We start from the raw sequence: 106,466 nt of genomic DNA, 5'->3' as shown, positions 1-106,466 counted from the left end.
TTGGCCATGGTGGAGAGTTTGGAATCTGATTGATTGATTGCTTCTGTGGACAGGTGTCTTTTATACAGGTAACAAGCTGAGATTAGGAGCACTCCCTTTAAGAGTGTGCTCCTAATCTCAGCTTGTTACCTGTATAAAAGACACCTGGGAGCCAGAAATCCTTCTGATTGAGAGGGGGTCAAATACTTATTTCCCTCATTAAAATGCAAATCAATTTATAACATTTTTGACATGCATTTTTCTGGATTTTCTTGTTGTTATTCTGTCTCTCACTGTTCAAATAAACCTACCATTAAAATTATAGACTGATCATTTCTTTGTCAGTGGGCAAACGTACAAAATCAGCAGAGGATCAAATACTTTTTTTCCCTCACTGTATCTTTCGCCCCTGATGTTAGCCGTGAGCGTGATCTAACTAACTCAGTACTTAGGGGCGTTGCGCTGACCGCTCCGCCACCGCTCCGCCCCTATGTGTAATACTGTGTGTGGGTACACAGTGTGTACTGTGTGTACACACTGTGTACTGTGTGTGTGTACACTGTGTACTGTGTGTATACACTGTGTACTGTGTGTGTACACACACTGTGTACTGTGTGTGTACACACACTGTGTACTGTGTGTGTACGCACTGTGTACTGTGTGTACACACTGTGTACCGTCTATATACACTGTGTACTGTGTGTGTACACACTGTGTACTGTGTGTGTACACACTGTGTACTATATGTGTACACACTGTGTACTGTGTGTGTGTACACACTGTGTACCGTGTGTATATACACACTGTGTGTGTACTGTGTGTATACACTGTGTACTGTGTGTGTACACACTGTGTACTGTGTGTGTGCACACTGTGTACTATATGTGTACACACTGTGTACTGTATGTGTACACACTGTGTACTGTGTGTGTACACACTGTGTACTGTGTGCATATACACTGTGTACTGTGTGTGTACACACTGTGTACTGTGTGTGTGTACACACTGTGTACTGTGTGTATACACACTGTGTACCGTGTGTATACACTGTGTACTGTGTGTGTACACACTGTGTACTATATGTGTACACACTGTGTACTGTGTGTGTACACACTGTGTACTGTATGTGTACACACTGTGTACCGTGTGTATACACACTGTGTACCGTGTGCATATACACTGTGTACTGTGTGTATACACTGTGTACTGTGTGTGTACACACTGTGTACTGTGTGTATACACACTGTGTACCGTGTGTATACACACTGTGTACTGTATGTGTACACACTGTGTACCGTGTGTATACACACTGTGTACCGTGTGTATACACTGTGTACTGTGTGTGTACACACTGTGTACTGTGTGCATATACACTGTGTACTGTGTGTGTACACACTGTGTACCGTGTGTATATACACAGTGTGTGTACTGTGTATGTATACACTGTGTACTGTGTGTGTACACACTGTGTACTGTGTGTGTACACTGTACTATATGTGTACACACTGTGTACTGTGTGTGTACACACTGTGTACCGTGTGTATATACACACTGTGTGTGTACTGTGTGTATACACTTGTGTGTACACACTGTGTACCGTGTGTATATACACTGTGTACTGTGTGTACACACTGTGTACTGTGTGTGTGTGCACTGTGTACTGTGTGTATACACACTATGTACTGTGTGTGTACACACTGTGTACTGTGTGCATATACACTGTGTACTGTGTGTGTACACACTGTGTACTGTGTGTATACACACTGTGTACTGTGTGTGTGTACACACCGTGGTGCGCCCGACTCACCCCCTCCCCTTGTCCCATCCCCCCGCCCCAGGGGTCACGCGCGTCGCTTGACGCAAGTTTGTGAAGTCGCGTTCCTGAGACTCGGGGAGGGAGTTGGTCGGGGGGGCTAGGGGGAGTGGAGGTGGGGGCTAGGGGGGGAGTGGAGGTGGGGGCTAGGGGGGGGAGTGGAGGTGGGGGCTAGGGGAGGAGTGGAGGTGGGGGCTAGGGGGGAGTGGAGGTGAGGGCTAGGGGGGAGTGGAGGTGGGGGTCGAGGGGGGAGTGGAGGTGAGGGCTAGGGGGGGGAGTGGAGGTGGGGGTCGAGGGGGGAGTGGAGGTGGGGGCTAGGGGGGCAGTGAGCTGAGGGTGGGGGCTAGGGGGAGTGGAGGTGGGGGCTAGGGGGGGAGTGGAGGTGGGGGCTAGGGGGGGAGTGAGCTGAGGGTGGGGGCTAGGGGTGCTAACGGGATTGGGGGGGGGACGTTCTGGGCTTTGGATGGGTGGGTGGCTAGAGGAGGAGAGTTGGGGGTCTACGGGAGAGTGGAGTGGGGGGTTTGGGGAAGAGGTGGGTGGGGGGCTATGGGGTGAGGGTGCAGGTGGTGAGCGGGTGGTGGGTTAGCAGACAGTAAGGGGGGGGGGGGGGGGGGGGCTTCGGGGTGCGGCTGGGAATGGGTGACTTGGAGTGGTGAAGGGGGGGGTGGGAATTGTTCGGGAGGATTGGGGAACTGTGACCACATCTAGGGTCGGAGCGGGGGAGGGCTGGGGGACGGTGAATCAGGTGGTGGGGGGCTGTACAGAGGGGGGGGGGGAGTGTCTTTGGTGTTGGTGGTAGAAGGATGGCTGGGGAGGGGGGGCTGAGCGAGCCGGTCTGATGACTTGCTGCGTGCCACCGCCACCACCACCTCCACCATCCCTCACGCTGCCTCGCCAATCTCCTCGAGGGCTCCGCGCTCGTCACCAGCACCGTCGTCACCACCACCACCACCGTCGTCATCCTCCACCTCAGCGCTCAGCGGAGCCGCGTCTCAAAATAGCTGCAGCCCGCGGCGCGGCAGCCGCATTCATCAACCGAGAGCGAGAGAGGGGGGGGGGTAGCGGAGGCGGAGTGAGAGAGGGGGAGGGGGGGCGAGAGGGGAGGGACCCCCCCCCCCCCTCCGTGGTGTCGTCGACCCAAGAGCGAGCTGCTTGTGATTCAGAGAGCCGCGTCGCACACGGAGGTCCACGCCATTTTAGCGCTCGCGAGTGCGGGGGGAGCACGCGAAGGGTTCGTTCGTGGACCCGGGAGCAAGCGAGGAGGGGGAGCACGAGGAGGAGAAGCGGCCGAGGAGGAGGCTGGAGCCACACACACGGACTGGGGAGCACGGGGGGAGTGAGAGAGAGTGGGCGAGGTGCGTCCGTAGAAGAACGGGATTTGTGTTGGGAGGCATTGACAGCGAGCGACCTCACAGGTGAGGACTCTTGCAGCTCATCACCAATTACCACTATCACCACTATCATCATCACCACCACAACCATCACCACTATCATCACCATCACTATCGTCATACAGTGAGGGGAAAAAAGTATTTGATCCTCTGCTGATTTTGTACGTTTGCCCACTGACAAAGAAATGATCAGTCTATAATTTTAATGGTAGGTTTATTTGAACAGTGAGAGACAGAATAACAACAAGAAAATCCAGAAAAATGCATGTCAAAAATGTATGGATCCTAGCAGTCACGAAAGCTTTAAATCTAGAAAGGTAACAACAGTTGGTGCGATTATTCGCAAACGGAAGAAACACAAAATAACTGTCAATCTCCCACGGCCTGGGACTCCATGCAAGATCTCACCTCGTGGAGTTGCAATGATCATGAAAACGGTGAGGAATCAGCCCAGAACTACACGGGAGAATCTTGTCAATGATCTCCAGGCAGCTGGAACCATAGTCACCAAGAAAACAATTGGTAACACACTACGCCGTGAAGGACTGAAATCCTGCAGCGTCCGCAAGGTCCCCCTGCTCAAGAAAGCACATATACATGCCCGCCTGAAGTTTGCCAATGAACATCTGAATGATTTAGAGGACAACTGGGTGAAAGTGTTGTGGTCAGATGAGACCAAAATGGAGCTTTTTGGCATCAACTCAACTCGCCGTGTTTGGAGGAGGAGGAATGCTGCCTATGACCCCAAGAACACCATCCCCACCGTCAAACATAGAGGTGGAAACATTATGCTTTGGGGGTGTTTTTATGCTAAGGGGACAGGACAACTTCACCGCATCAAAGGGACGATGGACGGGGCCATGTACCGTCAAATCTTGGGTGAGAACCTCCTTCCCTCAACCAGGGTATTGAAAATGGGTCGTGGATGGGTATTCCAGCATGACAATGACCCAAAACACACGGCCAAGGCAACAAAGGAGTGACTCAAGAAGAAGCACATTAAGGTCCTGGAGTGGCCTAGCCAGTCTCCAGACCTTAATCCCATAGAAAATCTGTGGAGGGAGCTGAAGGTTCGAGTTGCCAAACGTCAGCCTCGAAACCTTAATGACTTGGAGAAGATCTGCAAAGAGGAGTGGGACAAATCCCTCCTGAGATGTGTGCAAACCTGGTGGCCAACTACAAGAAACGTCTGACCTCTGTGATTGCCAACAAGGGTTTTGCCACCAAGTACGAAGTCATGTTTTGCAGAGGGGTCAAATACTTATTTCCCTCATTAAAATGCAAATCAATTCATAACATTTTTGAGATGCGTTTTTCTGGATTTTTGTTGTTGTTATTCTGTCTCTCACTGTTTAAATAAACCTACCATTAACATTATAGACTGATCATTTCTTTGTCAGTAGGGCAAACGTACAAAATCAGCAGGTGATCAAATGCTTTTTTCCCTCACTGTAATTGCCACGACCATCATGATCATTACCACCACTATCACCACTACCACCACCATCGCTATCGTCACAGTTACCACTTCCATCATCATACTCACCGTCATCATCATCACTACCACCATCCTCTTCTTCACGATAATTGCCACCACCAATTTCACCATCACCACCATCGCTATCGTCACAATAACCACTGCCATCATAAGCATCGTTATCACCACTGTCATCATCACCGCCACTATTATTACAATTACCACTACTATCACTATCATCACTATCACCATCACCAACACCACCGTTCTCAATTCATTAATAAAAACAACTTCCCCCATCACTCGCGCCGCATGTCCCCGGTTTTCAACGCAGAGAAATCCCAGACGACCAACAGATCAACCCCCCCCCCCCCCCGTCAACACCCCCAAATCTCACTAACACCAGGGAGGCAGCGATATGAAGCGTCAACACCATCACCACCATCACCACCATCAACACCATCACCACCATCACCACCATCAACACCATCACCACCATCACCACCATCACCACCATCACCACCACCAACACCATCAACACCATCACCACCATCACCACCATCACCACCACCAACACCATCAACACCATCAACACCATCACCACCACCACCAACACCATCACCACCATCACCACCATCACCACCACCAACACCATCAACACCATCACCACCATCACCACCATCACCATCATCACCACCACCAACACCATCAACACCATCACCACCATCACCACCATCACCACCACCACCATCACCACCATCACCACCATCAACACCATCACCACCATCACCACCACCATCACCACCATCATCACCACCACCACCACCACGGTGTCTACTCTGATTGCCCTCTCCCCCGACTCGGTACAGGTCGAGCAGTCCAAGTCGCGCTGTGGCGAGAGGCGGTCGTGCCAACGCCACCCCCTCGTCAGCATCGCCAGTGTTGGCGTGAGCAGCAAAGACCTTCCCCGGGTAGCCCTCGCAGACTGTTGGGGCAAGTGCTGTTAGCGTACGGCACGCGAGTGGGTAGGTGGCCAACACCACGCGCGGCCGCCTTTGTCTCCCCAGTGGTGATGATTACACACCGCACCAGGTACTCATTTGAGGCTGAGTCGACCTCGGGGAGGCACAGGACCGGTTTAGAAAATCGTCACCGGCGTTAGTGGCCGTGAGCGGGAATCGAACTCGGATCACCGAGTTCATAGCGACGCGCTAACCGCTGCCCCACCGTTCCCCACAACACCGATACATGGTCGAGTTTTGCGTGAGCAATACTCGCGACAACACCGATCCTGCTCACCACCAGCAGCAACGGCCATGGTCAATCCACTGCTGGATGAAGGCTTCCTCAATCCGTGGCCCATCTCCTGTCTCGGTGCTGCGATGTTGTAATCTCATCTAGAGCTCGGTTTACATCGAGCGCTTTCACCCGAGGCGCTCCACGTAGCCTGCGACACGATGCCAGAATGGAATGGTGTCGTGCATAGGGGCGTTACAAGGATTGAAGAATGGGTGACAGCCATAGAGGGATGCCTAGGGATCACCGAAGGATATGGAAAGGATGGGAAGGAGTGGAGGGGCGAGGGCAGAGAAGGGGGCTGATTTCATCGCTACATCTCTGGTGGTGGACGTCCTCTCAGACACGCGCTTTCTCTCTCTCCTGTCACTTCGTCACGAGTCTCGACCGCCTGTAGTCACCGTCCCTCTCATAGCCGCGTGGACACGTGCCGCGTGGACACGTGCCGCGTGGACACGTGCCACCCCAGCCACGCCGATTGTCTCGAGTCACTGTGATGTCTTTCACCTGCGCACCATCTTCCACTCCGTGCGTTCCTCGCGCTCTCCACGGCGATGGCTCCGTCGCGGTTTATTGAATGGAGCGTTTCTTCTCCTGTTCAGGCTGCCTGAATGGAGATGCGAGGGTGTCTGAGTGTGTGCAAGTCCACAGGTCGATACCGGAATACAGAGAACACGAATTAAGTCGTCACAATAGCCAGCGGTGAGGATCGATCCGATAACAATGGCAGTGATTTTCCACACGAAAGCCTCGGAGGGTTCCTTCTGCTATACATTTGGATGTACGGCCTCCTGGGGGAGGGAGGGAGCGAGATAATTTAGGGATCATTAACAACATACTCAACACATTCGTCAATAACGCTGTGTGGATAAATACAGAGTGCTTCAAAGAATGTTTACACTTAGATGGGACTGTCGTTTTTGATGGAAAAACGAACGGGTAATACTACGCTGTAAAGTGATAACAATTGTCTTGTTAATAACTTCAAAGAGTCTCCCCCCCCACGTGTTCGCCATCGTTGTCACGTGGCCTGGAATCTTCTCCAGGCGGTCTCCAGAGCCCAGAGGAGGCAGCACATGTCACGTGGTGTTGTTGCAAATTCTCCGAAGTGTTCACATTTTTTTGAAGCACCTTGTATATAATGGGCGACGTTTCGGGCAACGGCCCTTCATTTGTGTGCTAGGAAGAAGGGTAATTGCCCGAAACGTCGCCTATTATATATGTTCACGTGAAGGCCACACGGTGTCACCGATGGACGTGTTGATGTTGCTGCTGTGCAGCACGGCCAACGCAGCAGCATCCCCAGATTATAATTTGTCTTGGTGAGATGGTAACGCTCAAAGCTTCGCGCGGGTATTTTGAGGAATCTTGACGAGTCGCGAGATTTGTACTCAGAGGGCTCCTGATCCATGGGGATGCTTTGGCCATGGAGTCCCAATCGTGATTGAGAGTTTGGCTTCGTGTGTGAGGAAGGAATCAGATAACACCCAGCACCGCGCTGCCGTGGACGAGCGGGACAGAACTCAGCACTGACACCCCGCACCTACAGCACCCGGCAAGCCTTGGTGAGATGGTATCTCCCTCGCCTTGTACGCAGGAGGTCGTAGGTCCGGTCCCTGACCCTGACGTTCTCTGTGTCTCTCCCTGTGGTGATCGCGTGGAATATTCTCCCGTCCACATTTAGAATGAGCATGTCTTTAGATGATTTTGCTGCTGCGAGAAATTCCCACGTCTGACGACGATATCAGCCACTTTGATGAGCTACCATCATCACGTGTGGCCAGGTCGCCTCTGATAAAGAGTCGATAGCTCAGTGGACTTTACCTGGTAACGTAAAATAGTTCAGTTTTTAGGTTGATGTAAGCGAGCTCAAGTGCCTGTTTAGCCTTCCGAGGTGATTGCAATCGAGGCTTTTGCGCTCCGAGTAAAATGACAGTTCTCCATTTTCCCAGTGAAGGGTCAAATGAGTCTCAGGGCACCTTCAGTGAGGGTCCTGCCGGCGACGTTTGGCCAAGGTCTCGCCCCGGCGGCCGTCATCCTTTCGTCGCGCCGTGCACCGCCCAAGCCCGCCGATTCGTCCCAACGCGTCTCGCGTCTCGTCCGCCCCGAGCCACGCGCTCACGGGGTGCCGACCCTGGGACGCGGGTCCCGCGCACGCATCGATGGACGCGCGCGTCCGTGGGTGGCGACCGGTAGGGGGTGGGGGTGGAGGGGGCCGCGCCGCATCTCGTCCTCGACCCTTCCCGGTTCAGGGGTTTGTTTTTGGGTTTTTTTTTTCGCTTTCTCTCTCCCAGAACGAGTTTGATTCTGGGCGCCAGACGATCGTCGCCTTCTCGAGTTTGATTCTGGGCGCCAGACGATCGTCGCCTTCTCGAGTTTGATTCTGGGCGCCAGACGATCGTCGCCTTCTCGAGTTTGATTCTGGGCGCCAGACGATCGTCGCCTTCTCGCCGCGGCCCCCGCCGGCTCACCGCGAGGACCCCGCGTCGCCTTCTTAAACCGCGTTGGGGGGGGGGGGCGGCGGTAGTGCGGGACGAACCGGCCGTCGACGAACCGGCACCAAGACGTGGGTGGGTGGAGCTGAATGCCGTGAGCGAGGTGTCCCGGTGAAGCGACTCGGCAGGGAAGGGCTCTCGAGGGGTAGAAAGGCGACTTCCTTGGCCACAAACCAAAGGGGTGAAAACGTGGTGTGTGTGTGTTGTGGTGGGTGTGTGTGGTGTGTGTGTGAGCGTGGTGTGTGTGTGAACGTGGTGTGTGTGTGTGTGAACGTGGTGTGTGTGTGAACGTGGTGTGTGTGTGTGTGTGTGAGCGTGGTGTGTGTGTGTGAGCGTGGTGTGTGTGAGCGTGGTGTGTGTGTGTGTGAGCGTGGTGTGTGTGTGTGAGCGTGGTGTGTGTGAGCGTGGTGTGTGTGTGTGTGAGCGTGGTCTGTGTGTGTGAGCGTGGTGTGTGTGAGCGTGGTGTGTGTGTGAGCGTGGTGTGTGTGTGAGCGTGGTGTGTGTGTGAGCGTCGTGTGTGTGAGCGTGGTGTGTGTGTGTGAGCGTGGTGTGTGTGTGAGCGTGGTGTGTGTGTGTGAGCGTGGTCTGTGTGTGTGAGCGTGGTGTGTGTGTGAGCGTGGTGTGTGTGTGTGCGTGGTGTGTGTGTGTGAGCGTGGTGTGTGTGTGTGTGTGTGAGCGTGGTGTGTGTGAGCGTGGTGTGTGTGTGTGAGCGTGGTGTGTGTGTGAGCGTGGTGTGTGTGTGAGCGTGGTGTGTGTGTGTGAGTGTGGGGTGTGTGAGCGTGGTGTGTGTGTGTGAGTGTGGGGTGTGTGAGCGTGGTGTGTGTGTGAGCGTGGTGTGTGTGTGAGCGTGGTGTGTGTGTGAGTGTGGTGTGTGTGTGAGCGTGGTGTGTGTGTGTGAGCGTGGTGTGTGTGTGTGTGTGCGTGGTGTGTGTGAGCGTGGTGTGTGTGTGAGCGTGGTGTGTGTGTGTGTGCGTGGTGTGTATGAGCGTGGTGTGTGTGTGTGAGCGTGGTGTGTGTGAGCGTGGTGTGTGTGTGTGAGCGTGGTGTGTGTGTGAGCGTGGTGTGTGTGTGTGAGCGTGGTGTGTGTGAGCGTGGTGTGTGTGTGAGCGTGGTGTGTGTGTGAGCGTGGTGTGTGTATGAGTGTGGTGTGTGTGTGGTGTGTGAGTGTGGTGTGTGGTGTGTGAGCGTGGTGTGTGTGTGGTGTGTGAGCGGTGAGCGTGGTGTGTGTGTTGTGGTGTGTGTGAGGGTGGTGTGTGTCTGTGAGCGTGGTGTGTGTGTGAGCGTGGTGTGTGTCTGTGAGTGTGGTGTATGTGTGTGAGCGGTAAGCGTGGTGTGTGTGTGTGTGTGAGCGGTGAGCGTGGTGAATGTGTGTGAGCGTGGTGTGTGTGAGCGTGGTGTGTGTGTGTGAGCGTGGTGTGTGTGTGTGTGAGCGTGGTGTGTGTGTGAACGTGGGTTGTGTGTGTTGTGGTGAGCGGTAGTGTAGCGGCGACCCTGGTTCGATTCCCGCTCACGGCCAACACCAGTGACGATTATCTGAATCGCTACTGGGCCTCCCCTAGGTCGACTCAGCCTCAAATGAGTACCTGGTGCGGTGTGTAAACATCACCACTGGGGAGACGAAGGCGGCCGGGCGTGGTGCTGGCCACCGACCCCCTCGTGTACCGTTCCGGCCTTCATAGGTGCTCGCTAACAGCACTTGCCCCTACAGTCTGTAAAGGCTATACGGGGGATCTTTGTGGTGTGTGTGTGAGCCGTCGATCTGTGACTCCGTCCCGCCGCCACCACCATCTCCGTTCCGCTGCACGAAACGGAGACCATCGTTCACTCAGCTGGTGGGAAGACAGCAAGGGGGGGGGGGTGGGGGGCTGCTTTATGAACGGTGCCGAGGAGTGGGGTCGTGATGGCGTGACCCCACGCACCCCGTGCGGTCCATTCCAGCGCCCCGCGCGCCCACGCGCTGGCACTGAAGATCGACAGCCACGATCAGCAGCGACGTTGAAACTCTCTCCAAACTCAGATCGAGCGTGTTAATGCATCAGCTCCGTTCATCCGATCCTCTATCTGTCCATCGGTTTGTCCCTCCATCCCTCTGCCCGTCTTGTCGGTCTGATTGACAGTCTGTCCGTGTGTACGTCTTTGCGTCGGTCCGCCTGAACCACGGGGTCACGATGACTCTCGCAAATATGACGGAGTGCACGTTAAATGCTGCTGTAGAGTTGCGTCGCTATTGGGGTGGTGGGGGGGGGCCTGGCCGAGAGAGAATCGATCGGAGTGAGTTCTGTCCACAAAAAACAATTGGGATACGAAAACCCAGAGCGGCAATCATTATTATTTGAAATTATGCGCGAATTCGATTTAGCCCCAGCAGCTGCCCCCAGTAGCCCCCCGGTTCTGCCGCCGACGCGCTTCCTAGAACGCGCACAGGGCCCTCTATACCAGGGTGTGCCCCCCCCCCGCCCCCGGGCGGTCGCTCCGATTCGACGTGACCTAGGGGACGGCTCCGACCACGCGTGTTGGTAAGGGGTTTACTCAATCGGTGCCGAATGCGGGAATAGTTTTTGCCGAACGCGTTTAGAGCAGCGCCGACGACAAACCAAGACTGCCGGGCTGTCACGTGGCCAGGTGACGGCAGTGCAGCGAGCGGCTTCGTGAACCCGTCTGTGCGGACCGATGGGTGTCACCCCCCCCCTCTGTATGGGGGATCGGTTCTGTCTGGGGTCCTTTGATTTCCTCCCAAACGGAGCCAAAATCTCACGAAAGAAACTGGGGGGCAGTTCAGCCCATTGTCAATCCGCTGCTGTATGAAGGCCTCCACATGCTGTGTCAGTAGTGGGGGTTGTTTGGCCATACTTCACCAGGCCGGTCAGGGAAGTTTTGAGTCCGGCACCGATTCAGATATCCGATGTTGGCCGTGATCATGAATCGAACTGATGTTTCCTGGTTAATAGCACAGTGTGCCAACCACTGTGCCACCGCTCCAACCCTTATCAAGAGCTCGCCAATTAGGTGGTCGGCGGCGCCGCGTCACGTTTCCAGATCCGTGCTCTCTGGGGGTCCTTGACGATTGTTCGTAGAAGCTGTGAGCCAGGCTCCGTGGGGTGGTGGAGGGGAGCGGTGCGGGGGTGGGGTGCGGTGGAACGTGCGCAGAATGCAGCACGAGATGTTTGCGTGGGCAGAGTCCCAGCCGCACAGAATCTCATCCCCTCTCCTCCACACTCACCTCTTCTCCTCCCTGATCCTCCCCACTCATCCCCTCTCCTCCCCTCTCCTCCCCTCTTCCTCCCCTCTCCTCCCCGGACCCCTGTGCTCCTTCACGTTCAATGCCCGGTGCGCCTGCGGGAGGGTGTTTGTGGGACTAGTAGGGGCCTCCCTCTCCTTCGTGTGCTCGGTCCCCGATCGGGCACCACGACGGGATGCCTGCCCACCGGTAGCCCCAACGTGAACTGCCACCCCGAGACGTTGAGCCGGCGCCGTCGATTTCCTGGGTGCTACAAAAAGTTCAACACACATCCAGGGAGTGTCGTGAGTTGATGGTTCTGGCTGTACAAAAAAAGCACCACCCATCACGTTTCCGTCTGGTTCTACGCTTCATTTATTTGGATCAAGTATCAGGTTCGGCTGCCACGCAAGGAACATCGCCATCCCGTGGGAGAGTGTCGCCACACAGTGCCGGACTATCCCAGTAGCACGTGTGTAGCTATTACATATGTGTAGTAGCTACACACGTGTGTAGTAGCCACACACGTGTGTAGTAGCCACACACGTGTGTAGTAGCCACACGTGTGTAGTAGCCACACGTGTGTAGTAGCTACACATGTGCTACGGGCCTCGCACTTCAAGGACCACGCGCTAGATGTTTCCAAGCTACCAATTCCGGTTCAGTGATGCTGCACTTGCTCTATTACTATAGTACTATACCGCCTTCAACTTTTACTAACGACTGGGTGTTTAAGGTTAGCGATTTGTCGTATTATCTGGCTGTATAGCAAATGAATTAATACAATTATTTTACTTTGCAAGTAAAACATTTACGTGTTTTAATATTTTTGTGGGGTTTTTTTTAGGGCCCCTTTATAACAAATGCTACAGGCACCGTACTAGCTTCATCCGGCACTGCCGCCACACGCTGTGCGGCCACAGCGGCCACTTGAAGGGATATCTCAGGGGTCTGATATCCTCTCCCAGCGGAGCCATGCCAGAACACGAGGCGTTACACGCTGCCGTAGCGAGCGATCCGGATGGTTACAGCAGCATCATCGCCAGTCGCGACGGACCCCGAGGGAACAAAAAGGCAAAAGATCGTCCGGTCAAAGCGGTAAAGCCTCGCCGAGCGCGAGTTCTTGATTCGCGAGTTTCGCAGCCAACGCAAGTTCTACTAAATGTTTACCAATTCCCAATTCGCGGACTCCGGTATTCGCGCGCGTGCGTAGCGCCAGACCACCGGCACAGGGGAGGTGCACGCGGAGCGTCGTTACGTTTTTAAAACGGTCCGCGGAGATGAGGCACGCTCCCTCGGCTGCCCGCTCAGACCTCAGTCTCCCAGCAATGCCGCTCTGAACTCGCGATTTGTGCAGTTTTACTCTCTGCAGTACTTCATTGTTAATTGGCCTTAATCGTGTCCAACGAGAGAGGAGAGTGTGTGCGTCTGCTGAACAAAAGGCACAAGAGAGTGGCGATGGGTTGGAGTGGAAAGTTGAAAGCGTTCGCCACGACCGCGGCGAGAGCCGCGTGTGTTAAGGTACGTCAAGGAGAAGGGCGAGATTGCGATCGGGGAAAGTGCTGCGACTGTCACTCCCCAGAGTGGTGCAAGTGAAAACAAACCCTGTGCGGCGTCGTTAGCAAACGCCTGCATCTACCGAGGAGTCATCATCCTCAATTCCTCACCACCACCACCACCAACCACCACCACCACCAACACCACCACCACCAACCACCAACACCACCACCACCACCAACACCACCACCACCACCAACCACTTCCATCGTCGTCATCATCAAGAGACATAAAAAAACACACGTTTTGTTTTTGACCATTCATTTATTCTAGTCAATGTTAAGTTTAACATCCCATCCCTCAACCCCCCCGCCCCCACCCCCCCATGTTCACCTCGTACCAGGAACGTAACCCCGTTTTTGAAAATGTTTCTGAATTTCGCGAGCGTTTTCAAGAGCGCAACCGTCGCGGACAGAGAGGCGTTGCTGTAGCCCCCCACACTCTGTGGAGAGTCGCGTGCGGGTGAACTACTCCGGCTCCCGCTCTCGAAGCCCCATCCCTGCGGACCGCGACGGCAGACTCCAGGATCTGCCGTCTCTCCGTTCCGTCCGCGCTCGGTGTCGCGAGCGTCTGGAACGCGCTCTCCTCGCCTCTTGTTTCCCGCAGGGCCACGCGTCGCCTCTCGTCCCCGTCCTCGCGGCTCCGTCTCCTCCCTCCGCCGCTCGCTCCGCGCTCCAGGCCCTGCCACCTGGACGTCCGCTGTGTCCGGACCGAGGCTCCGCGCTCGCTCGCCATCGCCTCCTCCTGCTCGCTTGCACGTGGGAGGCGTCTGGCAGCCTCTCCCTGCCCGGCGTGCGCGTGGCCGCCCCGTCGCGAGCAGCAGGCTCAGGCCCGCTGTGCGTCCATGGTCGATCCCTTCCGTCACGTGCCCTCCACATCAACTTCGCCGTCATTCTCCATCGGCACCACGCGGTACATTCAGTGCACAGCAGCAGCAACAACGTCGTCGTAATCCCCCGGTCATCGCGGATCAGGGGCCGTCCATAAATGACGTCACACGATTTTGGGCGATTTTTTACCACCCCCTTCGTCACACGGCGTCACAAAAAGTCAGACCCCCCCCGTCAAATATGACGTCACAAAGCTCTGCCCCCCCCCCCAAAACCATATTTCCATTTTGATGCACTCTGATGTTGTAGAAGTGTTGTTAAAACAATTCTATATTTATTTAAAGTTGCGCATTTTGATGTGACGTCACATTTCTCAAACTCCCCCCCCCCGTTCGTTACACATCGTCACAAGTGTCTGACTCCCCCCCCCCTCCCTAGGTGCGTGACGTCATTTATGGACGGCCCCTCAATGGGGCGACCGGGACCCCCGAGCCGGTCCCTTTGAGGACCCCCCGCGAGCTCCCAACTCCGCGTCCGATGCTCCGAGCCCTTGGCAGAAGGCCGGGGTCGACGGGATTGCTGCCCACCGCACCGCTGTCCGCGAGATCATCGTCGCAAGGCGTTCGTGTCGAAGAGATCGGTGGCCACCGCAGCGGCGTCCGTCCGCGTGCGGCGGGGTGAGTCGTGAGCCAGCGACGATGCCCGTCCGGCCCGGCAGGACCCCCCCCTCCGCGTCTCCCCGGCTGCGGCGCCGCTAGCGCCGCAGCCGCCGCCGCCGCCGCGGCTCCGGCGGCCGGCCATGAGCTACCCTCGCGCCATGACCTTCTCGGCGGCGGGCGGAGTCGGCGGCGTCGTCAACAACCACCACCAGGGCGCCAACCACCACGCGGGCCACGGCAATCACTCGGGCCACGGCAACGCGACGGGCGGAGGCCACGGGCGGCCGTGCGAGCAGGTGCTCATCCCCGTCGAGGTGTTCCTCATCCTGGGCGTCATCAGCCTGCTGGAGAACATCCTGGTCATCACGGCCATCCTCAAGAACAAGAACCTGCACTCGCCCATGTACTACTTCATCTGCAGCCTCGCGGTGGCCGACATGCTCGTGAGCGTGTCCAACGCGTGGGAGACCATCATCATGGCGCTGCTGCAGAACGGCTCGCTGGCCATGCAGGAGGACACGCTCAAGCAGATGGACAACATCATGGACTCGATGATCTGCACCTCGGTGGTGGCCTCCATGTGCAGCCTGCTCGCCATCGCGGTCGACCGCTACGTGACCATCTTCTACGCGCTGCGCTACCACAACATCATGACGGTGCGTCGCGCCGCCTCCATCATCGGCGCCATCTGGGGCACGTGCACGCTCTGCGGCGTCATCTTCATCGTCTACTCGGACAGCACGGCCGTCATCATCTGCCTCATCGCCATGTTCTTCACCATGCTGGTGCTCATGGCGTCCCTCTACGTGCACATGTTCATGCTGGCGCGGCTGCACGCCAAGCGCATCGCCGCCCTTCCCGCCAGCGGCATCATCCAGCACAAGACGAGCATGCGTGGCGCCATCACGCTCACCATCCTGCTGGGGGTGTTCATCGTGTGCTGGGCGCCCTTCTTCCTGCACCTCATCCTCATCGTGTCGTGCCCGCGCAGCCCCTACTGCGTGTGCTACATGTCGCACTTCAACCTCTACCTGGTGCTCATCATGCTCAGCTCCGTCATCGACCCCATCATCTACGCCTTCCGCTCGCACGAGATGCGCCACACCTTCAAGGAGATTGTCTGCTGCTACAGCGGCTCGCTCTACTGCGCCCTGCCGGCCACGTGGAAGTACTGAGGCCCGCTCGAGTCCCGCTCGAGTGGCGGAGCCAGCGGCGTGCGACGAGGGCGAGGGGCGCGGGTGGGGGGGGGGGGGAGGATCGCTGCGACCCACCACCCCCACCACCCCGGTCTAACACTCTGCGTGCGAGTATCACAAACCCGGGTCCTGCGACTCGTCGCGCAGATTCTGCCTGCGAGTTAATTTATTTCGCCGATCAATCGATCGGCGTCTCGGCTGCCTGCGAGAGAGAGAGCGAGAGAGGAGTGCGAGGGTTGTTGGGGACTCCCACGGCGGCTGCGGCGACGCCTCCCACACACGGCCCTGGCCGGATCGAGGGCCGGACCTGGCAGGCCCTGGAACCCGCGCGAGGCTGGCTGGAGGGACACTCCGCTGGCCCGAGCGGTGACCCCGCGGGGCACGAGGAGAGGGCCGCTCTGCCGGGGTCCACGGCAGGGAGGGAGCGTTCCCCTGCGTGAGGCAGCGCGTCTGGGTCAGGCTCCCCACGCAGGCAGCCCCGCTCGCACCGTGTACACACGCGCGTGTGTGTGTGTTGTCGCTTGGTCATTGTGGTGATAGAGACGCCTTCAAGTAGGCGGTGGGAGGCTGGAGGAGGGGGTGAGGATGGGGGGGAGGGTATTGATGAATGTCGTCGTGTGGATCCGCGCCTGTCGCCGGAGAGTTCCGAGTCGGCGGTGGCAGCGGGTGCAGCCCGCGGCTCGCCGCCGGCGTCTTCGCCCGGCACCACCTCGGGGCTGTCCGCGCGCTAGCGGGAGGAGGGACACGACCAGAAGAGCGAATGTGGTTCCAGCGCCGAGGAGGGGCGAGTGGTTTGGCGGCGGAGTCAGAAGAGCAGGGTAACAATGAGCTCCCCCCCCCCCCCCGACTAACCAGCCAGACGACCACCAGCCCCCAAGACATCTCGAGCCCTCACTAACAAGCCAAATATATCATACTAGCCCTACCTCTCACCATTACCACGCTAGGCAGTCAGTCACTGGCACGAACGCATCTCGAGCCAACCATCCGCTCGTGCTGACAACCCAACTAGCCCCGCACAATGCTCGCGTTATCTCTGCAGCTGACCCTGACCAACTAGCCCAGCAGGCCCCTCGCGGTGACCCCGGGAGACGGGGGTCTCTAAGGGTCACAGGACCCAGCTATACACATTCGCCAACGTTTCTATTCACATACAAGCGGTTGCACGCCGCACGTGCCTGATGATTGCTGAACATGTCCCACGTGACACAGAGTGCCGATTCGAGCTAAGGCAGAGATGAGTATCGACTGCGTGCGTGTGGGTCCAACATGATTTAGAGAGCTCCAGTTCAAAGATAGAGATGAGTGTGTGTGGGAGTGGTAGAGTAGAAGTTAGCACGCTGCGCTACGAACCTGGCGACCCGGGTTCGATTCACGGCCAACAAAGAGGCGGTCCAGTGCCTCCCCTAGGTCGACTCAGCCTCAAATGAGTACCCGGTGCTATGTGTAAACATCGCCACTAGGGAGACAAAGGCGGTCGGGCGTGGTGTTGGCCACCCACCCCCTCGTTTGCCGTAAAGGCCTTTATAGGCGCTCGCTAACAGCACTTGCTCCAACACTCTGTTCAGGCTATAGGGGGGATCTTTGTACTCGCGTGTCCCAGCCTGCGCTAATTTAATTATAGACACATTACGGGCGTGTTTGTGAGTACACGTTGTGTTTCACGTGATACAGGCAGCCCCAAGTAAAATGTAACATTTGCGGCCTCTACATCTCACGGGACGTGTTTACCAACCATCAGGCGCATGCAGCGCGCAACTCCTTCGTTTTCGAACCGATAGGTTGAGGTGAGTTTTATTTAACCAGGCGAGAGCTCAAGGAGACGCCGGATGAGGCTCATTTGAGGAAGCGTCCGACCCCGAGTCGCCGGAAATAAAAACGACACAATTCCAAGAGCGTGAACAGCGAGCGAGGACGACGAAGCGACGAGAAGTGGGGAGCAGGCTCAGCGGAATGGAGGCTGACATCAGGTCGGCGCCGTGGCCGCGTCGCGACGCGCTTGGTGAACGCCGCTTCACGTTGCGGGGGTCCCGCTTGGGTTTTCTGCCACCCCCCCCCCCCCAACCTCACAAGGCTACGATATTGGCCACGTTACACCCGCCCCCCTCCCCCCGGGGCAAGTTTACAGAGAGCCTCTCTCCCCGGTCGCGTGTTTTCGTGGAGTCGTTCCGGCGGCGCGTAGCGACGGGCTGTTGTACCGCGCTGTTGTACCGCGCTGTTGTCACTTTCCTGTGGCCTGAGCGTTCGTCGGTTGTCGTCGTTCCTGAACGGCGCGCGGGCGTGCGTGCGTTTGTGAAGCGCGTGCGTCTGTGAAGCGCGTGCGTTTGTGAAGCGCGTGCGTTTATAAAGCGCGTGCGTTTGTGAAGCGCGTGCGTTTGTGAAGCGCGTGCGTTTGTGTGCGTTAGCGAGGAGTAAGACACCAGACACGATGTATGCATGGACGCTGACCTTCTTTCGCACCGTACGTAGCCAACCGTGCTAATCGGAGGTGCGCACGTGACGCGATCGCAGCGTGTCCCTCGACATAGAATGTGAAAGCTAACGGGGAGGTTTGGAGTGGGAGGCATTGGAGGGGAGGGGGGGGGTGACCTAGGGTCGCCACACTCTCTCACTTGACCAAACCGGGACAGATTTCTAAGCCAGCACCGGTGACCACATCTCATCACCGGTGACCACATTTCATCACCGGTGACCACATCTCATCACCGGTGACCACATTTCATCACCGGTGACCACATCTCATCACCGGTGACCACATCTCATCACTGGTGACGTCATCTCCGTACAATCCAACTCCTGCCGCCACCCAAACACAGACGGAAGCCAGCTCCTGCAGGCTGTCCGGATCAAAGCTTCGGGAGTGTGAATTTTAATTGCTTCAATAATATCTACGGGACCTTTCTTTGCCAGTATAAAATTGATGAAAAATATAAGAATAGTCTTTACCCTTTCTGGCAATGAAACAGGAGGTGTTAAGATGTTCAAATGCCAAGCAAGATATCAGGTCTGCATTAACCACACATACTTGTGGCAAAGATGTAAACAAATATGCTCTGATAATATATGGATTGCCTTTGAAACGGATTGGCCTATGTATATATTTAAATTATTTTTAGGGGCTGCCCGAATTTGACCGAGACAGGTTGCAGTCCGAGTAGGGGTGGGGACCCCTCAATGTTTTTATTTATATTTATATATTATATTGTTATCAATCACACTCCCAAAATTAATAAATGTTACTACGGCGGGTAAAACCACGCTGCCTGTGACGTCATCCGCGTCACCACGCGGTAGGCCAGCCTCGTGCCGCACTGCGATGACGACCACCGGCACGGCACCACTGGGCTACGAGTCGGAGTCGTGGCTCGTGGGAGTCGTGCCCCGTGAGCCTCCCTGATTTCGGGGGCCGTTCAAACTTCACCTTCATCTTGTGGAAACGTAAGAAGCATTTCATGGAAATAACGAGGTGTCTTTTATGAGCACAGGTTAAGCGGCATGTCGTAGACACGCTGTGTGTGGAGATGTCAGCAAGGAGGACAGGGGATGGAGAAGTGTGGGGTCAAGCCCCAAGAAACAACAATGCAGAGAGAAGGTTTCCCAAGTCCAGACGTGTGTCTGATCTGTAGACCTGGATCTGATCTAGAGACCTGGTCTCATCTGTAGACCTGGGTGTGATCTGTAGACATGGGTCTCATCTGTAGACCTGGGTCTGATCTGTAGACCTGGATCTGATCTAGAGACCTGGTCTCATCTGTAGACCTGGGTGTGATCTGTAGACATGGGTCTCATCTGTAGACCTGGGTCTCATCTGTAGACCAGGGTCTCATCAATAGACCTGGGTCTGATCTGTAGACCTGGGTCCCATCTGTAGACCTGGGTCTCATCTGTAGACCTGGGTCTGATCTGTAGACCTGGGTCTGATCTGTAGACCTGGGTGTGATCTGGAGACCTGGGTCTCATCTGTAGACCTGGGTGTGATCTGTAGACCTGGGTCTGATCTGTAGACCTGGGTCTGATCTGTAGACCTGGGTGTGATCTGTAGACCTGGCTCTCATCTGTAGCCCTGGGTCTCATCTGTAGGCCTGGGTGTGATCTGTAGGCCTGGGTGTGATCTGTAGGCCTGGGTGTGATCTGTAGGGAGAACAAACAAGGAGAGAGACACTAGGATCCTCTCTCCTCTCCACACTCTCAAGTGTCATCATCATCAGCAGAGAGCATTACTACTCACAAAAGCCAGTAAAATATGAACATTGTTTACTTTATTTAACCAAATGTATCTTTGGAGTCCGGGCAAGGTACCGACGATTCATTAGTTTCTGCCGTTAAATTTTACAAAGTCAGCCAACATGAGCCAAGTGATGCTGCGCTCGAGAATGTATCTCTTTAGTCACGGAAATGTAAAGAATTGTTTTCTAAAGAAAATGTTTAAAGTGCAATAAACAAAAAAATAACGGTGTACAATTGTACGAACATTCTATTATTATTATTTTAATCAGAATTCTTATATCGTGTCGAGATTTGGTGCGTGGAGCGAGGTGACGTGGAGGGAGAGTTTGGTGCGCGGTGACCGGTGGTGTGGGGTTGGTGAGAGATGATGGTAGCCTTGACGTGAAAGCATAGAAGTACGGACAACAACAACAGCAGCAACAGCAGCAACATCGGATCCCTGTCGAGCTGAGCTTTGCGATACGCGACGAGTGGGCCTCTGGCGAGTGGTGCGGGGCTGGAGGGAGCCGTTCCCAATGCTGCATCACACGCGGTGCCGGTGCAGGAGGGGGGGTGGGGGCGTTGCTGGCCGATAACGCGAGAGAAGTCTCTCCCCCCCCCAGCCCCCACCACCATCGCCCCCCCCCCAACCCTGGGGGTGAACTGAAGCCACGCCGAGTGTCCCGTCCGGTAAACAAGGCGCGTTCCTCGGGATCGCTTAGCCCCCCCCCACCCCCCGTGTGTGTATGCTGTGAACCTCGGCCAAGTTAGCTCAGTCAGTCGAATCCGTGACCCGCTGCCAGCGGGCGTTCGACACGTCACGTGGCCTTAAAGTGCACCTAGCCTGGCACAAGCGTCGTGGTGACGTCACCGCCACTTTAGTGGCGAATGGCGGTTGTTGTTGATGTTGTTGAAGCCCGCTGTGACCCGAGTTCTAATCCTGTTCAGAGTTGGGTCACATCGATGGTGAATGATACCCGAAGCGGTTCTGGCCTCCCACCCACTGAATCAAACCGGCGCTGACCAGCGTGGTCAAGTATGGTCACCCCCCCCCCTTCCCCTCCCTGTGACCAGCACAGCGGAAGGGGGGGTGTGGAAGCCATCATCTACCAGCGAGTGGATTGACAACAAAGTGCTGTACATGGACTGTGCCACGTCTCGCGGGGGGGGGGGGGGGGGGGCTCCCTCCACAGGACCCTTCCTGCACCGCTGTTAACGCGAAGCCGATGCCATTCGTCCGCGTGCGTTCGGGTTGGGGCCACGTGGCGGGGTTTTCCGCCTGTCCCTGACGAGACGAGCGGCGCATTTTCCGAGCGAGAGACGTCGCGTATCTGATGGCTCGAGGTGGTCGTGGAAGAATCGCCCTTCAGGCTCACCGGGCGCGTGAGCTGAAACGACGATTGCAAAGCGTTCTGCTCAGCTTGTTGTTACCCGCGCCTTCGATGGGCACGGTTGGCTGCGTGCGGTGTGAAAGAAGTTCAACATACGTACACAGAGGCCAAGCTTGACACCGCTGGTACCTGTCATCTGCACATCCATTCAGCTCCATTGGCTCACGAGCGACCGCGTCACTTTCACCCATCGATTTAAGAGCGAAACAGGAGGAGGATTTCCCCACATCTCTGGCTGCCGCCTGATGATGCCGGTTCTAATTACCGGCGAGACGTCACAGTACCCGAATTGTAAATGTTGTGGGTTTACTCTCCAACTGAACTAGTAACGATTTCGCATGTTTTGTTTACGTGATAAACCTTGTAATTGGTTGTGTCGGGTGGTGGCGGGTGTCACGACACATTTATATATTTACGCGATCTAACCTAAAACACCTCTTATGGATAATATTGTTCGCGACAGCCTACTACGTGTTAAACACACCCCTATATATATCCACGACAGCTACACCACGTAACCACCACAAGCTCTATCCAACGCATCAACACAGCCACACGCGAATACCGGCAGCCCACAAACACCACACCCAGAGCACACCCCACAAACACCACACCCAGAGCACACCCCACAAACACCACACCCAGAGCACACCCCACAAACACCACACCCAGAGCACACCCCACAAACACCACACCCAGAGCACACCCCACAAACACCGCACCCAGAGCACACCCCACAACACCACACACAGCACACCCCACAAACACCACACCCAGAGCACACCCCACAAACACCGCACCCAGAGCACACCCCACAAACACCACACACAGCACACCCCACAAACACCACACCCAGAGCACACCCCACAAACACCACACCCAGAGCACACCCCACAAACACCGCACGCAGAGCACACCCCACAAACACCACACCCAGAGCACACCCCACAAACACCACACCCAGAGCACACCCCACAAACACCACACCCAGAGCACACCCCACAAACACCACACCCAGAGCACACCCCACAAACACCACACACAGAGCACACCCCACAAACACCGCACCCAGAGCACACCCCACAACACCACACACAGCACACCCCACAAACACCACACCCAGAGCACACCCCACAAACACCGCACCCAGAGCACACCCCACAAACACCACACACAGCACACCCCACAAACACCACACCCAGAGCACACCCCACAAACACCACACCCAGAGCACACCCCACAAACACCGCACGCAGAGCACACCCCACAAACACCGCACCCAGAGCACACCCCACAAACACCACACCCAGAGCACACCCCACAAACACCACACCCAGAGCACACCCCACAAACACCACACCCAGAGCACACCCCACAAACACCACACCCAGAGCACACCCCACAAACACCACACCCAGAGCACACCCCACAAACACCACACCCAGAGCACACCCCACAAACACCGCACCCAGAGCACACCCCACAACACCACACACAGCACACCCCACAAACACCACACCCAGAGCACACCCCACAAACACCACACCCAGAGCACACCCCACAAACACCGCACGCAGAGCACACCCCACAAACACCACACCCAGAGCACACCCCACAAACACCACACCCAGAGCACACCCCACAAACACCACACCCAGAGCACACCCCACAAACACCACACCCAGAGCACACCCCACAAACACCACACCCAGAGCACACCCCACAAACACCGCACCCAGAGCACACCCCACAACACCACACACAGCACACCCCACAAACACCAAACCCAGAGCACACCCCACAAACACCGCACCCAGAGCACACCCCACAAACACCACACACAGCACACCCCACAAACACCACACCCAGAGCACACCCCACAAACACCACACCCAGAGCACACCCCACAAACACCGCACGCAGAGCACACCCCACAAACACCACACCCAGAGCACACCCCACAAACACCACACCCAGAGCACACCCCACAAACACCACACCCAGAGCACACCCCACAAACACCACACCCAGAGCACACCCCACAAACACTGCACCAAGAGCACACCCCACAAACACCGCACCCAGAGCACACCCTACAAACACTGCACCCAAGGCCGGAGTGGTACACAAGGGGGTGAGTGGCCACTACCACGCCTGACCGCCTTTGTCTCTCCAGTAGCGATGTTTACACACCGCACCAGGTACTGATTTGTGGCTGAGTCGACCTAGGGGAGGCCCAGGTCCGCTTCAGATTATCGTCACCGGTGTTCATAGTTCATTTATTTGGTATAGCCCTGTGAGCCATTCGGCTCTTGAATCGGGTGCAACCGCAACAAACAAAAACATGAACAAGAAAACATCTTAAAGTGACTATGTGTGACTGTGCAAACAGAAAAATCCAGGAAAAAAAACATCAAAATATTCCTGAAATAGCACCGTAAACCAACGCTGTGTGCAAAAATCCCAGTGGGATGCAAGTCAAATAACAACAACAACCACAAGACAACTAAGATTAAGGCCATCAGTCTAACTCCGTACTACAATAAACAAAAACATGGCCAAAACAAAAAAAAACGTTTTCGAAATCACCAAAATAAAAGCCATAAATGCAATGTAACAGTGATCATAGGGACTGTGACCGAATTTTTTACAATAAACTACATAAATAAATTATAACACCAAAAACTAGAGCCATATTTTAGGACACTGAATAGCAGTGGCAGCTAGGGGTGTACAACTCCTCTAGAGCAGTTTTGAGTGAATATCTCATAGGTAGTGATTCAAGTTGCAGTTTATTGGCAATAGCATTCCAGACCCTGGGGGCATCAATAGCAAAGGCCCTTCCTCCAGTTTTTGTACGGCAATAGGGAATGTGAAGCTGGTAAATGAGCGAAGACCTGAGGTCAAATTTGTTATTTGAAACAGAGAGGAGATCCAGTAGGTAGTCTGCGGAATTTTTTGTAAGTACATCGTGAATAAATAAGTTCTGGTGCACAAGCCGTCGAACATTAAGAGATGTTAAGTTTGACCCAATGTAGAGATCACAGTGGTGAGTCCTATATGGGCAGTTCAATGCAAATCTTAAGGCCGAGTGATAGATGGAATCAAGCTTCTTCAGTACAGTACTTGGGGCTGATTTATACACGATGTCACAGTAGTCAAGTAGAGGCAGTATGGTAGCTTTTATCAATTCCAAACGGAACATTGGGGGGAAGCAGTGCTTGTGTTGATGCAGAAAACCAATTTTTATTTTTGTCTTTTTACCAATATAATCAATGTGATCTTCAAAACTAAGTTTAGAATCCAGGATGACCCCAAGATACTTATAGATCTTGACTTGCTCTATTTGATAATTATTCAAGGAATGTAATTGGGGAAAAATAACTTCCTGCTTTAGTCCCGGTGAGAAGCATAGCACTTTGGTTTTGGAGGTATTCAGGACTAGTTTAAGAGAAACTAGCTGATGTTGTAGTTTGTTGAAATCACCCTGGAGCTTAGCAATCACGTCATCCGGAGAGCGGCCAGCAGTAATCAGTATCGTGTCATCTGCAAAAAGATTTACCCTGAAATGATCCAGGTCAGTGCCCAAGTCATTGACATAAAGAGAGAACAAGAGGGGGCCGAGGATGGAACCCTGTGGAACCCCTTTTGTTATTTTAACACTGTTTGACCTCCAACCATCTGTGAATACAGTTTGGGTGCGAGAAAAGAGGTAATTTTTTAACCATTGTACTGTGTTCTCGGAAAAACCGAGGCAACTTAGTTTACTAAGCAGGGTGTTGTGGTCTACTGTATCAAAAGCTTTGGACATGTCAAGAAAAAGACAGGCACAGTACTGCTTATTATCAAGGCTATTGTAAATTTGATTCAAAGAGTCTAATGCAGCAGATGTGGTGCTGTATTTTTTCCAGAACCCAGATTGTTTTAGATGTAGTAGATTGTTGGTGGACAGGAAACTGCTAATTTGGTAGTTCAATAATTTTTCAAAAATTTTCATCAATGCGGACAAAATTGAGATAGGTCTGTAGTTATTGGGATCATCTTTAGGGCCCCCTTTGTGAAGTAGACGGACATAGGAATGTTTCCATTCTAGAGGAACTGATGCTTCTTTGATGGACAGGTTGAAAATATGGGCTATAGGTTTGTATATTAGGTGACCAACAGTTAGTAGAGCAAAGACGGGAAAACTATCTGCTCCGGTAGAGGAGGACCCTTTGAGGTAGGACAGTTGTTTCAGAACATTACTTTCGTGGATTGGTTAGAAACTAAATTCGTTTAATGTTTGGACAGGGGTGTAGGAATTTGCAGGAGCAGTGGTGACTCCCAATACATTATAAAAAAGATTACCAGCTTCAGAAAAATGAAGGTTAAAATTGTCAACTATTTTTTTGGGATCTGAAAAATATTCCCCATTTCGGTTAAGCTCAACGGGCAGATTTTCTGTTTTGGATGCCTTTTCGATAGATTTGATTGTTTTCCAAAAAATCCTGGCATTTCCATGTGATTCCAGGAGAGTGGAGGAAAAGTAGGCATTTTTTGCATGCCGTACTTTTTTTTACACATCCATTCCTTAAAATCATGTATTCTAGCCAGTCATTTACCAAATTACTTTTCTGAGCACATGCCCAAGCCTTGTCCCTAGTTTTCATGAGCTTTGTAATCAAAGGATCATACCATGGTGGGCGGTTGACTTTAGTTTTAAATCTAACCAACGGAGCATGTTTGTTAAGAATTTGGAGAAACGTGTACCTGAAAGTCTCCCAAGCCGTAGTCAGGTTGGGGATATCACAGACCTTATCAATATCCGAGTGCTGAAGTGCCTCAAAGTGTTTCTCAACAATTTTAGGGGGGGCTTTGGGTCTGGCTGATGATCTCACACCAAAAATGAAGGAGTGATCACTAAGGTTATTACCCAGAACACCAGTCAGTGCGAAATTGTGAGGGGCATTTGTCAATAGAACGTCAAGCAAAGTTGACTGTCCCGGATTTTTTAGGTTGGGTCTTGTGGGGACATTTATTAATTGAAACATGTTAAATTAATCTGTAAAATTTGTGACCACGGCCGGCGGGTTTAGCCAATTCCAATTTAGATCACCCACTAAAATTATTTCACCTTTAGGGAGGCCCCCAAAAAGCTCTCTCAATGCAGATGCAGCTTCAACATCCTTCCCACAAGGCGGTCTATAGCAGCACACTACCAATATCTGTTGATTATTTGGGAGAGTTATTCTGAGAGCCAGACCTTCAAAGCAACATTTTTTAAACAAGGAGTGAGCTGGTGAACATGCAATAGATTTACGAACATAGATGGCAATTCCACCTCCTTTAGATCCTCGGTCAAGCCGAAAAAGGTTGTAGTTTTCAATCGTAATCTGCAAGTCATTGACGGCAGGAGTGATAAATGTTTCTGTTAGGCAAAAAATGTCCGGGTCAAGATTTGCCACTTCTAGTTTTAGTTGACTTAGTGTTGGCCGTGAGCGGGAATCGAACCCGGGTCGCCGGCTTCGTAGGGCAACGCAGCGCTAACCGCGAGGCTACTGCTCCGCCAATGAAAACCTCGAACACGCGGGCACGTGCTAAGCGAACCCATTCTTGACACGCGGCGGTGGACGCAGCGGCGATGCCGGCCCCAGCGGTGCCACGTGGCCAACGCGAGGGCCCCTCGCGCTCGCAGGACAGCGCGTGGATGGACACAGAGGAGTGACCGCGGCCCCTCTGCATCTCGCAGAGGCCCGACGCGTTTTAAATTTAGCAAAGCGGTCCAAGGTGTCACAAGAAGTGATGGCTCTTTGACGAGGTGGGGGCAGGGGGGGGGGGTACGGCCTTAAAAATAGCGCGCGGAGCAACAGAATCCTCGTGAAGACGTCTTCCCAGCACGTGGCGGGGGAGAGGGGGGGGGGGAGAGGCAGGGAGCGAGCTCCGGGCAAGGGGCGCTCGCCTCCGCCGAGATCTGTGCGCGAGATGTCAGGCGGCGGGGGGGGGGGGGGGGGTCGTCTGTGTCACGCGTGGACGACGTTCTCCCTGTGAGCCTTCGAAAGCGGGGCTCGTGAGACTCCCTCGCCCGCTCCCCGTGGCCCCGGGAGTTCGCGCCGGCGTGGAGCAGCAACCGCGGACGTTGACCGCGCGAATCGTTCAATCGGCGCGGGCCGAGACCGCGCCCCGTTAACCGGCGCAAGTTGGACGTTCGTGGGACGTTCGTGGTGCGAGTCGCGGCTGCTACAGCGGAGGGGCAATGGGGCGCTGTGATGGTGGTGGGAGTCCCGTGCCCTCGCGTCCCCAGGACGCCGCCTGCCCCCGCCACCACCCCCCTGCAGCGAGGCCAAGGAATCTGCTGAGGGTCGCCCCAAGTGCCACGTGGAGCCGGCGTGCCTGTGGGAGCTGGGGGGTGGTGGACGTGGTGGATGTGGTGGGGGTCCCTACGCCCCCCCCCCGCCAAAATAACTAATCGTTTAGATGCGGTTGAAGGGACGCCCCAGAATGTGCGCCACAGACACGGTGAACACGTGTACACGCATACACACAGCACACACACGCACGCGGTGGGTACACACGCACCCTCGTTTTCAAAACTCTTTTTTCAGGAGAGTCCTGCCGCGTTTTCGCAGTCGGGGCGATGTTGCTGAAGCTGCGTGTCATCCCAGTTGATTACTTGTGCAGGGAATGTTTCAGCATTTGGGGATGTTTTGGTCAATACCACTGACATTGTGCGTGCATTTAGTTTCAGCTGTGGGAGGAGAACGGAAAACCCGGAGGAAACGCTTGCAGACCAGGGAGATAACATACACAAACTCCACTGACTCACTCTCACTCTGAAGACCAGGGAGATAACACACTCACTCAACTGACTCTCACTCTGCTGAACAGGGAGATAACACACACAAACTCCACTGACTCACTCTCACTCTGAAGACCAGGGAGATAACACACTCACTCAACTGACTCACTCTGCAGACCAGGGAGATAACACACACAAACTCCACTGACTCACTCTCACTCTGCTGAACAGGGAGATAACACACACAAACTCAACTGACTCTCACTCTGCTGAACAGAGAGATAACACACACAAACTCAACTGACTCACTCTCACTCTGAAGACCAGAGAGATAACACACACAAACTCAACTGACTCACTCTCACTCTGCTGAACAGGGAGATAACACACTCACTCAACTGACTCACTCTCACTCTGAAGACCAGGGAGATAACACACACAAACTCCACTCAGCCTCACTCTCACTCTGTAGAACAGGGGGAGAACACACAAACTCCACTCAGCCTCACTCTCACTCTGTAGAACAGGGGTAGAACACACAAACTCCACTCAGCCTCACTCTCACTCTGTAGAACAGGGGGAGAACACACAAACTCCACTCAGCCTCATTCTCACTCTGCAGATCAGGGAGAGAACACACAAACTCCACTCAGCCTCACTCTGCAGAACAGGGGAGAACACACAAACTCCACTCGCAGTTTTCCAAGCGTGTTTGCTTTGACTGCAGCTTCTGGCGTGTGTCTGCTGTGTGTCTGCTGTGTGGCTGCTGTGCGCCTGCTGTGCGCCTGCTATGCGCCTGATGTCTGCTTTGACTCCTGCGTCTGTTGTGTGTTTCTTCTCTGCTGTGTCTGCTGTCCCTGCTGTGAGTCTGCTGTCTGGTGTGTGTTCGCGTGGGGCCTTCGTCGCGAGCAATTGGACTGGCGTCGGGTTTACACTTTGACAATCGTGGTCCATCCACTGCTGGATGAAGGCCTCCCGAAGCCTCTGCCACCTGTCACGACCCCGCGCTGTGACAATGCTCCACCAGCACCTGCACGCGAGGATGGTAGCACCGCCCCATCTCGCACCGTGAATTTGAACGACGTCGAGTGTATCTTTAGAACTCCCTGATGTATTGATTGTGATGAAATGTGTTGAGGACACGGCGGCTGGGCGAGGAGAAATGATCCTACGTTGTTTGGGAGAGTGGAGTCACTTGTCAGGCGCGGTGCGGTGATGCCAAGACGATGGTTCGCGGATCACGAACAGATCCATAGAGCCGGGAGGTAGCAGTAGAGCGAGCGGGTTCGCGAGCCCTTCTCGTGGCACCACCTCGCATACGATTTGAAGGTTTTCTCCCAGAGTCTTCAGCTCTTCTCCACAACGAATCCAAACGCCCCAACACCGATGGCGAACCACACGTCCCACTGCAGGGTTCCCTCCGAGACCCGCAGGCCTCGGCAAGACTTTCCCTGCGAGATAATCGTAATAATAGAAACAACCATGAATACAAATCCTTGCCATTGTACGGTCCAGTGTCACTCAACTGCTGGATGAGTCGGGAGTGAAGGCCTCCAGGATTGGCTAACGACATTAATCGAGTGAGGGAGCTCACCCGGGCAGGAGACGGTCTGCGTAAACCGTGGCCTCGTTTCGAGGCCGTGGAGGTCGCCACGCGCACAACGATGCCGCCAGGAGGCCATCCCCGGCAGAGGCTCCCGAGGCCGGCTCTGGGATTGGATTTTCAGAACGCGACCCGGAGAGGCCACGGGGTCGTTGTGGGGGAGGGGGCAGGGGGGGTCGCAGTGTCGGCGCGGAAGGAAAGGAGGTGGATTGTTGTTGTTGTTGTTGTTGTTTAGACTCACGCCTCGGTTACGGTTCAGCATCGTAGATGCGTTCCGGCGACCCCCGTGAGCGACGGCGCCTCGCGATTTGTGCGACCGGCGACTCACGAACAGGTGGCGCGCGCAGCGCCGATTAACACGGTAGGCTACGTACGGTGCGAAAGAAGTTCAACACGCGTGGTGTAGCTGTGCTGCCTGCTGTGTGAGCAACACTCTCACCCACCTCGCCACTCATCTCACCACTCCCCTCATCAGTGCCCTTGCCTAACCACTCCCCTCACCTCGCCACTCCGCTCACATCACCGTTCTGCTCAACTCACCGCTCACCTCACCAGCCCCCTCATCTCACCACCCACCTCACCATTCCCTTCACCCCTCCCCTCGCCGACTGATTGGAGTTGGGTGTCAGGGGCAGGTTGGGACGAGCGCCATGGAATGTGCGGCCGCTGCTGTTGCTGCTGGGTCGTGTTTGCGGGTTGCGTTGGGGCTGGGTTGGTGGCTGTCCCCACCAGGCTCCCACCATCCTCCTCCTCGTATCCGCAGGGGACGGTGGGGGGGGGGGGGCTGCGTCTCCCCCCCCCCCCCGTGAACTCGCTCACATCGTCTCCCACCGCCACCACCACCACCGACCGCGTGGCTTACCCCCACCGCCTGCTGCCGTGCCAGCACGACAGCGGGAGTCGCACCTGGGACGGCGAGGGCGCAGTGGCACACGAGTAGGCGTCCTTCACGGATCACTGCATCCCGTGCCATCCTCGCCATCGTCGTCGTCGTCAAAACGATGTCTCCATTTCACTCCGTTTCGATCAGGGCTGAGCCAACGTTCGCTGACCGAGGGCCACAACGAAAGCAATCGCCGTTCGCCACAGCGGCGCTTGTGCCAGGCTAGGTGCACCTTGGGGCCACGTGAAGTCTGGACGGCTTTCGCTGCCGGCACGAGGTCACGGGACAGACCCTGCAGGTGCCATGGGTTGACTGGCTGAGGTGGCCGGCAGCGGCACCAAACTCTGCTCCGCGCTGTGCCAACTTGCTGAGTTTTATCCGCCGGGCGTTACGCTCGTTGTTGTGAGCGTCGCGACGCGCACACAAGGACAAATATCCCCGTGTAGCCTAAAGCAGATTGTTGGGGCAAGTGCTGTTAGCGAGCACCTGCCAGTGGCCAGCACCACGCCCGGCCGCCTTTGTCTTCCCAGTGCTGATGTTTCCACACCGCTCCAGGTACGGTGCTCATTTAAAGCTGAGTCGACCTAGGAGAGGCACAGGACCGGTTCAGATATTCGTCATCGATGTTTGTTGTGAGCGGGAATTAAACTCGGATCGCCGGGTTCGTAAACGCAAACGCACACACACACGCCCGAGCAAACTCTGTTGCTGCAATGAACCCTTGCCGGGACAGAAGTGGCTCACTCAGCGCTAAACTTAGACAGACAGACACCACGCCGTATTCTTGCCAGGTAGAAAAGATCCCGCCCTCTCGTGCCCCACTGGCGAGGCTCAGGTGGTTTCAGCAAGAGCTCAAATATCGCTTGCGGGCCAAATTACATGAAGTCGTGGGTCAGGCAACTGGCCCAGCACTGTCACCAACCCTCCAGTTACCACTAACCCATTCTCCCTAACCCTGAATCATTACCCGATACCTTAACCGAACCATAACCCTTAACACTTTTACCGCTAACCCTCTCCCTAACCCTAACCCTGAACCATTACCCGTTCCCTTAACCAAACCATAACCCTTAACCCCTTACCGCTAACCCTCTCCCTAACCCTACCCATTACCCGTTCCCTTAACCAAACCTTAACCCTTAACCTTAACCCCTTACTACGAACCATCTCCCTAAACCCAGCCGTACGTAGATTGGGAATAACATCAGACCGAGCACAGAGCCATGTAGGGTATCCCTTTGCTGAGTGGGTTGAAGTCAGAGTGTCAGACAGGCGTCGTGTTCTCCTGTCTGAATAATTCACGCCCCAATCCGCTGCGTGGTCTCTCAGCTCGTGGATTGACACGGGGATGTCGTCTACGCCTCTAGATATAAGGAGCGTAACAGGTGGACTTCTCCACAAATCTGGCTGTTCGCCTGATGAAACTAGTTGTAATAACTGGCGAAACGTCGTACTCAGATCGTAAATGTTGTGGCTTGGCTCTCCAACGCACCGGTGTGCTGTACAAGTGACGAATTGGCAAGTTCTGTTTACGTGACAACCCTTACTAATTGGCTGTGTCGGGTGGTGGTGGGTTTAACGACACATTTATATATTTAAGCGATCTACCCAAAACAAACCTGTACAGTATTGTGAATGATATTGGTCGCGAAAGCCTCCTGCGTGTTAAACGGGGATGTCGTGTACATAATATCTGGAAACCGTGCCTCTCCCGACTCCTGGCAGTGAAAATCTCCACATCAGCAGCAGCAGCAGAGCGACTCACAAACTCCTCCTCCTCCTCACCATCCTCCTTCTCATCATCATCCTCCTCCTCATCATCATCATCCTCCTCCTCTCCACACCAGGGCCCGCCACTACCGGGCGTCGTTTCTCCGTGGAAGCCGCCTCCGTCTGGAACGCGGCCGTCATCACCGTCTCGCTGTCGCCGCCGCTGCTGCTGCAACGATCCTAGCAGCAGCAGCAGCACGAGCAGCGTCCAGCCCGCACCGACTTGGCAGCGGCACTTTCACATTTCCCTTCCCTCCTCGATTCCGTTGCTTTCGAGCGACACTGGACTTGGCTCCGGGCAGTTATTTTATTTTTGCCCGTGAAATAATTGCATCGCCGTCAACACCACCGTGAGTTAGTCTGAGTATTATTGTCGTTCTGCGAATTGGTGTTCTGTGGTCGAGCACGGCATCTCACTGCGCGTTAAGCGTGCGTGGGTTCCATGGGCCCGGGGGGAATCGCAACTCACAGAGGCCCTCTTCTTGGCGACTCGCTGGGCAAGACGGGGCCGGGAGAGGTGCGGAGCGGGACACGAGCAGGGGGTGGGGGGATGGATACGGGGGGGGGGGGCACGAGGGGTTAGGGAGGGACACGACGCTAGGAGAGGATACGAAGGGGGGGGGAAGATGCGAGGGGGGGGGGCACGACGGGGTAGGGGTGTGGACACGAGGGGGGGGGGGGACACGAGGAGGTAAAGGGGGGGGGGGGTGACACGGGCGGGACTGAAACCCAAGATCAGCGTACCCCGGGGCCGCACATCCGTGCCGGGCGACAGGTCGGGGCGCGCTGCCCGCTCTTGACACCGCGTAAATCATCGCCGCCGTGGCGGACGAAATCAAAGCGCGCCGAGTCGGGCGGACAGAGGCGGACAGAGGGCGTCAGCAGCGCGCGAGCGAGACTGGAATCCCCGTGGGGTGCTGCCGGGTGCCCCGCGTGTGGCAGTGCCGGCAGCAGCTGGGCTCCTGAGTCGGTCGTTGAAGCCGCCTTGTGCGGGGGCTCTGCGTCTCGTCCCTTCGCCTCGTGCCGTGGGCAGCGTGGCTTCTCTCGGGGTCACTCCAGTTCACTCCCACGCGTCAAGCGCTCATACTCGACAGCAGCGTGGCAATTAAGAATTGGGGTTTTTGTTGTTGCAGGTTGTTGTTTAACCCTTTTATGGCAACAACACAGGTGTTGAGATGTTCAAACGCCAAATGGATAACTGATCATATTTGCATTGTCTTTGAAACCGATTGACCTATATTCTTAAATATTGTATTTCAAAATACACTGTGGATATTTCAATTGAACGGGGAGGGCGGGGTGGAAGGGGATGGGATCCTGTCTAGTGGACGGAGTGCTCTCGTCAAAAGCATCTGCCATTCCGGCAGACATGTATCAACAGGCCTGACTGCCCAACAATGATGGCTCTGAAAGCCCCGAGGCCAATGGGCTAAAACAAATTGCCATTACATGGTCTATACTCTTTGGTTTTATTCGGTAAAGTTACGTAGGTAAAAAATAAAAGAACAAAAAATCACGACGTTTCGGCCACAACACAAGTGACCTTCATAAGGTGAAGGGACCGGACTATCCAGAGGACAGCGCTGGAGTGAACACAGCCAAGCCCAGACCGCGTCCTTTAAGCTGTGTGGGAGGAAACAGAGCGCCTTGACAAAGGAATTAGCATAAAAATAGCATTTCATTAGTGGATTCAGCATGATGCACAACGACGTAGGGGGAACATGTTCAGACCCGCGAGGGGGGGGGGGGGAGTTTACATAATGTTGGTGTGAAGGGAAAATAAGCAGCTGCGAAAGTTTGGGATACCACTACTTGAAAAAAGATACTGTACCATTGAAAATTAGTTTAATGTTTGGTTTTATTTAGAACATCTTTCCAGTGATTGCTTAATTTGAAACCATCCTCTCGGTTGAAATTGTGTCTGTGTTCGTAAATCTGAATTACCTCGTGGACAAATCTCTCATAAAAACCGGTAGGTTTGCAGAGAACCTTGGTATCGGAGAAAACTATATCGTGATCACCCACAGCGTTGTAACAGTGATCAGCTACGGCAGAAGAATTCGTTCTGCCGTGTTTCAAATCTGAAACACGGCAGACCCATGGCACCTGGGTCTGTCCCGTGACCTCCTACCGGCGCGCGTTCGACACTTCACGTGGCATTAACATGCACCTAGCCTGGCACAAGCGCCGTGGCGACGTCACTGCCACTTAGTGGCGAATGGTGGTGGTTGTTGTTGTTGTTGATAATGTTGGGAGGGGATTCCAAAGTGGAGCGGTGCGAGGGAAGAAGCAGAGAGAGAAGTGAGGTGAACTGCAGTGTGGTGAGTGAGTGAGTGGGTCGGTGAGTGTGAGTGAGGGAGGGAGTAGGTGTGAGTGTGGGTTATTGGCTCATAGATACAGTGAGGGAAAAAAAGTATTTGATCCCCTGCTGATTTTGTACGTTTGCCCACTGACAAAGAAATGATCAGTCTATAATGTTAATGGTAGGTTTATTTGAACAGTGAGAGACAGAATAACAACAAAAAAATCCAGAAAAACGCATGTCAAAAATGTTATAAATTGATTTGCATTTTAATGAGGGAAATAAGTATTTGACCCCTCTCAAAACATGACTTAGTTCTTGGTGGCAAAACCCTTGTTGGCAATCACAGAGGTCAGACGTTTCTTGTAGTTGGCCACCAGGTTTGCACACATCTCATGAGGGACTTTGTCCCACTCCTCTTTGCAGATCTTCTCCAAGTCATTAAGGTTTCGAGGCTGACGTTTGACAACTCGAACCTTCAGCTCCCTCCACAGATTTTCTATGGGATTAAGGTCTGGAGGCTGGCTAGGCCACTACAGGACCGTAATGTGCTTCTTCTTGAGCCACTCCTTTGTTGCCTTGGCCGTGTGTTTTGGGTCATTGTCATGCTGGAATACCCATCCACGACCCATTTTCAATGCCCTGGCTGAGGGAAGGAGGTTCTCACCCAAGATTTGACGCTACATGGCCCCGTCCATCGTCCCTTTGATGCGTTGAAGTTGTCCTGTCCCCTTAGCAGAAAAAACACCCAGTTGTCCTCTGAATCATTCAGATGTTCATTGGCAAACTTCAGACGAGCATGTATATGTGCTTTCTTGAGCAGGGGGACCTTGCGGGCGCTGCAAGATTTCAGTCCTTCACGGCATAGTGTGTTACCAATTGTTTTCTTGGTGACTATGGTCCCAGCTGCCTTGAGATCATTGACAAGATCCTCCCGTGTAGTTCTGGGCTGATTCCTCACCGTTCTCATGATCATTACAACTCCACGAGGTGAGATCTTGCATGGAGCCCCAGGCCGAGGGAGATTGACAGTTCTTTTGTGTTTCTCCCATTTGTGAATAATCGCACCAACTGTTGTCATCTTCTCACCAAGCTGCTTGGCAATGGACTTGTAGCCCATTCCAGCCTTGTGTAGGTCTACAATCTTGTCCCTGACATCCTTGGAGAGCTCTTTGGTCTTGGCCATGGTGGAGAGTTTGGAATCTGATTGATTGATTGCTCCTGTAGACAGGTGTCTTTTATACAGGTAACAAGCTGAGATTAGGAGCACTCCCTTTAAGAGTGTGCTCCTAATCTCAGCTCGTTACCTGTATAAAGGACACCTGGGAGCCAAAAATCTTTCTGATTGAGAGGGGGTCAAATACTTATTTCCCTCATTAAAATGCAAATAAATTTATAACATTTTGACATGCATTCTTCTGGATTTTGTTGTTGTTATTCTGTCTCTCACTGTTCAAATAAACCTACCATTAAAATTATAGACTGATCATTTCTTCGTCAGTGGGCAAACGTACAAAATCAGCAGGGGATCAAATACTTTTTTCCCTCACTGTATTATGTGATTCGCTCATAGGTATTATGGGATTGGCTCAAAGGTATTATGTGATTGGCTTATAGCTATTATGGGATTGGCTCATAGCTATTATGTGATTCGCTGATGGGTATTATGGGATTGGCTCAAAGGTATTATGTGATTGGCTCATCCGATTATGGGATTGACTCAAAGGTATTATGTGATTGGCTCATCGCTATTATGGGATTGGCTCAAAGGTATTATGGGATTGGCTCATAGCTATTATGGGATTGGCTCATAGCTATTATGTGATTGGCTCATCGCTATTATGGGATTGGCTCATAGCTATTATGGGATTGGCTCAAAGGTATTATGTGATTGGCTCAAAGGTATTATGGGATTGGCTCATAGCTATTATGTGATTGGCTCATAGCTATTATGGGATTTACTCAAAGGTATTATGTGATTGGCTCATCGCTATTATGGGATTGGCTCAAAGGTATTATGTGATTGGCTCATAGCTATTATAGGATTGACTCAAAGGTATAATGGGATTGGCTCAAAGGTGTTATGGGATTGGCTCAAAGGTATTATGGGATTAGCTCAAATGTATTATGTGCTTGGCTCATAGCCATTATGGGATTGGCTCAAAGGTATTATGTGATTGGCTCATCGCTATTATGGGATTGGCTCATAGCTATTATGGGATTGGCTCATAGCTATTATGGGATTGGCTCAAAGGTATTATGTGATTGGCTCATCGCTATTATGGGATTGGCTCAAAGGTATTATGGGATTGGCTCATAGCTATTATGTGATTGGCTCATCGCTATTATGGGATTGGCTCATAGCTATTCTGGGATTGTCTCAAAGGTACTGCGTTAGGTGATTCTGGAGCTGCCACATCGGCGTAACGAGGAGCACGCTGGGTCTTCCACACCTTGTCCAGACGTGGAAGAGTAGGCCGAAACAGACTCCACTTCCCCCACCACCACCACAGAGGCGCTCTCCAAGACCTCCTTCTAGAGGACGCCGGGACGCTTCTGAAAAATAAGTTAACACCGCAGTGGGACTTGCCCGGTAGGACGCGGACGGTTTCGTGTTGTATTTGTTTGTGTTTTTTCGTTTGCCCTCCTTGTACTTTGCCACTACAGTACTGTGATATGTTGTACTGTTTGTTGTTGTAACGTTCTTACCCGCCGCTACTGAACATCTGTAAAAAAGAGCTTCATAGCTCATCGGATTCCTCGAGTATAAATACATATTCTGTTTCTCCCAGCAGTGACGTCGGTAAGCAATTGCAGGGCTGCGCCTTTGCTGTCAACCACCAAGCGTGCCGCTTGGGATTTGTGCGGCCGCGGTCGAGCGCCGTGCCACCGACTCCACTCCGTCCGTCCTGCGGTTGTAGTCACCCTGCCCCCCAAACCCCCCAACTTCTAGACGACCCCCCCTGGGTCTGTGGTTGAGTTGGGGTGCGAAGAATGTGGAGATGCACGCCGTGTACCGATGACGACGACGACAATGATGATGCCCAGAGTAGATAATTTTGCAACAGACATTCTTTTCAAGGGAAGAGTGAAACAGAATTGAAGATCAATCGCGCTCGTTCTCTGGCAGCCAGCTTGGTAATGCGAACCAGATTCCATTTCCGCGGAGAGAATAGATGTTGATATCTCGAGGGGATTGTGGTGGTGGTGGGAACGCTGCCTTCGAGAGGATCAAGCGAAGCAAGGGGGGGGTGACGTGGAGAAGGATGGAGGGGGGGGGGGCTGTGGGTCCCCACGGCCACTGCCGTCGCTGCACGAGAGGTGACGCCGCGCTCCGCCGTCGCTTCTCCCTCTCCTTCCGCGGGGCCCCCGCGAGGCGATGCTCGGCGCCGGTACCCGACACGTGCGGGAGAGGCTCGGCCGAGGTCCATCCAGGGTGAATTCCTGCAGGGCGACGTCTTCCAGGGCGCACTTCGTCTCGCTCCGTCCAAGCAGTCGTCTCGCGTGTCCGGCTCAGGCTGCGTGTGCGCTTTGGCCGCCTTGGGATGGGGTGAGGTGGGGTGGTGCGGGGGGTGGGTGGGGGGCTCATCGCGGGGAAAACAACACCGTGGGGCCTGTTTACACCCCCCGCCCCCCACCAGAGCCACTGTGACCACTGCAGAGGAGGCCAGCCTCTGAACCCACGCCCCCCCCCCATCCAACCATCACCATCCACAAATCACAGAGCCATTGGTTTTGTACAAACGTCGGAGTGAGCGTGTGCGTCCGTGTTTGCGTGTGTCACCGTCGGGAGCGGTGGCGCAGTGGTTAGCGCACTGTGCTACGAAGCCGGAGACCCGTGTTCGATTCCCGCTTATGACCGATAACGGTGGCAAAAATTTGGATGGGTCCTGTGCCTTCCTTTCACCTAGGTCGACTCAGCCTTAAATGAGTACCTGCTGCGGCGAGACCGGGTGTGGCACCTCCTCGCCGCTCACGGGAAAGGAGTTTCACTAAATCTGTGCGTGATCCACCAACCCCCGCCGCCCCCACATTGCTGGATTACAGCGTGCAGATGGAACTCCAGGGGGGGGGGGGGGTGAAGATTCATGGGGTTGTTGTCGACCGCAACGGAGGGCCGCGAGGCAGGGCATCTTGTACACAACAACACAAACATTCGCCGCAATTGATTACAGAATGCGCTTCAAAAGAATCTGTGTTGCATCACCGAAGAATCTTGGTTCACGGCCCGTTCGGTGAATTCCTCTTCGTGGCGGCACCTCGCCGACCTCTCCCGAAGGAGGCGCCCAGACGCTTTGCGCGAGAGCGCGGCGCCACCCGCGCGCCATCCCCTCCCTCTCTCTCTCTAGCTGTAGGGTTTAGAGGGAGACCCACGGCTTTCGCGATATTCCATGGCAACGAGAAAGTTCCATCTCAAGACTCGGATTTGTCTCGAGCCCTTGCTTTGCAGTGCTGCTGGTCAAGCTTATGCAATCAGTTCCTGTAAGGCTATCACTGTCGACCGTTGCCATCAGTTCGCCTGAGATTGTTAGACAGAATTGTCCTGTGTCGCTGCCCGCTGCTGCTGCGTTGGCAGTGGTGCACAAACAACAACATCGACAAAAAATCAACACCCTCGTTAACAACACTGTGTGTGCTGGCTTAAAATATATGATAATAATCGGCGACGTATCGGGCAATGGTCCTTCTTCATAGCGCATAGACATAGAGGCCAGTCGAGAGATAGAGTGTGGAGACTGCCCGTCAAAATTGTTTCTGCCTGTCCCAAGCCATGATAAAAGCAGGAGGGTTGGCGTCTGGTGGCAACAGGCCGTAAAATCCCAAAGCCAAAGCATGGAAAGTCCTGGCAAACAAATGTCCCTCAGTCCCCCGCAGCCCGTAAATAGGCAGAGGGTGCGCGAATAATCTCGAGACCCAATGACTCTGACACTGCAGGGAGTGCAGACCCGGGCGGTGGTAGCGACGTCGTCTGCGCATATCGAGATGGAGACACAAAATGGAAAGGGCAGAAGGTTGTTCGAGAGGAAGATAAGGTTGGCCACATAGATTTGGAACAATGAGAGGAAAGTCGACACCGCATGCATATCGAAAAAACAAAATGGAAATGTAGCAGAGCGAAAGAGATCGACTGTGGTTTTAAATTGTTATACCATGGAACCACAGCAAGGCGAAACGGGGTTGGAGTTGTGCTGAGTGAGGAGATGAAGACAAAGGTGGTGGAAGTGAGAAGAGTGAATGACAGACTGATCATAGTCAGACGAGTACTGGACAGTGACGTTGTGAATGTGGTGTGTGCTTATGCCCCGCAGGTGGGCTGCAGTGGGCAAGAGAAGGTTGCATTTTGGGAGAGCTTAGCCCAGGAGTTTCAGAGCTTACCGGTAGATGAAGCAGTGGTGATGGGCGCAGACTTAAATGGAAGAGTGGGAAGAGGTAAGGACGGGCATGAAAGGAACCATGGAGGATGCGGATATGGCAGTCGGAATGCGGGAGGAGAGGACATTCTTCGAATGACTCAGGCGAATGATCTTGCAGTGGTGACTATCTACTTCCAGAAGCAGGAGGGACATCTGATGACCTACCAGAGTGGAGAGGCGACGGGCCAGATAGATTTTAGTTTGGTGAGGAGGAAGCACCTGCATGGAGTGAAGAACTTCAAAGTGATCCCTGGAGAGCTGTGTGACTGGACAACATCGACTACGTGTGGCAGACTGCGTAGTGAAAGGAGTTAAGTAGAGCAAGGTGAGACAAAGGAACTGTAGTAGGGTGAAGTGGTGACGACTACACAATGGGAAAGAAAACGTCTGCCGGCAAGCTGTGGAGAACTTAAAAAGCATGAGGCCTAGGGGGAGCGCGAATGGAACGTGGGAACAGCTGGCGAGTGGAAGACTGGAAGCAGCAGCTAGTGGTCGAGTGGGAGTGAGCAAAGGAAGACCGATGCAACAGAAGGACGCGTGGTGGTGGAGTGATGAAGTGCAAAAGGCAGCAAGAGAGAAAAAGGCCACATTTAAGAAGTGGCAGAACACGAAAGAGGGAGAGAGAGAAGGGCCATCTGGATGAATAGCTGGCAGCGAGAAGAAAGGCAAAGCGAGTGGTCGCAATGGCAAAGACAACAGCGTTAGCACAACTGTGCCAGAAGCTTGACAGCAAAGAAGGCGAGAAGATGGTACACCGTATAGCAATAGCCAGAGAGAGACCAGGGACATCGAGCACGTGAATCTGGTTAAGAACAGTGAAGGGCGAACAATCTTGGATGAGATAAAGGTTAGAGAGAGATGAAAGAGTAGTTTGAGAAGTTGCTGAATGTGGAAACCCCAAGATGCGAAATGGTTGAGGAACATCAAACAATTGAAGAAGTTGCAGATACTATAACCAGATACTATAGCCAGACACTATAGCCAGATACTATAGCCAGATACTATAGCCAGATACTATAACCAGATACTATAGCCAGATACTATAACCAGATATTATAACCAGATACTATAACCAGATACTATAACCAGATACTATAGCCAGATACTATAACCAGATACTATAGCCAGATACTATAACCAGATGCTATAGCCAGATACTATAGCCAGATACTATAGCCAGATACTATAACCAGATACTATAACCAGATACTATAGCCAGATACTATAGCCAGATGCTATAATCAGAGAAGAGGTGGTGGAGGCTCTGGGGAGCATGAAACATCACAAGGGAGTGGGGCCAGATGAGATCACAATTGATGTGTTTACATTAATGTGAGATAAGGATGTTGAAATACTGATGGAGCTGTTTGGGAAAATCTGAATGGAGAATAAAATGCCGGATGCGTGAAAAGAGAGCAGATTGATTCCCATCTTTAAAAGCCAAGGTAATATACAAGAGTGTGGGAACTACAGAGGAATAGCATTGATGAGTCACACCGTGAAACTCTGGGAAACGATCATAGAAAGGAGACTGAGGTGGCTGTGGATATTGGCGAGAGTCATTTTGGATCCACACGGGGAAGGTCGACAATGGATAGGATATTTGCACTGAGAAGAGTATTCATGGAGAAGTTAAAGGAGAAGTTAAAAGAGAAGACACGGGGCCTGCATGTCGGTGTGTATATTGATCTCGAGAAAGCGTACGACAGGGTTCCTAGAGAGCGCACCTGGTGGTGTATGAGAAGAAGAAGAAGAGGTATTCCTGAGGTGTATGTCCAGCTGATCCAGGGTTTGTATGAAAGAAAGAAAGTGCACGTGCGGAGCAGCTGTGGAGTCTCGGAAAGCTCCCAAGTGAAAGCGGCAGTGCAGCGAGGCTCCGCCCTGAGCCCCTTCCTGTTCATCCTGGCGCTGGACACACTCACGAGAGATATTCAGAGGGAGCCCCCCGCCCCCCCCGGTGTACGCTGTCTGCAGACAGCATTGTGCAATGCGGTGAAAGCAGAGGGGTAGTGGAAGATGATTTGAAGATCTGGGTGCAAAAGATTGAAGGGAATGGGTTGAGGATCAGTCGGACAAAGACTGAATATATGGTGGCACATTTTAGTGGAAATAATGCAGGAGGAGAATTGCAAATTGGAAGTGACCAGTTAATGAAGACGAACAACTTTAAGTAGCTGGGTGCAACGATGTGGTGCTGATGGATCACTAGAAGGAGAGATGAGAACGAGAACAAGGGCTGGGTGGCTGAAATGGAGAGAGATGACTGGTGTGGCGTGCGATAAGAGGATCCCAGTTTGGTTGAAGCGAAAAGTGTGTAGTGTATAGTGTAGTGTATAGTGTAGTGTATAGTGTAGTGTATAGTGTAGTGTGTAGTGTATAGTAGTGTATAGTGTAGTGTATAGTGTAGTGTGTAGTGTAGTGTATAGTAGTGTGTAGTGTAGTGTGTAGTGTATAGTGTAGTGTGTAGTGTATAGTATAGTGTATAGTAGTGTAGTGTATAGTGTAGTGTATAGTGTAGTGTATAGTGTAGTGTGTAGTGTATAGTAGTGTATAGTGTAGTGTATAGTGTAGTGTATAGTAGTGTATAGTGTAGTGTATAGTGTAATGTGTAGTGTATAGTAGTGTACAGTGTAGTGTATAGTAGTGTATAGTGTAGTGTATAGTGTAGTGTATAGTGTAGTGTATAGTAGTGTATAGTGTAGTGTATAGTAGTGTATAGTGTAGTATATAGTAGTGTACAGTGTAGTGTATAGTGTAGTGTATAGTAGTGTATAGTGTAGTGTATAGCAGTGTATAGTGTAGTGTATAGTGTAGTGTATAGTGTAGTGTATAGTGTATAGTAGTGTATAGTAGTGTGTAGTGTATAGTGTAGTGTGTAGTGTATAGTATAGTGTATAGTAGTGTGTAGTGTAGTGTATAGTGTAGTGTATAGTAGTGTATAGTGTAGTGTGTAGCGTAGTGTAATGTGTAGTGTATAGTGTAGTGTGTATTGTATAGTGTAGTGTATAGTAGTGTATAGTGTAGTGTATAGTAGTGTATAGTGTAGTGTATAGCAGTGTATAGTGTAGTGTATAGTGTAGTGTATAGTGTAGTGTATAGTGTAGTGTATAGTGTAGTGTGTAGTGTATAGTAGTGTATAGTAGTGTGTAGTGTATAGTGTAGTGTGTAGTGTATAGTATAGTGTATAGTAGTGTGTAGTGTAGTGTATAGTGTAGTGTATAGTAGTGTATAGTATAGTGTATAGTGTAGTGTGTAGCGTAGTGTAATGTGTAGTGTATAGTGTAGTGTGTATTGTATAGTGTAGTGTATAGTGTAGTGTATAGTAGTGTATAGTGTAGTGTATAGTAGTGCATAGTGTAGTGTATAGCAGTGTATAGTGTGTAGTGTATAGTAGTGTATAGTGTATGTATAGTGTATGTATAGTGTAGTGTGTAGTGTATAGTAGTGTATAGTGTAGTGTATAGTGTAGTGTATAGTGTAGTGTATAGTAGTGTATAGTGTAGTGTATAGTGTAGTATATAGTAGTGTATAGTGTAGTATATAGTGTTGTGTATAGTGTAGTGTATAGAAGTGTATAGTGTAGTGTATAGCAGTGTATAGTGTAGTGTATAGTGTAGTGTATAGTGTATAGTGTAGTGTATAGTGTAGTGTGTAGTGTATAGTAGTGTATAGTAGTGTGTAGTGTGTAGTGTATAGTGTAGTGTGTAGTGTACAGTATAGTGTATAGTAGTGTGTAGTGTATAGTAGTGTATAGTATAGTGTATAGTGTAGTGTGTAGCGTAGTGTAATGTGTAGTGTATAGTGTAGTGTTTAGTGTATAGTGTAGTGTATAGTAGTGTATAGTGTAGTGTATAGTGTAATGTGTAGTGTATAGTGTAGTGTATAGTGTAGTGTATAGTGTAGTGTATAGTAGTGTATAGTGTAGTGTATAGTAGTGTATAGTTTAGTATATAGTAGTGTATAGTGTAGTGTATAGTAGTGTATAATGTAGTGTATAGCAGTGTATAGTGTAGTGTATAGTGTAGTGTATAGTAGTGTATAGTGTAGTGTATAGTAGTGTATAGTGTAGTGTATAGTAGTGTATAGTGTAGTGTATAGTAGTGTATAGTGTAGTGTATAGTGTAGTGTATAGTAGTGTATAGTGTAGTGTATAGTAGTGTATAGTTTAGTATATAGTAGTGTATAGTGTAGTGTATAGTAGTGTATAATGTAGTGTATAGCAGTGTATAGTGTAGTGTATAGTGTAGTGTATAGTGTAGTGTATAGTGTAGTGTATAGTATAGTGTATAGTGTAGTGTATAGTAGTGTATAGTATAGTGTATAGTGTAGTGTGTAGCGTAGTGTAATATGTAGTGTATAGTGTAGTGTATAGTGTAGTGTATAGTAGTGTATAGTGTAGTGTATAGCAGTGTATAGTGTGTAGTGTATAGTGTAGTGTATAGTGTAGTGTATAGTGTAGTGTGTAGTGTATAATAGTGTATAGTGTAGTGTATAGTGTAGTGTATAGTGTAGTGTATAGTAGTGTATAGTGTAGTGTATAGTGTAATGTGTAGTGTATAGTGTAGTGTATAGTGTAGTGTATAGTAGTGTATAGTGTAGTGTATAGTGGTGTATAGTGTAGTGTATATTAGTGTATAGTGTAGTGTATTGTGTAGTGTAGTGTATAGTAGTGTATAGTGTAGTGTATAGTAGGGTACAGTGTAGTATATAGTAGTGTATAGTGTAGTGTATAGTGTAGGGTATAGTAGTGTATAGTGTAGTGTATAGCAGTGTATAGTGTAGTGTATAGTGTAGTGTATAGTGTAGTGTGTAGTGTATAGTAGTGTATAGTAGTGTGTAGTGTAGTGTATAGTGTAGTGTGTAGTGTATAGCATAGTGTATAGTAGTGTGTAGTGTAGTGTATAGTGTAGTGTATAGTAGTGTATATTATAGTGTATAGTGTAGTGTGTAGCGTAGTGTAATGTGTAGTGTATAGTGTAGTGTGTAGTGTATAGTGTAGTGTATAGTAGTGTATAGTGTAGTGTATAGTAGTGTATAGTGCAGTGTATAGCAGTGTATAGTGTGTAGTGTATAGTAGTGTATAGTGTAGTGTATAGTGTAGTGTGTAGTGTATAGTAGTCTATAGTGTAGTGTATAGTATAGTGTATAGTGTAGTGTATAGAAGTGTATAGTGTAGTGTATAGTGTAATGTGTAGTGTATAGTGTAGTGTATAGTGTAGTGTATAGTAGTGTATAGTGTAGTGTATAGTCGTGTATAGTGTAGTGTATAGTAGTGTATAGTGTAGTGTATAGTAGTGTATAGTGTAGTGTATAGTGTAGTGTATAGTAGTGTATAGTGTAGTGTATAGTAGTGTATAGTGTAGTATATAGTAGTGTATAGTGTAGTGTATAGTGTAGTGTATAGTGTAGTGTATAGTAGTGTATAGTGTAGTGTATAGTGTAGTGTAGTGTGTAGTGTATAGTAGTGTATAATGTAGTGTATAGTGTAGTGTATAGTGTAGTGTAGTGTATACTAGTGTATAGTGTAGTGTATAGTGTAGTGTATAGTGTAGTGTGTAGCGTAGTGTAATATGTAGTGTATAGTGTAGTGTATAGTAGTGTATAGTGTAGTGTATAGTGTAGTGTATAGTGTAGTGTATAGCAGTGTATAGTGTGTAGTGTATAGTGTAGTGTATAGTAGTGTATAGTGTAGTGTATAGTGTAGTGTGTAGTGTATAGTAGTGTATAGTGTAGTGTATAGTGTAGTGTATAGTGTAGTGTATAGTGTAGTGTATAGTGTAGTGTATAGTAGTGTATAGTGTAGTGTATAGTGTAATGTGTAGTGTATAGTGTAGTGTATAGTGTAGTGTATAGTGTAGTGTAGTGTATAGTGTAGTGTATAGTAGTGTATAGTGTAGTGTATAGTGGTGTATAGTGTAGTGTATAGTAGTGTATTGTGTAGTGTATTGTGTAGTGTAGTGTATAGTAGTGTATAGTGTAGTGTATAGTAGGGTACAGTGTAGTATATCGTAGTGTATAGTGTAGTGTATAGTGTAGGGTATAGTAGTGTATAGTGTAGTGTATAGCAGTGTATAGTGTAGTGTATAGTGTAGTGTATAGTGTAGTGTATAGTGTAGTGTGTAGTGTATAGTAGTGTGTAGTGTAGTGTATAGTGTAGTGTGTAGTGTATAGTATAGTGTATAGTAGTGTGTAGTGTAGTGTATAGTGTAGTGTATAGTAGTGTATATTATAGTGTATAGTGTAGTGTGTAGCGTAGTGTAATGTGTAGTGTATAGTGTAGTGTGTAGTGTATAGTGTAGTGTATAGTAGTGTATAGTGCAGTGTATAGCAGTGTATAGTGTGTAGTGTATAGTGTAGTGTATAGTAGTGTATAGTGTAGTGTATAGTGTAGTGTGTAGTGTATAGTAGTCTATAGTGTAGTGTATAGTATAGTGTATAGCAGTGGTTCTTAACCTGGGTTCGATCGAACCCCAGGGGTTCGGTGAGTCGATCTCAGGGGTTCGGCAGAGCCCCCGCCTCGGAGGTCCGGACACACTTGAATTATTGTGTAAATTTGTGATGACACACACGGCCCGCTTGGCCATCACTGGCTGCAGATGATCATGCTACACTGCTTGGCCAATCAGCGCTGCGGGGAATTTAGTGCGTACTCAGTAGTCAACGTGTGACTGTTGTAGTCGTACGTCGTGTGATTTCTTTAATATTTTATCCATACTAACTATGTCGGGCAAAAGAAGAAAGTGGTCGGACGAATATGTACAACATGGATTCTCATGTATCACGGAACGTGATGGGAGTGAGCGTCCTATCTGCATGATTTGCAACGCCAAGTTGAGCAACTCTAGTCTTGCACCGGCAAAACTAAAGGAACACTTCTTGAAGCTGCATGGAGACGGGGAATACAAGAACACAACACTTGCTGAATTCAGGGTGAAGAGAGCCAGATTCGATGAAAGGGCCACTCTGCCTGCTCTTGGATTTGTACCTGTTAACAAACCGATCCTGACAGCATCGTACGAAGTTGCTTACCTGATCGCAAAGCAGGGCAAGCCACACACCATTGGTGAAACACTTGTGAAACCAGCTGCATTAAAGATGGCGAATCTGATACTCGGAACAGCGGCCGAAAGTAAATTATCCCAAATTCCCCTTTCAAATGACACCGTCAGTGACAGAATAGAAGACATGAGTAAAGACATCTTGGCTCAAGTAGTCGCGGATCTGATTTCAAGCCCGGCAAAATTCAGCCTTCAACTCGACGAAACCACAGACGTTTCTGATCTAAGCCAGCTTGCTGTTTTTGTACGCTATGTGAAAGACGACATGATAAAAGAAGAGTTTTTATTTTGTAAGCCTCTTACAACAACAACGAAGGCAGCCGATGTGAAGAAGCTTGTGGATGACTTCTTCAGAGACAACAATCTTTCATGGGATATGGTTTCTGCAGTTTGTACGGACGGAGCTCCAGTCATGCTGGGAAGAAAGTCTGGTTTTGGTGCGTTAGTAAAGGCCGATGCACCACCCATCATTGTGACGCATTGTATTCTGCACAGGCATGCGTTGGCAACAAAAACCTTACCTCCAAAAATGGCAGAAGTATTAAAAACTGTGGTGGAATGTGTGAACTATGTGCGAAAAAGTGCTCTGAGGCACCGCATCTTCAGTGAGCTGTGTAAAGAAATGGGCTCTGAATTTGAGGTACTTCTGCTCCATTCTAATATTCGGTGGTTATCCCGGGGACAGGTGCTGAATCGTGTTTTTGCCATGCGTGTGGAATTAGCCCTGTTTTTGCAAGAGCACCAACACTGCCATCCAAATTGCTTCAAAAATCCTGAGTTCATTCTCATTTTAGCGTACATGGCTGATATATTCGCAGCTCTCAATCATCTCAATCAGCAGATGCAGGGTGGTGGAGTCAATATCATGGAAGCGGAAGAACACCTGAAGGCTTTTCAAAAAAAGCTACCGTTATGGAAACGACGAACAGAGAACAATAACTTCGCAAACTTCCCGCTTCTGGACGACTGTGCAAGTAAGATCGAAGATGTGTCTGGAATCGGAGATATTTCTGTATCCACGGAACTGAAGCAAACAATTGCCACGCACTTAGATGAGCTTGCAAAGTCTCTCGACGGATATTTCCCTACAAGAGAGTCATATCCAGCATGGGTGAGACAGCCGTTCACGTTTGCTGTTGAAACAGCAGATGTCAATGATGAATTCCTCGACGAAATCATTGAAATTCAGCAGAGCCAGGTTCAACAGCAACTCTTCAGAACAACAACGCTCGCAACGTTTTGGTGTCGACAAATGAACAAGTATCCAGTTATTGCTAAGAAAGCCCTGGATTTTTTTATACCATTTGTTACAACATATCTTTGTGAGCAATCCTTTTCGAGGATGCTGGACATAAAAACGAAGAAAAGGAACAGACTTTGCTGTGAAAATGACATGAGAGTGGCACTTGCCAAGGTGAAGCCACGCATATCTGAACTGATCTCTCAAAGGCAACAGCAGAAGTCACATTGATTTCCAGGTATGTAATTTGTTGTGAGTTTATGCATTGTGTTGGTTTTATTCTTTGAACAAGGTAATGTTCATGCACGGCTCATTTTGTGTACCAGTAAAAAACATATCTATGTCTTGAATTTGAAAAAAATCACATTTTATTTTTCACTAAAGAGGGGTTCGGTGAATGCGCATATGAAACGGGTGGGGTTCGGTACCTCCAACAAGGTTACGAACCACTGGTGTATAGTGTAGTGTATAGAAGTTTATAGTGTAGTGTATAGTGTAATGTGTAGTGTATAGTGTAGTGTATAGTGTAGTGTATAGTAGTGTATAGTGTAGTGTATAGTCGTGTATAGTGTAGTGTATAGTAGTGTATAGTGTAGTGTATAGTAGTGTATAGTGTAGTGTATAGTGTAGTGTATAGTAGTGTATAGTGTAGTGTATAGTAGTGTATAGTGTAGTGTATAGCGTAGTGTATAGTGTAGTGTATAGTGTAGTGTATAGTGTAGTGTATAGTGTAGTGTATAGTGTAGTGTATAGTGTATAGTGTAGTGTATAGTGTAGTGTATAGTGTAGTGTATAGTGTATAGTAGTGTATAGTGTAGTGTATAGTGTAGTGTAGTGTGTAGTGTATAGTAGTGTATAATGTAGTGTATAGTGTAGTGTATAGTGTAGTGTGTAGTGTAGTGTATAGTAGTGTATAGTGTAGTGTATAGTGTAGTGTATAGTGTAGTGTGTAGTGTATAGTGTAGTGTATAGTGTAGTGTATAGTAGTGTATAGTGTAGTGTATAGTGTATAGTGTAGTGTATAGTAGTGTATAGTGCAGTGTATAGTGTAATGTGTAGTGTAGTGTATAGTAGTGTATAGTGTAGTGTATAGTGTAGTGTGCAGTGTATAGTGTAGTGTTGAGTGTAGTGTATAGTAGTGTATAGTGTAGTGTGTAGTGTATAGTGTAGTGTATAGTGTAGTGTATAGTGTAGTGTATAGTAGTGTATAGTGTAGTGTATAGTGTAGTGTATAGTAGTGTATAGTGTAGTGTATAGTGTAGTGTATAGTGTAGTGTATAGTACAAGACAGTGGTGAGGCCGGTGCTGTAGTATGGAGCCGAGTGCTGGGGCACAAGAGGGAGGACCAAGCTATGACAGTCACAGAGATGAACATGTTGCGGTGGATGTTGGGGTTTAACAAGGAAGGGCAGGGGGGTGAGAAATGAAGAAGCGAGAGGAAGACTGAAGGTGGTAGACATTACAGAGAAGATGAGAGAGTGAAAAGGCTCTGGTGTGGTTCCGTCACGCGGAGAGACAACAGGAACATTATGTGGGTCAGAAGGTGCAAGTGGAAGGAAAGAGATCAAGAGGAAGGCAGAAGAATAGGTGGGGGGAGAGATGTGGTGCGATCGGACGTGGTGACCAGAGGAGTGGAAAGAGAGATGTCGCAGGACAAGGGCAGTGTGGAGAAGGTTGGCATGGACAGCGGACCCCACATGGACAGCGGATCCCGCATGGACAGCGGACCCCACATGGACAGCGGACCCCAAATGGACAGCGGACCCCGCATGGACAGCGGACCCCGCATGGACAGCGGACCCCACATGGACAGCGGACCCCAAATGGACAGCGGACCCCACATGAACAGTGGACCCCACATGGACAGCGGACCCCAAATGGACAGCGGACCCCACATGGACAGCGGACCCCGCATGGACAGCGGACCCCGCATGGACAGCGGACCCCAAATAGACAGCGGACTCCACATGGACAGCGGACCCCAAATAGACAGCGGAAAACAACACATGGACAGCGGACCCCACATGAGTGGAACACACGCGTGGAAGAAGAAGAAGACGTGTTTACAACATGGGGTCGGGGGAGTGCCCTGGTGAGGATTACATATTGGATTTTCTTTTAATGGATTTATCCAGCTGAGTTTTTGGAAAACATCTCCGAATGTTGCTGTGCGCACGCACGCATGGCCTTGCTGGAGACGTCGCAACCCCACGGAACCCCGAGGAGGCGCTGGCCCTGGCTACAAGCAGCGGTGTCACGCGCCAGTCCTCTCCCTCGATATTCACAGCCCATTCTCACTCCACTGCTGGACCATGAAGGTTTCCCTACGCCCGTTACCATTCGTGTCGCCTCTTTAGACTTGTGCTTTCCCCGCGAGGTATCTCCCCCCCACCCCCTACTCCCTCTCGGCACGACTCGCAATAATTGAGTTGCTCTCTCTCTCACACTGACAAAGCGGATACACAGAGCGCCTTGCTAACGCCGCGTGGACGCATAGTGTGGGCAATTGTGATCTCTCTGTATTGTGGCCTTAAGGACATATGGGTGGGGCCGGGGGAGGGGGTACACGGGGGAAGACGGGGTGGCGGTAGCCTTGAAGGCAGAGAGGTCGTGCAGTTGTAATGATACTGCTGCATCCTCGTGGTTCCCAATGTTTTATTTCGCCCTCCCCCCTACCCCCTGCAGTCAAGATCACTGCCCCCCCCACCAAAGCCCTCGTATCCCCCGCCCCATCCCCAGGTTGCTAAGGCCACGTCCGTCTCGCCACCCTAACGTGGTGCTGAGCTTCCCATGGGGCCGGGGGGGGGGGGGGCGTGGTTACGCTTCAAGGGTTGTGCAGCCTCAAACTTGAGAGGTTACCACTCCCTGTGGAGTGTTAGCGAGTGCACGGCAACTCGCACGAACCCGAGCTCTCCGAGTTCTTAGCACGAGCGTTGCTCGCGAGCGCCCGTGCGGGGCTGCGCGCTAAGCTTGCGAAGGGCTCTTTCGAGCTCCCTCGAGTGGGGGGGAGGGAGGCCCCTTCCGCCAGCAGTGGAGTGAGCAGGGTCCATGCCTTTTATATATTTTTACTTGTACGTGAAGCCACTCAAGAACAACGAGGACAAAAACAAAAACCCTGGCCGAATATCTCAATGTTTGCAGGACCCTCCTGTAAATAAGTCTTGAGCCTCAGCGGGGCTCTCTTGGGGCGATGTGAAGGGTCGGTGCTATTAATGTGTTTATTCATTCGCGATATACGGTGCCCGGCTCATTAAATATTCACCGCACGCTGCACGCAAATCTCATTTGTGTGCGGAGCGCCGCGTCTACCGGCGCTGTTCATTCAGCACCCCCCCCCCCAGCCCTCACCAGCCGGGGGGAGGGGCAGGGTGTGTTAGTGTGTTAACTATCATAAACACACACGTACATGCGTACACACAGACAGGCCAGATTGCATGATATAACATGCAAGACAAAGATAATCGCCCGTATAGTCTTTAAAATATTGTACTATTGGGGCAAGTGGTGTTAGCGAGCAGCTATGAAGGTCGACACACGCCACCGATGATAGCGAGCACACAACCGACTGGCACGGACCCGCGCACTCCGAGCGTCATGACGCTCGCGCGTCGTCTGGGGGCTGCGGGCGAAGCTCACGCAGGGCCGCTCCTCGTCTGCTCGCTCAAGTCGAGGGAGACCTCGACATTGCATTGAATGTCCGCGGCGCGATGATCAGGCGGCACTGTTGCGAGTTAGAGAAGCATTGTAGTGTGATTTTGTGTTAAATGTTTTGTTTTATTACTTTAAGTAACGAGCAATCATCGCACACTCCTTAACTCCCTTCATACCTCACTCCACCCTCACTTAAACCATCCCTGTCACTCCATCCATCACACCATCACACCATCACACAATGACACCATCCCTCACTCATTGATACCACCCCTCACTCGCTCACACCATCCTTGCCTCACGCACTCACTCCATCCTTTGCTCACTGTCTCAGATCATCCCTCCATCTCTCCCCCCCCCCCCCCCGCTCTTTGTGGTCGCGCACCGCGCAGTGTTGCGATGCGGAGTCCGGCGTCGAGATGAGATGAGGCGGCGACGCGAGTGTCATTTCGCACGAACATGCGGTCACTGAAACTGAAATGTCGCGGAGGTGGCAAAGGGCTTCTCTAAGAACGCGTGTGGGACACCCGAGGCGAGACCGCGGCGCCGACCTCGTGGGCACTCCGAATATTTGGGACCGAGCAGTGGCTGCGACGCTGCTGTGCGTGGCCGCCCGTAACCCAGCGCTGTGGAGGCAGCAGCGTGGGATGGTGGATCACCGCACACACAAATGTTGTGACGCTGCCTTCCCTTGGGCGTCGAGGAGGTGCCGTTCGCCCTGACTTGCCAGGAGGGGGTGGTACAGCAAAATGTAGATTCGTCTCCATCTGTTCCATCTGTATGGAATCTGAGTTTTGCCCCCGAGCATGCGCGAGTTTTCTCTACATGAGCCAGCTTCCTCGGACATGTCAATTCACTGAAGACATCTCCATATAAAAACCGCAATGTAGCAGAACTCTGTCTAACACGTGGCAGGCTTTCGCGACCAACATTATCCATAACAGAGGTTTTTGGTTTAGATCGCGTAAATGTGTCGTTCAACCCACCACCACCCGGCACATCTCTGGCTGTCGCCTGATGATGCCAGATGTAATTACCAGCGAAACGTCGTACGAGAATGTAAATGTTGTGGGTTTCCTCTCCAAAACACCGGAGTGCTGAACTAGTAACGAATTGGCACGTTTTGTTTACGTGACAAACCTTACTGATTAGCTGTGTCGGGTGGTGGCGGGTTTAACGACTTATTTATATTTAAGCGATCTCACTAAAACACCTCTATTATATTTTGATTTAAAGCTTTCGTGACTGCAGTAATTCATATTCTTAGCTCTTTCGGTAAAGTCACGTTGAAGGGAAACAATAAGAATACCTCTATTATAGATAGCAGAACACGTTCAGTGTGAATGAGAATATTGATTTTGCTCCGGCCTCTATTCTTAGTCATAGCTGGACTCAGCCTTCACTCTGGCTCAAGTGGAGATGGCTCAAAGCCACCCGTAACACGAGCCGGTTTTCGGAGCAAAGTCTCGGCCGTGCTCAGAATTTCTGCGAGCCGAGCCTCGACTTCCAAACGCGGCCCCCGGCGTGAGCCGTCGCTAGATGATAGAGATTCCCAGGGCAGCAAGAGGAGTCCCACAGTCACCACTCTGTGAGCCACCCTCGCGGTGCCCCTGATGAGCTGGCCACAGGATGGTGACACGCGCAGTGGCCAACGTGTCACTGATCTTGCCGCCTGTGAATAACCTCGCGACGGCTCCATCTCAGGGCCGTGTTCGCAGCCACGGTTCGCCTCTGGCTTGGCTTCCCAACGCGGCTCAGCTCAGGCACGAGCCGTTCAGTTGCTTTCAAAGACGCACGAGAGCGGTTCAGCCGTGCCTAAGTTCAGGTTCGGCTCCCGAGAAATCCCCAGCGCAGCTGGGACCACGTCCACGTGGAGCCGCCTCTTCACGCAAGTCGCCCACTCCCCCTCCAGCTCCCCCTCCTCCTTGTTGCTGCTGTCCTGGCACTGGCCCACCAAAGATTCGATCCGCCAGTTACCACCCCAGCGGGCATTCGTTTCCCCACGTTGTTTTATACGAGGGGTCGGAAACCAAAATAACAATGAGAAATTGTTTTTCCGAATTTGGTAAAAACGCCTCGACATTTCAAGAGCCGCAATGCAAATGTGAATCCGAGCCGGTCCTAAATCACGTGACGAAGCAGTCCTTAAAGAGCCGCCAGTTGCCGACCCCGGTTCTTTACGAAATCCTCTCTGTCATTCATTTGATTCGGTCTCTCCGTTGTCGCCCGTAACTGGGTTAATGCTTGAATTGGCACTTAAAAACTGTTATATAATCTCCCTGCGGTAGCAACGCAATTGTGGCCAGCGAAGCTGCTGCTGTTGCAGTTTCCCTGATCTGGCAGCCCGTTCCTATCGGTATCGCTGGATTTCGTCGTGATTTTGTTAAGCCAATGCCCGCAGCCTTAACGTTGTGAATGATGGACGCTTGTGTTGCGCCCGAAACGTCGTGATTTATTTTATTTTATACCTACGTGACTTTACTGAAAGAACCCGAGTATGGATTCCTGCAGCCACGCAAGCTTCAAATGAAGGTTGTGAAGCTGGTTTGGAGTCATTTATTTGCATGAATGAGGCTTCAATGAGGAGGGGGATTCGATGAGACCCTTCCCCTCCGCGCCCCCCCCCCCCCAGTGATGAAACAGCTGCCCCCTTATCCAAGATTTTAATACCAGAACGTTAAAGACATTGAGTGTTCGCTCTATCGACGTTCCTCCTCGATGTCCCATCCCGACGGGCCATCGCCGTTGGCCACGCGGCTGTGCAGACAGCACACACACACACGTGCTTGGCCTCACCACCCCAAACTCCCTTTCCTAAGTAGTGGCGGCAGCGGCGGTGAAGATGCTTGCTTTCCTCTCTCATTCGCTCTTCTTTTCCCTTTCTCTTACACCCCCTGATGTCCCTCCTACCATCCCTCTCCACATGTGTTCCTTTGTTCGTGACTTCCTGCAGGAGGCGATGATGATTATGCATTAGCCATTTGCATGGCAGGCAAACGTGCAATGGAAAATGTGCTGCGGAGCGTGGCTGAAGGATGGATTTTGGCATGCCACGTGTGGAGGGCAGTAGAGTGAGATGAGAGGTAGGAGAGTATGTGGAGAGTGCGTGGAGGGGATGCAGTGATCTGAGAGATAGGAGAGTGCTTGGAGGGGAGCAGAGTGAGACGAGAGAGGAGAGGCAGGCAGACACGGGTCCATTGAGGATCTTTAATATGGCGAGGGTGAGGAGTCTGGCAGTGGCACTTTGGATCTGCTAGAGTTTTGGAATTGTGTTGAATGCAGATTTAGACCACATAGAACACCGTAAGATAAAATGCGACCTTCAAGTGTGCTCAAAATTTGCTTTTTTTATTGTAAACAAACAAAATCTAGCGTGGAGGGCAAAGTCTCCGCAAATGTCTCAACGCGTCTCCACAAGTCCCTCCACTTGTCACCGTGCGCCCCGTCTTCTAATACTCCATGTGCACCTCCAGGTCCCCGTACAGATCCTCCAGCATCTCCAGCACGCGCTCCTGTATCTCCTCAACCTGGTCTGGGGGACAGTAGTCGTCCAGGCTGGACCTATAACATACACAGGGTCAACAACACACACACAAAGAAGACAAAGATCACCCGTATAGCCTTTAACATGCTGTTGGGGCCACGTGCTGTTAGTGAGCACCTATGAAAGGCCGGCACGGCACACAAAAGGATGGGTGGCCAGCACCACACCCAGCCACTTTTGTCTCCCCACTGGTGATGTTTCCTCACTGCAACATGAGCTAATTTTTGGACCAAATGTGGGGGGAGGACCAGGACCGGTCCAGATATCATTCGCTCCTGATGTTAGGTGGCCGGGTTCTTAGCACACTACACCACACATGCGCAGAAACACACGCAGACGCATAAGCGATCGGTATATATGCAGAATGTACTATCACCCCCCACATATGGGTCCAGTATTTATGCGGACTGAACCAACTCACAACCCAACGCAAAGGGGTGCGTGCTCATCCATCTTGAGCCACAAAGATCCCCCATGTAGCCTTGATTGTTGGGGCACAGCACACGAGGGAGTGGGTGGCCAGCACCATACCTGGCCGCCTTTGTCTCCCCAGTGCTGATGTTTACACACCACACCACACCACTCATTTAAGGCTGTATCGACTTAGGTAAGGCACAGAACCGATTCAAGCATACATCACTGACGTTGGCCATGAGCTGGAATCGAACTCGAGGTGCCTGGTTCGTCCCGCAGCTCGCTCACCACTACACTGCCGCTCCCCAAATACTGAACCACAAACATGAGGCCAGTATGCATGCGGACTGTACCAAGAACACACACACACGGGGTGAGGGCACAAGCAGGCGAGCGGACCGTGCCATGGTGACGATGGTGGGGGGTGGCAGCACGCACAGCGCATCCCTCAGACCGAGCAGCAGGGCGTTGAGCTCTGGCTGCGAGCTCACGTGATGCGGCAGCTCCTGGTCGTCGCACGTCAGGCCCGCCTGGTGCACCTGCACGCACGCGACGCACGTGGAGCAGTCGCAAACGGGGTCGCGTGACCGGGTGCGTAAATCGCAATAAGCAGAGGACTGTGGGGCAGCGTGGGGCAGCGTGGGGGCAGGGTGGGACAGGATGAAGCAGGGTGTGGCAGGGTGGGGCAGGGTGTGGCAGGGTGGGGCAGGGTGTGGCAGGGTGGGGCAGGGTGTGGCAGGGTGGGGCAGGGTGTGGCAGGGTGGGGCAGGGTGTGGCAGGGTGGGGCAGGGTGTGGCAGGGTGGGGCAGGGTGTGGCAGGGTGGGGCAGGGTGTGGCAGGGTGGGGCAGGGTGGGGCAGCGTGGGAGCAGGGTGGAACAGGATGGGGCAGGGTGTAGCAGGGTGGGGCAGGGTGTGGCAAGGTTGTGGCAGGGTGGGGCAGGGTGCGCCCTCTCCCCTCTCTTCTCACTCTACTCTCCTCCACGACTCTCCCATCTCTCCCCTCTCTCGTGGGTTATCGCCTAGTCGTGGTAAAGAAGCTTGTGTGCCTCCATGACTTAGAGGGAAAAGCCGGCGGGAGCCTTAGGCTCCCCGTAGGTTCACTCATGCCGGACTGATCAAAGGGTAGAGGACAGACGAAATGGACAACCTCTGGTCCTCAAGGTTGGGGGTTGGGCGTGGGGCTAACAATCCCACCTCGGAAAGGAAAACCCAGAATTGTTATGGAGCTGCAACAAGAAAATAAGAGAAAGCTGCTAAAGGTCATCCGGCATGGCGTGGGCTTGTTGCGGCCTTATGCTCCACAGGGAGCGAAGAAGAGTAAGATAAGAAGATCGTGAAACTGTACTGCTTCACCCTACGAACTCTCAGATAAAGCAACCAAGGCTGTTTGTTGATGCCCCGAGTCGACCTTCGTTCAGGAGGTCGCTCATCCCCTTCTGCTGCCCCCATAGTTTGGAACTCCCTCCCCCAGCAATCCATGCCTCTGTTCAAGTCCATGCTCAAGATCTTTTCTCCTCTGCCCATGACGGATCGCCTCGTTCTCTCTATGAAATGAACACACCCATTGTTTCCACGCAGCGTCTTGAGACGTGGCCACACGTAGTGCTGTGTAACTCCACATTGTGTTGTGTGGTTTTAGAATCAGGCTGTGTTCATAGTCTAATTGCACATTGGACACTTCCTGCCAATTGTTTGATTTGACCTTGGTGGCCCTGTCGCCCCAGTTGGCTGCCTGGGGGAAGTTTCTCCAGTGTCTACCTGCTCAGTTGTTATTTCTGTTCACGTCTTTTTCCCCATTCTCCCTGTGTTTTTTACGACGATGTATTGCTCCCGCACGTGTGTACGTTTGTGCGCAAATGCGTACAGCCCTTTTGTAAACCCGTTTACTGGACGAGGGCCTCCCTGCCATGCCTTGTGGGTCGTGGGAGTTACTTGATCATACTTCGCCACGCTAGTCAGTGCGGGTTCATATCAGCAGGAAGCACGGACGTGTTCAGCACAGTATTCTACAACAATGGAATTTGCTGCCCGCAATAGAACTCCAGGGCAACAACCTTCAACATCGAATCAAAGCACTATCCAGGCTTAGCAGCAGCTGCTTAGCTTCCGAAAACAGGTGCCTGCTGGGTAATTTGGTCGTAGGCATGTTTGCCCGGTGGCCACATCGCTCGTGACGGAAACACCGTCGTGTTTTCGTGGAAACATCTGAGCAAAATTGACTGTCCCCCCACGGAGTTTTATCACAGCCCTTTTTGCCCTGCCGTGGCTTGCCACCCACGGCTAAGTGCACAGTGAGAAGGACTGGGTCATCACCATCTCGTAGTCAGGCCGCTCATTCAGCCTGCTCTTTAGACTTTTCACAAGCTTGACCAGCGACGTCCACCTGCAATTGCAAATTACAAATCGTGAGTTGAGTTTTTGAGCCAGCTGGCCAGGACTGGGAAGGGGCGTAGCCCACTTTTCACCCATAGACTAACATTGACCATCGATTAACATTGACCATAGATTTACACTGACCATCGATTAACATTGACCATAGATTAACATTGACCACAGATTAACATTGACCATAGATTAACATTGACCACAGATTAACATTGACCATAGATTTACACTGACCATCGATTAACATTGACCATAGATTTACACTGACCATCGATTAACACTGACCATCGATTAACATTGACCATAGATTAACATTGACCATAGATTTACACTGACCATCAATTAACATTGACCATAGATTTACACTCACCATCGATTAACACTGACCATCGATTAACATTGACTATCGATTAACATTGAGCATCGTTTAACATTGAGCATCGATTTACATTGACCATCGATTAACATTGACCATAGATTTACACTGACCATCGATTAACATTGACCATCGATTTACATTGACCATCGATTTACTATGACCATAGATTTACATTGGCCATCGATTAACATTGACCATAGATTAACATTTACCATAGAATTACATTGACCATCGATTAACATTGACCATCGATTAACATTGACCATCGATTTACATTTACCATAGATTTACATTGACCATAGATTTACATTGCCCCCAGACTTGCATTGCCTACAGACTAACATGCCCACAGACTTAGAACGCCCATAGACTAACATTGCCCAAAGACTAACATTGCCGATACACTTACAATGAACAGGACTATGATTGCCCATAGGCGAACATTTCTTTGAATGAGTTTTAGCGCCAGGCTGACCAGGACTGGGCAAGGACGGATCGTCACCACTTCTCACCCAGGCAACTGGAGCACAGACTTGCTACTCTAATGACAAACAATTGCACGTATTTAACAATGCTCAGTTTACAAAATAAATGACAAATATACACTTAAGAATTTAAATGAAACATTTTTAATTTTAAATATTCGACTATTCTCATCCTCCCTTAGACACTGCTCCAATGTGGAGCCAGGACTCTTTTCAAAACTGTGGTGGAACCATCTCTGACAGAGAGCAAAAGGTCACCGCTTAAGTGCAGTCCTCAAACGCAAGTCTGTCAGGGTGAGGTACAATTGGTAAACTTTCCCTTCAGATTACAGAAATGTGGGTTCAACCAAACCTTACATATCTATGGGGACCTTTCACCACTATCAAGATATTTATGCCAGGAAAGGTGAAACCATTTTCGGCATTCAACTCTTGATACAGGCAAAAGAGTCGCACAGACACATGGTAACTGCTTAACCCGAGCTATTAATGCTTTGGTGTTTGCATTATCTCCCTACTTTTCGCCTTTTGGCAGACTTTGATCTCGCATTGGTGAGACCACGCTATGAAAGAGTACGTCTCTGGTGTAGGCCAATCACTTTCAAAGAGTGTGTACAATATCGAAACACATTTGCTTGGAATTTTTTCCCCGCAAGTATGCGTGGTTGCTGCAGACTAGATGTCTTGAAATAGGTGTCTATTTGGTGTTTGAACACCTGAACGCCTGCCAGTAAGCCTTTTTATATAATTCAAACCTTACATATAAACAGGATAGGAGTTTTGATTTAAAGCATTCGTGACTGCAGGGATTCATATTCTTGGTTCTTTCGGTAAAGTCACGTAGACGGGAAACAATTAAATAATAAAAATATAAAACAATAAAATTATCACGACGTTTCGACTGCAACAGAAGCAATCATCATCAGGTGTGAAAAACCACAGCAAGAAAACGTCGTGAGAATTTTATTGTTTTATATTTTTCTTATTTTATTGTTTCCCTTCTACGTGACTTTACCGAAAGAACCAAGAATATAGGATAGCAGTTCCTTTTCCTTTTGTCTGTTCAGGAAATATCATTTAAAGAGCTCAATAAAGTGCCATGTGGAATAGGTACCTAGCCTCTGAAATAAAATCCAGATAAGAATAAAAAAAACATCAATTTGTTCTGTGGCTGAACACAAATATATAAAAACTCATCACATCACAGTCGTCATGAACACCGCCTTGGAAACGGGCTGACATTTTGAGCAACGACCCTTATAATCAGGGGCAGCCGGTGCCTGAAAAGAGCCCCTATTATTTTCTGCAGTGACACTGTTATTGATTCACGTGGAGTGGTTTCTATTTGTTATTTGTGGTAGTGAGAGGTGATCGAGGGAAGATGCTTGGAAGAGCAGCGGAAGACAAAAGAACGTGGAGGGAGAGAACTGTACCACTGCGGACCTATCTACGCACAAGACACCTCTCGTACAAACGCATGGCCCCTGCCACGTCACTCCATCATTTCCTCTCTTTGTACCGATTTTATTACAGTCACGTTATCATAGTCACGTTGTGACAAGACAATTAAATTTACATTCCTGACTATTTTGATTAGTTTGCTGATATAAATGTCCAAATGATAAGCCTCTTCGTTGAGTTCTCATTGATGGCCGGGTCGCTTTTGAAAAACAAGTTCATACCACGGTAGGCTTTGTCTAGTAGGATGGGGATGGTTTAGTTTTATTTGTATGTGTTTGGGTGATTTATTTACCTTTCTTGGTCTTTGCACTACAATCGTGTTTGTGTACTCTTTGCTGTTGTGACATTCTTGCCCGCCCCTACTGGACATCTGTGAAAAAAAGCTTTCTAGTTCATTGGATTCCTCCAGTATAAATATATATTCTGATTCTGACATTACCGTGCGTCTGCCAACAGGCACCGAGGGTGACTTCACGGAGCTGGTTTCCAAGGTCACTCTTCGTTAACCTCTCATCTGCACGAGCGGCACCTTCATCAACATTTATATTTTTATATTTATTTCGGAGACGATTGGGGGCACGGTGCAGCACGAGTGCACGTCGTGTAACCTTTGGCGGTGGGGGCGTGGGGTGAGTGCGGTTTGGTGGCGAATGGCATAGCGGCACACGCACAGTTTATTAGCACGGTGGCGATCGTGCGGTTTGAGTGTGACGGCCGTGATAAGTCGCTAGTGGTGCAATGGGTGCGGTGGTGCAATGGGTGTGGTGGTGCGTGTGTGGGTCGTTTGATATTGTCTTGATACGTGCGCTGGTGCGGTTTGGTCGAGGCGTCTCGACACTTAGCCTGCAGCGTGTGTCGCGAGTGCGGTCGTGGGGCATCACCGTGGGTCGTTGTCGAGCACCTCCAGGCTCTCGGGGCCATCGTCTCGGCTCAGCTCCACAAATGCCAGCTCCAGCTCCTCCAGGTGCTGCTGACGCCGTCTCACAGCACTCACCAGAGCCTGCACAGCAACCACCGCCACAACCACCACCAACACAACCATATGTAAGCCACAACCACCACCATCACCAAAACTACGGCAATCATATTGTTTGGTTCTTTCGGTAAAGTCACGTAGATAGAACGTAGATGTTTCGATCAAAACACAAGCGATCTTCTTTAGAAGATAATCGCTTGTGTTGTGATAGAAATGTCGTAGTTAATATTTTATTTACTATTATAATTTATCTACGTGACTTTACCAAAAGAACCAACGAATATGAATTCCTGCAGTCACGAAAGTTTTAAGTAAACATTTTATGGCAATAATTTCAACCACTCCAAAACACAATCATCACATCCACATTCATCTGAACCACCACTGCATTCACCACTACAATCACACACGCACACCACCATTGGACTCACAACCACCACAACGCAGCACACAGGCCACCAAGGGCTGCACCTCAAAGCAATGCAATGGTACTGCTGCTGGGCCATGATTTCAGCAGAGGGCAATGCCTCAACATCCACTTTGTCCGTACTTCCATGAGCCCCATGCTCCCACGCCTGTGCTCCCCACCCGCGCTCCCCGCTCACACCAACACACACTGACCGGTGTGGTGAAGTATGGTCAAACAACCCGCATGACATGGGAAGACCCTCATCCAGCATCAGACTGACGTGTATACAGTGAGGGAAAAAGGTATTTGATCCCCTGATGATTTTGTACGTTTGACCACTGACAAAGAAATGATCAGTCTATAATTTTAACGGTAGGTTTATTTGAACAGTGAGAGACAGAATAACAACAAAAAAATCCAGAAAAAGGCATGTCAAAAATGTTATAAATTGATTTGCATTTTAATGAGGGAAATAACTATTTGACCCCTCTGCAAAACATGACTTAGTAGTTGGTGGCAAAACCCTTGTTGGCAATCACAAAGGTCAGACGTTTCTTGTAGTTGGCCACCAGGCTTGCACACATCTCAGGAGGGATTTTGTCCCACTCCTCTTTGCAGATCTTCTCCAAGTCATTAAGGTTTCGAGGCTGACATTTGGCAACTCGAACCTTCAGCTCCCTCCACAGATTTTCTATGGGATTAAGGTCTGGAGACTGGCTAGGCCACTCCAGGACCTTAAGGTGCTTCTTCTTGAGCCACTCCTTTGTTGCCTTGGCCGTGTGTTTTGGGTTATTGTTATGCTGGAATACCTATCCACGACCCATTTTCAATGCCCTGGCTGAGGGAAGGAGGTTCTCACCCAAGATTTGACGGTACATGGCCCCGTCCATCGTTCCTTTGATGCGGTAAAGTTGTCCTGTCCCCTTAGCAGAAAAAAACCCCCAAAGCATGTTTCCACCTCCATGTTTGACGGTGGAGATGGTGTTCTTGGGGTCATAGGCAGCATTCCTCCTCCTCCAAACACGGCAAGTTGAGTTGATGCCAAAGAGCTCCATTTTGGTCTCATCTGACCACAACACTTTCACCCAGTTGTCCTCTGAATTATTCAGATGTTCATTGGCAAACTTCAGACGGGCATGTATATGTGCTTTCTTGAGCACATATACACGAGGTGAGATCTTGCATGGAGCCCCAGGCCGAGGGAGATTGACAGTTCTTTTGTGTTTCTTCCATTTGCGAATAATCGCACCAACTGTTGTCACCTTCTCACCAAGCTGCTGGAAATGGTCTTGTAGCCCATTCCAGCCTTGTGTAGGTCTACAATCTTGTCCCTGACATCCTTGGAGAGCTCTTTGGTCTTGGCCATGGTGGAGAGTTTGGAATCTGATTAATTGATTGCTTCTGTGGACAGGTGTCTTTTAAACAGGTAACAAGCTGAGATTAGGAGCACTCCCTTTAAGAGTGTGCTCCTAATCTCAGCTCGTTACCTGTATAAAAGACACCTGGGAGCCAGAAATCTTTCTGTTTGAGAGGGGGTCAAATACATATTTCCCTAATTAAAATGCAAATAAATGTATAACATTTTTGACATGCGTTTTTCTGTATTTTCTTGTTGTTATTCTGTCTCTCACTGTTCAAATAAACCTACCATTAAAATTATAGACTGATAATTTCTTTGTCAGTGGGCAAACGTACAAAATCAGCAGGGGATCAAATACTTTTTTCCCTCACTGTACATATACACTTTTTATGCAATCTGGTTTTGTTTGCTTAATTAAGAGGGGTTCGTTGGAAATGTTTCTAAATTATTGTTAAACCTACATTTGTTACTTTAAAATGTATTTTACCCTAAATGACTTCATGCAGCTCAGGTCAACTGTGCGAAAGAGGCAATGCGTTCATTCGCGCGTCTAGTTAAATCCAGGAGTACACATGCGTGGGTAAGCACATTATCAGGCTATAGTAGCACTGTCCGGCCCAGGTAAAATCCCTCCGCGACAAACGCAGCTCAACACAGCAATGCCGTCACCTCCTCCGTGTCCGTGTCCGGCCGGGAAAACGCGTAGAGGTCGTGTAGCAGCGCCAGCTCCGCCTGTCGACAAACGCGATCGCGAGTTACGAGCAAAAAGCAACGGCGGCAAAGACCCGGGCAAAATCCGCTTTGCTGTACTTCTATGACCTCGCGTCTCTGCTCACACCGCCTTCACCAACCTGCACTGACCAGTGCACAGACGTGGGCAAGCCCCCATCTAGGATACACGTGCAGATGATAATGGAGTTCTACAATTACAATTCTTGTATTTTTCTGCAGGTTCCAAAGCTCCGCTCATTGCAGTGGACAGATGCCAGCAGTGCCGTCACTTGCTGTACCTGTGTTCGCGTGAAGGTGAAACGATGAGGCGAGGAGAAGGGAACACGGAGGGGGGTGGGGGGCAATGCATGGCGAGCAGAGCATCGAGCGATATCCCCGTGTACGAGTGGTGGGTTTTCTCTGGGTGGGTAATATAGTTTCCTCTCACATAGCACCAAATACTCAGTCACGGAATCGGCCCAACATCGTCCCAACGCAGGATCCTTCTGAGAGAGTCCTGTGACCTCTGGATGTTTTCCTGGGGTCCATACACGGGATTATCATGACCGCACGTGGGAGCCGTGACGTAGCGCCACCTCGTGGTCACTGCCGAGCGTGCGTGCCCTTTGCTGGTACGAAGCCTCACTTCAGCTCCTCCTGCCGTCGCTTTGGGCGTCGGCGAGTGGATTAAAGAGGCGTCGTCGCATTAAGGAGACATTAAGCCTTCACCGCTGCGATTTTGAGTCAAATGATTTGGCGTTTCATTTAATGTGCCAAAAAGTCTTTGCTCTTAGAATTAAAAACTTACGTTTCAGTTTTATTGCCATGTAACGGGCATTTCTACGGCACGGTGCATGAATGAAATGTCACTTCAAGGACTCACAGAATGAGTTCTGATATCGCTTTTCGCATGCAGCCATCCAACACGGGGGCGACGCACTGCCCTGCGAGAGTTCCGAGTGAACACTGCCTCGTGACATGACACCGATAGGACGTACGGAGAACAAAAGTTGAACATAACACAAGAAGATGATACATGCTGAGCAAGAGATTAGTGTGGATAATGGGCACAATAATCAGCACAGCATCTAAGAAAAGCACGGATCACTCTCCTCGTTGAAGCCGTGCCAATATACGAGGCTCCCAGAAGCACAACTGCAAAAGTCACGATGCACTCGGTCAACTGGAGGACAACCGTTGCTGCACCATTTTGTATCGTAATAGAACCCTTTAGTTGCCCAAATCTGTCAAAATCTCATTGCTTTTTCAGCGAGCAGGCAACTGGGGATGGAAACTTCCAATCAGACCACAGGTGACAATACGCGATGTTGTGTTCCATGTAGGCCAATTGTTTTTCACCGAACACAATTTTCAACAAACTCCGTATTCGCTGAACTCCGTCATTTATCCAATACCGTACTGAGCTGCCATAGCGGCCCATGGTTAACTGCGAGCGCTGGTGATGATTTCCCTTGAAAAAAACTCTGCTAGTGTACACCGTGTCCTCAAAATATCGTGTTAATTCGGGGGTGGTGTGCCCCAGCATAAACGTCTTATGGACAAAAGCCTGCTATATTCACCAACATCAATTTAGAATGTGTTTTTGCGTCATAATAATTATGAAAAAGCATCATGAAAGGGTTAGAAAAGAACGTGACAATCTACCAAAAATCACAATCCAATTTCGAAAACTGCACAGTACTAAATTGAACAACTCTCTGGAGCGTAACTTTTCTGGGATAATTTTTTTTTTTATTTGAGTACAGCAGCAGCTGTGGGATCTGGCAGATGATAGAAAGCGTTAGCGAGGTGTGGTGGTATCAACCGCTTTAGCCGTCATGACATCGTGATATATACCTAAAGAAAAACCTTTATGTCCAGGAGGACACGGTATAATTGGTGATGTGAGCCTGGTAGTCGCGTGTTTGCCGCTTGTTTGCAGAGGTTCATGGTTCGAATCTGGCAGGTTGCCTTGTTTAATACCGCTGGTGTACTAACCGTAACATACCGTACACACAATCTTCTTCACATCAGACGTTAATGAGCTCGTGACATAATTTGACATGAGTAGGCCATTGTATTCCGGCATCATGGTCAAATTTGGAAAGTTTGAAAATGTACCCACAAATTAAATGTGATTACAGATAATGCCTCCCACTCGCAGACTAATGCCCATTTAACGGCCGGTGCTGAATCATCTTGTGCCGCACAAGGACCAGCTGCCACTGGGGGTGACCTTTGAAGGTTAGCGATGATGTACGACGTAAGGTGCTTTGAGTTGCTGAGGCATGTAAACATGCGAAGTTTAGATGCGAAGATGACTGCAATATCTGCGCACGTTATTTCTGGGGCACACTGTGTCTCTTAGCCTTTACTGAACCGATGAAAGTAGCCGAGCTGGGCAGCCTGCCACAGGCCGTCAACGATGCTTGATGAGGCGAGCGCGCACCTGCGAGTATATGTCGCGGAACGGATTCTTCACGGAGAAGAAGTCGAGGTCGATGTCGAGGATTAGGGTGGCACCGTCGCCAGGGCACGCCTTCAGCAGCCTCAAAGCCACAGCGCGCACACCCCCGCGCCACCGGTGCCCCGCGCCATCCGCATCACACGACTCCTGGCCACGGGGGCCGTTCACTGCGGTGGTCACCCCCGGTGAAACAGGCCCTCTCGTTGGCCCTGCTGGGGCCCCCTCGGGCAACAAATGTCGATCTGCGGGTGACGTCTCTTCAGTGGGTGACGGGTCTTTCTCTGCAGTGGATGTTTCAGGCTTTGGTGATCTTCTAAGTTCAACTGGTGATATTTCCTGTGCAGGTGATGTTGCAGGCTCACGTGACGTTTCCTGTTCAGGAAATGTCGGATGGCCAGGTTCTGATTGTCGTCCAGGTGTTGCTTGCTGTTTCTGTGATGTTTTGTCACATGACATTTGCTGCCCAGGTGATGTTAACTGTTTGGATGATGTTGGTTGACCAGGTTTCCTTTCCCGCCTGTATGATGTTTTGTCAGTTGATGCCTGCTGACCAGGTGATGTTCTATCAGCTGATGGTCCTGCCTCCACATGTGCCCCACTCGCCTCCTCTCGCCGTGAGCGAGGCTCCGGATAATTGACGGATGATGCGGCCTGACCTTGCGCCACCCCAGGCTCCACGAGCGCCGCCTTGGGGGGTGCGGCTGACTCTGTCTCCTCCAGCTCAAGTCGCCGCTTCCTGCCAGCCGGGACATCGGTGCTGGTGCCAGCATCGTCGGCATTCAGCGGGAGGGTGACCACCTCCAGCGCCACCGGCTTAGCGTCCTCCAGCTGGCCCTCCGGCAGGTAGAGAGCGTCGCTCAGGAAGTAGCTCTCAGTGCTACTCACCCTGCCGGAACACGATTTATGCAATTCGTACGCAAATGCGATGCTGTTACATTTAGGCTACAAACTAAACAAACATATTGAAGTCTTCAATCACATAATGACGGCTGATGGAATTAGTTGGGCCACATGAATAATTGGCAATGGGCCCTGGCCCCCTGACACGACCATGAGACTCATTGCGTCCTAGTTACTTTGTCCCCTGGGCTTGTGCTCATTGCTCACTGCTCTTCCGTGCGCCCCCCCCTACCTTCCTCCACTCCCATTTAACCTTATTCACTAATGCAGTCCATTCATGCAAAGTGTTTTAAGATACAGTTACATGCGGAGACTGTATACATTGCAACGACTGCTGTTGAGTATTTTGTGCTTAATAATCATATATATAGTGCTGTAATTCTAAAGATTCTAAGGCACTTTAGAGAAGAGGTGGAGACAGCCAGGAGATGTTGAAAAAGAAAATATTAAGGAAAATAAGTTCGAGGTCACCCTAATCTTTATGGAATCATGTGAAAAACTGGAAACAGTGAAACACGAATTCCTGCACCATGAGAACTGGAATAAATCTGCCAGAGGCATCACGAAAGGTTTTTAATGACCTCCAGATGCTGACGAGAACAAACACGTGACGCCACTACGAGAGGCCTTGCCTGATGGTGCCGTTGTCCGGGTCCCTCCCGACGCAGAAGTTGTGTCGGCCTTCACGCATCGTGCGAGCCCAGGGCGGCCTCACCCACACAACGCGCGCCACATGGCCCGCAAACACCGCAGGCAGCACCCAGTTCTCGATGCTCAGCTCGCTGTGCCAGGGGGAACGTGCGGGAGGATGGCGTAGCGATCGGCATTAATGTTGTAAATAAAATTAGCGACGAAAGATCTACTGAACAAAGTTTTATATTTTGTACTCGTCAACAATGGAAGAAAATCATAAACTCGGACCGGTTGCCACTAAAGAACTAAGAGTGACTATGATGAGGCTAAAATAACGAGTGCACCTAGGAAGACCACTCATGATTATTTTTACATTTGTATATAAAAAGTTGTACTAGCCATCTCACCGAGCCAAAATAAAGAGCCACTAGTACAAGCCCTTTTCTATGTGTTACTTGAGACCTAGGACACATTTGCAAACGAGATGTTCCGTCTCCAAGTAATTTTTTTTTTGTTATAGAAAAATTAAACATCTCCCCACTGACCCGCACCCTACTCCTGGCCCACAATCCGGCAGTGCCAGGCACATCGTAGCTTTTACATTTACTATTCAGCGGCAGTGTCCGAAGCCTCGCACCTGAACAGTGTGTGGGGGTCATGGACGGTGCGTGCAGGGAGGGACACGGGCAGCAGCAGGTCGGGGTGCGCGTCCACATGCAGCAGGGTGAGGCCCTCCATAGGCAGGTGCCGGGAGCCCATGGCCCGGTATATGTGAGGCAGGACCTGAGCACAGGACACGAGGAGACGCGAGGAGACGCATATTAGACATAAGAGGGACACGGGCCATCAGCGCATGAGCAGAGGAACATGTCCTGATTCCCATCATCAGGCCCGTCGCCATGTCCAATGATCCTGCAATGTTGGGTGTTGATGTGGCATAGCGGGGGTTCAAGGTTCAAATCCAGCAGCCGCCCTGGTTACCGTGGGTGTAATTATAATATCACGATATTATGCGCCGTCTTCATGAGTGGACTTTAAAATCCCCGTCATTCGCACGAGTAGGCCATTGTGTAACTCACGTCAGGGACATTATAAACTGAAACCGCAAATGACTCAATGGGTATCACACACACAGCGCACCGTGCTGGCGGACTAGTGCCCCAGGTCACTCTTGCTCATGAGACTCTCCTACATGATGAAAAGTAAGAACAGGTTTTACCCTTTCTGGCAATAATACAGGTGTTAACATGTTCAAACATCAAATAGATATATATTATTTGGGTCTTTCACCGTTAGCTGTATGAGTAAATGGCGGCTTGCCATCCTTTTCCACCTCCATGTGGCGATAGCTCTTTCCGAGCTCTCTCCGAGCTTACATTTACAAGGAAATTTCTTACCTTGACATGCTAATCTCTTACCTTGACATGCTACTCTCTCTTACCTTGACATGCTACTCTCTCTTACCTTGACATGCTACTCTCTCTTACCTTGACATGCTACTCTCTCTTACCTTGACATGATAATCTCTCTTACCTTGACATGCTACTCTCTTACCTTGACATGCTACTCTCTCTTACCTTGACATGCTACTCTCTCTTACCTTGACATGCTACTCTCTCTTACCTTGACATGATAATCTCTCTCTTACCTTGACATAATCTCTCACAATACAATGGCCACCACCACAGCTTCGTTTGTCAAGATTTCTCCGATCTTACATTTACATGCAAATTTCATCTTCAGCCCCTCCCACTAACCCTTGGGCTACACCCATCCCAAACCTTTATAACTCCTTACCTTAGGGGCCGTCTATAAATGACGTCACGCGATTTTGGACCATTTTTGACCCCCCCTCGTCACACGACGTCACAAAAAGTCAAACCCCCCCCCTCAAATATGACGTCGTAAAGCTCTGCCCCCCCCCCCAAACCATATTTCTATTTTGAAAATAAAACATGCTTCAAATCGCTTTAAACTATTGTCATTGTAGTGCGTATTTAATGTGGCGCTGCACTCTGATGTTGTAGGAGAAAACATTTATTAAAAAGTCCATTTAATTAAGCAGAACGTGTTGTCTATATGTATTTAAAGTTGCGCATTTTGATGTGACGTCAAATTTCTCAACCCACCCCCCCTCGTCACAAATGTCTGACCCCCCCCCCCACCAGGTGCGTGACGTCATTTATGGCCGGCCCCTTAGCAGCTCTCCCGCGATAGTTCTCACCTGATGACGATTGCTTGTGTTGCGATCGAAACGTCGTGATATTATTTTTAATTATTTGATCTCCGTGGCTTTACCGAAACACCCAAATAATATGAATTCCTGCAGTCACGAAAGCTTTAAGTCAAGATCGAATAGATACCTTCGGCAAGTAATCAAGTATGCATTAACCACACATACTTGTGGCAAATTATAGATACTGGCAAAAAGATCCCGTAGATATAACCGCTCGACTCGAGCTATTAGTGTTCTGATAATTGCATTGCCTCTGTACCGTTCGCCTTTTGGTGTTCTCTGGTCTAACACTGGCGAGACAAACCCATAAAGAAGGCTGTCTCTGGTGTAGGCCAATCAGTGTCAAAGACAATGCAAGTATATTATCTGAGCATGTTTTGCCACAAGTATGGTTAACGCAGACTTGATGCCTTGCAAAATGTTTATATTTGGTGTTTAAACATCTTAACACCTGTTTTATTGCCAGAAAGGGTAAAATCTATTCTTGTTTTTTTTAAATATAATTTTGGATACTGGCAAAAATGTCCCCATGGAGAGACTCTCCCCGTCCCAGAATAATCACCCGGTGAAACAAAATCAACTTAAAACCTGAACAATCCCATACCTGTCAACCCCTCATCAGTGCCTACCTTGATAATTGTTTTTTTACCCTTTTATCTGGCAACAAAACTGACACCTTTTTTTACAAGGAGTCATGTTTACATTGACCACAATACTTGCGCTCGGAACGCAAACAAAAAAACAACAACTCTGATAATGTATGTGGCACTGTCCTTGAAATTGATTGGTCCACACCCGAGACAGCTTTCTTTAGAGCCTCGTCTCACATCGTGTTGGACCAGAAGACGCCAAAAGGCGCACAACTCAAAGACAATGCACCATCAGAGTATGAGAGCTCGGGGTAAGCATTTACACGATTGGAAACCTCATTTGCCAGTAACAAAATATGATAATTGTTTTTTTACCCTTTTATCTGGCAACAAAACTGACACCCATCATATTGTTACTGGCAAATGAGGTTTCCAAGAGTGCCTACCTTCTTAGACCAACTCAGACCTTACTGGTCACCCCGCGCCCTTATAAATCTCAACGTTCATCCCACAAAGTCCCATCGCAAGGGAGAAACACAGAATTGTGTTTGCCCTCATCGAAACGGCTGTCCGCCTCCGCATGGGCCTGCAAACTCAAGTCTCCCTGCACAAGAGCACGGGGCAAGCCGCACGGGGGGGTTGACAGCCGTGCAATCTGCCCAGCACCTGGGCACACGCGGTCGGATTTTCACGGCTCCATCTCCCCCCAGGTGGCCGCGCTCCCGAGGGCAACACGCCGCTCCCGGCTGCGACTCCACCGTGAAATCTTCTCGACCACGAGGGGGGAGGGGGACATCCACCTCAACACCACAATCACCACCAGGCCACCACGCATCGTGAGGTTTTTGAACGCCTCTTTAACTTGTACGATTGAAATGTTTCACCTGGAAAATAAACTCCCTCGAGATGCATACATCCCCACCTGGGAACTAAAGTCCCCGAGTGTGTCGACTCCGCTCGAACGCGTAACGACGTCGCGGGTGCACACGTTTCGAATGTGTGGCTGCCTCTGTTACATCGCCATCACAACCACCAAGTCCGTTCATCACCAGCCCCACCATCACCAGCCATGGTCAATCAACTGCTGGATGATTACCACCAGCTCATTCATCATCATCACCACCACCACCAATCATATCCACGTAACGAGCAGGCCACAGATCAACCTGCTCCACCTCCTCACATCGTTGTGCTCCTCCACCACCCACACGGGCAGAGCCGCGTACGCCCTCAACCCCGGCCCGGCCATCGCCTCTGTCTGGACGTCAATGGGGACGCCCTGAGTGGGCGGCCATGTTGCGTAGGGAGAGCGGCGGGGGTGGGGGGGTGACCGGAGTGAAGATGTCTGCCGACAATCCCAATGGAATTGCAAGGGGTCGTGCGCCCTTAACGAGAGTCCCCCCCCCGTCCTTGTAACCTCGGGGAGCCAAGTTCCCGCCCCATTGGACGCGCGTCGTCACCAGAGCTCGCGCAATGGTTGTTGCTCCCTCGCCAAAGATGGCTTCTCGTTACCCGAACCAAGATGGCCGTGCGCTCCCTGACCAAGATGGCTTCTCTGTACCCGAACCAATATGGCCGTGCGCTCCCTGACCTCCACGATCCCCCCACCAAAGATGGCTTCTCTTTCTACCCAAACCAAGATGGCCGCGCGCTCCCTGGCCAAGATGGCGCCCCGCGGCGGCGCGGCCTATGAGAAGCGGCGCGTCGCCCGTGGCGGGAGACGTTCGCGCAGTTGGCGCCGAAAAACTTCCACCGAAGTCGCAGCGGGAGAAGGAAGGGACGCGGCCCCCTCGCGCGGAGCGAGCACAGATTCCCCGGCATGGACGAGGGATACTTTGGGGGCGCGAGCAGCAGCAGCGGCAGCGCCAACTGGGAGGACCAAGATGAGATGGTAGCGAGGCGCCGGGCCTAACGAGGCCTTGGTCAACAATCGCGGCTTCTACGTTTCTTTATCTGCCGTGCCTCCGGTTTAATTGGCCGTCGTCTATAGTGCCGCGTCTTGTGCCTAGCATCTCTAGGGTTTTGGTCTATTGTATTTCTCAGCGATGTGTTTGTCCGCTCTATCGGTTAGCGCCTCGTCTCTCTCTCTCTCGTGCCGTGGCTATTGCCGCCGCTATATTCTGCGCGGCTCTATTCGCTTAATCGTCATTGCCCGTGCGTACACACATGTACCGCTCCTCTGTATCTCTCTTATTGCCGCATGTGCCGTTCTTTGTCGCCTGCATGCGGCTCTCGTCCCGCCTCTGTCGCCGTGGGAGTCGCGGAGTCCTCTGCAGCGCAAGGAGCCGCGTTCGTGTGTTCGCCTCAATACCCACTCGTTATTATCCATCACTTCCACCTCGGTGTAGACGTCCACTGCCGTCTATGACTAGGTTAACTAATACGGTGCAATGACGGGCATGCACTCGGCCACAGCGGACTCGATGAAACGGGGGCTTGCCCGCTCGGGCTGCTTGTTTTTGTCGTCCGCCTCCTCGCAAGACGATTATAAACTTTCACTTTTGGTGGCGTTCGAGATTTTAAGTTTGGGGGGCTGGAGCGCGGTGGTGTCCAGTGGTCGGCGCACTGCGAAGTGATGCTCGTGTATTCGGAAGCCGGGTCCCGTGTTTCTCCGCAATTCATTATGGTTTTTTTTAGCAACGCCTCGCTTCAAGCGTGGTGAAGTTTTGGTGAAAGAATCCCCCACGGCTTGACGCGAAGCCCCGCGGCCTCCATCCAGCAGTAGATTAACGAAGGGCTGGACAAAACTCGTTCCACCACAGTCACGGTCAGCTTCAGAACTGGGGGGCTCAAGACAAGTGTTCGGGTCGGGGAAATAACCTCGGGGAAATACAAATGCATTGCCCCTGGCTGTCCGCAGTGTTGTCGACTCCTCCAAAGCAGAAGAACGTCTTGCAGACCTTCCGAAACACGCCCAACATTACATGCCAGCAGTGTCAGATGATCCTCGTAGCAAAAGTAGCTACATGTGTAGTAGTTCATTTCATAGTTCATTTATTTGGTATAGCCCTGTGAGCCATTCGGCTCTTGAATCGGGTGCAACCGCAACAAACAAAAAAAACATGAACAAGAAAACATCTTAAAGTGATTTTGTGACTGTGCAAACAGAAAATACAAGAAAAAAATTATCAAAATATTCCTGAAATAGCACCGTACACCGACGCTGTGTGCAAAAATCCCAGTGGGAGTCAAACCAACAACCACAAGACAAATAAGATTAAGGCCATCAGTCTAACTCCGCTATCAATTCCGGTTCAGTTATTCTGCACTTGCTCTATTACTATAGTACTGTACTGCCTTCAACTTTTATGGACGAGTGGGTGTCTAAGGTTAGCGATTTGGCGTATTATCTGGCTGTATAGCAAATGAAAAAAATACAATTACTTGACTATGCATTTTAATATTTGTTTTTGTTTTAGGGCCGCTTTATTACATGCTACAGGCCCCGCACTAGCTTAATCCGGCACTGCATATCAGCAACAATGTCACTCGACAATTAGCAAGCACACGTTTTACTCGAGAGAACTCAAGAGACCGGGATAGTCTCGTTAGCAAGAGTGACCTGGGGCATTAGTCTGTCAGTAGGGGGGGGAGATTTGGCAAATTTTGACTTCTTAAATTAAATCAGGGGATCCTTTAAAGTTCACTGTGAAGCACACGATATATATTACTACTGTGGGTATTATTATACCCGAAGTAGTAATAGCCAAGGCCGCTGCAGGATTCGTACCGTGAAACTCTGCAAAAAGCAGCGAATGCCCTTCCGCTAGGTCGCCAGCGCACTGTGCACACCTGGGATCACATCAAAACACAATATACAAAGTAGTAAACCAATACAGAGTCCTCAATGCAGACTTATAACCACTCTAAAATCTGCATCATGTCCTGCAGTGGAAATTGCTGTTATGTGTCATAGTTGCTTTGACAGTATTTTGTCGCTAGGCAAATCCAAAAAGTAAAAGAAATCTCATGATAAAGTCGCTGATTTGTCAACCCTGGGGTGCGTCCATGTACAGCAACAGGAGGAGTACGCGGAGGACGATGAGGAGACGCAGAGGGAGTGCTTGATGAGGTTTGCAAGCCGGGACTTCATCATGGAGCCCATCATCTTCACGACGCTCAAGCGGTGAGGCCTCATCGCATGTTCCACATTGTGGGAATCCAGCGATCCAGACCCCCACCATCACCCAGATTCACACCACCATCACCCAGATTCATTCCACCATCACCCAGATTAACACCACCACTGTCACCCAGATTCACACCACCACCGTCACCCAGATTCACACCACCATCACCCAGATTCATTCCACCATCACCCAGATTAACACCACCACTGTCACCCAGATTCACACCACCACCGTCACCCAGATTCACACCCACCGTCACCCAGATTCACACCCACCGTCACCCAGATTCACACCCACCGTCACCCAGATTCACACCACCATCACCTAGACTCACACTACCACCATCACCCCGATTTAATGAGTTGTCACGATTCATGACCACAATTTTAGAATAAATTAGTTTGTCCCATCTGTATTGTCTGTCTTCTATATTGTCTTAGCCTGTTGAGTCTTGTTGATTATGTTGGTCTAAAAGTGCATTAGCATGTCATCCTGCAGGAGATTGATAAAGGGCTGTAAGACAATAATTATTACAAAGTCCATTCACTGATAGATGAAGGCCTCCTTGTGTCATGTCATTCATGGGGGTTGCTTGAACATACTTCACCACGATGGTCAATGTGGGATAAGGGAAGGGGTGCCAAAGGTTGAATCGATATCACTCCTCACCAGTGCTCCAGATACGATTTGGGCTTTTGAGAATTTTGACACAATTTGAGTAAAGCACATGGAAAGCAACCTCATCCTGTCCAACTTGCTAAGCCACAATCACCTGCCAAGCCTCCCGATCTGTCTACCCTTTGGAGCTGAGTAGAGTTGAGCCTGGATTGAGCTTTCATGGGTGACCACCAAGCACAAGAATGGGTGTTGCAGGCCTTGTGATTAGTGCAGCAAAATCCTTTGATGTGTGGCACTTCCCCCTACCGTCACCAACCTGCACGGGCCAGTATGGTGAAATATGGTCAAATAACCCTCTGGCTGTGGATTGACAAACGGGCAGCGCGTGTGCACAACGCAGAATTGCCGCGTTAGGCAGAGGCGACACCTGGGTTGCTTGTCATTGCTGGCGGCAGGTATTTCCAAGCAGGCGGCTCCCCGGAGAACGTCATCCAGCTGCTGTCGGAGAACTACACGGCAGTGGCACAGACGGTCAACCTCCTGGCGGAGTGGCTCATGCAAACAGGTAGCCACCACTGGGTCACGCAATCCAGAGCGCCCTTGGCTACTGCCGTGCACTGCCGTCACTCCACCCAGCCTCACCAACGCTAACCACCACAACCCAGCCTCGTCCTCTCTCGAGTACTGATGAAGTAAAACAGTTTTAATTTAGAGAAGACCTCTGGATTATTTATTTGATGTGTGGCCTTTGCCATAAAACCCTGCAGGAGTGGAACCCGGTCAAGTGCAGGAGATGGTGGAGAACCACCTGAAGACGATCCTCATCAAGCACTTTGACCCACGGAAGGCCGACTCGATCTTCACAGAAGAGGGAGAGGTAGGTGCACTGCAATTCCGTGTTTAACGCAGGAAAACCGCACTGACCTTTCAGCACGATATTCACGCTGCTGTCAGTGCAGTGTGTTAATTGTTAGGTGTGTAACGGATCGTTTTTATAACAGTATTTCAGGACTAGACTTGTATGTGATGCCTTTTACCAAAGTGGCTGCTGCTCTTTGTTTCGTGTGGCTGTGGGTGTTGTCTGTTGTCAGACACCGGCCTGGCTGGAGCAGATGATTGCTCACGCCACTTGGAGAGACCTCTTCTACAAGCTCGCCGAGAGCCACCCCGACTGCCTCATGCTGAACTTCACCGTCAAGGTGCCGGCCTGGCTGCCCAGCCACACAGACAACCACACATCCATCCACCCACCCACCCACCCCAGCCACACACCCACACACAGCTACTTCACACTCCGCTTCCCCGGAAGAGATATGGCCTTGTGTTGAGCAGCAGCGGTTGTGTGGCCAGGTGCTGTTTGTAATTATGGTGATCGATGGTTCTGAGGGTAGACAGTAAAATGTATGCAGTGCAATACAGTTTATGTGTGTGGTATGTGTGGTGTGTGAGCAGCTGATATCCGACGCGGGACACCAGGGCGAGATCACAAGCGTGTCGACAGCCTGCCAGCAGCTCGAAGTGTTCTCCCGCGTTCTGCGCACATCCTTGGCCACGCTGCTGGATGGAGGAGAGGACAGCTTGGACAAACACCTGCCCGAGTTTGCTGTAAATTCCTCCCCTCTGTGTGCATGCGTGCGGTAGTGCAACGGTTGGCGTGATGCACTACGAACCAGACGACCCGGGTTCGATTCCTGCTCACGGCCAACACCAGTGACGATTATCTGAACCGGTGTTGGGCCTCCCCTAGGTCGACTCGGCTTCAAATTATTACCTGGTGTGTTGTGTAAGCATCACCACTGGGGAGATAAATGCAGTCGAGCTTCGTGTACCGTTCCGGTCTTCATAGGTGCTCGCTAACAGCCCTTGCCCCAAGAGTCTATTAAAGTTCTTACGGGGGATCTTTGTTTGTGCATGAACGCACACGTAATACGTGTGCGCGTGTCCCGACAGAAAATGGTGTGCCACGGGGAGCACACGTACCTGTATGCGCAGTGCATCATGAGCGTGCTGTCGCGCGAGGAGCAGGGCGGCTCAGCGGTGCGTCGGATCGCGCAGGAGGTGCAGAAGTACGCCCAGGACCGGTGAGCAGGGCCGCGGTGGTGGCACGAACGGCGCAGCTCGACAGAGACACCGTTGGGTTTCCGGGGCGTTCTCGCTCTTGGCAGGCGTTAGCGATCTGGATGGATAACTCTGCCGAGACTCCGTCAGTTGCCGAGTTGACGAGTGGCGCCGGAGGTGGCCGAGTGGATCGGAGGTCAGATCGGTGGAGATGGCACGGCTGAGATGCCGGGTTTGAGCTCAGGTTCTCAACCCCCTGTGATTAAACTGGGTTCACAGTTACATTGTGATTGTAACTATTTACAAATGACACAGTTATAGCTGAAATTGACCCCAAGTCTGGCTGCTGTTCTTCTGATTTCATGAAGGTAAGCAACTAGTGTTGACTCTTGATTTAAAGCTTTCGTGACTGCAGTAATTCATATTCTTAGTTCTTTCGGTAAAGTCACGTTGAAGGGAAACAATAAAATAATAAAATATATATATAAAACAATAAAAATTCTCACAACGTTTCGACCATAACACAAACGGTCGTCATCAGGTGTGTCGGTTTGCATTCATTTATTTATTTTTAAACGGTGTATTTATTTATTTATAAAAACGTCAGCGCCACGCGCAGCGATTTGGCAGTTTATTTAGAAGGACGAGTCATCTATGTTCTGAAAAAAGGAGGGGGGAGACGAAAAATTAATGTATGCTGTCTGAAAGCCACCGTAAGCGTGAACAATCAATTAAGACCTGAAATGGTTTATCAAATCCTTCCAATGACTGCTAAGCCAGAATCCATCTTCTCGGTTGAAATTGTCTCTGTGCTTGTATATGTGGATAGCCTCATGAACGAATCTCTCATGGTAGCCAGATGGCTTACAAAGAACCTCTGTCTTGGAAAAGTCAATGTTATGTGAGCCTACTGAATTATAACAATGATCTGCCACGGTCGAGGTGTTGGTCCTACCGTGTTTAAGGTCTGCTTTGTGTTCACAAAATGTGGCGCTGACGTTTTTTTATAAATAAATAAATACACCGTTTAAAAATAAATAAATTCATGCAAACCGCCACTTCTTTCAAATGTTTCTTGCCGTTGTTTTTTTCACACCTGATGACGACCGTTTGTGTTATGGTCGAAACGTCGTGAGAATTTTAATTGCTTATATATTTTATTATTTTATTGTTTCCCTTCAACGTGACTTTACCGAAAGAGCTAAGAATATAGTGTTGACTCACTAAAAACAGTTCAACAGCCAGACCTGGAGTCAATCACAATTGTAATTTGTAATGAAATACAAAGTGTAATTGCGACAATAATCTCGCCTAACAAAGCTGCTATAAATGTATTGGACTTCCTGGCCTGGAGAGTTCCGATTGGATTCTTCTTGCCATGACTGCGTGATGCGGGGTCACAATCGGAGGGTGAAAAGGCAGTCGATGGTATTGCTGGTTGTGTGGTGGACGCTCACCAGGGGTCACGACGTGAGCCAGATCACGCTGGCGCTGGGCAGTGCGGCGTCGTACCCGCGTGCATGCCAGGCGCTGGGAGCCATGCTCTCCAAAGGCGCTCTCAACCCGGCCGACATCACCGTCCTCTACAAGATGTTCACCAGCTTGGACCCGCCTCCTGTCGAGCTGGTACCACTTGCATGAACGACAAAGATCCCCCATATTGCCTGTAACAGACTGTGGGGGCAAGTGCCGTTAGCGAGCACCCATTAAGGCCAGCACCACGACGGGTGGCCAGCACCACGACGGGCCGCTTGTCTCCCTAGTAGTGATGTTTACACATCGGACCAGGTACTCATTTGAGACTGAATCAACCTCGAGGAGAACCAGGATTGGTTCATATAATCATTGGTGTTGTCCGTGAGCTGGAATCGAGCTCAGGTCGTCGGGTTTTGTAGCGCAGCACACCCCAAGCGTGACACTACTTGTCCCTACACACACAACAAATACATTCACACGTACACATACACACACTTCCCCATATTTACACATGCACACACACAGACACCAGCACATACCTTTTATAGGTTTTGCCACCACCCAGTAATTTCTGTGGGCTATTATGGAAGCTGAGAGGCACCTTAAAAATAGGGACATGAGGCAATCTATAATAATTGTGTATCATTTTCATAGCCCACGTTGTGAATCAAGGATCTGGATGGACTCTCTCGCATGGTTCTGGGCATCAAAGGCAATTGAGTGCAGTCATCGGAGACTGGTGGTGGGTTGAGAGCTTTTATCGTCAAACCAAATTTATTATTTTATTTCCCACCTCTTATTCCAATTGTGCTCTCGGTATCGTCTTGCGGTGAGACGTTTGTCTGTTGGGAACTCTCGCAGAGCGCCGCGTCGCACCCCATGTTGGAGAAACGGTCCTTAGGACGGGATATCGTAGAACTTACCTCCTGAGATTCTCTCGTGACCTTTTCATTCCGCATGCTAGGGGTCAGCATTGCCCCACACTTTTCTGCAGAGAAATTTTGCACGACAGTAAAACTGAGAATTTATTTTACTCTGAGAAGGAATTTTCCAAATTAAGAAAAAACCTAAATTTAATGTGATCACGGATTTTCATGCAGTCATTGGTTATCGAGCTAACACCATCGACTCGCTACACTTGAGAACCCAGTTTAATCGCATCTCAGTGTGCGCAAATCCAAGGGTCTCCGTGAGTCTGCGGGTCTCTATGTGAATCATGAATAACGCCTCGGACTCCAGTTGAACGATAGTTGAGCAGCTCAAACTCGGATTAAAACTCAAGCTATCAGCGGAGCCGGTTCAGCGTCTTTGACCCCACTGGGCCACCCAGCGACCGCGTGCCATACGATCTGAGTGGGGGCGAGTGCTCTAGGCGTTGACTGAGCGCGACTTGACCGGTGGGCGTGCAGGTGCGCGTGCCAGCCTTCATGGACCTCTTCATGCAGGCCCTCTTCAAACCAGGGGCCAAAGTGAACCCCGACCACAAGCACAAGTACATCTATATCCTCGCGTATGCCGCCAGTGTCATCGAGAGCTGGAAAAAGGTCGGCGTCGCCCGCACCACATACACGCACAGACACGCTACTCACTGGGCATGTGACTAGGATTGCCCTTAATTACATTTCTACATGGTACAATGTCAAATTATCACAATATAAGATTCCCAAAACATTGTAATTGTATTTAGAATGTTTTATGATGTTGGTGGGGTTGGGTGCTGGTGGGAGTGGCGTATACGGATAGTGTGGAGTACTGCCGACGGTCGTATTGAAATGTGTTGTGCAGGAGGTGGTGGTGTTGGTATTGGGGTACGGTGGTCGTGGTGTATACTGAGTGCGTTGCTGGTGGTGGTGGTAATACTGCGCGCGCTGTGCCGACGTCGATGCGCACGCTGCAGAACAAGCGCGTGAACATAAACAAGGACGAGCTGAAGTCGACCTCCAAGGCCATCGAGACGATGCACACGCTCTGCTGCAACGAGAACAAGGGCGCCTCGGAGCTAGTGGCCGAGTTGGCCACCCTGTACCAGTGCATACGGTGAGACGCCGTGCGTTTGCCTTCACTGGGCTTGGGAGTAATAATACACGGAGCAAACGGTGGTTTATAGACAGCAGAAGGTACGATTGTCACAATTAGATTGGTCCTCCCATTATGCTTTGCATGTCATGTGCAGTACGGTGTTGTCTAGAAGTCACCTTTTACATGTATTATTAATGCCATTACCTGTTTATAGCCTCCGTACACACTCTCATAAGTTACAGCAGACAAATAACTGGGGTGCGTCAATGTGTGGTGATCTAAGGGTGTGGAGTGGTAGTGTCGTGAATACAATTTAGGATCGGTTCATCATTCGGTGCGCACTGCCTCTGCATCGGGCCCCTTGGTCCACGGCGACCCTTGACCCCGCGCGTGACTGCTGTGCGCGTGCGGCGTGCCCCCAGGTTCCCCGTGGTGGCTATGGGCGTGCTGCACTGGGTGGACTGGACAGTGAGCGAGGCCAGCTACTTCAAGCTGCAGACCGACCACACGCCCCTGCACCTGGCCCTGTTGGACGAGGTCGGCCCTCCTTCCGGCCCATGATCCCTTGTGCCGCACGTGCCGGGACAATCTCGATATTCACAAATGCTTCATGGGAGAGACACAAGGACGGCCTTGCTGAAACCACCGTGACGTTTGGTAGCTTTACCCCCAATGCCTTCCACGTGCACCTCCCCTTGCGTCCGTGCGTGCACGCAGATCAGCACGTGCCACCAGCTAATGCACCCGCTGGTGCTGCTGCTGCTGGTGAAGCTGTTTGAGACGGAGCACTCGCAGCTGGACGTCATGGAGCAGGTGAACGCCGCAACGCAGACCGGGCACCCCCCCCAAGTGCACCGCTGGACTTGAACCGTACTTCAAACTCAATGGGGCAGCTCTCTAATGCGCCTTTAGTCTTCTCCTTCCTGGCTTTCTTCCAACTTGTGGGGTCTGCTTTCCTGGTCCCTTTTCTCCATTCCTTTCACGTCCATGTCCAATCCACAGCCTGGCTCACAACTTTGAGCCACCTCTTTCTAGGCTTCATTCTCTGCTCTGGTGCTTACAAGCTCGTCAAGAGCAAATGTTGCCTTCTTTAAGCCCTTGTGTTAAGCCACTGCCAGACGCGGGCCTCCCCACACCATGTGAATCTTATTTAACCATACCTTGCTGCACTGGCCAGTCGGAGTTGGTCTAGGAATGGAGCATAGATGAGAACAGAGGTACAGTACAATAGATGTTCACCACTGCTCTTTGCTGCCCTAATCCCCATTGCCTATGACACCTGTCGTGCATGGTTGTAGCTCACTCAGACTATCCAGTTTCAACTCTGCTTAGCTTCAAAGATCTGACAGTTGGGCACATTCCACATCAGAGGTGGTTATGCAATAGCCTAGGTTAAGCTCTGCAGTTCCATTGCTTCCATTTTGCAACATAGTTGCATGGTACTGAGCTAGTAAACTCAATCATTGCTCATGTCTGTGTAATAAACGATAGGGCTGGTGGGCCTGAAAGTCTCCTTCCTCAACTTGGCGACCAGTTCCTGGGAGCCCAGCAGATGATCTCGGCGTGGAAAGGTGCCTGCTCGGCCTATGAAAAAAATATACATCGAGGTACTGTAGAGATTATGGTGAAATAATAATGGTGCGTGCCTGTGCGTGCAGCTGGAGCTGAAGAAGACGCTGCTGGACCGCATGGTGCACCTGCTGAGCCGCGGCTACGTGCTGCCCGTCGTGGCCTACATGCGCAAGTGCCTGGAGCGGCAGGACACGGACATCTCGCTCATACGGCACTTCGTCACCGAGGCGAGGCCCACCTTGGCCTCGTGCCAACACCTTCCGGCAATATGGTGTCGAGAGGTCCTCACAGTGACCACAAGTGGCCGAGCGCGCTAAAATTAAAAAGTGTTGCTATGTTGACTTCCCTTCTAGTACCCGTTTAGGGTGACCGAGATGCTTGCAGTCATGGAGAAAGATCGTTTGTGTGCTGGTTTGAAGTGGTGGGCCTCGTGTGGCTGTTCCCTTCCGCCGGTGCGGACGAATGCTGAGTGCGATGACAATCCTCTGTTCCCGTGCCTCCAATCCACCGCGTGCGCTTTTTTCTGAATGGTCGCGCCTTGTGTTGCCCATGTTCGGCGCGTCAATGCATTTTACCGTGTTAATGCGTCGACCGCCGTGTGACTTGTGTTAAAAGCACTGGCCGTGTTAATGCGGAACCCCGCGGGGGCGTGTCGACGCGTCAGGTGTTGGACATGATCGCGCCCCCGTACACAGCCGACTTCGTGCAGCTCTTCCTGCCCATCCTGGAGAGCGACAGCATCGCAGGGACCATCAAACCCGAGGGCGAGAGCGACGCTGTCGCAGAGTTCATAGGTCAGCAGACACCACCGCCACCTCGCGTGGAAGCATTCGGGGTTACGTCCTTTAATTATTGCCGAGTGATCTCACAGACAAAACACCCGTCCGCAAACAATTTGAGAAGGGAAAAAACGAAAACGCTGGAAGTGCAGCAGCCTTGCAGTCATTTGCTTCACAGCCAGAATTATAAACGATTAACGAGATTGATGGCCGCAATTAGGGGATGGTGGGAGGGGGAAAAGGGGTTTGGGAGAGGTGTGGGGTCGACTGGGGTACATTATACCTTTCCAACAAGAATTGCTGCCAATTATTTTGTTCAGAACAGAAAAATATATAAATATATATTTGAACCCTAACAAAGCTATATATTTTTTGCTGCATTTAAAACCATTGCAATCATGATTTTTTCTGCTTGCTGTCTTTTTTTTTTACGCCAGCCCATTGTAAAGCAAACTTCGTCGGCAACTGAGTGGACTGACGGACGGAGGGCAGTGTGGAAGTGCCGGTCCGTAGCGTTGTCACGGCACCGCGGGCTCTCCCCCCACCCTGCTGGGAATTGCCAAGGACAAGACGCCACCCGAACGCCGTGCAACATCCTTCTCCGCCCTATCAAGATCGCGCGACATTGTCCACTCGCTTAATTCCATTAAAAAATAAATATTAAAAAACGAATTGACAACAGCAGCCTCCACGACGAACCATGGAAAAAAAACGATCACAGCCCCCTCGCGAGCTTTCTGTTCAAGCCTCCCCCGTGAAACTCTCACACGCAGCCGCACCTGCAATGGTTGCGCTGGCGCCAGCGCAGCGTTTTATTGATTTACAGAACGCGATCCCTGTCCCGAGATCGTTAGTGTAGTTATGCTGCCACCCATGTAAAGCGCCCAACGTCACCTGTTTTTGTAAATAAAGCATACTTTCAAGGTATATATTGATCGATAGTTGCTATAGCTTGCTTCATCAGAAATATCTGGTCGAGAAAGAGCAACGCCTCCTTGTTGCAGACCACAATATTTCTGAAGCTTATGTTTTACATGGTGGTGAGCGTGGGTTTTTCAGCGAGTCCCCTTGCCATGAGCAAGCGTGAGCAGGCTCTGGGGGGGGGAAGAGGGGGCTACTTTTCCTGGAGGGAGCGCTGCAGCACTTCCTGTAGGGTAGAATCATCATCCGCCTGGTAATCCTGCACACGCACAAAACACGCTCGTCAGAAATCGCATTTTTTTACATTTTTCCGAATTATAAAATTTAAGTTTCTCTGAGTTTTAGAATTTGAGTACTTCAAGTAAGAGTTTGGCCGGCTAGCATCATGGTTCTCAAATCACTACAAGTTAAATAAAATAATGTTTGCTCCAAAACATTCCAAGAAGTTGCAGAACTAGAACTAGTGCATGAAGACAGCCTTGAGGCCCTGTGAGGCTTTCCTGGGTAACAAGGGGGGGCATTGCCCATACCCACTTCCTGTGAGCTGAAGTCTCATTCTTTTGGATTTTTTCCTCCTTTTCCCCCAATCGTGCTATCAGCGTCGGATTCTTGGCAGAGCCGTACAACTCCCGCCCCCCCTTGGTGTTCAGAGTGGCACATGGATGCAGATATCACAGTGACTTTCCAGTTCCCTTCAATACACCTCTGGTCCACAGGCAGCAGAGGGCAGCAATTCCCCACCTGTTCTGTCATGCAATTGTCAACCTGATTATTTTAATTCTCGGAGCTGGAAATTCGCCAAATTTCATGCAGAACCAATACGTTTTTTTGCGTGCAATAATTAGCAATCGGGCTGAGACATCAATTCTTTACGCTTAAGAACCCGGTTTCATAACACTCGATTTATATGAGGCCGAGTCCCTTAGTTGCTGGTGACTGGGCTGAGACCACTAACTCACTACACTTGAGGACCCGGTGTGATCACAGGCGGCTTAAACCTGGATTTAAACTCGGGATCTCGGCAGTCCTCAGGGCTTGGCCGCTCCGCCCTCAGAGCTGCCCAGCTAGCTCTGACCCGGTGAAGTGTAGATCTGTACCGTGGGGGCTGGGAAAGTAAAGCTGTGGCTTTGTCGCAGAGAACGTGCGAGGGTACGCGGAACGCGACTCACCACGTAGGTGTCGTAGGAGAAGCGATGCCTGTGCGTGAGGTGCTGGATGAAGTTTGAGCTGCAGTAGTTGGGGTCGCCCCATGGCATTGATGCGCACACTGGGCACACCTTGGGTACGCACACCACACATACACCACACACTTGTCACCTTGGCAGAGAGTTATGCCCAGCTGTTTGCCACAAGCCTTTTTAGTGAGGTAGGGACGGTCATGCGTGTGCCACATTGGTGCAGTGGCGAGGCCTGGCACGTGTGTGTGCTGGTGTATACTGCGTTGGTGAGGCTGGGCGTGTGCGTGAGGTTGGGTGTCTGCGTGCTGCGTTGGGGCGTGTGCTTGTTGGCACGCACCACGCGCGTGCGGTCCGAGTGGTGCCGCTCCATGCAGTGCCGCAGGAGGTCGTCCTGGTCGAGGTTGCGGGTGCCGCAGTACGGGCACATGAACGTGAAACGGTTGGGGCCTAGGCTACAGTCACACACAGATCCGCCGTGTAGCCATTAACACACCGTGGTGGGGCAAGTGCTATTCGTGAACACCTATGAAGGCCAGCACAGCGACACACAACGGGAAAGTGTTGCCGTCACTATGCCCGGCTGCCTTTGTCTCCCCAATGGCGATATTTACACACCGCACAAGGAACTAATTTGAGGCCGAGTTGACCTAGGGAAGACCCAGAACCAACCTGACCACATCACACGATTAGCAGACAGCAAAGACCCACTCTGTGACCGAGGACGAGTCAAGCAGCATGCCCAGCCACCTTTGTATCCCCACCCAGTGCTGAGGTTTATTCATTGCACCTGGTGCTCATTGAAGGGTAAGTCGACCTAGGCGAGGCTCAGGACTGTTCAGATATCACTCGCCACTGATATTGGCTGTGGCCCAGGCACACAGACTGAGGCAGGCAGGTCCCACAGGCAGACACGTACAGTGGTGTGGAAGCAAATGGGACATGCAAATACACACTGGGGGTCAGAGACATGCTTTAAGACGTTCCCACACACGAAAGTAACTTGGCGCTATGCTAAAAGCATATATACATATGGCAGTTCACTGGCACTCCAATTAGCACGGTTGGCTACGTATGGTGCGAAAGAAGCTCAACATACAGAGGTACGTGGACCCAGATTGGCAGAAACACACATACTTGAGAGAAATACACAGGCTTGCAGATGCACATACACAAAGGCTCCCAGACACACCATCACACAGTATGCAGGCCCCACAACCACATTGGACCATATCCACACAGACAACGCAGGCCCACATTTCCATAGACTCCTTTTGGTTTGCATTTGCCCAGGGTGTGAACAAGAGTCTGACGGGTGCGTTCCACAGTTTGAGCTCATCCTTCTAATATACCTCTGAGGGGAGCGGCAGCGTCGGCCGTACCTGGCAGCGGTCGTAGTGGGCGTCTGGAATGCAATCTGCGCCTTCTGGGCTTGTGCACAGGTGGACGTGTGAGCTCGGAAGTCGGACACGCGCACCTGTAGGCGAGATGGACGATAACGTCGATCCAGGTCTGTGGCTCCAAAACCCAGGGGGAGCCACGTAATACTTCATGAGCGGTCGGGAGGATCGGGACTGGTACGCACACAGACGCAAACTTATCACGGGTGACAACGCCTTAAGCTTTCAGACGCAGGTCTCCGAATGGAGGGTTCCGAGGGCACAAGTATGGCCATGCGAGGTGCCAGAGGGCTTTGTACCCTCCAGCGACGAGCACCACTCATTTGGGTTCTCATCTGGAATCGACTCGCCCGTGAGCGCTGCATTCACCCACAGTTGTTTTGCGTGCCGCGGGTTTATTACGAGTTCTGGTTTTGGCCGTGCTCTGAGGAACGTGAGCTGATGCGGTAGTCAGCTGGAAGTGGGGCGTGGGGTGATGGGGCGGGGGCTCAGTTTTGCAAGGTTACGACGGGGGATCGGCCAACGGCGCTCACAGATTTTGGCTCCGGGGCATTGCAGCAAAGATCCGCCTGCCCTCTTTATAATTCAGCTGCTCCGCGTGGCAGCCAAAGTTGAAACGCTCACAGCACCAAACTCCGACTGAATGCAACTTATTTTCAAATCGACACCAAGACTGGGTGCCTGTATTTTACCTCTGCGCCGTGCATCGTGCCTGGCCTCGTCACCCCCATGGGGGCGCGGGTGGTTAGGGGCTGGCGGAGCGGTACCTTTTCCGAGCAGGCCGAGCACGGCGCCAGCATCTCAGCCATGGTGCGTTCCACGGCCTCGTTGCGCCTCGCATCCCTGGCGGCCAGAGGGGAGCGGCAGACGGCGCACTGGGGCTGCTGCGTGGATAGGCAGCGGTGCAGGCACGCCTCGCAAAACCTGCACGCACGGCGGCACCGGCGGGACACGGCCACGGCGCTGTTTACCACCATGGCACGAGCATCACCTGCCACGGCTGGGGCTCCCGATTGCCACCACCTCCCTACTGCCTCGCCTGCCCAGCTGGGTCGGTGGGTGTCCTTGTGGTCGCGTTCTCTGCCACTCAGCCATTATTGTCATCCATTGGCGTGGACTGGACACTCGGGGTGTAATTCAAGTTGTGGCGTAAAGGCAGATTTGGTGGAATAGGTAATTGTGGATATATTTTTCCAATGAAAATTGGTTTAAGCTGCATATCTGCCAAAATTTTAATATCCCCAGAATCCTGCAAACCAGAAAATCCAGAGTGGATCTTTAATCGGGTGGAACGTGAATAGACGAGAGCGCGGCCTCATGGATTATGCCACCGATCATCAAGTCGATATCTTGACGAATCGGATTACACAATACAATTGCAAAAACATTATCACCTCTGTTCCCATGCAGGCTCTGGACGCTGGCAGGTTTCGCGATGCCATTGGCATCATCAGCCGCCGTCGTGCTGGGCATGGCTTGTAGGAGGTTTCCCACCTTCAGGAGCCAGGATGTCTGGGTAGCCACTATTTCTAAAGCTCCCCGAGTAATCGACCACCAACAAAGCAGACGATTACAACTTTACGTCGATTGAACTAGGTCGCCAGGTGGCAGAGCAGTTGCATCAAAACTGCTGTGGCAATGTTTTGCGGTTGTGTGGTAGAGCTCTGCGAAGCGTTTCCGGGTTGCACCGCGTGTTGCTCGTGCACCATGTCTGACGTTTCGCTCCAACAGCTGTGAGCTTCTTCAGGAACAGTGCACTACAGCACCAGATGCTATGCAGTTCAGGACCAGGAACAATTTAGTGCAGAAAGCAGCTGTACTAAAGTACACAGCTGTAAAATCCAAACCGACGCCTCTGCCATGCAGATAGGGGGAATTCCACGCTCACACCGTGCCTTTCAAACCAAACTGATCATGGGGAAATCCCCACGGTGATTCGGATCGGTGTACACGAGCGGCGAGCAGACAGGCGAGTGTTGCAATTTCATGTTTTCGTTGTCCTTGTCCTCCCATCTCCAAAGATGACGCTGCCGACAGACAGCGTCAGTGTCATATCTTGTGCATGCGACTCGTAACTGCAGTGATTAAACATTTCCTTCCAACGAAGAGAGTATCACCATTGGCAATGATAAATCCACTGCTGGATGAAGGCCTCTGCAAGCCTGCACCAACCACCATGGGCCTGCGATGCCACGATCCCAATCCCACCAACGCGCACAATCTCGTCGCTCCAACTCTGCAGTGGTAAATCCTCCTGGGCGCGTTTTCCCTCCTTTGATTGCGACTCAGTCGATAGTCTCGAACACTGGCCATCACCATCTCGATGCCAGGGGCGGAGCCAGGATTTTGACTTTGCGGGGGGCTGACTTCAATATTCTGAGATATCCAGTGTATGTTTTCCAATGGGCGCCACAAATGTATACAACAAATTGTATTGGATTTGAACGCGGAGTTCATTAATAGGTCGGAGCCGCTGATGTGGCTAATAAGTTCGATAAGTTCTGAAGGCTGCTGGTCAAGCAGCCTGGAGGGCAGCACAAAGTGGCAGCCAACATTTTGCAGCAGCTGGATATCCGGTTATCCCGATTACCGACTTTCCCAAAATTTCAGGGGGGGCTAAGCCCCCCCAGCGGCTCGCCCCTGCTTGATGCCCTCTGTCATTAGATCACAATAATGTCCCTGGTTGTGACTGTTTTCTAATCCGCAAGTTCCTCTTTCTGTTCCGATTGTTTAGTTCCTCTTTCTGTCTACAGTACAATTTATTCCCAACATGCTGCACGATCATTGCCAGACTCCATACGACTGGTGGGGGGGGGGTACTGCTTTGTGATTACAATCATCTCATCATCATAAATTTGATTTGTGGCATTGCATACGCAGATGATGAACCACTGACACAAAATTACACCCCACGCGCTAAGATTCTGGAAAGCACCTTTAGTCAAGGCGTGCCCCACAACACACACACAGATATAGACTGTTATAGACTGTGTGTTACCTACACACACAGGCGTGTGTTATCTACACACGCCTGTCTGTGTGTTAACTACACACGCCTGTGTGTGTTACCTACACACGCCTGTGTGTGTTACCTACACACACACCTGTGTGTGAACTACACACGCTTGTGTGTGTTAAATACACACGCCTGTGTGTGTTAACTACACACGCCTGTGTGTGTGAACTACGAACGACAGCACTGCACGTACACCTGCGTTAAGTCACCACTGTTTAAACTACACATCCACACACCCGGTGTGATTTCAAACCCACACCTGCATCTACTACAGGGACACACTTACACCAACACCTGTGTGAACTATACACACACACCCCGTGAACTGCACACACACACACACCGTGAACTGCACACACACACACACCGTGAACTGCACACACACACACCCCGTGAACTACACACACACCCCGTGAACTGCACACACACCCCGTGAACTGCACACACACACCCCGTGAACTACACACACACCCCGTGAACTGCACACACCGTGAACTGCACACACCCCGTGAACTGCACACACACACCCCGTGAACTGCACACACACACACACCCCGTGAACTGCACACACACACACCCCGTGAACTGCACACACACCCCGTGAACTGCACACACACACACACCCCGTGAACTGCACACACACACACCCCGTGAACTGCACACACACACACCCCGTGAACTGCACACACACACACCCCGTGAACTGCACACACACACACCCCGTGAACTGCACACACACACACCCCGTGAACTGCACACACACACCGTGAACTACACACACACACACCCCGTGAACTGCACACACACACCCCGTGAACTGCACACACACACCCCGTGAACTGCACACACACACACCCCGTGAACTGCACACACACCCCGTGAACTGCACACACACACACACCCCGTGAACTGCACACACACACACCCCGTGAACTGCACACACACCCCGTGAACTGCACACACACACACCCCGTGAACTGCACACACACACCCCGTGAACTGCACACACACACACCCCGTGAACTACACACACACACCCCGTGAACTACACACACACACACACCCCGTGAACTGTACACACACACCCCGTGAACTGCACGGCACTAACCGCGCTGTCCATCACGAGTCTCGCACTGGGTCCACAAGGCGCGACATCTCACCGCCACTCGAACCTCCTCACCCTCACCGCCACTCGAACCTCCCTCACCCTCCCTCACCGCCACTCGAACCTCCCTCACCCTCCCTCACCGCCACTCGAACCTCCCTCACCGCCACTCGAACCTCCCTGACCCTCCCTCACCCTCCCTCACCGCCACTCGAACCTCCCTCACCCTCACCGCCACTCGAACCTCCCTCACCCTCCCTCACCGCCACTCGAACCTCCCTCACCCTCCCTCACCGCCACTCGAACCTCCCTCACCGCCACTCGAACCTCCCTGACCCTCCCTCACCCTCCCTCACCGCCACTCGAACCTCCCTCACCCTCCCTCACCGCCACTCGAACCTCCCTCACCCTCCCTCACCGCCACTCGAACTTCCCTCACCCTCCCTCACCACCACTCGCCACCCAGGGGAGGGGGCATAGCGACTCTCCCGGGGTTCGAGTCCCGACCCAGGCGCTGTGGTGCACGCGTCTGAGGCGATTCAATTAGTTGCGTGAGGGGGGATCTCAGACACAAGGACACCCACCACCAAAGCCACCCACCACCACCAACAACACCACCACCAACAACACCACCAACAACAACACCACCACCACCAACAACACCACCACCAACAACACCACCAACAACAACACCACCACCAACACCACCAACAACAACACCACCAACAACAACACCACCAACAACACCAACAACACCACCAACAACAACACCACCAATCACCAACAACACCACCAATCACCAACAACACCACCAATAACACCACCACCAATCACCAACAACAACACCACCAACAACAACACCAACACCACCAACAACAACAACACCACCACCAATCACCAACAACAACACCACCACCAACAACACCAACAACACCATCACCAACAACACCACCACCAACCACCACCAACACCACCACCAACCACCAACAACACCACCAATCACCAACAACAACACCACCAATCACCAACAACAACACCACCACCAACAACAACACCACCACCATCACCAACACTACCACCAACACCACCAATCACCAACAACACCACCACCAACACCACCACCAACAACACCACCAACAACACCACCAACAACAACACCACCAACAACAACACAACCACCAACACCACCACCAACACCACCAATCACCAACAGCACCACCAACAGCACCACCAACAGCACCACCAACACCACCACCAACACCACCAATCACCAACAACACCACCAACACCACCACCAACAGCACCACCACCAACACCACCAATCACCACCAACACCACCACCAACAACACAACCACCACCACCAACAACACCAATCACCAACAGCACCACCAACAGCACCACCACCACCAACACCACCAATCACCAACAACACAACCACCAACACCAACAACACAACCACCACCACCAACCCCGCAAGCTCTGACCCGGTTCCAACTTCCGCGCCCTGGTCCCGGCTTTCGCGGTGGGCGGCTGCTGAATAGGGGGGGGGGGTGGGGGAGATGTGTAGGGGACTTGGCGGGGAGGTCGCCGCCACACTCACGTGTGTCCGCAGCCCGTGTCCCACGGCGCCGTGAACACCTCGAGGCAGATGGGGCAGATGAAGGCGCCCAGCGAGTCGCGCGGCCCCGCGGCCGCCACGGGAGAGAAGGCCATGATGACGATGCCGCCACTGACGACATCACGGGGGGCGGGGTCAGAAGGAGGAGCCGAGGGAGGGGGAGGAGCTGAGGGCGGGGAGGAGCCGAGGAGGGGGAGGAGCCGAGGAGGGGGAGGGGCCGGGGGAGGAGCCGAGGAGGGGGAGGGGCCGGGGGAGTAGCAGGAGGGCGCCTCTAGTGGCAGGAAATAAAAACTACACCCGTCGGCAGCGTCACAATCATCACCAGTCGTATCAACCGTGTTGTGATAACCTTGAAAGACAGTACTGTATCATAATTGTCACCATCATCATCAGCAGCAGCAGCTTTATAAACATCATCAGCAGTCTTCTTTGGTTCTTTCGGTAAAGTCACGTAGAATGAGAATAAAATAATAAATTGATAAAACAAAATAACACAATAATATTCTCACGACGTTTCGGCCACAACACAAGCGGCCGAAACGTCGTGAGAATATTATTGTGTTATTTTATTTTATCAATTTATTATTTTATTCTCATTCTACGTGACTTTACCGAAAGAACCAAAGAAGATGAATCATTGCAGTCACGAAAGCTTTAAATCGAAATCATCAGCAGTGTCGTTATCAGCAGCATAAATAATGACCATTGTCATAAATCGCAGCATCATCATCAGCAGCATCATCAGCAGAAGAGTGTCATTGTCATCAACAGCATCGTTATAATCATCATCAGCAGAGTAAGTGTCATTGTCATCAGGAGCATCGTCATAATCATCATCAGCAGCAGAGTAAGTGTCATTGTCATCAGCAGTAACATCACCATCGGCATCAGCACGAGAACCATCGCCATCAGCAGTGTAGTGCAGTATGCTCACCGTTACACCAACACCCCTGTGTATTCAGGTGCCAAGGGGATACAAGGAGCCCCTGTGTACGGGGGGACCCACGGGGATGCGAACCGGGCTTACGGTGTCTCGCAGAGGGGACGAAGAGACCCCTGCGTAGGGGACCCAAGGTGCACAAGAGGCGACCCCCGTGTAGGGGTCCCAAGGGCATATCCCTGTGTAGGGGTATCTGAGAGGAGTCCCCTGTGTAGGGATCCCAAGGGGATACCCCTGTGTAGGGGTATCTGAGAGGAGTCCCCTGTGTAGGGATCCCAAGGGGATACCCCTGTGTAGGGGTATCTGAGAGAAGTCCCCTGTGTAGGGATCCCAAGGGGATACCCCTGTGTAGGGGTATCTGAGAGGAGCCCCCTGTGTAGGGATCCAAGGGGATACCCCTGTGTAGGGATCCCAAGGGGATACCCCTGTGTAGGGATCCCAAGGGGATACCCCTGTTTAGGGATCCCAAGGGGATACCCCTGTTTAGGGATCCCAAGGGGATACCCCTGTGTAGGGATCCCAAGGGGATACCCCTGTGTAGGGATCCCAAGGGGATACCCCTGTGTAGGGATCCCAAGGGGATACCCCTGTGTAGGGATCCCAAGGGGATACCCCTGTTTAGGGATCCCAAGGGGATACCCCTGTTTAGGGATCCCAAGGGGATACCCCTGTGTAGGGGTCCCAAGGGGATACCCCTGTGTAGGGGTATCTGAGAGGAGTCCCCTGTGTAGGGATCCAAGGGGATACCCCTGTGTAGGGATCCCAAGGGGATACCCCTGTGTAGGGATCCCAAGGGAATACCCCTGTGTAGGGGTATCTGAGTCCCTTGCCTGAAGGGTTCGAGGGAGCCGCGTGTGGGGAGCGGTCGCGGATCAATGGAAGCGATTAGTGCAGAGCGCAGGTTGCTAGGCAACTGAGCCCTGTGTGAATACACAGGGCAGCAGTGTACACGTGTGTGTACAGCGTGTACAACCATCGTCACACCCATCGTTACCACCGCAACCATCATCATAGCCATGATTACCACCACAACCATCATCATCAGCCCCATCATTACCACCGCAACCATCATCATCATTATCCCCATCACTACTCCCACCAACATCATCATCATCATCCCCATCGTTATCACCACAACCGTAATCATCATCGCTCTCATTACTACCACCATCATCATCCTTCTCATCATTACCACTACAACCATCATCATTATCCCCATCACTACTCCCACCAACATCATCATCATCCCCATCGTTATCACCACAACCGTAATCATCATCGCTCTCATTACTACCACCACCATCATCATCCTCCCCATCATTACCACCGCAACCATCATCATCCTCCCCATCATTACCATCACAACCATCATCATCCTCCCCATCATTACCACCGCAACCATCATCATCATTATCCCCATCACTACTCCCACAAACATCATCATCATCATCCCCATCATTGCCATCACAACCATCATCATCCTCCCCATCATTACCACTACAACCATCATCATTATCCCCATCACTACTAACACCAACATCATCATCATCCCCATCGTTATCACCACAACCGTCATCATCATCGTCGCCATCATTACCATCACAACCATCATCATCCCTATCATTACCACCGGCACGGCCATTATCTATACAGTATTATCACCGCCACAACAACCATCATGTTCGCCATTATTACCACCACCATCACTATGCTGTCGAGCGCCCATGGTTGTTAGCAGGCGTCTGACATAGAGCACGTGCCGCTCCGCCACGCCTGGGACGGTGTCGGTGTGGACTAGGGGCGTGCAGTAGAAGAGTGGAGGTGTGGACTAGGGGCGTGCAGTAGAAGAGTGGAGGTGTCGACTAGGGGCGTGCAGTAGGAGAGTGGAGGTGTGGACTAGGGGTGTGCAGTAGAAGAGTGGAGGTGTGGACTAGGGGCGTGCAGTAGAAGAGTGGAGGTGTGGACTAGGGGTGTGCAGTAGAAGAGTGGAGGTGTGGACTAGGGGTGTGCAGTAGAAGAGTGGAGGTGTGGACTAGGGGCGTGCAGTAGAAGAGTGGAGGTGTGGACTAGGGGTGTGCAGTAGAAGAGTGGAGGTGTGGACTAGGGGTGTACAGTAGAAGAGTGGAGGTGTGGACTAGGGGCGTGCAGTAGAAGAGTGGAGGTGTGGACTAGGGGTGTGCAGTAGAAGAGTGGAGGTGTGGACTAGGGGCGTGCAGTAGAAGAGTGGAGGTGTGGACTAGGGGCGTGCAGTAGAAGAGTGGAGGTGTGGACTAGGGGCGTGCAGTAGAAGAGTGGAGGTGTGGACTAGGGGCGTGCAGTAGAAGAGTGGAGGTGTGGACTAGGGGCGTGCAGTAGAAGAGTGGAGGTGTGGACTAGGGGCGTGCAGTAGAAGAGTGGAGGTGTGGACTAGGGGCGTGCAGTAGAAGAGTGGAGGTGTGGACTAGGGGCGTGCAGTAGAAGAGTGGAGGTGTGGACTAGGGGCGTGCAGTAGAAGAGTGGAGGTGTGGACTAGGGGCGTGCAGTAGAAGAGTGGAGGTGTGGACTAGGGGCGTGCAGTAGAAGAGTGGAGGTGTGGACTAGGGGCGTGCAGTAGAAGAGTGGAGGTGTGGACTAGGGGTCTGCAGTAGAAGAGTGGAGGTGTGGACTAGGGGCGTGCAGTACAAGAGTGGAGGTGTGGACTAGGGGTGTGCAGTAGAAGAGTGGAGGTGTGGACTAGGGGCGTGCAGTAGAAGAGTGGAGGTGTGGACTAAGGGCGTGCAGTAGAAGAGTGGAGGTGTGGACTAGGGGCGTGCAGTAGAAGAGTGGAGGTGTGGACTAGGGGTCTGCAGTAGAAGAGTGGAGGTGTGGACTAGGGGCGTGCAGTACAAGAGTGGAGGTGTGGACTAGGGGTGTGCAGTAGAAGAGTGGAGGTGTGGACTAGGGGCGTGCAGTAGAAGAGTGGAGGTGTGGACTAGGGGCGTGCAGTAGAAGAGTGGAGGTGTGGACTAGGGGCGTGCAGTAGAAGAGTGGAGGTGTGGACTAGGGGCGTGCAGTAGAAGAGTGGAGGTGTGGACTAGGGGCGTGCAGTAGAAGAGTGGAGGTGTGGACTGGGGGCGTGCAGTAGAAGAGTGGAGGTGTGGACTAGGGGTGTGCAGTAGAAGAGTGGAGGTGTGGACTAGGGGCGTGCAGTAGAAGAGTGTCGGTGTGGACTAGGGGCGTGCAGTAGAAGAGTGGAGGTGTGGACTAGGGGTGTGCAGTAGAAGAGTGGAGGTGTGGACTAGGGGCGTGCAGTAGAAGAGTGTCGGTGTGGACTAGGGGCGTGCAGTAGAAGAGTGGAGGTGTGGACTAGGGGCGTGCAGTAGAAGAGTGGAGGTGTGGACTAGGGGTGTGCAGTAGAAGAGTGGAGGTGTGGACTAGGGGCGTGCAGTAGAAGAGTGGAGGTGTGGACTAGGGGCGTGCAGTAGAAGAGTGGAGGTGTGGACTAGGGGCGTGCAGTAGAAGAGTGGAGGTGTGGACTAGGGGCGTGCAGTAGAAGAGTGGAGGTGTGGACTAGGGGCGTGCAGTAGAAGAGTGGAGGTGTGGACTAGGGGCGTGCAGTAGAAGAGTGGAGGTGTGGACTAGGGGTGTGCAGTAGAAGAGTGGAGGTGTGGACTAGGGGCGTGCAGTAGAAGAGTTGAGGTGTGGACTAGGGGCGTGCAGTAGAAGAGTGGAGGTGTGGACTAGGGGCGTGCAGTAGAAGAGTGGAGGTGTGAACTAGGGGTGTGCAGTAGAAGAGTGGAGGTGTGGACTAGGGGCGTGCAGTAGAAGAGTGGAGGTGTGGACTAGGGGCGTGCAGTAGAAGAGTGGAGGTGTGGACTAGGGGTGTGCAGTAGAAGAGTGGAGGTGTGGACTAGGGGTGTGCAGTAGAAGAGTGGAGGTGTGGACTAGGGGCGTGCAGTAGAAGAGTGGAGGTGTGGACTAGGGGCGTGCAGTAGAAGAGTGGAGGTGTGGACTAGGGGTGTGCAGTAGAAGAGTGGAGGTGTGGACTAGGGGTGTGCAGTAGAAGAGTGGAGGTGTGGACTAGGGGTGTGAAGTAGAAGAGTGGAGGTGTGGACTAGGGGTGTGCAGTAGAAGAGTGGAGGTGTGGACTAGGGGTGTGCAGTAGAAGAGTGGAGGTGTGGACTAGGGGTGGGCAGTAGAAGAGTGGAGGTGTGGACTAGGGGTGTGCAGTAGAAGAGTGGAGGTGTGGACTAGGGGCGTGCAGTAGAAGAGTGGAGGTGTGGACTAGGGGCGTGCAGTAGAAGAGTGGAGGTGTGGGCTAGGGGTGTGCAGTAGAAGAGTGGAGGTGTGGACTAGGGGTGTGCAGTAGAAAAGTGGAGGTGTGGACTAGGGGTGTGCAGTAGAAGAGTGGAGGTGTGGACTAGGGGCGTGCAGTAGAAGAGTGGAGGTGTGGACTAGGGGTGAGCAGTAGAAGAGTGGAGGTGTGGACTAGGGGCGTGCAGTAGAAAAGTGGAGGTGTGGACTAGGGGTGTGCAGTAGAAGAGTGGAGGTGTGGACTAGGGGCGTGCAGTAGAAGAGTGGAGGTGTGGACTAGGGGCGTGCAGTAGAAGAGTGGAGGTGTGGACTAGGGGCGTGCAGTAGAAGAGTGGAGGTGTGGACTAGGGGCGTGCAGTAGAAGAGTGGAGGTGTGGACTAGGGGCGTGCAGTAGAAGAGTGGAGGTGTGGACTAGGGGTGTGCAGTAGAAGAGTGGAGGTGTGGACTAGGGGCGTGCAGTAGAAGAGTGGAGGTGTGGACTAAGGGCGTGCAGTAGAAGAGTGGAGGTGTGGACTAGGGGCGTGCAGTAGAAGAGTGGAGGTGTGGACTAGGGGTCTGCAGTAGAAGAGTGGAGGAGTGGACTAGGGGCGTGCAGTACAAGAGTGGAGGTGTGGACTAGGGGTGTGCAGTAGAAGAGTGGAGGTGTGGACTAGGGGCGTGCAGTAGAAGAGTGGAGGTGTGGACTAGGGGCGTGCAGTAGAAGAGTGGAGGCGTGGACTAGGGGCGTGCAGTAGAAGAGTGGAGGTGTGGACTAGGGGCGTGCAGTAGAAGAGTGGAGGTGTGGACTAGGGGCGTGCAGTAGAAGAGTGGAGGTGTGGACTAGGGGCGTGCAGTAGAAGAGTGGAGGTGTGGACTAGGGGTGTGCAGTAGAAGAGTGTCGGTGTGGACTAGGGGCGTGCAGTAGAAGAGTGTCGGTGTGGACTAGGGGCGTGCAGTAGAAGAGTGGAGGTGTGGACTAGGGGTGTGCAGTAGAAGAGTGGAGGTGTGGACTAGGGGCGTGCAGTAGAAGAGTGTCGGTGTGGACTAGGGGCGTGCAGTAGAAGAGTGGAGGTGTGGACTAGGGGCGTGCAGTAGAAGAGTGGAGGTGTGGACTAGGGGTGTGCAGTAGAAGAGTGGAGGTGTGGACTAGGGGCGTGCAGTAAAAGAGTGGAGGTGTGGACTAGGGGCGTGCAGTAGAAGAGTGGAGGTGTGGACTAGGGGCGTGCAGTAGAAGAGTGGAGGTGTGGACTAGGGGCGTGCAGTAGAAGAGTGGAGGTGTGGACTAGGGGCGTGCAGTAGAAGAGTGGAGGTGTGGACTAGGGGCGTGCAGTAGAAGAGTGGAGGTGTGGACTAGGGGTGTGCAGTAGAAGAGTGGAGGTGTGGACTAGGGGCGTGCAGTAGAAGAGTGGAGGTGTGGACTAGGGGTGTGCAGTAGAAGAGTGGAGGTGTGGACTAGGGGCGTGCAGTAGAAGAGTGGAGGTGTGGACTAGGGGCGTGCAGTAGAAGAGTGGAGGTGTGGACTAGGGGCGTGCAGTAGAAGAGTGGAGGTGTGGACTAGGGGCGTGCAGTAGAAGAGTGGAGGTGTGGACTAGAGGCGTGCAGTAGAAGAGTGGAGGTGTGGACTAGGGGCGTGCAGTAGAAGAGTGGAGGTGTGGACTAGGGGTGTGCAGTAGAAGAGTGGAGGTGTGGACTAGGGGCGTGCAGTAGAAGAGTGGAGGTGTGGACTAGGGGCGTGCAGTAGAAGAGTGGAGGTGTGGACTAGGGGCGTGCAGTAGAAGAGTGGAGGTGTGAACTAGGGGTGTGCAGTAGAAGAGTGGAGGTGTGGACTAGGGGCGTGCAGTAGAAGAGTGGAGGTGTGGACTAGGGGCGTGCAGTAGAAGAGTGGAGGTGTGGACTAGGGGTGTGCAGTAGAAGAGTGGAGGTGTGGACTAGGGGTGTGCAGTAGAAGAGTGGAGGTGTGGACTAGGGGCGTGCAGTAGAAGAGTGGAGGTGTGGACTAGGGGCGTGCAGTAGAAGAGTGGAGGTGTGGACTAGGGGTGTGCAGTAGAAGAGTGGAGGTGTGGACTAGGGGTGTGCAGTAGAAGAGTGGAGGTGTGGACTAGGGGTGTGAAGTAGAAGAGTGGAGGTGTGGACTAGGGGTGTGCAGTAGAAGAGTGGAGGTGTGGACTAGGGGTGTGCAGTAGAAGAGTGGAGGTGTGGACTAGGGGTGGGCAGTAGAAGAGTGGAGGTGTGGACTAGGGGTGTGCAGTAGAAGAGTGGAGGTGTGGACTAGGGGCGTGCAGTAGAAGAGTGGAGGTGTGGACTAGGGGCGTGCAGTAGAAGAGTGGAGGTGTGGGCTAGGGGTGTGCAGTAGAAGAGTGGAGGTGTGGACTAGGGGTGTGCAGTAGAAAAGTGGAGGTGTGGACTAGGGGTGTGCAGTAGAAGAGTGGAGGTGTGGACTAGGGGCGTGCAGTAGAAGAGTGGAGGTGTGGACTAGGGGTGAGCAGTAGAAGAGTGGAGGTGTGGACTAGGGGCGTGCAGTAGAAAAGTGGAGGTGTGGACTAGGGGTGTGCAGTAGAAGAGTGGAGGTGTGGACTAGGGGCGTGCAGTAGAAGAGTGGAGGTGTGGACTAGGGGTGTGCAGTAGAAGAGTGGAGGTGTGGACTAGGGGCGTGCAGTAGAAGAGTGGAGGTGTGGACTAGGGGCGTGCAGTAGAAGAGTGGAGGTGTGGACTAGGGGCGTGCAGTAGAAGAGTGGAGGTGTGGACTAGGGGTGTGCAGTAGAAGAGTGGAGGTGTGGACTAGCGGCGTGCAGTAGAAGAGTGGAGGTGTGGACTAAGGGCGTGCAGTAGAAGAGTGGAGGTGTGGACTAGGGGCGTGCAGTAGAAGAGTGGAGGTGTGGACTAGGGGTCTGCAGTAGAAGAGTGGAGGAGTGGACTAGGGGCGTGCAGTACAAGAGTGGAGGTGTGGACTAGGGGTGTGCAGTAGAAGAGTGGAGGTGTGGACTAGGGGCGTGCAGTAGAAGAGTGGAGGTGTGGACTAGGGGCGTGCAGTAGAAGAGTGGAGGCGTGGACTAGGGGCGTGCAGTAGAAAAGTGGAGGTGTGGACTAGGGGCGTGCAGTAGAAGAGTGGAGGTGTGGACTAGGGGCGTGCAGTAGAAGAGTGGAGGTGTGGACTAGGGGCGTGCAGTAGAAGAGTGGAGGTGTGGACTAGGGGTGTGCAGTAGAAGAGTGGAGGTGTGGACTAGGGGCGTGCAGTAGAAGAGTGTCGGTGTGGACTAGGGGCGTGCAGTAGAAGAGTGGAGGTGTGGACTAGGGGTGTGCAGTAGAAGAGTGGAGGTGTGGACTAGGGGCGTGCAGTAGAAGAGTGTCGGTGTGGACTAGGGGCGTGCAGTAGAAGAGTGGAGGTGTGGACTAGGGGCGTGCAGTAGAAGAGTGGAGGTGTGGACTAGGGGTGTGCAGTAGAAGAGTGGAGGTGTGGACTAGGGGCGTGCAGTAAAAGAGTGGAGGTGTGGACTAGGGGCGTGCAGTAGAAGAGTGGAGGTGTGGACTAGGGGCGTGCAGTAGAAGAGTGGAGGTGTGGACTAGGGGCGTGCAGTAGAAGAGTGGAGGTGTGGACTAGGGGCGTGCAGTAGAAGAGTGGAGGTGTGGACTAGGGGCGTGCAGTAGAAGAGTGGAGGTGTGGACTAGGGGTGTGCAGTAGAAGAGTGGAGGTGTGGACTAGGGGCGTGCAGTAGAAGAGTGGAGGTGTGGACTAGGGGCGTGCAGTAGAAGAGTGGAAGTGTGGACTAGGGGCGTGCAGTAGAAGAGTGGAGGTGTGAACTAGGGGTGTGCAGTAGAAGAGTGGAGGTGTGGACTAGGGGTGTGCAGTAGAAGAGTGGAGGTGTGGACTAGGGGTGTGCAGTAGAAGAGTGGAGGTGTGGACTAGGGGTGTGAAGTAGAAGAGTGGAGGTGTGGACTAGGGGTGTGCAGTAGAAGAGTGGAGGTGTGGACTAGGGGTGTGCAGTAGAAGAGTGGAGGTGTGGACTAGGGGTGTGCAGTAGAAGAGTGGAGGTGTGGACTAGGGGCGTGCAGTAGAAGAGTGGAGGTGTGGACTAGGGGTGTGCAGTAGAAGAGTGGAGGTGTGGACTAGGGGTGTGCAGTAGAAGAGTGGAGGTGTGGACTAGGGGTGTGAAGTAGAAGAGTGGAGGTGTGGACTAGGGGTGTGCAGTAGAAGAGTGGAGGTGTGGACTAGGGGTGTGCAGTAGAAGAGTGGAGGTGTGGACTAGGGGTGGGCAGTAGAAGAGTGGAGGTGTGGACTAGGGGTGTGCAGTAGAAGAGTGGAGGTGTGGACTAGGGGCGTGCAGTAGAAGAGTGGAGGTGTGGACTAGGGGCGTGCAGTAGAAGAGTGGAGGTGTGGGCTAGGGGTGTGCAGTAGAAGAGTGGAGGTGTGGACTAGGGGTGTGCAGTAGAAAAGTGGAGGTGTGGACTAGGGGTGTGCAGTAGAAGAGTGGAGGTGTGGACTAGGGGCGTGCAGTAGAAGAGTGGAGGTGTGGACTAGGGGTGAGCAGTAGAAGAGTGGAGGTGTGGACTAGGGGCGTGCAGTAGAAAAGTGGAGGTGTGGACAAGGGGTGTGCAGTAGAAGAGTGGAGGTGTGGACTAGGGATGTGTAGTAAAAGAGCGGAGGTGTGGACTAGGGTTGTGCAGTAGAAGAGTGGAGATGTGGACTAGGGTGTGCAGTCGAAGAGTGGAGGTGTGGACTAGGGGTGTGCAGTAGAAGAGTGGAGGTGTGGACTAGGGGCGTGCAGTAGAAGAGTGGAGGTGTGGGCTAAGGGTGTGCAGTAGAAGAGTGTCGGTGTGGACTAGGGGTGTGCAGTAGAAGAGTGGAGGTGTGGACTAGGGGTGTGCAGTAGAAGAGTGGAGGTGTGAACTAGGGGCGTGCAGTAGAAGAGTGGAGGTGTGGACTAGGGGTGTGCAGTAGAAGAGTGGAAGTGTGGGCTAAGGGTGTGCAGTGGAAGAGTGTCGGTGTGGACTAGGGGTGTGCAGTAGAAGAGTGGAGATGTGGACTAGGGGTGTGCAGTAGAAGAGTGGAGATGTGGACTAGGGGTGTGCAGTAGAAGAGTGGAGGTGTGGACTAGGGGTGTGCAGTAGAAGAGTGGAGGTGTGGACTAGGGGCGTGCAGTAGAAGAGCGGAGGTGTGGACTAGGGGTGTGCAGTAGAAGAGTGGAGGTGTGGACTAGGGGCGTGCAGTAGAAGAGTGGAGGTGTGGACTAGGGTGTGCAGTAGAAGAGTGGAGGTGTGGGCTAAGGGTGTGCAGTAGAAGAGTGGTGGTGTGGACTAGGGGTGTGCAGTAGAAGAGTGGAGGTGTGGGCTAAGGGTGTGCAGTAGAAGAGTGGAGGTGTGAACTAGGGGCGTGCAGTAGAAGAGTGGAGGTGTGGACTAGGGGTGTGCAGTAGAAGAGTGGAGGTGTGGACTAGGGGTGTGCAGTAGAAAAGTGGAGGTGTGGACTAGGGTGTGTGCAGTAGAAGAGTGGAGGTGTGGACTAGGGGTGTGCAGTAGAAGAGTGGAGGTGTGGACTAGGGGTGTGAAGTAGAAGAGTGGAGGTGTGGACTAGGGGTGTGCAGTAGAAGAGTGGAAGTGTGGACTAGGGGTGTGCAGTAGAAGAGTGGAGGTGTGGGATAGAGGGGTTGGGGTGTGGAGTAGAGGGGTGGGGGTGTGGAGTAGAGGGGTGGGGGTGTGGAGTAGAGGGGTGTGGAGTAGAGGGGTGGGGGTCTGGAGTAGAGGGGTGGGGGTGTGGAGTAGAGGGGTGGGGGTGTGGAGTAGAGGAGTGGGGGTGTGGAGTAGAGGGGTGGGGGTGTGGAGTAGAGGGGTGGGGGTGTGGAGTAGAGGAGTGGGGGTGTGGAGTAGAGGGGTGTGGAGTAGAGGGGTGGGGGTGTGGAGTAGAAAGGTGGGGGTGTGGAGTAGAGGGGTGGGGGTGTGGAGTAGAGGGGTGGGGGTGTGGAGTAGAGGGGTGTGGAGTAGAGGGGTGGGGGTGTGGAGTAGAGAGGTGGGGGTCTGGAGTAGAGGGGTGGGGGTGTGGAGTAGAGGAGTGGGGGTGTGGAGTAGAGGGGTGGGGGTGTGGAGTAGAGGGGTGGGGGTGTGGAGTAGAGAGGTGGGGGTCTGGAGTAGAGGGGTGGGGGTGTGGGGTAGAGGGGTGGGGGTGTGGAGTAGAGGGGGTGGAGTAGAGAGGTGGGGGTCTGGAGTAGAGGGGTGGGAGTGTGGGGTAGAGGGGTGGGGGTGTGGAGTAGAGGGGGTGGAGTAGAGAGGTGGTGGTCTGGAGTAGAGGGGTGGGGGTGGGGGTAGAGGGGTGGGGGTGTGGAGTAGAGGGGTGGGGTCTGGAGTAGAGGGGTGGGGGTGTGGGGTGGGGGTGTGAACGAGAGGGGTGGGGGTGTGGGGTGGGGGTCTGGAGTAGAGGTGTGGCGGGTGGGGCAATGTTGTCGAGGTGTCGAGTCGGGCTGCGGCGACGCGGTTGTCTTTGTGACTGCGACCCTCTGCACCCCCACCCACACCTAGCCCTCCCCCACTCTCCCCTCTCTGGGGGGAGGGTTCTAGGAAATTGATCCAAACTCTATCGCAATCGCTCATCCCCCCCCACCTTCCTCTCATCCCCCCCGCGGGATCGAGGATCAAACGCCAAGGACGCACGGGCATGGACGCCTCTGCTGCTGCTGATACTGCTGCTGTTCGTACTAAGAGTGCTGCTTGCACTGACTGGCATTGCTGCTGCTGCTGATACTGCTGCTGTTCGTACTAAGAGTGCTGTTTGCACTGACTGGCATTGCTGCTGCTGATACTGCTGCTGTTCGTACTGAGAGTGCTGCTTGCACTGACTGGCATTGCTGCTGTTGCTGATACTGCTGCTGTTCGTATTAAGAGTGCTGCTTGCACTGACTGACATTTCTGCTGCTGCTGCTACTGCTGCTGATACTGCTGCTGTTCGTACTGAGAGTGCTGCTTGCACTGACTGGCATTTCTGCTGCTGCTGGAGACAGTGCTGCTACTGCAGGAGCTTGTAGTGCTGCTCCTACTGGTGCTGCCGCTGCTGCTGGGGTCTGGATGAGGTTGGTGCTGCTGGAGCGAGTGGCCGGCTGAGGGGTGGGAGCGTGACCCCCCCACGGAATGGGTGTGTAATGGTTTGTGTTGTGATGGGGAGCGGTAGTGTAGCGGTTTGCGCGCTGCGCTACGAACCCGGCGGCCCGAGTTCCATTTCCGCTCACGGCCATCACCATTTAAGATGTTCTGAACCGGTCATGTGCCTTCCCTAGGTCGACTCAGCCTCAAATGAGTACCTGGTGCGATGTGTGAACATCGTCACAAGGGAGACAAAGGCGGCAGGGCGTGGTGTTGGCCACCCACCCCTTCGTGTGCCGTGCCGGCTTTCATAGGTGCTCGCTAACATAACTTGCCCCAATAGTCATCTAAGGCTATACGGGAGATTTTGTCTTTGTTTTATTTTGTGATTGGTGGCGTGTTCAGTTGATTTTGTTTCACGATGTGGTGAGAAGTCAAGAACTCGGGTTTGGAGTCTCGTCTACCAAGAGAGCGACCTGGGGCATTAGTCTGCCAGTAGGGCGCGATTATTGCTTCTGCTGCTGTGAAATGACAATTGAAGAATTCGCGATGTCATTTTCGAATCGGGCAAACGTGGCTCCCTGACGCCTGCACACAAATGACCTCCATTGTGACGGAGAGGGCGCTGAGTGCTGTCGCGGACGTTGCACGCACGGGAATAATTGGGGCGGCCGCTGGGAATCGAACCGCTGCCGCTGGCTGTAGGTGGTGTGGTGAAGGTTGTGTTTATGGGTGACGGTGTGATGGGTGTTGCGTGCTTTGTCGCGGGTGATGTGTGACGTGATGGGTGATTGTCCATGCGCAACGCGAGATGTGTGGTCGCTGTATTTTGTCTGACGGATGGACAGGCTTGTGTGTGATTGGGTGAAGAGCGATGGGTGATGTTTCCTGTCATGTATGATGTGTGTACAGTACTTTGCGACGAGTGATGTGTCTGTCATGTACGAGCTGTGCACCGCGTGATAAGTGCCCCTGTTATGTAATTTTGGGCGCTGGGTGGTGATGTTTGGGTGCGGAAGGGTCGACATCGTTAGCTGGAGTGGTGGGGGAGAGGAGGGGTAAATGGGGTTCAGGAAAGACAAGACAATGGGAGTGGGAAAGATTTATACACAGCGAGAGACAAAGGGGTACTAGGAGGCATTGGCGGTCAGAGCGAGGGGGAGTAGG

At 51.8% G+C, this 106,466-nt stretch overlaps 4 protein-coding genes across 12 annotated transcripts; 2 read left to right on the top strand and 2 right to left on the bottom strand.

Moving 5' to 3' along the window:
* The first annotated feature begins 2,587 nt into the window (after positions 1-2,587).
* Positions 2,588-20,371, top strand: LOC116952094 (melanocortin receptor 4-like). Of its 3 annotated transcripts, none has more exons than XM_076074090.1 (4): positions 2,588-3,207; positions 5,530-5,685; positions 13,832-14,137; positions 14,494-14,844. In XM_076074090.1, the coding sequence occupies exons 1-4, from the start codon at positions 2,631-2,633 to the stop codon at positions 14,499-14,501; spliced, it is 1,047 nt and encodes a 348-aa protein (XP_075930205.1). In that variant the 5' UTR covers positions 2,588-2,630; the 3' UTR covers positions 14,502-14,844. The 3 variants fall into 3 exon arrangements, with proteins under 3 accessions (XP_075930205.1, XP_032827023.1, XP_032827024.1); XM_032971132.2 differs by having other exon boundaries at positions 2,598-3,207; positions 14,494-20,371; XM_032971133.2 differs by lacking the exon at positions 5,530-5,685 and having other exon boundaries at positions 2,598-3,207; positions 14,494-20,371.
* A 35,164-nt stretch (positions 20,372-55,535) lies between these two features.
* C45H5orf22 (chromosome 45 C5orf22 homolog) lies at positions 55,536-73,657 on the bottom strand. Of its 5 annotated transcripts, XM_032971294.2 has the most exons (10): positions 73,321-73,657; positions 71,821-71,920; positions 68,966-69,111; positions 68,328-68,477; positions 66,778-67,681; positions 64,287-64,349; positions 61,754-61,872; positions 58,476-58,545; positions 56,561-56,700; positions 55,536-55,764 (listed from the first exon to the last, which is right to left on the bottom strand). In XM_032971294.2, exons 1-10 carry the CDS (start codon positions 73,377-73,379, stop codon positions 55,653-55,655), a joined length of 1,863 nt encoding a protein of 620 aa, XP_032827185.2. In that variant the 5' UTR covers positions 73,380-73,657; the 3' UTR covers positions 55,536-55,652. The 5 variants fall into 5 exon arrangements, with proteins under 5 accessions (XP_032827185.2, XP_075930204.1, XP_032827184.2 ...); XM_076074089.1 differs by lacking the exon at positions 71,821-71,920 and having other exon boundaries at positions 73,327-73,655; XM_032971293.2 differs by lacking the exons at positions 71,821-71,920; positions 73,321-73,657 and adding an exon at positions 72,338-72,602.
* NELFCD (negative elongation factor complex member C/D) lies at positions 72,832-84,733 on the top strand. The gene is made up of 15 exons (XM_032971298.2): positions 72,832-73,045; positions 75,171-75,280; positions 76,358-76,467; positions 76,670-76,779; positions 76,994-77,101; positions 77,355-77,507; positions 77,853-77,983; positions 79,421-79,586; positions 80,846-80,980; positions 81,334-81,473; positions 81,878-81,992; positions 82,173-82,268; positions 83,114-83,254; positions 83,692-83,821; positions 84,244-84,733. The coding sequence occupies exons 1-15, from the start codon at positions 72,974-72,976 to the stop codon at positions 84,273-84,275; spliced, it is 1,749 nt and encodes a 582-aa protein (XP_032827189.1). The 5' UTR covers positions 72,832-72,973; the 3' UTR covers positions 84,276-84,733.
* LOC116952176 (E3 ubiquitin-protein ligase RNF166-like) lies at positions 83,857-93,194 on the bottom strand. Of its 3 annotated transcripts, none has more exons than XM_032971299.2 (6): positions 93,025-93,194; positions 88,070-88,226; positions 87,255-87,379; positions 86,243-86,357; positions 85,897-86,004; positions 83,857-84,986 (listed from the first exon to the last, which is right to left on the bottom strand). In XM_032971299.2, the coding sequence occupies exons 1-6, from the start codon at positions 93,135-93,137 to the stop codon at positions 84,921-84,923; spliced, it is 684 nt and encodes a 227-aa protein (XP_032827190.1). In that variant the 5' UTR covers positions 93,138-93,194; the 3' UTR covers positions 83,857-84,920. The 3 variants fall into 3 exon arrangements, with proteins under 3 accessions (XP_032827190.1, XP_032827191.1, XP_032827192.2); XM_032971300.2 differs by having other exon boundaries at positions 87,285-87,379; positions 93,025-93,193; XM_032971301.2 differs by lacking the exon at positions 86,243-86,357 and having other exon boundaries at positions 87,285-87,379.
* Between the last annotated feature and the right edge of the window lie 13,272 nt (positions 93,195-106,466).

Source organism: Petromyzon marinus, chromosome 45 (assembly GCF_048934315.1).
Source record: "Petromyzon marinus isolate PM22_M1 ecotype Great Lakes invasive population chromosome 45, UKy_Petmar_22M1.pri1.0, whole genome shotgun sequence".
NCBI lineage: Eukaryota > Metazoa > Chordata > Hyperoartia > Petromyzontiformes > Petromyzontidae > Petromyzon > Petromyzon marinus.
The sequence above is the reverse complement of the archived record's forward strand: the minus strand, read 5'-3'. Positions and strand labels throughout refer to the sequence as shown.

Excerpts from the sequence above, each read along its gene's own strand:
- LOC116952094 (XM_076074090.1), top strand. The coding sequence starts at position 2,631 with ATGACTTGCTGCGTGCCACCGCCACCACCACCTCCACCATCCCTCACG. Across the intron at positions 3,208-5,529 it reads GACAGCGAGCGACCTCACAG|GTCGAGCAGTCCAAGTCGCG; the intron begins GTGAGGACTCTT and ends GACTCGGTACAG. Across the intron at positions 5,686-13,831 it reads AGCGTACGGCACGCGAGTGG|GGCCACGCGTCGCCTCTCGT; the intron begins GTAGGTGGCCAA and ends TGTTTCCCGCAG.
- C45H5orf22 (XM_032971294.2), bottom strand. The coding sequence starts at position 73,379 with ATGCAGGCGACAAAGAACGGCACATGCGGCAATAAGAGAGATACAGAG. Across the intron at positions 61,873-64,286 it reads CGGACACGGACACGGAGGAG|GCTCTGGTGAGTGCTGTGAG; the intron begins GTGACGGCATTG and ends GTTGCTGTGCAG. Across the intron at positions 55,765-56,560 it reads ACCATCGTCACCATGGCACG|GTCCAGCCTGGACGACTACT; the intron begins GTCCGCTCGCCT and ends TGTATGTTATAG.
- LOC116952176 (XM_032971299.2), bottom strand. The coding sequence starts at position 93,137 with ATGGCCTTCTCTCCCGTGGCGGCCGCGGGGCCGCGCGACTCGCTGGGC. Across the intron at positions 88,227-93,024 it reads GACACGGGCTGCGGACACAC|GTTTTGCGAGGCGTGCCTGC; the intron begins GTGAGTGTGGCG and ends CCGTGCGTGCAG. Across the intron at positions 86,358-87,254 it reads CGCTGCCGCTCCCCTCAGAG|CCTAGGCCCCAACCGTTTCA; the intron begins GTATATTAGAAG and ends GTGTGACTGTAG.
- NELFCD (XM_032971298.2), top strand. The coding sequence starts at position 72,974 with ATGGACGAGGGATACTTTGGGGGCGCGAGCAGCAGCAGCGGCAGCGCC. Across the intron at positions 81,474-81,877 it reads ACCCTGTACCAGTGCATACG|GTTCCCCGTGGTGGCTATGG; the intron begins GTGAGACGCCGT and ends GCGTGCCCCCAG. Across the intron at positions 82,269-83,113 it reads AGCTGGACGTCATGGAGCAG|CTGGAGCTGAAGAAGACGCT; the intron begins GTGAACGCCGCA and ends CTGTGCGTGCAG.